This window comes from Lipophrys pholis, assembly GCF_963383615.2.
Source record: "Lipophrys pholis genome assembly, chromosome: 19".
Lineage (NCBI taxonomy): Eukaryota > Metazoa > Chordata > Actinopteri > Blenniiformes > Blenniidae > Lipophrys > Lipophrys pholis.
The window spans coordinates 21,502,534-21,643,653 of record NC_137647.1 but is presented as its reverse complement, the minus strand read 5'-3'; the positions used below and the strand labels follow the sequence as shown (position 1 = coordinate 21,643,653).

Here is a 141,120-nt window from a genome sequence, read left to right as displayed (position 1 = left end):
AGTGCTATTGTCATTTGAATGTGCAGTAATCCACACTGATGCAAGTAGTAGGAATACATGTTTACTTTCTAAGTGTAACAGTATTACTTTTGCCATGAACTGAATAGTAAAATAAAAATAGCCATGCCGTTACAGTTACTGTAGTTTGAAAAGGGTCATAAAACAACTGTTTCTCTATGTGCCGCTCACTGTGGCTTCAGCATTAGCTGGAGATTTTGTCTCGTCACGATTGCATTAACCTGCACTTTACTTTAGGAGGATCATCCAAAACTAAACCGGTTATCCTTACAGAACTATGAATGAGATTATTGCTCAGTCTATGGTACTTTGTTTGTACTTTGCTATGTGCACAAGGTGTCTTCTTTTTATTTTCAGTAACTAGTGATTCACCCCACTATTTTACTAGTACGTAGTAACTATGATTAAGTACTGCTTGCCATTGGCTCTCCTTTTTTTTACCTTGATAGGTCTGATGGGTTCCTGCTGGGGTTCCTGGGATGTGAGCTGTGGCTGCTGATTGTGGAGATGTTGATGGTGCATTTGGTGGTGAGAGCAGGACACCTGCTGTTGCTGCTGAAGGTGCGGATTATGGTGCTGCTGCTGCTGATGTGCTGCTTGGTGGAGTTCCGCCTGCTGGCTGTGATGTTGCTGCGGATGCTGTTGGAGATGCTGCTGCTGGCTGAATTGTTGTGGCCGGTGCTGCTGAGGAGGATGGTATGGAAGGCTTTGTGCTTTGTTCAGATCTCGGTGTGTTTCCACCAGGACTTCTTCCTTCCTGCCTCGCCCTCGACCGCGCCCACGGCCCCTCCTACTTTCTCCAGCCGCTGATCCCATCAAGCCCCTACAGTACGGAGGCTCTGGAAGAGGACGTATACGTGGTCTGCCTCGTGGGCGAGGTGGACCTTCACGTTTTGGTTTGGTAGGTTTTCTGCCTCGTTTTTTGGGGCCCTCGTGGGGAATAAGTTGTGGAGGCTGGCCGAGTGAAGAGTAGGTGGAAGGGTGGCAAAAGTCTAAGTCACCCATCAGCGGACTGAGTCCACCTACCCCTGACACTCCAGCAGTCTTCCTACAGCTGGACACCAAATCAGGCAACAAGTCAGGAAGGCGTCGACTGTTGAGGCGGATATCAGCCGGAGCATCAGCTTTATCTTCATCATCCTCAAACTCATATTCTTGCGCATAGTTTTTCTTTGTCTGAGGTTGTGGCTCACGACGCTGTTTAAGCAAGTGAAACGAGCTGGTCTTCAGCAGCTTTTTGGGGCGAGATGAACAGAAGATAGGTGAGGTCAGTCCAGCGGTGTTGGAATTTCCACCTACTCCCACACCTGCCATCATCTTGTTGACTGAGCCATCCCCTTGATTTGCTGAACTCAGTCCCATGGTGGGAGTTTGGGACTGAATAAGCCCAAGCTGGTCAGTATTCACAGTGGAGGGAAGCTCATGAGTCTTCAAAGAGTCCAGGTTTAGGTGTAGACTTCCATTCCCTGTTCCGGGAAGGCTGTGGCAGTACTGCCCATAGCCTTGATCAGTGTGATGACCAACCATATCGTAGCCTTCTCCGGCACCTCCTGTCTTTAAGGCCTCCATACCCTCCTGTGTCTGCCCATGACTCTGGCTGAGACTTTCTTGAGCGGTCTGTCCTGCCCCAGAATCTGCGGAACAGCTAGTCTTGTAATCAGTTGAACAAAACATGTCGTCCATTTCAGGAAAGAATGAGCGGTCCTCATCGTGCAAGAGAGAGTCTGGAAAGCAGATGGATGTTAATGGTGCAAACCGCTGTTGAGCTTGACTTTGCCCAACCTTATCTGTCTGGCTCACGGAGTCAAACTGGTGCTGTTTAAGCTGATCTAATTGGGAATGTGACAGTTGCCTTTCAGGCTCTCTTGACTGGGGTTGCTGGTGTTGTTGGGGTGTCCCCATACTTGTTGCCATCCGGTGGGAGTGTGGATGACCTAAGTGGATGTGTGACAGCTGATGATGACCGTGTGCTTGTTGTTGGTGGAGACCATGGGGGTGGGGCTGGTTGAGGTGGAGCAGATGAGAGGGGGTAGATAAGCCTAAATCTGGTTCTGTGAGGAAGTCGTGGAGGTCTGAGGCTGTTTGTTGGGAATGGTGGTGAGGCGTGAGTCTGTGTTGTTGTCTATGCCTGTCGCCACCACCTCCCTCTCCTCCTGTTACCCCAACCCCAGTAATGTCCATGGTGCCGCCATTGTCTCTGCTGCTGGTCCGAGAAAGAGATTGATCTATCATGTCTAGAGGGGACATTGAGTTCTGACTGGCTCGGCTTTGATCTCTTGGCTGGGCTGAAAGGCTGTAGTGGGTATCCATACCCTGAGACTGGAGCTGGAGCTGCAACTGTGAGGATTGGTTCTGGGGGTGAGATTCCACACCAGCAGGCCCTGTTCCTCCTGTTGAACCCATTATGGCCTGCTGGCTCAACGGATGTGGCTGTTGCTGCGGCTGTTGTTGTTGTTGCTGTGGAGGAGCTTGCTGGGGGTCCATCTTGGTGCGGGTAGTATGAGATAGGACAGACTGTAGCAAGTGGGTTTGCTGGGGAGGGTCTGGTGAAGTATTGATCATAGAGAGGGGGACCTGACTTTGTCGAGCCTGCTGCACATCTGGTGTGTTACACAAATAGTCGTTTGCATCTGAAGGTTTCTTCAGATCCATGTGAGAGTGGGTGTGCGAGTGGGAATTGGGATGGCTGTGCTGAGAGTGTTGGGAGTGCTGTGTATGCTGAATGTGCCTAGAGTGCTGGGAATGTTGCTGTGAGTGTGTGGATACATGTGTGATGTGATGGGAATGTTGGGAGTGTGGATGCTGTGTGTAAGGGTCTCGTCTTCCATAATGCACCACAGAACCCAGGGACTCGTGTTGTTGTTGGTGTGAGTGTGTTGTATGGGAGTGAGAAAGGGAATCAGTAATGCCTCTCACTCCTGACACTGGAGACTTTGATATGATCAACTCAGACTTTATCTGTTGTTTCTTCTGTGATATTTCTAACTGTCTATTTAAGGCATTGGATGTGTCACTAACTGATGTTCCAGGACCAGAACTGCTGGTGGTGTTACTGGTACGGATGACACTTTGAAGATGGTAGCGCTCATCTGAGATCTTGTCAATGTCAAAAGTCACACCCTTGCCTTCCCCATCCCTGGACTGAGAGAGTGACTGGGGTAGTTGCTGAGGATGTGAGTGGTGCTGGGTACCATGAGGAGTCGAGCTCTGGTCATGTAGTAAATGGTGGATGAGGAAGTCATCATCTTCATCGTCATCCTCATCCTGGGATCGCTCAACCCCGAGCATGTTTGTCTCTGTTTTGGGCTTGGGTGGTGTTAGACGGAAGGACTGGTTCTGAGCTTGTGGCGTATCAGGGAAACCTTGTGGTGAGGATATAAAAGGAGGAGATAGGATGGGAGGCAAATACTTTGTGGCCCCTGATCCTCCAGGGGATTGTATAGGATGAGCAGCAGCCGGAGAATGCAATCCAGGGTGACTGATAGCAGAATTGACTGAGGGTGATGTATTAGACTCAGGCAGGTGGTAAGAACTGCTGCCTCCATTACCTATACCTGCAGCCCCACTACCTGATCCTACAGATCCAACTCCACTGCCAAGTGCAGGTGCTCCTGATAAGGCTGAACTCCCTGTTGATCCAGCCCCATACCCTAAGGAAGGACTGCTTGCTCTTCTAAGAGACGCTGAGCCAAAACTGGAGTCCTCAAATACTATGTCTGCAGAGAAAGAACGTCCTCCGGAGCCAATACCACCGAAGGCTTTAACCCCAGTACCCCCTGCTCCAGAGCTCAAATCCTGGGAATGAGGTGAACTGAAGCCACCATATGGCTGGGCCATGTGTGCTGATGGAGGCTGATTGGGAGAATAGGACTGGGCGTGTTGCTGTGGAGGGGTATGGTCTGGAAGGACTGGTGTAGATTTGGCAACAGGTTGAGAGCCGTAGGTAGATAAGCATTGTTTGGCTGCTGGCTGTTGAACAAGCGTTGATGACACTGATGGCAAAGGGGGTCCTGGTGGTGCTGACTGAGGTGGTGGCTGTTGACGAGATGGGGCAGACAAGGAGCTGGTGCTGGTCTTGGAGCTGGATGATGAGGAAGAGGAGGTGGAGGAGGCCGATGGTGGAGTATGGGGGGTACGGGAAGAAGATGATGCAGAGCCCGAAGAGCCATACCCACTAGTTGAGGTAGAACTCTTGGCTGCCTTACTGGCTGATGAAGAAGAAGCAGCTGATGAGCTGGAGGATGATGGCGTGTAGGGAGTCTGGATGATTGGCTGATATGTCTGGGTTTCCATTCTTGGTGAGGGTTTGGGGTCAGATGAGGGGCTCTCTTCCCCAAGAGGACTGCAGGACAATCCAGCATGCCGATGGTGGCTGACGATCTGCTGGTACCCGGAGGACCCGCCACAGCTGGAATACTGCTGTAAAGCTGTGGGCTGGGCTGGAGACGAACGTTGGTAATGCTTGATCACACTGTCTTGTCGGGAAACTGCCCTCTCTGGAGGAGGCTGTGGGGGTGCTGCAGATGCCAGGGCTGGTGTGGAAGAGAACATGGAGGCATTATATAGTTGAGAGGACTGATTGTGGAGCTGTGAGGACAACAAATTAAACTGAGGAGGAGGCAGGTGGCAACTGGAGGATGTGGAAGGGACTTGGGATTGTGGAGGGGCTGTGGGCTCCTGGGAGCCTCGGTAGGTGGCACTCTGGGATGACAGTAGCCGATCAAAGCCAAGGCTGGACTGGGAGGGTGTTTTGATGTGCAGCAAGGAATCATGGGGGGATAATAAGCCATTGGACGTTGGGCTGTATGTGGGTGCATCCTGCAGGGATAGGGATGGGGTGAAAGACCGTCCAGTAAAGGAGCCAGGATGCTGGTATGCAGAAAGGGCTGAGGAGGAGGGGAAGGAGCTGGAACCAGGCAGTGCTCCCGTAATAAAGAGCTCCGCTGGGGCCGGTGTATGCATTGCTGCAGGACACATTACACAGACAGTGTTGGTAAATCCAAGATAAATAATTTAGACTTTGGCTTTTTTTGTTTTTTTTCTAAAACATTACATTTCCCAAACAAGATGTCACTTACCAGTCTGCCAAGAGGGAGTACGAAACTGAGAAAGAAGGGAGGATGCAGAGGGTGAGGGCTGTGGTCCTCGGGACTCCAGAGCCGAAATCAGGTTCATTACTGAGGGGTCGGGGCCGGAGGGGCTGGCATGGTGGAGGCCGGCATCAAACAATCCTGACAGTCCTAGAAACAAACCACAAAAAACAGATGACCAGGCAATATCACAGAGAGTTTAATCATCAAATCAGGGTTTCAGTAAAACTTTAAATCTCTTCTTTAAAGCTGTTTTGATGATCTTTGCAGTTCAATCCATTAAATGCCAGATAATAATATTAATTTTCTCGAAGTAAACAATTGTGATCTAAAGCAGTGTTTGATTCGAGTGTCTTTCTGTCGGGGAGGAGTAAGTACTGTATGTAGTCTTTCTTTATTCATTTTGCTTTTCATCTCTAAGTCAAGTATGGTCCTGGTTCTGTTTTCTATCTGATTCATATTCAAGTTCATTGTCTGTGACTGGTTTGTCTCCCACTGCAGTGAATCAAACAACGATTTGATTAGATTCCATTACAATTTCTATAGACAGTTGCCACTCTCTCCCGGACAACTGCTCTTCACAATTCATTTGAAAAGAATGGCTACGGATGTCAAATTCAACATCGTTACAAGAAAAATGACTGTACAAATCGTACATCAGAGCAGTTTTTTTTTGTTTGTTTTTTAATCCTTTCACTTAAGTTCTGTGGTCATGCCATGGCAGCAGCACATAAACCCAGTCACATACTCAATAGATACAGAAAAGGACTTCACAGTGTTGTGGATTTTTTTTGTCTGGTCTGGGCTTTGTCTTCCTTACCAAGGGTGCGTCCAGCGGCACCCCAGGCTCCACCCTGTCTCGCGCTTCCTGGGTGGTGGTTGGTTGCATAGCCTTGGAGGGGGTGAGAGGCGCCATAGGCTTGTCGGTGGAGCAGTTCTGAGTCCGGATGGGACGACCTGGTGCTCCCATACATGAGGCTAAGAAACATATGGCTTTGCGTTAATACCAACAGCAGCACTTCATCAAACAAGTCAGCTCAAGGCATATTGGATATTCACATTCTGTTGTGTGAGATTAGCAACTTGGAGAAATCAATAAAAAAATCACATTTACATTCAGCCACCCATCTTCTATCACTATTTATTCCACATTATTGCAGCTGCTGGAGGCTGTCCCACCCAGCATTGGGTAAAGAGTATGATACACTCTCCACAGGTCACCATCCTCAGCACTACCGTCCTAAAGAAGCGACTCGAGATGAAGACAAACCTGTTTTCCACAAGAATATTTTCATGAGCGATAATTGTTTTAATGGGTTTGAGATTTTTTTACAAGATGATTCTTTCTCTCATCAATACTTGCACCATAATCGTTTTATGCATCGCTAAACCGGAGATAAAGCTCATAGATGCACGATCAGGCAGTAACATTATTAAATACGTATCCCAATATTAGAACTGAAAATTTGAATCTAACAACAGAAGACAGTGTACTTTTACATTATTTCATGCAGGTATGTTGTCACTCAAACAGGGTTTATTTGTTACCCAGTAGCTGTTCTCAGGTTTATGCTGACGCTTTACAAACAAGCTTTAATAATAGTAATTAGCAATTAGTTATCACATCAAATTCCTAAATAGAAAAGGAAATGATGATCTAATTTTAAACTATGTTCCAAATGTTGCAGACTGGCTATAAACACACACAATATACATGATTTAAATGGGATTTAAGGTCAAAAACGGCTTTTATAACTTTTTGCAGCATTGATAATAGTGATTAATTATTATCACAATAGCATTTGGTACTTATGCTTCTTAGTTATCTTCTTGTACATCCTATTTGATTCCCAGACTAACTTGATAGTTTAAAAATGTACACTACAGTATGCATGTAGTCACATGAAGCACTAGTAAGAGTTAAAGGCTCTGTGAACCAGATTCACATTTTCAGGTAATTATCGGTTCCAGATTTGATAGACAGAACTGCTGCTGGTGTTGAGCAGAAACCCTACCGAGCTGGATTTGGATCACAAAGAGGTGGAATCAGGAGACGTCATTAAATGCAGAATGATTCCTTCGGCAGTTGACATCTGTTTGCAGGCCGAGAAAAAAAAATAGAGCGATATGTGGCTCTTTATCACATACGAAGTGGTTCCCTGGAGATTTTTGCTGCTAAAAATGGCTTAAAAATAGGAAAAAATTTTAAAAAAGACTTTTTTTATGATTATTATTATTATTATTATTCTCAATGGCTTAAAGAGAGAAATAGCCAAAGCATCTAAAATTAAAATAGCTAGAAGCCCCTGGATAATGTGAAAAGAAAAAACAGCCAAAAACTGCTCAGCCATCTGAATTAGTTAACACAGCTAAAACACAAAAAAAGAGGCTTTTTATGGAAAAACAAGGAAAGGCACTAAAGTTCTAAAATAGCTGAATCCACAACAAAAAAATCACTTAAAAAAAAGTAATTCCAACAACATCATCTGTAAAGAAAAAAAAATAAAAGTCTAACGTTCTTAATTGTGGAAACGTCATAAATGCACACTGAGCTACAGGTTTTTTATATAAAAACAATCTAAATGTACACATCTTTATAAACTTGTTTTATCCTCATTGAGAAGGCTCAACCTGTTTTGTGGCTCCACTTCTCCATTTATTTGGTGGAAAGTGGAAGAAATCTTCTTTTAGTCATAAAGGTTGCAAACTATTACAAGCCTGAAACAGTCTCACCACTACTGATCCTATTTTAAGCCTTCAGAAGAAGAAGGTCGGATTCAATGGGAGGCAGTCAGCATTAATAAAACTGAAATAATAAAATGAATGTCGGTTACAATGCAATGAAGGGAGAGAGGCGGTTTTCTTTTGCGGACCCTTATTATTAGTCTCACAGTGAGAAAGATCAAAGCTGATTGAAAGATCAGATTTGAAGTCCTGAACTGTGGAGTTTGCATGTTCTCCCTGTGTCTGCAGGAATTCGTGTGCAAGCTTAGAGTGTGACTTAAAATGGATTAAATTGAATACAATTGAAAATCCTGATGACGCAGAAAAAAGAATAGAATAGAATAGAATAGAATAGATTGTCATTGTCTTAGAAATATGATGTAATTCATCCCCTCGTGAGGCGAGACAACTAACCACACCACCACTTTAGTGAGGATGAGTCTTTGTATTCCGTGTCGAGCTTTCTTCTCTCCAGGATGAAAGCCGGGGCAGCGCCGTTGCATTCCGCTCAGAACGAGTTTTCAAATTAAAAGAGCCTGACTTGGCCGAAGCGGCGCAGACACCGGCACGTTCCTCGGTACAACAGGACACATGCTGAGCGTCGGCCTCACGCTGCGCCGGGAGTGCCGTCTTCTTGCGGTTACGCACTCCACAGTTTGCCCTGCACGCGCGCCTGGTGATTCCACAAGCTGTCGCTCGAGACGCCGCGCACATGCCAAGTCAAGTCAGAGGAGTTTGTGAGAAAAGAAAGGAGGTGGAACAGATTGCTCCGGAGCGAGACGACCGATCAGTGATCAGAGAGGCTCCATCGTGACCTGTGCAGGTAACGTCTCCACAGTCACATGTCATTAAGAGGCCGGTATTTAAAAAAAAAAAAAAGGAAAGTGGAGCTGCCAGATTGTGTGCAGATTGAATCACATTTGGAATCCAACTGTTTTATTTTAGATTGACATTTTCTTTTTATTCTCGCTTACATACATGAATAAAAAAGGTTATGACGTTGACTGGCACTCTGTTATGCAATGATTTCCAGCCTGTTGTACAGGAACAGTGAGGGGGCTCATTAAAACTTTGCACAGGTGCAGCCTGCAATCATGCATAATGAATACACGAAGATAGCAGTGAAGCTCCCTGTTGCATTGTGCATTTTGATAAGATTGAGCTCTCTCGAGATATTTTCAACTGTACTTCTATTGTAAACGTTAATAGTGATGATCCTTTTCAAAAATTAGTTGCCACTTCATTCGGTACTCGGTAAACTTAGTGTGCTTCTGCATGTAGGCGTGATGAAGACGACCAGAGAAGATCTGAACTCTCCATTTCTGCTGCTACATTCAGAATTTGGTGTAAACGCCATGAGAGCTTTGGAGAAGAGTTTCTTCTTCCTGCTATCAACTGGGCAGGTTGGAACTCCACAGTCTGCCTGAGGAACTCCATCCCTTTATCTTCTAAGGGAAACTTCCAGCTCACTAAGATCAAACCATCTCCAGTTGGTTTCCGGAACATGAGAACATGACATTTTCATATCCTTCTTGAATATGTGACATCAAGAATTAAGACGAGGGTCCAACCCACAATCACACTTATCCTGACAGGAAGTACAGGGACGACTGCGGGGGAGATCCAGGTACAGCTTTTCATGTTCTCTGCATTCCAGTTCAGTGCCAATGAAGACGACATCGTCAACTGAACTTCTAGACGTTTCCTGAATCACGTGAGACAGCACGTTTATAAATTAAATTTGTGGAACATATTGTACTATTTAGTGTTCATACATGGGGTGAAACTATGTTAGTATTAAAAGGTATTTTGTTGTGTAGTTTGAAAAAGTTGCGATTTTATAGGTTTCATTTATCTATTGTTGAAGAACGACGCTTATTTAGTCGTGTTTTGATGTATAGTCTGTACCAGGGGTTTTGCAGCCTTTATGACCAAACGGGCCGTTTTAGTCACTTTGCACCAAATCAAATTTACCCGGAGCCGCAAAACACATCCAGCTTTTAAAATGAGACTGATACACCTCTTGAAGTTTCATATATAGTTTTCATATATGAACATAAACTGTCTTATGTTGCATTTCTGAGGTTTCAGTTACGATTTAGGATGAAGATGATTTAAGTAAACAGCTGTTTTTGTACCTGATTTTCACAGTTTCTTCCTTCTTTTTCAACATTTTTTAAATGATTTTGACATTTTAGCTGCTTTAACCACTTTGGCTCTTTATTAAAGCAGTTATATATTATTTTTGCACCTTTTTTTTTTTTTTAAAGCTTTTAGTTTCTTTTTAAAAAAATCCTAGTCATTTGAGTGTTTTAGCAGTTTTTTGTTTCCCATTATAGCAATTTCACTTGAGCCTTTTTTTTTTTTTTTTTTAAAAAGGCCCTTTTTAGCCATGTGTTAAAAGTCTAAATATAATGAAAACAAGACAAAATTTTTATGTCGGTATAATTTGGTGAAAGGTTCAGGGAGCCACAACGGAAGGGCCAAAGAGCCACATGTGGCTCCAGAGCTGGGGGTTGCAGACCGCTGCAGTGGTGTCGTGACGGGCTCTCTCACCTCACAGACAGAACTTTGTGGGTTTGAGGCCTTTCAGTGTGGAGTTTGCATGTTCTCGCTCCGCGTGCATGACTTTCCTCCCACAGTCTAGAGACATAAATATGACAGAGTGTGTGTGTGTGTCGCTGTGTGTCACTGTGATGATGCTCACCTGTCCAGGTGAACCTTCACACAGTCAGTGGGATCCGATCTGAACTGAATTGTTGTGGAGGGTCATTTTAGGCGGAATAAAGCGTGTTGAGTCACCTCTGGGAATCGCGAGTTTAGAGATATTATTATAGAAATTAATGTTCCGTCCATACAGAGGAGGCAACACGGGCTCTACTTGACGCCATGTGTCCTCCTTTCGTGGGAATTAAAACCTGTTTTAAGTGTAAGCCGTGCTGTTGTTTGTTGTGCGGGTGTGTGGTGGTGCGTGTCGGGAGCACGCGCGACGCTCTGTCGGGGCACGGGAGCGCGCGCAAGTCTGACGGGGAGACTGATGTGGTTGTCAAGGCGACCGCTAACGTGGAGCTAACAGGAGCGTGCTAACGTTAGCATGCATGGAGGCCGCGCGGCTTCGTTGTTTGTTTTGGTTTTTTTACACAAAACAACAACAACGACATGACAGGGAACAACAAACAGACAACAACAGAGATATTAACAACATTAAGTTATATCTGAGAGGAGCTCTGAATGCTCCACTCGAGGCGGCGTGGTGGAGGTGCTAACATGTGCTAACGTTAGCCGCGGCGGCGCACGGGGAGGAGAGCGGGGGGGACGCGGCTGCACGGCACGCCGTGTGCCGCTGTCACACACCGGGGGAGGGGGGGTGGGGGGTGAACGATGGAGCCTGGCCGGGATTAGAGGCTCCAAACCCGGCTGTAGCTGCACGCCGTGAGCCGCTTTCACACACACATACGCACACAACGGGGATGTTCCGGGGGAAACAGTGGCGCCTGAACGCGGCTGAGAGGCTCCCGACACGGCTGCAGCTGCACGCCGCGAGCCGCTGTCACACACCGGGGGTTGTTCCGGAGCCTGGCCCGGGCTCCGAGGCTCCAGACGCGGCTGGGGCTGCAGCAGCTCACCGCCTCAGACACTGGAGCTCAATTAGCGGAGGGTTAATTCCCTGACGTCAGTCATGTGACATTATTGTAAAGTGGTGTTTACTAATAAAGCGACGTTCCCGTAACAAGTTGATCCACATTTCTGCACAATGACATAGATCTGTTGTTGCCCCGTGTCCGTGGCCCAGTTCTTTCATTCACACACGTTTTATTGTCCCTTTTCCCCCATTTTTTCCCCTTTCTGTGCGTGTTGTGGAATTTGAGCGTGCATGGTTCAGCTGTTCCCCGTGCATCCTCTGATTTACTGACTCCCAATTAGTCCACAAAACAATCAACCTGTGCGAGCTGTCAAGAGTCCGGAGACAAAAGGTGCAGCCGGGGGAGAGAGAGAGAGAGACAATGCAGTGCTGCTGGAGGAGAAACACATGCCGCCTTTTATTTTATTCTTATTTTTTTGTAAAAAAAAAAAAAAAAATCCGTCTCAATACCCCCCCCCCCCCTCCTCCTCCGTCTCCTATCACTATTAACCTTCCATCGCATTCCATGCATTTTAGTTAGAGACAGCCCCCCCTCCCTCCCTCCCTCACTCCCTCCCTCCTCCCCGGTTGACAATACGGCTGTACCTGAGCGGCTGAGCCCGGACAGCAGCACCGTGCAGCGGGCAGAGCGCTGCTGCAGAGCCACGCAGCTTTGTTGGAGAAAACACCCTCTTTCTCTCCCCCCCCATGCTTTTTTTTTTTTTTTTTTCGGTGGGGGGGGTGAATTTTCTTTTCCAGCCACCGCCGCTCTTACCTTGCTTTGGCTGATCTGTCGTAACTCCATCCCGTCCCGGCACCCAGATCTCCGAAGCCTGCAGCGTGATAATTCCTCTCCATGAAAGAAAAAGGGCTGGATGAAGATGGACAGATAGTGAGAGAGAGGAGGGGGGGGAGGGGAGGGAGGAATGTCTTCTCTTCTCACCGCTCGATTCTGTTTATTTCTCTGGCTTGACGAGCCTGTAGACTGGGAGGAATGGGGAGGAGGGGGGGAGTGGAGGGAGGGAGGGAGGGTGGGAGGAGGAGGAGGGGGGGGGGGAGTCACAGCAGCCAGGAGCACCTCCTCCTCCTCCTCCTCCTCCTCCTCCTCCTCCTCCTCCTCCTCCTCCATATATTTCACTGTCTATTGTCTTGTGTGTTAAGCTGACGGGCCGCAGGACAGATGCTGTGGCGGCTGGAAGGAGCCGAGCGGCGGCTCTCACATCCAGCTGCAGAGCCGCTGCTCACACACACGCACACACACACACACAGTCACACACACGCACACAGTCACACACACATATTTTCCCTCATTTTGTTCACAAGACGCCATTTTTAAGAGGAATGACTGGGCTGGCGTTCATCCTTTCCTTTCTTTTCCTTCCCTCCTCTCTCTCTGTTTCTCTCTCTCTCTCACACACACACACACACACACAGTTTGTCATGCAGTGTGTGTGTGTGTGTGTGTGTGTGTGTGTGTGTGTGTGTGTGTGTGTGTGTGTGTGTGTGTGTGTGTGTGTGTGTGTGTGTGTGTGTGTGTGTGTGTGTGTGTGTGTGTGTGTGTGAGCACGGAGGGAGACTATAGAAAATGAGTGTGCTGCAGGAGCCAGCTCTGTTCCCGAGGCAGGCAGACTGAAAGCACACAAGTTGCTGCATGTGAGCAGTGATGTGCTGACATCCTCCTGAATCCAGAGGCTGGAAACCACCAGGACGCCTCTGCCTCCGCCATCGCACACTAACTAGTCACAAATTCACTTTTTTATTATTCATTTTTCTCCCAAACAGCAGGAGTGAAATGTTCCAATACAACATACGAAGTCAGCTGGATCCAGAGTTAAATACTCCACTGTGACACTGAACGTTCTGTACGTAGGAAAGAAGGTGGCAAACTATTACACACAGTGACATATATGTTGTTTATACAATGATGAGAACAGATAGATTCTAATATATTGATATATAAAAAGCTTTTACAAACATTTTCAGCTTATTGTTCTCCCTACATTGATGTATTTCTATAGATAGATAGATAGATAGATAGATAGATAGATAGATAGATAGATAGATAGATAGATAGGATCCAGATAGATAGATACTGGTTTTTTATTGACATGTCATGTTATTTCATTCTTAATATCTCTCATATTCTTCTCACCTTTCCTCCATGTAGATCTGCTGTGACGACTGAAATCCCCATGTCATTGTGTTACTGGAGATGGTTTCTGTATAATCCCGGGGAAAGAGAAGCCTTCAGGGATCCGTGAAACAGTGCCTGGCTTTATGACCCCGCCGATGCAGAAGCTACCTGTCAAAGCAGCATCCACTGCAGGCCCGCAGTCGTCCCACAATGCACCCTGGTGAAGTTTCACCAGGTAGGCGACACATGCAGTCAGCCACCAGGCCTCCTTCTGTTGTTACCTCATGGCTTGTTCCAATTCCACACACACACACACACATTACTACATTTGCAAAGCTTAGAATGTCTCATGACGTGAGCAGTCAGATCTGTTGGTGGACCCCAATTATTTTATTTATTTTTAACACTTGGTAATGGTGCATTGGAGGAAGGTCACGGTGCTTTGATGGAGCATTCTTGAGGGCAACTACATTGGGAAGAAGAGGATGAGGACGAGTTTGAAAGATGTGGAAAGTAAAGGGAACGATGAAAACCTGAGCTGCGAGCACCAAAAACTAGGGAAAGCATCCAACAGATTCAACAAATAATCAAAATACCAAGATATGCAGGACGTTATAGCTCCTTTAAGAACACAGCCGTCACATTTCCCGGGGGGGGGGGGGGGGTCAAACACATTTCAGTCACGTGAAGCTCAGTTTCATCTCGAGTGTGCTGCACCGGTATAATAACGCCATAATAATAAGTTGTCTTTGTTGTTGTGCAGAGTATACATGATGAAAATGTCTATATTTTCAGTACTGCACACTTTAGTAATGGCAAAATGACTACGGTCTCAACATGAAGCAGACAAGCCGCCATCTCTGAGTCGGGTTTCTGCAAAGGTTTCTTCCTGTTTGAGGGATTTATTCCTTTCCACGGTCGTGAAAATAAATCTGCTCGTTCGTGTGGATTCGTTGGGTTTTTCTCTCTTCAAAGCGCCTAGAAATGACCGTGTTGTCTTTGGTGCTGTATAAATAAAGTTGAATTGAACTGAATAAAGTCAATTTTAATGAAACCTTGTGGTGCAAAATACAGTGAAGTGTCCAGAAAACTTCCCACGGGCCTTATGTTTGACACCCCTGCTCTCAAAATTTTATTTTATTTTTTTCAATTCATTTTCCTCTGGAGAGTAACATGGGAAATACCACAGGTCTAATAAACCTTCTCTGAATATTTAAAATCAGTCTTTCACGACCAAGATCAAAATCGGAGTGAATGTCAGAGAAATCAAACATCACTGTTAAAAGTCCTTCAGCAGAGTCACGAGGACAGACGTCGCTTCCAGCTGAAAAACAGAACAGCAACCTCTCGCCTTAAACAAATCTAAATACACAGAAAGTAAATGAAGTCTAACTCGTCCCGTAATTTTTCTCACCAATACGCTGGTTTATCCTTGGTAATGTCGTGTCGCCTGTTAACCAGGTGAGTGAGTTAGTCCTTCCTGCAGACGTCACTGGTAAAGATTTATGAGGGACACATGTCTCCTGACTTACCCCGACTCGCTTTAGAAAACATGACTGGAGGCATGGGTAATCGTTATGTAATTTATTACATAAAACATGTCCTTACAGAACCAATATTGGCACAGATTTTATTTTTCTTTTCTTTCCTCAAAGTCACACAGTTCTCTCTACAATACAAACGCAGAATCCCCCCCCCCCCCCAATCCCCACCCCCAACCCCATCCCATCCCACCCCACCCCACCCGGCTGCACCTACTTTATTCCAGCACCCCACCTCTGTAGCGGACGGATAAAGGACGACACATCTATTCAAATCCTACATGTGCGTCCATCCTGGACTCATAAATATTACAAACAGGTAAAAGTTCACTGGCGCCACCAAAGGTGTCCCTCCATCCGCCCATCCATTCTCATTCTCCATCTCCTGCGTGGTCCCCAGGATCTGCAGGCTCCGAGGGCGCCCCCCTGTGGGCAGACACAGGAAGCACTGAACGTGGGTTCTTATGCAAGGGAGCTGAGAAATCAAAGTCCAGCCATTTTTCTGTTCTTGGAAAAACCTCCAGGCTTCATAAAGACGTGTCTGCAGCCTGCAGGAGGGTCAGCTGCTGGAGGGTCAGCTGCAGGAGGGTCAGCTGCTGGAGGGATGCTCCTATCACATGTATCTTAAGAATCGTAATACATGTCGTCTTCACATAGCGAACCTTTGTAATTATATATTGGCTGAAAAAGAATGACTATGAGAAAAAAACAAATCCACAGGACCAAATCATCATAAAGCCGCAATCAATAGATTTCTACCCTGTAATGTTTTTGGCAGATGTTTCTAAACGTCATTCAGAATTAAGATTGATCATTACAACCTCTGATACAAGCAAATCGCTCTAAACGTAGAAGAAAAACCGGCCGTTTATTAAATATAAAAAGACTTTATCAGGTACCACTGTTCTACAATACAACCTGTTATTCACGAAAGAAATACATTAAATATGACTCACTAAATGTATTGAAAGTATGTTTACAATGGTAGTGATTATAGGTCCTCTGTAGTGACTCTATAGCACCTCTGTAGTGACTCTACAGCTACACTTTAGTGACTCTATAGCTCCTCTGTAGTGACTCCATAGCCTCTCTGTAGCGACTCTATAGCTCCTCTGTAGTGGCTCTACAGCTACACTGTAGTGACTATATAGCTCCTCTGTACTGACTCTATAGCCCCTTTAGTGACTCTACAGCTCCTTTAGTGACTCCATAGCTCCTCTGTAGTGACTCCATAGCTTCTCTGTAGTGACTCTAAAGCTCCTCTGTAGTGACTCCATAGCTCCTCTGTAGTGACTCTATAGCTCCTCTGTAGTGACTCTACAGCTCCTCTGTAGTGACTCTATAGCTCCTCTGTAGTGACTCCATAGCTCCTCTGGAATGTGACTCTATAGCTCCTCTATAGGTTCTCTGTAGTGACTCTATAGGCCCTTTGTAGTGACTCTACAGCTCCTCTGTAGTGACTCTACAGCTTCTCTGTAGTGACTCTATAGCTCCTCTGTAGTGACTCTATAGCTTCTCTATAGTGACCTTACAGCTCCTCTGTAGTGACTCTATAGGTCCTCTGTAGTGACTCTATAGCTTCTCTGTAGTGACTTTACAGCTCCTCTGTAGTGACTCGACAGCTTCTCTGTAGTGACTCTACAGCTCCTCTGTAGTGACTCTATAGCTCCTCTGTAGTGACTATAGGTCCTCTAGTGACTCTACAGCTTCTCTGTAGTGACTCTACAGCCCCTCTGTAGTGACTATAGGTCCTCTAGTGACTCTATAGTTCCTCTGTAGCGACTCTACATCTCGTTTGGTTTGACTTGAGTAAGACATGTATTTTGTGTTGCTTTAACTGCTGCTTTGCTCATGTTCTCAGTCTCTATGTTGGTTTTCATCTGGACTTTTGGACGCCGGGCCCTGCTCACCCTGAATATGGCGGCGGCGGCGCGTCGTGCTGCCCACCGCGGGTCAGAGCCTCGTTGTAGCTCGGGAGAGGAGGGGCGATGATCCCGGACAGGGGCACGGCTTCCAGACCAGGACGTCCGTCCGCCGCCATCCTCACGGGGGCGCTGCACAGCGGGGAGGAAACAAAACTGTGAAGTCAAGCGTGCATGACTGTGCTCACTGTAAACGATGAAACTCTCAGCGGGTGGAGGAAACATCCTGGGAGATTGATGAGATAAGAAAATGTTAACAGAGACTCAGACAATGATAATGTGCTCTGCTGGAGCAGAAGAACTGGAGGTGGTGCCAGACCTGCTTCTTCCTGAGTCAGCATTAATCACACTGATACCATCCAGGTCAGAGCGGACAGTCTGCGCCACTTCACAGGTTTTTACTTTTATAATGAGAATACATTGTCGATTGCTAGTGTGGATCCACGGGATTTGTTCAGTAATACTGGAAATCTCATGTTTTGATTCCAAACATCTTCTTACTGAGAAACGGTTGCAGAGTAAGAGGTTGAAAAGAAGCCAGCAGACATGCTAGTGCAAGAGATCAGCTGTGTCGCGTTAAAACTGGAGGATTGACGGATGTTTTCAGTGCGAGGACTCACCGGCCGACCCTCCGGCCGTCCTTGTTCTTGGATTTGTAGCAGTAGATTCCCAGCACGGTGGCGATGACGGCACACACCAGTATGGCCAGGATGCCGGCCACCAGGCCAGACACATCCACTCTGGGTGCAGACCCTGCGCAGACCAACACAAAGGCATGAGCAGCATTACACCCTCAACAGCTTCGTAATCAGTCCGTCTGCCATCACAACCGTTTGTTTGATTCTGTGCATACTTTCACACCAAAAAGTATTTTCAGTTTCTTCTTTTCCAAAGTGACAATCGTAGTTTTATTTCCGCACTTCATTGATTGACGGGGAAAAAAAGTGTGTCGCAATGCTGCAGTAGGTCAATCAGTACCGTTACTATCTAAAAGATGGGTCACATCTGCAGGTTTTCTTTGTTTGTAACAAACCAAACCAGGTGAAAACGTCTCGTAAACTCAGCAAGTTGTGACAATGTTAACTATGTAAAGAACTTCCTCCTCAATGGAGGCGAATGGAGTGGAGAAGAAGCAGGTCCTCATCCAAGATGGCGGCCAAGTTGAATGGATCCATGCATGAAGTTATCAAAGTGTGTGTGTGTGTGTGTGTGTGTGTGTGTGTGTGTGTGTGTGTGTGTGTGTGTGTGTGTGTGTGTGTGTGTGTGTGTGTGTGTGTGTGTGTGTGTGTGTGTGTGTGTGTGTGTGTGTGTGTGTGTGTTGTTTGTGTGTGTGTTTGTGTGTGTGTGTGTGTCACGGTGCATTCAACGACCCTATAAAAGTTGTAACTGACAGCATTGTTAAATAAATCTATTCTTACTCATTTTCAGTGTGAAAACACTAAATACTACACACCAAAGTAATCAAGATTTGTTTTGTTTTTTTAAATTACCTTGGTTGTTGACATACTCTTTCCAGAATAACTCCTGTCAAAATGGAAGCAAAGGACAAACCGTTATAGTTTAGGACGTCACACCAAACATAAACGAAGTCTCACAAGAAATGTAAGAAAAATGGTGAATTCAATAGTGAACATAACGGCCGGAGCTCCACACTGACTCACTTCTGCCACCTAATGCACAAAAGTGGAATTGACTAAACCGCGTCCGCTGCACTTTGAAGAGTGGCATCGAAGGACGATTCAGAATGAAAACTGATGTGGTACAATCTGTGGCGTCTTACGGTCTGAGTGTCGTCCTCGAACACCTCCCGGGCCTCCTCGTAGCTGCACTGCTCCTCATTGCACTCCCTCTCCAGGCTGTCGGACACCACCAGCTCAAAGTCCCAGCTGTTGTAGAGCAGCGAGCGGGACAAGAAGGACGCTGCAGACTGCTGGTCCAACAGCAGAGGAGCTCCTGCGGGGCCGAGCTCAATGTCACTCACAAGATACTGGAACCTCGCAGTTATTTCAAATACCTGATATATATGTACAGTGTGGTGAACAGAATACTGAAATAAGAAAGTAAACAAGATTTCGTCATTGGCATGGAAAGCCATTTATTAGTAATCCTTGATGTCCAACTTGAGGTCCAGGTACCAGTAAGTTCGTCACTAGTAAGACAATTCAGCGCACTATTAGAACAACTGTTTCTTACTAGTAATAGCTTTATCCACTCATCATGCCACTTTTGACTTACTAGTACTAGTGAGTGTTAAAAATGTCCACTGCTGGTACTAGTAGGGTATATTTTATCCTACTAGTACAATTAGTAACAGCAAGAATGCCCACTACAATTGAGAGCACAAACCCATTACTAGTAACATTAGTCTGATCATTTTTACATTACTACTTCTGTTAGTAATGAAGAAAACGTTCGATACACTCGTAATACTAGTAACAGCAAGGATGCCCACTAATACCACTAGTAAGGCCAAAACTGTCGATTAGTACTACCAGTGAGGTCTTTCTGACCTGACTAGTAAAGCCCACATGTCTACTTGTACTATTAGTTCACACTTTGAACCTGACTAGTAGTATTTAAATATACCCTACTAGTACCAATAGTGGACATTGTGGCACTTCTAGTAGTACTACTGAGATCAGAAATGCCTTACCAGTGGGTATTTTAACCCTACTAGTAGGTACCAGGGGGCTACCAGTGAGTGACACACGCATACCAGTTGGGCCTAGTAGTGTTACTAGTGCAGTAGTTTACTCGTAAGATTTGATTGTGTACTAGTAGTGTTACTAGTGCTGTAGTTTACTAGTGAGGTTTGATTGTGTACTAGTAGTGATACTAGTGCAGTAGTTTACTTGTAAGATTTGATTGTGTACTAGTAGTGTTACTAGTGCAGTAGTTTACTCGTAAGATTTGATTGTGTACTAGTAGTGTTACTAGTGCTGTAGTTTACTAGTGAGGTTTGATTGTGTACTAGTAGTGTTACTAGTGCTGTAGTTTACTAGTGAGGTTTGATTGTGTACTAGCAGGCCAAAAGTGGCACGAGCAGTGGAAAAACCATTGATAGTAACAACTTGATTTTATCATGATGTAAAGCATCTTTGAGTGTTTTTAAAAGCTATACAAATATAATGTATTATTATTATTGTTATTATTAGCAGTCATTTTATTAGTGCGCTGAATTGTGTTACTAGTGAGGACAAAGAACTTACTAGTACATAAACCTTAAATTGGACACCAAATAAACAACCTGCCATAAACACAAGGAACCTTGAGGAACAATGGAAACAAGAGAAACTAAAACTCAGACCCAGAGCTGTGACTTGTGTCATGCTGGTAGCAAAATGAAAATACTACCTCATGCTAGAATATTGATATTTCCATCAAGGTGATCACACTATTGATCTCCTGTTTCCGGCTGTGATTAGTGACGCCAACATATAGAATCTAAATGCTGCTCAGGGAACACCGACAGTCCTGTGTGAAGCTCAAGAGTGAAAGAAAACACCTTTAACTTCAATTTTGTACAGATCTCACATCCTCCATTGAACAAGAAATGGATTTCAATATAAAGTCGGTCAACCTAAAGTGTCACGTGAAGCTTGAGGGAAGATGTTGATTTGAATGTAATTCGCTGGCTATTTAGAAATCCTTGAGAGGATATTTAAAATGAATGAAGCTTCAGTTGCATGTACTGCCGCCTTCTGACAGTTTTCTGTCCCCTGAAGCTGAGAGATGGTCAGTTTGACAGCAGGTTCCTGGTGGAGGGCCGAGAGAGAAGAGAGGTGTGGTTTACCTGGAGCGCGTCTGTAGATGACGGAGCAGTGGGAAACCTGCAGCAGGGACAGCAGGGGAATCCACACCGCTGACAGCACAGCCACCCAGGCAAGCAGCTGCAGACAGCAACGAGGAAGAGGCGTCTGAGCAGCAGTTGAAAATCAAACGCCTCCAGGCCTGGACGGGCTGGAACTCTCACCTGTCCAACCCTCACCTGTCCAACACTCACCTGTCCAACAATGCTGGCCCAGCTGGCTGCAGTCTGCTCCATCTGTCCAAGATGACCTTCTCCCTCAGAGGTCCTCAAACATTGACCTGGTTTCACTTAAGGCTGGAACTTCCCGTCTGCTGCATGAAACCGCTGAGAGGAGTGTGGAGGTGTTGTTTTCCTGCCAGAAACCTGTCGGACTGCATACCACCTGAAGGGAGGAACCAACACCAAACCAAACCAGTCTGTGTGCTTCTCTGTAAAGTCTGTTACCTGACTGACTGCACCGGCTCTGTTGGTCTGACTCTGTGGTAATTGAAAGAAACAGTTGATAGTAAAAGAGAAAAAAGAAATATAATATAATGAAACCACCTGGAACTCAGGTTGGTTAATGATTATAATTATTATTATTTTGTAATCATTCCAGGGGGAGTTTTTTTACGAAGTTGAAGTCGGTTCGCCGTCACTCGTTTTTGGGCTTGGACATTTCACGTGCGCCTATGTTGTGATAGTTACGGTAACTGCACAGTGACGACAAGCAGGAAACGTAGCTACTATATTGACCAGCTTCCGTTTAAAAAAAAATAAAAAAATTGTATCAAAGGGCAATCTTGCCACGTTATCCAATAGCTGTTGTCTTAAAAACAAACAAAAAAAAAGCTTCTTTTTTTTTTCGTTAAATATGCACTTTCTGCTTGAGTCTTCGAAGTGCGGTTACCGTAAAGGTTGCAATATATGCACACGTAAAATGTAGGAGCGGCAAGAAGGAGCTGCAGCCTGCAGAAGATTCCAGAAGCTTGAAGAGCTTCAGAGGAACTGAGGCTGAAGACCAAATCTAGTCCAGGAAGAGAAACAAGTCAGAAGAACAAAGTTCTCTTCTCATCTGGTTTGAATATAAGAGTCACAGAGAGAAGATGAGGAACAAAGGAAAGAAGGGGGGAAAATTCAAAAAGGAGAGGAGGAAGATTGAAAGGAGAGAATAGAAATAGAGCAGACAGAGTCGAGGAGAGAGTTAGGAGAGTGGACAATGAAAGGAGGAGGAATGGAAGAAGAGAGGGGGATGAGAGGAGAAACTAAGGAGGAGATGCCAAAGAAGATGGAGAGGGGAGGAAGAAGAGGGTAGGAGGAGTGGAAGAAGAGAGGGGGATGAGATGAGAAACTAAAGAAGAGATGATGAAGAGGAAGGAGACAGGAGGAAGAAGAGGGTAGGAATAGTAGAAGAAGAGAGGAGGAAGAGTGAATGATGAGAGGAGGAAAAACACAGGAAGGGAGGTGGAAAAATAAAGCAAGAGAAGAGGAAGAGCAGAGGATGAGAAAAGGAAGGGTGGGGAGAGAGTAGGGTGAGTGGACAATGGAAGGAGGAAGAGTGGAAGAAGAGAGGGATGAGAGGAGAAACTAAGGAAGATAGGATGAAGAAAAGCAGGAAGTGCAGAAGAAGAGAAGAGGAAGCATAGAGGATGAGAGGAGGAAGAACAAAGGGAGGATGAAAAGTTGAAAAAGGAGGATGTGAGGAGAACGAGTGAAAGGAGAGAAGGGGGCAAGTAGAGGAAGAGCAGAGGATGAGAGGAGGAACTAAGGAAGAGATGATGAAGAGGAAGGAGAGGGTAGGAAGAGTGGAAGAAGAGAGGAGGAAGAGTAGAGGAAGAGAGGAGGAAGAACAAAGGAAGGATGAAAAGATGAAAAAGGAGGATGCGAGGAGAACGAGTGAAATTAGAGAAGAGGGCAAGTAGAGGAAGAGCAGAGGATGAGAGGAGGAAGAGTGGAAGAAGAGAGGAGGAAGAGTAGAGGATGAGAGGAGGAACTAAGGAAGAGATGATGAAGAGGAAGGAGAGGGTAGGAAGAGTGGAAGAAGAGAGGAGGAAGAGTAGAGGAAGAACAATGGAAGAGAGGAGGAAGAGTGGAAGAAGAGAGGAGGAAGAGTAGAGGATGAGAGGAGGAAGAGTAGAGGATGACAGGAGGAAGAACAAAGAATGGATGAAAAGTTGAAAAGCAGCAGAACTCCTCAGTTTACTGATTCTTCACTGAGGTGACGGACTTGAACCCGCCTGAGGCTCTGCAGCTTGTTGCTCAAGAGGAAGAGGAAGAGGATGAAGATGACGTCAGAGTCCCAGATGACGATGGAGGCATCCGGACACCGTCAGCAGCTCCGTCACCCCCACACCGACAGTCCCGCTTCTTGAAAACGATCCTATATTCTGACGTTCTGGTGCCACAATGATCGGAATCTAAAAACAACAATGTCTGCAAGTACTCCTGTTTATGTGGAATACGTCTGAAAAACTTTCCACAAAAAGAACTTTCATCTTCAGGATTCATTCGTCTTGTAAGAATTATGTTTGAGGCGTTGGACGAGTGAGGAAATTAAAATCAAATATACACGACGTTAAAATGAGGTCAGAAAAGAAGTGTGGACCGGAAAACTCACTATTGTCCTGCTTGTATAACTAAAAATACACAAGTGAAAGACTGAATCCAACAGAATCAGTTAATCACTTTGTTTTATTGCATGGTATGGCCAAAATAAAATCATTTCAAAAGTAGTTTAAAATAACGTAACATAGTTCTAATAAAGTAAATTTTAAGATTTAAAAGAATCACCAAATGGAACAAGAGTAATTTCCCACCACCAGGGCAGAAATGTTTCCCGTAGTTTATTTAAGCAGAACAAATTACCAGATTGTCCAGCTCTCTAGCGCCCCCCAGGGGAAACCCGCCGCTCTACAAAGAAAAGCCTTTTGTTTAATGAGTAACCCAGGGTCTTTCTCGCTAAGATAATAATAGATAAATACTGATTTTATCCTTTGGTTTCATCTTCAACACGTCGACATGGATAAAGCAGCCGCTCTGATGTGACGACATCCTGGATTCAAACAGCAGCCAAGACGTTGCTCCCAGGTATAACGACTTTAGAAATGAAAAAAACACACGAGGCAAAAGAAAAACGTTGAAATAAATGTTTTAATGAAGTATAAAAGTGATTGGTCATCTCGATATAAAACTGACAACGTGACTGTATGTTCTAAGGAAAATATGAATCCTTTTTAAAAAGAAAAAAAAAAAAGAAGAGTTAGACAAAGCAGGTGTCATTTCTAATCTTCAGTGGATTGTTTCTTTCAAATAAAAAAATTAAAGAAAAAAAGTACCTGAAGTTGTAAAGGGACCGTTTTGGGTTTTTTTTGTTTGTTTTTGTTTTTTCTTGATCGCCTACCACATCATCCTCTGACAGAAATCCCGCGTGAAGTGCCGGCAGGGCTACAAAACAGTTTAAGGTCACTTCGATTTTGCCAGGACTTTAAAGCTCACGCCGCTTTCTTCGTCGGCACACGGCGGTCACTCGGTTGTCGTGGAAACGGCTTAGTTGTCATCGCGTGACCGACAGTGAGTCGTGTCCGACTGGTCAAAGTGTGTGAAGAGGCGTCTGGATTGTTTCTGCACAACAAAATGTTGAATCTTAACATTTGAAGGTGAATCCAAAAATATCTCAGTTTCTAACAACGACCAGTCTGCTCCGAGTGTGGTTGCCACGGATACCCAGAGAAAACACACGGTTGCTGCCGTGGCGAGATCACACCGTGGTCAAGTTTCAGCCAAAACTTTTAATGAGGTTTTACAAAAGAACAAATATGGAATTAATTGGATCAGATGGCAACAACTGAGTGTTTTCTATGAGAGACTTCATCCATAATTCATGAGCCGGCAGCTGAAAGCACCAGTCAACACAGTGTGAACGACTCGTCAAGGATTCACAACCAACCGGGTGAACACTGCTCGAACGACTCGTGAACACAAGGTGAACACTGTAAATGACTCGTGAATGACACCTGAACACTGTGTGAACGACTCGTGAACACAGGGTGAACACTGTAAATGACTCGTGAACGACACCTGAACACTGTTCGAACGACTCGTGAACACAAGGTGAACGCAGGGTGAACACTGTTCGAACGACTCGTGAACACAAGGTGAACACAGGGTGAACACTGTAAATGACTCGTGAACGACACCTGAACACTGCGTGAACGACTCGTGAACAGTTTTTGTACAGTGTTCCTGACCTGCGAACACTGTGGAAACAACTTGTGAACACTGTGTGTGAGTCGTTCATGTGAATGACTCGTGAACACTGCATAAATGACTTGTTGACTCGTGAACACTGTAAATGACTTGTTAACGACTCATAAACACTGTAAATGACTTGTTAACGACTCATAAACACTGTAAATGACTTGTTAACGACTCATAAACACTGTGCAAATGACTCATGAAAACTGTGTGAAAGACTCATTAACGAATTGTTAACGACTCGTGAACCATACTTTTACGCGATGTTCCTGACCTCTGGACGCTGTGCAGATGGATCCTGAAGGTGTTTAAATGAGTCGTGAACGACTCGCTAACGACTCGTGAACATTGTGTAAATGACTTATTAACGACTTGTGAACACTGTGTATATGACTCATGAAAACTGTGTGAAAGACTCATTAACGACTCGGTAACGACTCGTGAACCATACTTGTATGCGGAGTTTCTGACCCCTGAACACTGTGTAAATGAGTCGTGAACGACTCGCTGACGACTCGTGAACCGTACTCGTACGCGATGTTGCTGACCTCTGGACGCAGTGCAGACGGATCCTGAAGGTCAACGCTAAGCTTGGAGAACAGTCGCGCAAAAAAAAACCCTCAAACCCGCATTGTTACTGTCACGTCATAGTGAAGAAGATCTGAACTCAGCGTCACGAGTCTGAGGAAACCACAGCTCTGCACCGTCAGGTCGGTTGACATTAAACCAAACACCCTCCTGTTCCTCCATTCTCCTCTTTCTGAGGCTGCCATGCGGAGCAGGACTCATGTGGACGTAACGATCGGGCCCAAGTGACGTGTTCTTTCAAATGTGTGTCTTTTATAGTGCAGCAGCAGGAAACTGGACCACAGCTGGAGCTCCCTGGTCTGTACTGAAGCTGCCCCCTGCAGGAGGACGGGGAGCATTACAGCACCATGGATTTCAAACTGTGGATGTAGGTCAGTGACAAACAGTGTGTGAAGAGGAACATTTACACTGTCAACGCCATTGAGAGCAGCAGGACTCCTCTGATTGGTCGAATGTGTTGACGTGCAGAACATGAATGGAAGCGTCACGCTATTATAGTTCAGTCAGTCTTTTGAAACATGTATATTATCAATGATGGTATAACAGTATATCGTGTCGCTACGGCGTATGTACAGGCTGCATTCGGGACAATCGTCTAAATCAAATTTGAGCACTGCCAATGGAATCTGCCGCGCAACCAAAACGTATAGCTCGGTGTGAAGGTTGGAGTTAATCGTAGCTTCCCTGTAAAAGCATGAGAGGTCACGGCTCAGCTTCATTCATTTTAAAAGGCATTTATTTGATCTGGTCTATAGGCGATGTAGCTTTAACTAATATTTTTATTTTTATTTTTTTCACACCAAGTGAAGGCGTGACGATCTATCTGCTCCTCCCTTCATATCCCTTCACTAAAATCCACAATGACACTGATTTTAAAGTTGCTTTTGGCAAAAAGAAAGTGCAAATAAAACCATCCGGAAAGAAAATGATGCGCCCTTTCTGACCAACACACACACACACACACACTTTAACAAACACACCTACACACACACACACCTCTGTGCAGAGGCTGCAGGGCTGAGCTGTGCTCAGAGGATGACGCAGGGACAGCCGCCGCTCTTCTTCTTCCCGGTGTGGTGGGTGGGCGGAGGGGGGCACTCCAGCTCCTGGAACCTCCTGCGGAGAAGGAGAACCAGTGAGAGGCGGAGGACTGAGCACCGTTGTTTAAAAACTACGGCATGTTTTAAAAAGTGCGGCGTCACCAGTTCATCATGTTTAGGATCCTGATATGATTTGTGAAAAATATAATAGAAATACAATCATAAAATGTTTTCTTTGTGGACATAATTTACACCAGCTGTGACTGAATTATGTTTATTTCTTTATTTTAATGAAAAGATTTGAGACTTTTTGGGGTTTTTTTCCCTTGATTTTTGTGCTTCTCACTTTTGATGTTTTTTTTAAATAATCAAGATTGCTTTATGATACCATTACAGCTTCAGTAAAATAGAAAAGTGATATATTAAAAAAATATAACAAAATATATGATAAAGGATAGAAGAGATATGACAATATGTATGAAAAATATAATAAAAATATAATTAAATATTTGAGGAGGGGGAGAAGAAAGAAGAAAAAGATCTATTAAAAATATAACAAAAATATAATAATAAAATGTAGGTTGTGTGGCAGGACTTTACACAAACTGTGACTGTGAGAAATCTGCTGACTTTTCTGTGGGTTTTTTCCTTCATTTTTGTGCTTCTGACTTTTGTTGTTATTTTGAAATAGTGAAGAAGAAGATTGTTTAATGATACCTCAACAGCTTCAGTGAATAACAAATATATATTGTATGTGGGGTTGAATGCTGAGCGGCTTCAGGTAGAAACACGATCATTATCTGGAACAAGTACTGCAGTGACTCTACCGAGCCGACGGGACATGGACGTTAGCCACGAGTTCTTCTTGTACAGATATTTCTTTGTCTTTTGAAAAGAAAAGTAAGACACTCCAATACAGAGAAAAACCGGGAACAGACCCAGGGTCTTCTTCCTGTGAGTGGACAGCGCTTCCCACTGCACCACAGTGTATTTGTACCTGGTGTAAAGGTGCCCATATAGAAATGCTGAATTGTGCCTGGTCTGTACCTGATGATGTGCACCAGCTCCATGAAGGCCTCGTCCACGTTGTAGCGGTTCTTTGCTGAAGCCTCCATGTAGTAGATCCTGTTCTCTCTGGCAAACGCCTGAGCGTCTTCCCTGGAGATCTGAAGCACAAAGAGGTCTGCAGTGAGCTGCTGCTGCAGGCGGTGAAACAAACTGCTCACCGCCTTCGTCTGGTGAACGATGAGCTCTGACTGGTGAACGGCGAGCTCTGACTGGTAGACGACGAGCTGACTGGTGGACGACGAGCTCTGACTGGTGGATGACGGGCTCTGACTGGTGAACGACGAGCTGACTGGTGAACGGTGAGCTGACTGGTGAACGGTGAGCTGACTGGTGAACGGTGAGCTGACTGGTGAACAACGAGCTGACTGGTGAACAACGAGCTGACTGGTAGATGGGGAGCTCTGACTGGTGAACGACGAGCTCTGACTGGTGAATGACGAGCTCTGACTGGTGAATGACGAGCTCTGACTGGTGAACGACGAGCTCTGACTGGTGAACAATGAGCTGACTGGTGGACGACAAGCTCTGACCGGTGAATGACGAGCTCTGACTGGTGAATGACGAGCTCTGACTGGTGAATGATGAGCTCTGACTGGTGAACAACGAGCTGACAGGTGGACGGCGAGCTCTGACTGGTGAATGATGAGCTGACTGGTGAACAACGAGCTGACATGACAATGACAAACAAACAATGACCTCTAATCGTGACGAGCTCTAATCAGCTTTATACATGTTAGTTTTATAAAAGCCTCTAGCTTGTACGTGTCACGTGAGGCTCGTAGCGTTTTAACAACAGTTCACATTATCCTTTCATCATGTGGTCAAAAACTCTTTCAAAACTTGGTGTGATGGCCTGATTCACTAAGATTCTGGACGAACAGGAAGGCACATGGATCCCGTTTCTGTCTGCACCAAGAATAATCTTACGTGAAACTCTCAGTAACGTCACGTGCAAACAGCAGAATTCAAATCGACCTGCGTTTGAAATCCCAAGGAGACGATCTGTCACCAAGTCAAAGGAGGTGCAATACAGACGGGATATTCTAGGAAAGTCCAGAAGGAAAAGTCAGCTGGGGAAATGTCTCTTACACCTTCTTCACTAACGGGTTGAAAACAGAGAAAGTGAGCAACACAGACGTTTTTGGTTGTGAATCACGTTGTGCATTACTGGTGAAAAAGCTCTCACCACTCTCTGCTGCTCCAGGTCGGCCTTGTTTCCCACCAGCACCATCGGGTAGTCGTCCCGGTCCTTCACCCTCAGGATCTGCGTGTGGAACTTCTGCACTTCGTGGTAGCTGAACCAACAGGCCGCGAAAAACAGCAGTGCAACATGAGACGTGTGTACTTTTAAAGATATTTGACCATTTAGAGTAATTTGGTGTTTTAAGGTGCCACGTACAAACAACAGATTCACATCATCCACATACAGAAATATGAGCTTTCTGGTGTCCATGATACATTTAGCCACAAGTCAAAGAAGTGGGACTCACACACAAATGTAGAGAAACATAAAGCCTAAGCACGCACACACACACACACACACACACACACACACACACACACACACACACACACACACACACACACACACACACACACACACACACACACACACACACACACACACACACACACACACACACACACACACACAAATTGACAAAAAACACACACACACAAATTGACAAAAAACACACACACGCTGGCCGTTACCTGCCCCGGTCGTTGAGTGCAAACACCAGTAAGAAGCCTTCTCCTGAGCGCATGTACTGCTCCCTCATCGCACCAAACTCCTCCTGACCTGCAGTGTCCAGGACTGACACACACACACACACACACACACACACACACACACACACACACACACACACACACACTTTTATAACTTCCTGAGACAAAAAAACGGCCTAAAATGCAGAAAAACCTATTTTTAAAAAGTCAATTCAATGTAAAGTGCCACAGGAGGGAAACACAGATGTTGAAATATGTTGGCAGACATTTGTTGGGATGAGGAAACAGTGAGGCAGAGGAGGCTCGCGCTTCCTGTCGGAGGACTGGAACAGAATTAGTGACTAGACGAAGCATCTGTGAGCGATGATGTGTGGGTCCCGCCCTGGAAGCCACCCACAGCAAACACACACACACACACACTGCAGCGAGTGTGTGGGTGTACACTGCAGTCCAACACACACACACACACACACATGGCCCGCCGTGTAATCTGTGGCTTCCACTGATAATGACTTCCTACTTTTCCTGCCCGGCGGAGACGCCGACGTCCTGCCATCCATATTGCTGAAGCGACGTATGTGAAGGTGGAGGCTCTGGATACGAGCGATGACTCACCGGCATGACCCAACGCTGTGCGAGTCCTAACACGGGAATGAAACAATCCCCAGAGCAAACACTCGGCCCGCGATCAACACGCCCTCCGCTCCGGTGTAAAACATCTCACACGCCCTGCAATCTGCCCCCGACACCCAGTGAGAGTCAGACTTACTGTCCAGCCGGGTCTCCTTCCCCCCCACCGTGCAGATCTTGGTGTAGGAGTCCTCGATGGTGGGGTCGTAGTCCGACACAAAGTAGGACTGTGGAGGAACAATCGGCGTTAACGAGGAGTCTTCCCACAGGTACTTTGCAGTGTCACAACCACACATGAATTTATGGTCAAATTGTTCGTTGTTGTCAATATTCAAGTGACATAAACAAAAATAACAGTTCAAAACATCATTAAAGGGGCTTAGACATTAAAAGTGGAAGCGGCAGGAGAAAACATGGAGGACCATGAGGGTAAAGAGAAAGATAATTAGGTCCAAAAGAGAAAAAAAAAAAGAGTGTACCAAGAGAGTCACATAGAATATGGTTTCATCAAAGCGAAGGACAAAATTAAAGCTGAATTCATGTTTTCTGGTGAAAAACCGACAAACCAAAGTTTAAAACTTCAAGCTGAAGCGGCTCCAGTCCAAACACCAGGAGACACAAACCCAAAGAGCTTTTCCTCGAAGAAAAGGAACTCATCGTTACAGAATATAACATAGAAATAGTATTGAATGTATGACGTGTGTTATGAGGTCGTTTTAAGAAAACAAACGTGTGGAGAAAATACAATAACTGAGGTTGCTTTCATGCGAGTACGATTTTTCCTCATTCTCTTAAGTTTCTCATTTAAATTCCCAGATTCCTCACAGTAACTTTGATAACTGCAGCTTCACGTAAACATTCAGCGCCACTTTAATTAAACACAACCAACGTGCCGTCATGAAACGTGTGGGTGACGCCGCGCGGTCACACGATTTGTTAACTGGAGCCTCACGCTGAAAGGAAGCGACGGTGAGTTTCTGAAGCTGCAGCAACAACAGAAACCTCACTTTTTAAAAATAGATACGTGGTTTCAGTGAAGGGAAATTCGTTCAGGGCCTGTCCAGGTGAGGACGAACAAAAGAGCCTCTGACCACACTGTGATTTTTGTGAAACAAACAACAAGCATCCCGTCTGGAGAACCTCGACCTGAAGAGAAACGCCGTCACCGATTTTTACGTCCCAAAATAAAAAAAGGACAAATTCAAATAATTTGTCTCTTCGCCTCCGTTCACAAAGCAGGAAGGGAAGATTCCATTTTGATTTATTCTTACAAATAACATGTTGAAACTCTCCCTATTTTGCATAGTCGAGTTCAACATTTTCACTTTTGGTAAAACACATTGGATCAACTTTTCCTGCGCTTTATATTTCTGTGCACTAAAACTAAATATTACATGAGTAATACACTTAAATAACACGCGGGCAGACGTTGTGACAAAGTCAATACAACCTGACTATTTCACGATCTGAAGGTGGAGACGGACGTCAGTGTTACCACTCGACCAAAAACTGACCAATTAGATTCAGTTTCAGCTGTATCTCACTTTTATTCTGAAAGGTTTTCTCATGTTTCCTCCACCTATTTCTCTCATTTTAATATTAGAAGCACCGGGGGGAACGTCTTCTTGTTTTCCTGCAGTGAGCCTGGATTAAACATTCAAATGACCGACGGCAGTAAAGAAAATATCTGGTGGATTTCTTGTTGCTAAAAACCAGCTGGAGTCGGGGAGGCGTCCAGCTGGTGGAAAATACTGCAGTTTCCATGTATGGCCACTAGCTGGTGCTGTGGTAATGCAACAGCGGGATGTGAAGCCGGAAATGTTCTCCACATATGCTGATGATGTTGCAGTAAATGTTAGTGAACGTTCACTTTGTTGGGGAGGAGCTGTTGATTGATGTCTCTGAATCCTCCAGCGTCGGTTTTCAAAAGGTTTCCATGCGGCGTGAACAAACAGCCAAAACACAGCCAAAGTCTGAACAGGAACCCACAACGACTTCTCCTTCCCGAGATGACAGGCCGTATCAGAGCGGCCAAGCAGCCCTGAATCATGATGCTCCCTCCACCGTGCTTCCCCTCCACTGGTGATGCTCTCATGTTGGTATGCAGCCTGACCCTTCTTTAGACAGTCCTGCAGGTTCTTCCACGACAATTCAACTCACGATTCCCACCGAGGTGGGGAAACTTCAGCCACTAAGTGAACGTTCGGAGTCTGACACAGTGCTCGGGTTCGACACGTTGTGCCGTCTGTACTTGTGACCTAAACGTAAGGTCGGATCACTTTTTCCATGCAGACATTCCAGGGAGCCTCGAACGCACCAGCGTGTATTCAAACACCTGATGATGAAATGATTTTCTTGGCGAAAAGCCGCAAACCGAGCAGACGACGATGATCCACCCTCGAAACAAACACAACTACTGACGAATCACTAACCGACTTGGTGACACACTGGTAATAAGCTCTTCTTAAAGACATATCAAACTAACTGTGTTTGATGCATTCTGAAATCCACTGATAATAAACCATAAGTACGCGAATTGATCAAAAAACAAACAGTAATGCAGCTGAATGATCAGTGAATGACCTCATCTCAAGACTTTATCAGATCAGATGAATGGACTTCCAAGCTTTAGTAACAATACAGATCATGAAGCTTTAATATGTGGATTGATCAAATAAATCAACCTTCAAGCTTGAAGTATTAGTAAATTTTGTCATCTTCACCAATGAACTGATTTGATAATTGTTTTAAAGTATGTGGACATTAACGGAAGCTGAGGCTTCAGCAAGTGAACCAAACTTAAAACTATACTAAATACCCTCGTTTTGGGTTTTAGAAAATGAACTGGTCTCAAAGTATGATTCAAAGGACAGACCTCAGGTTTGAGTAAGTTACTATTATTCAATAAACAGATTGTTTATCATTGAAAGGTGGAATGAGCTTGCCTCAAAGAATGAGGCAAATGGGGACTCTTGAAGCATATTTTAGCAGATTGTATGCTAGAATAATGAGAGGATTCATGAGTGAACAAAGTATTGGTACATAAACAGATTTGTGGGACATTTTAAAGCATTAAGAAGTGAACTGCTGCCAAAGCATCACTAAGTTAACTGATGTATAAGTATTTTAGATGAACTGATCTTAAAGTATCGGACGGCAGCCTGAGCTCAGCCCATTCGCACTTTCACGTCTCTTAACAGATGTTTGAACTCTCTGTGACACTAACCGACTTCTGAATTGACACTTAACGTGTTAGTATTGAGGAAATGATCCTGACATGTAACCCCCATCCCCAACACACACACACAAACACACACACACACACACACACACACACACACACACACACACACACACACACACACACACACTGGAGGGTCAGTACCTGGATGAACTGGATGGTCAGCGCGCTCTTGCCCACCCCTCCACCTCCCACCACCACCAGTTTGTATCTGTCCTCATCTCCGCTCATGCTGCAGCCGGCGACCTGGAGTCTCGGTCCGGACCGGGATCTTCGGCGGGGCCTGAGTCCCTCACCGGGAGCCGAGGCCGCGTCTGGAGCGAGCTTCCACGGACCTGTTGACGCTGGGAGTTTTTTTTTTTTTTTTTCTTCTTTCTTTCTTTCTTTATGGGCGCAGCTTCAAACTCGAGCACTCATGTTGTTCCCAGAAGCCTTTCAGCTGCACAAATCCAGACTTCCGCGGCGCGCCTGAGAAAGCAAAGTCCGTGCGTAACGCTGCGCAACTGTCCATGCGAAGAAAACGGCTTTGCGCGCAGAGTCCGGTCTTGTTGCAGCCGACTGTGTGTCTCCTCTCTCCCCCCCCCCCCTTCTTCTCTCTCTGCTCGGCCTCCGGGCTGCTACTGAGGGCGGAACTGCTTCCTCTTTTCTCTTTCCTGGAGAAACCAAACGGCGGCTCGCTGCCTGCCTGCGCCCCGCACCGCTCCCACAGAGGACTCCCAGGAGGCCACGCACACACGCACACAAGCACCACCGCACACACACACACACTCACACTCCTCCGTTCAGACCCGAAAACCAGCCGCATGAATTCCGATTTGGTGCGTCAGTTGCCTTATTTGGTCATTCGGAGGATCTGTGACATCATTTCTACCGAATGAGTCTCCGCCGGCTCCGATTTTACGCAACAAGTTTTTTGTTTGTTTGTTTTCTTTTTACAAAACTCTCACAACTCTACTCGCTTATTGAAGCGGATCTGAAGGGATTACAGTTACCTTTCTGCTGTGAACCAGTGTGATTTTTTTTTCTTTCTTTTCAATCCACTATCTGCAACTGTAGAGTGGAGTTTGGAAAAAAAAAAAAAAAGTTGCCCGGAGGCAACGAATACCTCCGCTGTGCGTCTGGACGCGCGCCAGAGAGCGCGTCAGCGGGAAGGGGGAGGGTGTGGGTTAACTGAGGCCCCGGGCAACATGGGGGGTGGGGGGTTATTTGGAAAATCACGCAGCAGAACAAGCCCAAACGGTTTTGTTTTCCTATTAAAAAAAGAAGTACATGTCTAAACCGACTTGGATCACTGTTTACAATCGTCTTACACACCAGAACGATGAAGTGTGTCTGATAGCCCACTAGGTGGTGCTGTGTTTTCACAATGCAGCCAGACAGATGTGCAGGGAACAGCAGGATGTGAAGCTGTCAGCTCCTTTTCTCTGTTCTTCTTCATGGTTTAGGTCAGAGGTCTGCAACCTTTATATCCAAAAAGAGGTTGTCGGGTTTTTTTTTATGGCTTTCCACAATATCAAATGTACGTGGAGCCGCAAAAAATGTTTAACCATTAAAATTAGGTTGACGCTGCTCCTAAAGTTTCATGTATACAGTAGTTTTGAAACTCATACAAAAGCTGTATCTTATGTTCATAAAGTTTCAATTACAATTCAGGATGGTAAACTTCTCTTCACATTTTCAGCTGTTTTTGTTCCTGATTTTATCAGTTTCATTCTTCTTTTCCAGCGTTATTCAGACAATTTTGACATTTTAGAATAGAAATATTTTATTAATCACAGCAGGAATTTCTGTTTAAACAAATGACAGGATTAGAATTAAATAAGTAATTGTAAATATTATGTGCAATGCTTAAAATGGTGAATTGATGGGTCTTTATTGTCTGAAGTATGTAATAATGTTGAAATGTATTAACAATGCAAACATCAAAATAAGTGTATACCGACCGGAAGAACTCAGTAGTGTATATTTAATTCCAATATGGCTGCTGAGTTTCAAGATTGTGACTGTCTTGGCTTTCTTGGCTATCTAATAATAATGTTTTTATTATGGGTCTGTTTCTTGTTGACACAATATCCATACTAACAAATCTTAACTGCAACAGCAGCAACACAATTTACAACAAAGATTATGACAGTAAATGGCAGAGAAGAATGAGGAACAAGAAATAAATACAAACTATAAACAAGAATATACCCGTGTGGTAGATTTGATAGTTGTGATATTTTGTGTAAATTTAGAATTATATATGTGACAGTTTAATTATTGAATATCGTAGGGGCTTCAGTCACCTGGATGATGTGCAGATCGCACCGAACCACTGGCACTGGATGAACGAAGGACTAGCAGTGAAGTGCAGCGGTGTGTCTTATGTGAAAAGATGGAACTAAACCCCAGAGCTGTCTGGTCCTGTTATAATTAATGCAGCCAGTAGAGGGCAATCTTTGCCCCACCAGTGGGATCACTGAAATTGCCTCTAAATAATGGGTGTCAAGATCATTAAAGTTCCACTTTATGCAGGGAAGGTACATTTGCACAGGATCCATCAATTTCTTCGATCCCATTCATTGTCTGTGTAAAAAGAAGCGCAGTGCATGCTAGGTGCGGCGCAGTGTGAGCTGCGTTGCGTCTTCCCGGAGCTGCCCTGTAGCTCATTGGCATTAAGTTGAAAATCAACAACTTTTTGCAAATTTAGGTACAACGATCTGAGTGCTCATACGTTGCAAAGTTTTCATAAAACGTTGAAACTTGTGGTAGTGAAACACTCGGCTCATTTGATCTATTTCACTGTTGATCCAAGTGAACAAGTGGCTAGACAGACAGATTGCTTTTTGTTGTCAGTTGAATTCCTCACATTCCACCTGGTAACGGTTGCTAAGCAACCGTTGCTAAGCAATGGTTCCCTTGAGAGAAATTGGACTTTCAACATCAAAGCCAGTTGAAAGTTGGCTTTAATGTTGAAAGTATTTCAACTGGCTTTGATGTTGAAAGTGTTTTAACATCAAAGCCAGATGAAACAGTAAGGTCAGAGTGATTTCACAGACAAGAGTTTACAAGTACCACAGACAACTTCTTCAACAAGCATTCCTTTGTTAAAACTAAACGAAGAATCAGTCTTTACCTGTGCCAAGCGCTTCTAGTTAACCGGTTTTCGAGAAAGAGATAGTATTTCATTTTTAATTTAAATTTTTGCTAATTGTAACCATGCAGAACATTGAAGCAGAGAAGGTTATTGCTATATTGCGTCCGGTCATCACATTGTTTTTTGAACGGATGGGCCCTCTACAATGCGAACTGCTCAGACAAGGTCGACCAGATTTCAACACAGTCAACTCATTGGCAGAAGTGTTGTTGGAGATCATAGCCAAACTTACAAATGCTGTTTTGGCTAATGTGAAAAAGGCAGATACAGTGGAGGACAATGTTGTGTCCGTTGTCGGGGAAGCAGTTCCTCAAACATTTGCTGAGGTGCTGAAGGCCACGGAGTGCGTTTCCAGCATCGGGCATGAGACGCTGAGCCATCTGATCGCAGATGAGGTCATAAGAAATGTGAAGTCTGACCTTTTTGCTGCAGATGAGCCGGGTAGTCTGAGGGTTACTCCTTCCAAGAAACTAAATCGGATGGTGGATCTTGCCTCCACAATGATCCAAAATTTAATTGGAGAGAACAAATCTCTTTCCAGAGAAATAAGTCAGGGCAAGAAACACACCACATCCCCACTTGAGGAGATTTTGAGAGACCGGACAGGTGACGCAGCAAACGTTGAGGGTGTGCCACAGTCATCGCCGACCACCAATGAGACTAAGACCTCAGAGTTGGATGATGATGTGACAAATGTATCAGCTCAACATTTGCATTTTGTAATGAATAGTGCAGTTGAAGAGCTCACTACTCCTCTGTCAGATATCATGACGGAGGCAGCGTATGAAGAGTTGCAATATAGTCTAGCTGAGGACATTGAAGTGAAGGTGGATGAGATATTCCACTCTCTGAAGGAAGCTCAGGGTCTTCAGAAGAACCCACAGCAGAAAAGTGAGCATCTGGCTGCAATCAGGAATAAGTTGAAGGCATTTTTCGCTAAGCTGTTTGCGAAAATCAAAATACATCAGGCCGTGGCTCAACTGAAAAAGAGGCACTCCAAGGTTTTACAAAAAGACAAGGCGACACAAACAATGATGGAGAGGATTGAGTTACTGATAGACATCCATCAGGAGGAAGCAGGTGGCAAGGAAATCAGCGAGTTTGCTAGACTGAGAAATGTGTGTACGGGCAAATCCGTGTCATTTACTGAGGAGCTGAGCCAGTTGTTGTACAAAAGTGTGTCAACGGGCGGTCCCACATCACATTTACTCAAGCTTGAAATTTCGGGTCAAGTGAGGACCATTATGGGCTGGATGAGATGGTGGTTTAATGTGCAGACCAACAAGCACATTGACCGAGTCATCCTTGCCTTAAAATATGATGAATCTCCGTTACCAATGAGCCCTGTGGACTTTCAGCCAGACTCAACTGTGGATGAGGAGTCAAATGGTGAAACTCAAAGAGCCAAAGAAGAAAACTGGGATGTAGTGAAAACATGTGTCATCCTTACAGTTGAGTCATTGGTGTCCAGGACATTGAAGAAAGCTGGTATATTCCCTTCCTATGGAGTCATTCAGGGCCAAATAGCAGACTGGCTTGTTGAAGAGTTGCTTGCAGAAGCTGAGGACGTGGATTTCAAAGTCACACTCAAAATGCTAAAGCACCTTCATAAGGACACCTTCAATGTACTCATTGACAAATATGGAGGTGCAGAGGATGTTCTCAACAGCTTGTTGTTGCAGGACGCCTCTGTTGTTGATTGCATTGCGTCATTCTTGGCCGAGCCTAAAAAGAAGAAGTGGAACTTTTTCAGGTGGTTTTGAAAATATTCAGGGTACATGAGCTCCCTGAAAACATAATTTTTTATTTAGATTTTTTCAGGGGCCATATCCTCTTAGTTTTGTTTTTTGTGTTTGTGCTTTTTCATGATGTTAGATTATTTTAACTTGAATCCTTCTATGTAGTCTGCAAACGGGCAGGATTTTAAACAGTTCATAACTATAGGGGAAGAGAAATCGGACTTTATATGTATACAGGAGACTTGGCTGAAGCCTAATTTAGATTTTGTGATTTATGGTTATGTGTCTGCTGGAAGGGATAGAAGAGAGGGTGTAGGGATGATTGAAAAGGTGGACTGGGGGAAATTTGAGAGGAAGTGTGAAAGATACAGATTCAGAATGATCTAGATATCAAGACATTGGACATTGTAATATATTACATTCCTGTGATATGGAGGAGTTAAACATGGCTCTGGGGAAAACAAAGAGATCAGCACCAGGAAAAGATGGGGTGTGTTACTCAGTGTTAAAATATCTAGGTGAGGAGGGTCAGAAGAAGTTGCTGGAATTATTTAATAAAGTGTGTATCTCCCCCTCAATCTACCTCTCTCTCTATCTCTCTACCTCTCTCTCTACCTCCCCTACCCAAACCAGGGTGGGTTTCTCTCTCTATCTCTCTCTATCCTATCCTTTCCTCTGCTCTATCCCCTCACCCCAACCGGTCAGCAGAAAGCCGCCACCTCTGAGTCTGGTTTCTGCAAAGGTTTCTTCCTGTTAGAGGGAGTTTTTCCTTTCCACAGTCGCAAATAAATCTGCTTGCTCATGTGGATTTGTTGGGTTTTTCTCTTTTCTCTGTTAAAAGCACCTAGAAAAGACTGCGTTGTATTTGGTGCTATATAGATAAAGTTGAATTGAACTGAATTGAATTGGGAGGAAGGGAGTTTACCAGAAAGTTGGAAGGAAGCGATAATAACTCCAATGAGAAAAGCAGGGAAAGAAGCCAGTAAACCAGCAAGCTACTGACCCATTGCACTAACATCCAGTACAGGCAAGGTTATGGAGAGAATGGTTAATGAGAGACTGATTCATGTATTAGAAAGTGTGTGTGTGTGTGGGGGGGGGGGGGGGGGGGGGGTCTGGTGGCCACCTATCAGAGTGGGTTTAGGAGGGGATGAAGCGTGATGGATCCAATATTGTATCTGGAGGATGATATCAGGAAAGCCCAGGCCAGGTTGATTATTTCCAGGGGCCATATCATTTTATTTTTTGTTTTTGCTTTTTCATGACCATGTGTAAAATATGCTAGTTTCAATGTATGACTCACACATTTTTGCACATTTCACTCTTTGCATATTGTTCATATCTTCATGGTAGAGTATTTATCTTTCTGTTAATGTGCTGTTACGAACCACAGAGGTAGGGAACATATTTAAAGACACAGTGAAGAAAGTACTGCTGAACTGTAGAAAGTGTTGTTGACCAGCAGAGGGTGGTGTGGAGCAGTGAGCTTACAGGGTCAAAGGTTCAGCTGGGACAGGTGGCAGGCGGGTGGAGTTCCCTGGATGTTTGTGTTCGGGGCTCCCCTGCTGGCTACCAGCTAGCTACCAGCTGGCTGAGTGAGGAGCACAGCTCCAGCTGGTACCTCTGGTATGGGTCTAGGACACCAGTGTGTAGCATAGAGTGTGTATACAAATGTGTGTCTATGTAGCAACAGGTGTCTGGAACGGCAGCCAAGGCCTCTGGGGAGCCTGGGAAACAAGGTCACCACCTCGGTCCCACAGCTGGGGGGATGGTCGGGGGTGGAGTCAACCCTCGCCCTCAGGTATAAAGGTCGGGCTCCAGCGGGACAGAGGCAGTTCACTCCGGGGTGTACTCACGGTGTTTAACCTGTTGGTGCCGACAATAAACACATTTGTTCGACTTAAAAGATCTTTGACTTTGCTTGAGTTCTTTTACTATGAATGAACCAGAAGTTTTCGCGTCCCAATTCGAGACACAACAACGGGAGACCGGAGGACCATTTTGTTACACAGCCAGTTCATTTTTGTTTCAATATTTTGATTAAATCATGACATTCAACAGACAAAGGAAATGTGTGCAGCGGTGTGTTTTATGTGAAAAGATGGAACCAACCGCAGATCTGCCATGCAGCTTAACGAACACAAGACGCCAATACAGAATCAAAGGCCATACTACATCTTCCACGTCTCCACACTGGGTGGTCACGTACCTATAGACGTCACATCCCAAACGTCACCGTTTCATCGTTCATTTCTCATTGTATCATAATGATATTCAATCATTTTGATTTTCTAAATGCAGAATTAGATTTCTCATCCTCAAAAACATAACGTCCGATGTGCAGACCGTCAAAATTGGATTATTCAATCAAAATATAGTTCAAACATCATTTAAAACCTTTTCGGATGGCGGCCATCTTGAAAAATGACTTCTTTTTTTTCCTTCTTTTTTTAAGTGGATAAACGTACTTTCGTGAGAGATTTGATTCTGAAGCAAATTTGGTGATTGTGTCGCTAAGATGGTTTAAACGGTCTGCTCCACCAGCTCGCCCCTGGTGGGCCGGCGTCGCTCCTCCGGTCATATATTTGACGCTGCTGCGTTCAGATGGACCATCGTAAAAAGAAAAAGGCAGGAAGAAGTGGTTCAAACATGATTTTTAATCATCGGGACACACAGAAATCAGGGCGTGATGAAGGTATTTTTTTAAAACCAGACGACCAGTGAGGTTCACTGAAGCTTCCAGAAGGACGGCAGAGGTTTTTCACAGCTGGTTCCTGAAGCGTCACAAACAAAACAGACTCTCTCAAAACACGAGCGGTGAGACGTGAACCCGACATCGTTGATTATTAAAACCTCCCCTGGTCTGCCTCTGCCACATGCAATAAACCACGGAGAACATCTTTTAAATTCAGCTCTGCAATAAATAAATAAAGAATTCAATAAATACGGGACAAAGGTCCCTCCAGTATCTACATCACACTTTTAGTTTGGCTGCTTGCAAACGTGCGCGCACATTCACAGGTCAGCCATAATATTATGACCATCTTTCTGCACAGGGACTCCCCCGACCTGCACGGTGGTGACGGAGGAGGCGGGCTCGAGTCCCGTCCCCTCCCCCCCCCCCCTTTCTGTGTGGAGTTTGCATGAGTTTTCTCCAGGTGTCCTGTGAAGAGCCGGTCCAGGGACGACCTCTGAACCGGAATCGTCTCACAATCGCTGCTCCAAATTGTTCAAATTCTCACACTTTTGTGCTTCTAAGACATCAACTGTGGGACAAAATGTTCCGTGCTGAAAGAGGGAGAGACAAAGTCGGGATAGAAAATTGGTTCGGCGGTTAAAGTTCTGCTCTTTGATTTGCTGTGAGCAGCGAAAGCTCCTCCTGGTGTTGCTCCAGCAGCTCGTGTGAGGACCATTCCTTCACTTCACCTGTTACTGGTCATAATGTTATGGCTGATCAGTGTTGGATTAACACCCCCCCCACACACACACACCCTCAGCACCTGTACGGCAGAGCGGGCTGGCCCATCCTCACCGGGGGCAGGAAGACCCCCCCGAGCAGGATTCGCTCTCCCCAGCCAATCAGCTTGTTCAGCGTGAGGCTGAACGGGGACAGAAGCCCCGCCTCCTTCGCCTCCGCCCGGCCGCACTGGCTGCGGGGGGCTTCGCCCCCCCCTCTCTGTGTGACTGCCTCTCTGGACGGATGCTCAGCGTCTGATGTGGGGGCGGGAGAGGAGCCCGCGGGGGAAAGAGACAGGGTGAGGCTCTTCCTCTTCTCTAACAGGGAGGCGGAGCCTGGGGGGGGCCGCAGCACGGAGAGCTTCAGTGCTGGGGGGCTGGAGGGCCGGGGCTGGGGGGGCGACCCGACGCTCTGCCGGTTCACGTCCAGAAAGTTCTGCTGCTGGTTTCCGTTAACGTCCGTGAACAAAAGTTTCTGCTGGGGCTTCTCTCCGCGGAGCCCCGAGTCCTCGCTGCCAGAGTGGGGGGGGTCCGCTCTGTCGCCCGGGGGCCACGCCACCCGCTCGCCCTGCCCCTGGATGAAGAAACCCCCTCCGGGGGCCTTGCGGCTCAGCGTGGCCTGAAAGTGCTGCAGCTGACCCAGGAAGTTGAAGTTGGGGGAAATGGTCGGCCGTCGCTCTTTCACAAACCTGCCGGAGACAAACAGGAAGTGGTTAAAGCCGCGGCTCACAAGCCAAGACCTGAAACAGCAGCGTCACACGCAGAACTGAGAGGAAAGCGCACACACTGTTCGACCAGAGCGCCAATAGAAACACTCAGATGTTCAAGAAATAATAGGCAGTAATCTAAATACACGCAAGTCACTTTGTTTGCCCCCCCAAGATGGAATTTAAAGGCAAAGTGAGCAGAATAAATAACACAAAACAACATAAACAAACAAATAACAATCACACAAACAGCGAATTTAAAAACGCAGCTCTTTCTGGTTTCTTCTGTAGTTTTAAGCACTTTGAGGTTCATGAATATAAAGTAAAATACTAATAAAATGCATTATTATTATAATTTTAGATAGAGATAGAGAGCGATAACTTTATTGTCATTCTGACAATTTACATCAAAGACACACTGCAAAACCACATTTCAATGATAAAAACACAAATATAAAATACCTGAGATGAAATAAAGTGAGGAAAAGGCAGAGCAAGAATAAATAAGTGGCAGTGAAAAAAAAAATGGGAATAAATAAGTTAAAGCAGAGAATGAGTGGAAGTTATTGTACATATTTCACCTGGTATTTACAGTTCTGTAACTGTTTTATGTAATAAATTATTTTATTATTATTATTATAATAATAAAACATATTGATTACATAAAACATTTTCTAGTAGTTCTAGTTCATCATGTTAATATATTTCAGGTAAGATCCAGGTTATGATCACAGCAGAGTCCTCGTTTGTCTCACTAACAAGACAGAAAAATACTTGTAAATCCAGATGTTTGGTCAAATCCAGATGTTTCCCCTGGTTTTAGAGCAAACATGTAAAATTAAAAAGTTTATATTTAATGTATTTTATTATCAACCTGAAAAAGTTGAGTAATATCTATATGTAAGTATAATTTGAACATTTCTATGAACTGCAGTGAAATGTCCCCCTCAGTCCGTCAGCTGATGCTGCTGCTTCACCACAAGTTGGATTTTCCTCTGCCGACCTCAGTTTAATTGGAATATATGTTTATATTTATATATATAGGCGTATGTTTGACGCCTCTGTGTCGGGTGTGATTGTGACAACGAGACCAGATGAAGTGGTGACTAGTGCTGAAGGGTGCGGGTGTGTCGCCGTCCGTACCGGTAGGCCCGGTCCAGGTCCAGATCCAGCTTGTACATGATGTAAGCGACGGCCAGAGCCGGAGAGCGAGAGATCCCGGCGGCGCAGTGCACCAACACCGAGGCCCCCGAGGACATGGCCGCATCTGAACACACACACAGGAAGTGTTTAACAGACACGCAGACGCCCCCAGACCACCAACTGACAGAGACGCTTGTGGGAATCTGACCTATGAAGTGCAGCGCCTGAGGGATCCAGGGCAGCAGGTCGTCCCACAGGGAGTCGTCGATGGGGATGCGGAGGAAGCTGGAAGAAGGCAGGAAGGCGGGCTGGGGGCTGCCGCGGCTCACGCTCAGGACGTAGGAGATACCCAGAGAGGACAGACACTCCTGCACACACACACACAGGTTACGACTCTCCTCCAGGAACACTGATTTCAACAAACATGGATTTAGTAAACCGTTCCAGTGAAGCTCCAGTTGTTTACTTTAAACATCGTCGCCAGACCATCGGGGCGAGAAACGAGGACTGGAGAGACACACCAGGTAGGACGTCACGTCCTACTTTTTCCAGGAAGGTCATTTGTGTTTGATCACAATATTTCTTTAATGGCTTATTGGTCTTTATTATGGATTGCTCATGTGGATTTGATGGGTTTCATGTGGTGCTTTATGAATTGAATTGAATTCTCAGTTGACCTGCGACCTCGTTCAGGTTAAACAGGATTTAATTTGACCCCTATAGTAAAACCCTGTTCTAGAAATCATCTTATTCCAGAGATTTTATATTTGACATCCTCAGAGCATGACAAAGCTTTGGCTATTAGTCCCAATCTACACGATAACGGCGTTCCATGTAACCACATCCTTTTACTTTCTGGCATGGCATTTTAGGAGCCTGAACATTTTGGGGTTTTTTTTCATAATGGGTTCCAGAGTGGAGAAATTTGGACAGACGCACGTTTCTGAGGCAGAGTTACAGCACCTCCGCATATGTACCACATTTGTTCTGAGTAGTTGTTATGGTGCCGTGTGGACAGGAGGCGACGGGGAGAAAAAAAAGCTTATTCTGACGGGGGCTCATTTTACTTTCTGATCCACACTCACACTGCTGGGTCTTTTTCTAATTGTTTAAATGTTGATGATGGTTCACTAACTGAGAACCAACACAGATCAGATCCCCTTCCATGATCATCTTTTCCCTTTATAGTGTTTCATATGTCAATAAACGTTTATAACCTAAATTCACTGTGAAATATTTTCTCATTACTGACACCTGGTGGCCACAAGTGAAACAGCACATCCCCCACAGGACGTCTTGACAGTTGGTCCTATCGAATCTAAAGTGTTTGAATAAGAAAACCTCACATGGTTCAAAGGCTAAACTTTTTTTCTTCACCACCAGGAGCCCAAACTGTGAAGGAACACTTAATACGATGTCAATTTGAATTTATTTTCTTAATTTACCACTGAAATGACATGATATTTTCTTCATTAAAAAAAGGTTTAAATATACTTAAAACTATTTTCTTGTTCCAATGACCTGTGAAACCAGAAATGTATGAATTTAAGGGAGTTTGCTGGAGAGGCGTTCAGGTCACCGAGGGGCCACCAGGTTCCCCATAGCTGTGGTAGATGGACTCCCTCCTCAGGAGTCCTGGACCCATCGACACGTATAATGTATAACCTTCTCTACAGATCTGGACAGGTTTGTGTCTCCAGGTTGTCTTGAAGTCTGAAATAAAACACTTCTGTTTGTGCTGCAAGCATGTGTTGCCCCGGGGCAATTACCAAGTGCTGCTGGTGAAAACTCTACCCCGGTATGAGGTCAAAGGACCCCCGTGGACCCCCCTCTAGACCTCTATGGACCCCCTGTAGACCTCTCAGAACACTATTCACCTGTGTGACGTCTCTCTCCGCTCCGAGGTAGAGTTGTGGCAGGATGACAGACAGCGGGGGGCGCTCTGCCTCGCTCTCCTGGGACCAGACCATCTCTGCAGGACGACACACACACACAATTTATTAAAATGCCAGGCAGCCTTAGTGCATAGTGCTGAGGTGCAGTTGGTAAACGATGTACTGCCCTCTCTGTCCACAAGGTGGCAGTATTTGACATCACAAGTACAGATGTAATCACTTTTTTCTCTTACTGGCCTGAGGATACTCAGGCTCTAGTGGTAGAGGGTGGTATTACAGGGCAGGACGATCACTGGCTCTGAGGTCTACAACGTTTTTGTCACTAGTTTTCACCAAATCAAATTAAACTGGAGCCGCAAAACAAGTTTAACCTTTAAAATGAGTCTTAAACAATTCTGGAATATTTTGGATGTATAATCATAAACTGTGTCTAATGCTGCATTTATGACGTTTCAAGTACAATTCAGGATGATAAACATTTCATTGCTTTTTTTTTGTACCTGATTTTAATGGTTTCCACCTTTTTCAACAGTTTTAAAGATAAATTTAACATTTAAGTGGTGGGACTTCTGTGGGGACTTTGTGTGCATAAATAAACTGAAAACAAGATAAAATGTTTAATTAGGTATCAATGTGAACGGTTCATGGAGTCACAGGTTGCAGACTCCTGAACTCGCTGCTAGAGTCAATACACGGACACCTTAGGCATTTAAAACCGATTAAATATCTGACATATAGTGTAAATCACAAGCTGCACTGAACATTGTTGTTTGAAAGGACCGAGAAGACTTGCGGTCGTGCAGTGTGCTTGCAGCACCCCCTGCTGGACGGTGGGGAACTTGCATAAATACAACTTAAAACGTGTCCAATACTGCGCCACAAAAACACCAGCAGCTTTTCCCTTTCAGTTACAACGCAATGCCAGGATTTAATGTTTGAATGTCTTTCTGCTGTTGGATTTCGGTGAATATTGTTTATGACTGCTTTCTTCTAAATGTGCGACAGTGTTTTATTGAACACTGAGTGAACGTGACTCCTCTGCAGCCGGTGATCTCGCTTTATATCTGAATAATAACTCTTCTTTGGGTTTTTTTCAACCTTTAAAAGTCCAACTACTACGTGTGAATGGGACATTTTAACCTTCAGAGTTGGTTTAAGGATATAAAAATATAAATACACAGTACTGCACATCAGTTATCTCTTGAAACGTGCAGAAAAAACTGTAAAAAAAAAAAAGTTCACATATTTCAGCATTTCTAATATTCTCTAAATTGAGTATCTTTATCCTACAATGCAGTGCGTAAAGAAAAATAGTGATATGACTTCCACTGCATGAAGAAGCTGCACTGTGGGAGTCGAGATGTTTTGACTCCAGCGAAGAAGCCAAACACTCTTCAGGTCAAGCTTTTACAAGAGACATCCCCACTAATAATATTTTCCCCATATACACCGTCGTTCCTGCAGTTTGCAATTGTCAGTGTGGAGGAGCCATGAAGAGATGCACAGAAATGATATGAATCAAATGAATTACAAAGGCCAGATTCTGTACTGCAGGTTTTAGGGCGACGTTCTCAGCTCACTGGGTTTAAAGGAGATACGCCACTGCTTTAGTCTACTTGTGAGCAACTTATCTGTAACCTGACAAACAGACCATGCAGAGGTTCAAACAGGAGACACAGGGAATTGTGCAGAGCTGCATGCATTGAAATGTTTTTCTACTCGGCTGTGAGGTACGGCGGACGGTGGTGCAGGAAACTCACCGACTCTCCGGTGAAGGAAGTGGGTCCTGTGCAGCAGGGAAAGTCCTCTGTCCTCCTCTCTGAGCTCCCTCGGACTGGCTTCACTGAGATGAGCTCATCCTTTACCAACAATAGAGCTTCGCTGGGTGATGTCATCAGCAGCCAATCAGAGGAGGAGGAAGAAGGGAGGGAGGGAGGGGGATGAAGAGGAGGAGGCGGGGGAGGAGCAGCAGGAGATGCAGAGCGCAGTGTCCCCCCCCCCTCACCTCCTCCAGCGCATCGCAGGCACGTACACATCATGACTTCATCACCTCCTGCGATGGAAAACACTGGAAGACGCCGCAGCATCCAGATGCTCTGCAGACGCTGGATGTCTGCATGAGAAGATCTTTAAACGTGATCTGGATCTAAATGAACATGAGCAGAATGTTTGTGATGGAATTCCATACAAGCACACACTCATTGTGGATGACGGAGCTTCCTCCTCTACAGTAGAGTCAAACATCAGGCTGAACCCGGACCACGACAGGACATTCTATGGAAAGAAGCTGAGGATGCTTAAGCTCCCCCTGCTGGACAAAATAATAATAATAAACAGTACGTGTCCACAACTGCAACTCAAAAAAAGAAAACTAACCTGAAGGGAATCCTTCAATCTGATGAAAAACAATCATTTATTTGGAGCAGTGGGAATGCCATGGACGAGCTGGAACCAGCAGATGGCAGCAGCGTGACCTCACGGAATAACTACTGCTGTTGAAACCAAGTGAAGAAGACCAAGAACAAGAAGAAGCAGAACAAGAAGAGGCATCTTGCGTTCTGTTGGGTTGTTTGGTCCGGATCTCGATCATCAGTTTGGACTCCGTGTTCTGCTGGACCGGAGACGTTTTGTCTCCAACGCAGCCCCAAATCATGATGCTCCCTCCACCGTGCTTCTCCTGAGCTGCTTTATCCAGCCAAACACATCTCAGATTGACAAGTAGAACAGGAACCATTCAGAGCCCCGAGGTCAGGAGGCGGTTCACCAAGTGTCCCCCGAAGTCGGCAGAAACGAGGTGAAGCAGCTTTTAGTTCCTACGCTCCTCACCGGTGGAACAAACTTCCTGCTGACTTCTTTTAAATCAACATCTGGGCAGGCTTTCAAATAAACTATACTTATGTTATCTTTACTGTAATAAAGCACTTTACTTAAACTCCTTTTGATATTTTTAATCCCTTTGACTCACATTTGGAAAAGCGATTCACTTGAAAGTTGCTCCTTGTAATTAGTCAGATTAATTCTTGAAACGATGCCACTTTTTAAAGTGACTACTTCACTTTGTGGTGTAACTCTGGAGTCCGTCACACTTCATCACTGAATCCAGGTATTTAGGTTCTAAATGGGCCCGTGAGGAGGAGGACGCCGGTAGAAAGGGCGAGAGGAAGGAACCACAGGAGACGAGCCGTTTGGATATATGGCATAGTTTTACTTTCACATTTGTTCATTACAGAGTAAATCTTAATTCTAACACAGGTATTGGACAGGTTCTTAACACCGATACATGAGGCTGCATTAGCTAGTGGATACTGCATAGACACGCGCACGCACACACACACTCACATACACACACGCACACACAATGACAAAAGGACTACATTGTTCCACTACAAAGTTCAATGTCTGTGATTGCCGTGCAGCCACAGAATATAATCTGACCATGTATTAGAAATGTCTTTAGGCTTTTTCTTCTTTTTTTTATTTTATTTACCTGTTCAGCCGCACTCACATTCACACACACACACACATATATATATTTATATATGCTGAGTCCCCTGTAGTTTAATGGTCATGTGGGGGTCTGACATCCTGTCCCACGACCATCCGTCCTCCTGAAGAAGCTTTGTGAGCGAGTTAGTGTGAGTGCGTTAGTGCGGCGGAAACATGAGGCGCTCTCTCTCACACACACACACACACACACATACACACATACACACACTGATCAGGACCTGCACTTTGTGTTCAGCTCGACTGGAATTAAGAAACTTTGCACCGTGAGTGTGTCTGGATGAGTTGGACCGTGTAGTGTAACCACAGAAAGGTGAGACCCAACATTTCAAACTGGTTTTTTTTTTGTTTTTTAATGCGTGCACAGAAACATTCAAATATCAAACAGTGTCACCGCGCCATGATACCTCTAGGAGTCACACCATGAGATACTTGAATATAGACGCACGCTCCAAGTTTTAAGTGTAAATGCTTGTTAAAGTGGACTTCAGGTTGAATGTCGGATCGTTTCTGGTGCAAAAAGTCTTTTGGAATCGCCACGAAGACAAACTGCAGATTTGCAGAAACCTGATGAATCGCTTTGTGCTAATGAGATGCTATGCTAATCCTCCAGAGCTGTGATGGCTCCGAGACCACGCCCCCCCCCACACACACACACACACACACACGCCCCCAAAACCACAGACCTGCACAGTGTCCACTCTCCTTCACATCCAGCAGCACGGATTACAAAACAAAGAGCATGATGGGAATGTCTCGGAAAGCAAGGAAAAGTACTCACTGGCACATATTTACAGAAACAACAGCAACAGAAACACTACTTCACTGAAATGAAGGGCTGCAGGGGGGGGGGTCCCACCAGGAGACCAACACCGAGGTGTGTGTGTGTGTGCAATTTACAGCTTCTCCCATTTAACCAAGGAATGTTGGACGAGTCATTTCTCTCTCTCTCTCTCACACACACACACACACACACACACTGGGACACCATGGAGGTCACGGTGGAGCAGAATGGGACCCAGACACAACCATGGGACACACATATACACACACAGTCACTCACAGGTGCATACACTCTCACACACACACACCAACACTCCGAGCCACACACACACCAGCTACACAGGTAAACCAACAAAACCAAAGATGTAGCGTCATGTTAATAAACGAGTAGAAGATGAAGTGGGATCGGAATCCGGGACGAGAGGACGAGGATAATATCGCTGCCGCGTTTCCCTTATGTAGGTTACACCTTTTTCTTTTTTTTTGTTGTTTGTTTTTCATTTTTACTCAGAGATTCCTGGTTGGAGGGAGGAGAGGAGGTGTGGCAGGTCGCTGGTGGGCGGGGGCGGGGCCGGGGCCGGGAGGGTGGGTGGGAGGAACTCTAGAACTGCTCGGCCAGCAGCTCGCACAGACGCTGGGACACCGAGTCTTTGCTGCAGCGCAGAGTCAGGCGGTACATCTGCAAGACACACAGTGACGTCCCGCTCAGCGTCTGGAGGGAAAGTTCTGTACGGGAGGCTGCATTCACCCTGCACAGCTTCAGGCTCAAGTCGGACTCGCTGACGAAATCTCGCTTACTCGGGACGGCAATTGGTTAAGATTTTTACGATGACATTTCCGATTCTGCTTAACGAGTAGACACTGAAGCTAACTGCACGGACGACGACATACGTTTCATGTTAATGCCCGAGAAGCTCCTGAAACCAGGAGGAAGACGCCCGATGTACATGGTAGCACCAGCAGGGCGCGCTGTGAATCGAGCACCGAGAGTTCATATTGGAATTTTATTTCCATGAACTCAAACGCATCATCGAATCGTCGCCTTCGTCCCAAAGCCGCCGCTACAATCTGACACCGACAGTGTAAATGCAGCCCCGGTTAAATTCTGACAAACACATTTTAATCCCACATTGTTGTCGTCGTGCTTTTCAATGTGAATAATTGTTTGATGCTACTAACAACGTGGTGATTCTACTGATTATTCAATTCTCGGTTGAAACTGCGTTTCCGGTGGTTTCAGATAATTGATGTAAAATAAGAAACTCGTGTGAACGAAGGCCGAGGAGAAGAAAGTGTGCAGCTGCTGTGGGAGAAGATTCTGCTAGGGGAGAACACCTAAACACAGCAGAGCTTCGATTCAGTGTGTGTGTGTGTGTGTGTGTGTGTGTGTGTGTGTACCTGTACCTGTGCCTGTGCGTTGGGCTCCAGTCTCAGCAGGCAGCCCACCTGCTGGCCCTTGGTCTGGATGACTCCGGCACATACGTAGTTCTCTGGGTTTGGATCAACGTTGTCCAGCAGGGCTGTTCCTAACCCCAGCAGCTGTTCACACACACACACACACCCCATGTCATTACACACACACACACACACACATCTTTGTGTTGGTTTCAGGTGCTCATTATTCCAATGACGTGTACTTTTCAGTCATATAGCAGCAGAATCACAAGTCTTTTTAATGATTTTATCATTTCATGTTTAAACTTTAATTCCTTCTGAGAGTGAAAAGTGCAACAGAATCATTGGCTCCAGTGGCGGCGGCTCTGATTCGGCTCGTGTCATTTAGATTTTTCTAAGAGTCGCAGATTTTAACCAACATAGAGATTAAAGCCGAGTGACATTTTCCTGTAATTCTCTAGATATGGGTGTGGAGTTTATACTGGTTTTTCTTATGCTGTTGTCGCTAAAAAAAAAAAAAAAAAAAGTATTTTAAATTTCGAGTCCTACCGCCCAGTTTTTTTGGCGTTGGGTCCTACCATCCCTTGTGGGTTTCCGTAGTTGCGGTTGCAGTTTTGTTTAAACCTGGTTAAAAAGCTTGAATTTGTTGAATGACGGCGCCTCATTTACTTTTTTTTTGGGCATTGTTTATGTGCATTTTAGCTCTGAGGACAATCACAGCACTAAAGTTGCACTTTTGACAATATATCTGCAGTCATTTTTAAGTGTATTGAGAAAAAGAAATATGAAAATCGAAACTCAAATTTTTCTTTCAAATTGCCTAGTTGCACTAAAACAGAGTTCTACAACCTGCTGCCAAACTCCAGCTCCTCCGTAGCTCCCCAACATTTTCAGAAAATCATTTATAAATAAACATTTTGCTTACATTTTTTATTTTTCATTTGTATACCACACTGAATTTTTAAATTTGCCCAATCAAAGCTAAAAACAGCAAAATAGAACAGTTCAAATAGTTTGAATTGCAATGAAATTTGTTTTTAAAAATGGATAAAATATATATATAAAAAGACTCAATTACTATTAGAAATACAGTAAAAATGGTTCAATTAAATTTGTTAAAATTGCAAGGACATTGGGGTTTTTTTATTCAGGAAAAGAAAAAAGGAAAGAAATGATGCAATAGCTAAACTGACTAACAGTAAAGGAAGGCACAGCGACTGTAAATAGTTTAACAGCTAAAATAGCTAAAGCGGGAAAAAGAATAATCCCTAAAAATGTAATAAAACAAATCTAAATTGTACCCACAACACTTTAGGAATGAAACCTACATTTTTGTTTGTATATCAAGTTTTAAAAGATGTTTTACGGCTTAAAGCAAATTTCATTTGGTGGAAAACTGTGAAAGTGTCTCTTTTGATCAGAAAGGATGCAGACGGCTGCAGAAAAACCAAGAAACATCGTGTGAGCTTCACAGAAGTTAGTTAAATGTCATATTTCAGTCTATTATTTGCAAACATTCATTTACTAAAGTGAAGCATGTGTGAAGGTAATGCTGATATGAGATTTGAAACTAAACTAAGTGTGTAAACTGAACACTGAATAAATTATTAATTTATTTATGAATGGGACTGAAAGAGCGAGATCTTCTCCTGCCATCGACTCCAAATATCTATTTTCTAGAGATTCAAACAGAATTTATTTATTTATTTTTTTAAGTGATCTGGTTTATTTGATGTATGTGAATCACAATCGCTGGTTTATGAGAAGGAAAGAGAGCGACTGGGAGACAGCAAAGCTAATTCATAAAATCCAAAGCAAAGCTTGTGAGCAGGACTGAGAAAGAATTTAAAGATCCAGAGTGAAACAGAACAGAAGCTTTTCACAGGAAGAACATGAAGCCGCACCTTGGCCTTCAGTACTTCAGTGTCCATGCTGTGGTTGGCCTTGAAGATCTTCTGTGCTTCTTGCTGCGGCCTGAGGACACACACACACACACACACACACACACACACACACACACACACACACACACACACACACACACACACACACACACACACACACACACACACACACACACACACACACACACACACACACACACACACACACACACACACACACACACACACACACACACACACACACACACACACACACACACACACACACACACACACACACACACACACACACACACACACTTTGAGAAGTCTGACATACACTTCCATGGGGGAGGCAGACAGCCACGTGCTCTCCCCCGTGTTTACAGCAGCAGTGCGGTGGTAACATGTCGTGTGACAGCAGGATACGGTGAGGTGCTAATAGCAGCCTCACACACACACACAGACACACACACACACTTACTGGCTGAGCTGTTTCCAGCGCTGGAAGAAGTCGTTTGAGGCCATCTCAGTTGGCTGGAAGAACTTGTTGATGGTGACGGGAAGCTTGAGGGTCAAGTTCTGCAGAGCTCCTCCATATCTGATCACAACACAGACACACAGAGACAATTTTACACACACACATCAGTGTGTAGCTGCGCTCCAACAGAGCATGGTCATGGTACTGGGGAGAGCGGGAACACTGTGAATTATTTGGCACTTGCCAAAGATTTAAAATCCATACTTTTTTTTAGACATTACAGACAAATTGGGTTCTTTGAAAGCTTATTGACTTTACAGTATGATCTTAAATCTGGATTTTTAAAAGCTTATTTCAAGACTTATCAAGTCAAACGTATTTATTTCACCAGTTTTAAGTAATTTCCTTCTTAAATGTATTGTTTCTCTCTTTTATTTGCAGTGAAGGACGTGCAGCAGGGTGGTGAGGAAAAGACCAGCGCCCATGTGGCTGCTCCTCCAGCTCTCACCTGAACTTGATGTTGAGCAGCGGCGCGTCGGAGAAGTCGGTCAGACACTCGATGTTGAGGACCTGCTGGATCTGAGCTCCCCCCTCCACCAGCGGCTCCACGGGTTTGGTCTGTACGTTGAGCTGTGGCTCGCCGTCAAGGAGCGCAGACGTCAAGACACAGGGCGCCCTGAAGGGGGAGCCAGAGCTGCCCCCCCATCGGGTAACACGTAGCTACCGAATCATTACTACTGTCAATCGGTCTGCATTGGCTAATTGCTGAATAGTTCTCAAAACAGTTTTGATTCTGAAGCGGAAAAGAGCCGAGTAACAAGTCACTGATGTTTATACTTTAACAAAACCAAACAATGTCAACATGAAACCACTTTCTGGTGCCAACTACTGTGAAATGTCCAAAATCGCTGTTGCATCATGGGCGTTTTTAACAGACTTAGATGGCTTTGAGGTTAATGTTCACTCGCCATCTTTCACGGGGGCATCACCAAAAGCTGGTCAGACTGGAGCCTCCTGCAGGCCGGTTGTGGCCCAGAGGCCTCATGTCCGACACCCCGGCTCTAAAGGCGTAAACGTACCGAGCGCCGGCCCAGGAAGGATATGAGACTGCAGCTCTCCGGGACAGCTGACCGTGGTGGTGAAGCTGGCAAACTGCACCGACGTCTTGTTTCCGTAGAATAAGTACATTCTCCCTGAGAAGCACAGAGTCATGGAGCAGAGGTTCGTCACAGTGATTCAGCTCGTTTTGCAACACGGTGAACCGGACCAGAGCCGCCACCACGCCCAGCAGTCAATAGACGCTGGCAGAGGGGTTCTCCCCCCCCCCCCCCGGAGAACTCACCCAGATTCTGACGATACTCTGACTTGATGCCGATCTGTAGCAGCTGATTCTCAAACAGCACGCCGTTGTTCTTGCACACAAACCTGCAGTGGCGAAGGGAGTGAAAGCATTTAAGCGACACGTCACGCGGCTGCAGACAAACCACAACTGGAAATCCGTTGGATTCATTTCAGCGAGATCCAGTCCCGTCGTTACTGGTGACGATGCTCTGATGATTAAAGCAGGCTGGTTCCATGACGCAGCAGTTAGGAGATGATGTCCGAGGCGACACCAGAGGTCTGCGGCCGTCATGACTGTCAAACAACCCGTTCAACCTCTAAAATGAAGAGAACTCGGCTTCGAAAACTGGATTTGGTTTTTGTTTTATTGATCAAAACTTTATCTCATGTCGAATTTATGAAAATTGACTAAGTACAATTAAGAACGGTTGACACTTTATTTTGACAGTTTTCATATTTATACCTGCCGTTTGTTGCCGTCATGCTTGTTCTTTTTACTGCATACACTACTTAAAGTTTTATTGGCTCCCTTGTACATGTATTTAGATATTTTATCTTTTCTATTCTACTTATATTTGCACAACAAGAGTTCTTTTCATTGCGTTGCACTTGTATGACAATAAAAACATTCTATTCCCTTCTGCTATGAGCCCCTTAATCGATTAAATTCTTTTACCTTCTTAAGCTGTTTTAGATTTTTTTCTTCTTTTTTTTTTTTTAAGCCTGGTAAGTCAGCGTTAGTTACTATTTAAGTTTTTGTTGATTTTTACAGTCAGGCCAATTCATTCGATCAAATACTTCAGAAGTTGTTTTAGCTCGTTACACCCCGAGACCTTTAAAAGTTTCACCTCATCATTTGCACTCATTCGCTGAGGTGTGTCTTTATTTGGATTCATTCGGGCTTTTCTCTGAAGTTGGAAACTGGACGTTTATCAGTGGAAAGATGCCGACTCACAACTTAGTTGATAAACTAGTGAACTTGGATAAAATTGTATATTTATATGTTATTCTGTGAAAATGCGGCGGGCTGCAGACCTCTGGTGGGGACGTGTGAGATCATCGTCAATCCTTTAAAGACCCGACATCGAGAGCAGCACTCAGTAAAAAATTAAACACATCTTCAACATTCAATTAAGGAGGGAATTAGATGATCAGATTTCACGGTTATCGCTCGTTTCGAAAAACAGATTTGTTGAGATTTCTTCCTCATGCAGAGCTTCAGCGGCACCCCGACAAAATGTGCACGTAGGGAAGGAGCTTACTTGTTAAGAAGGTCGTCCGCCTCAGACAGAGGAGGAGCAGGATCCTCAGAGGGAGGAGCAGAGCTGAGAGACCACAGGAGAGCGCAGCGATGAAGAGGGAACAACCCACACACACACACACACACACACACACCGCCCAGCCATCCACCCAGCACAGCAGCAGTGTGATGGAGAGCAGTTTAGGACAGGAGAGGAGGAAAGGGCGAGAGAAGAAACAGCAGAGGTGGTTAGTAAGAGCAGTTTGTACCAAATCCATATCACACTACTTTAAGAAATCTGCTGCTGAGTGGAACTGAGACAAACTGTCACGTAGTCGGGACATATGTGGATATTTTCTGAGTTTTGGAGGTTTAATCCAGCTCACTGAAAGGCAGATGAAGAAAGGGATCGACAGAAAAGTCCAAATGTGTCCAGACTACAAGCTACATACTTCACATGTTTAAAACACATAAAGTCTGATGTCTTGAATCACACTTCCTGTGTGTGTGTGTGTGTGTGTGTGTGTGTGTGTGTGTGTGTGTGTGTGTGTGTGTGTGTGTGTGTGTGTGTGTGTGTGTGTGTGTGTGTGTGTGTGTGTGTGTGTGTGATTCTCATTTTTAAAATGTGCATAAACTCCATTTCTATTGACCTTATTTATTTCCATTTGCAATTTCCAATCTCTGCTATGCTACTTTCTCCAGCACACAGAGGAGAGGCAGAGTTACATCCAGCCTGAGTTTGTGTTGTTTGCAGAGTTGGATGGGTTTTTTTTGTAATTCGTGTCCCTTCTTCACAGTTCAGTGGAACAATTAACCTGCACATGACACATTAAACATTTCTTATTCACCCGGTGGGATCGCCCTGTTCTAGTGGAAATACTGAGAAGTCCAAGATACTTGGCTGCAATCAGGGGATTTCACTTACAGAACTAAGCGATGCATCATTACCTCCGCCAAGGAGGTTAGAAATTCACTCGCGTTTATTTGTTAACAAGATGTTTCAAAACCTAATGAGCTGATCTTCATGAAACGTGGTACAAAGATGCATTTTGACCAAAGGAAGAACCAGTTGTATTTTGGTGTTGATCCAGTTTAAAATCAATTGTTACAAATGTTCATTTCTCTATATATAATGCACATTGTGGGAAATAGAGTCGTAGCAGGTTTTGGTTTAGGGGAGGGGAGTTTGTTGTCCCGCTGTGCTCCGGTGCTCTGCAGCTGACATGAGCCACAAGTTAGATAGTGAAACGCCATAATAAGCCGGGATTCTTAACTACGGTTGGGATTAAAAAATGGAAGAAGGTAAGAATATTGTCTTATCTTGTGTTCCTTTAAATTATGGAATCAAATCATGGGATCACCAAACTAAATAAATGAATAAAGGCAGTTAATCTGGATGTGGAATGTGTGTCATTTCCCTGTGTCCACGTCGAGCCTTGGCCGAGGTCAGAAATCTGATTGCTCTTATTATTTGCACTTATTTTTCTTTGAGAATTTAAACTTGGGTTAGTTTTTAGTGAGTGAGTTTTTAAACCTCGAGTTTGACCCCCTGTGCCGAGGCTCGTCCATTTCTGATTCGTCATTCCCACATCTAGGAGTTATTTTTATTTATTCATTAATTTTATCTAACTGATATGATTCTAAAATGTACCACATCGAGTTCGGTCTCAGTCCTGGACGTGTTCAGAGGCATCAGCGTTTATGTGCGACAGGTGGTTGTTGTTGTTGTTGTTACCTAGCAGGCTCAGTACATCACTGGCAAAACACATGTTGAATCACAGCTCCTACAAACACACAAGTCTTATTTGTGGTTCCTCTATCTAACTCTGCTTCTGGACGGTTCCTACTGGGCCCTTACTCCGAGTCACCAGAACTCTCCACCAATATGGAGTCGGAGGTCTCGGTGGGCTGTTCCAGATCTCTGTCAATGTCCAATCACGGTAGAGGACAGGAGACGGGACGCACATTCAGATCGAAAAAAAACGCACACACATGCGCACGCACGCACGCACACACACACACACACACACAGACACACACACAGACAGACAGAGGGAAATGGAAAGAAAGGGAAGGAGAGAAAAAAAGATGAAAGACTGTCACATAAACGGCAAGATCAAACAAGAGACAAAGAGCAGCGGACCTGCCGACCGGGAGGATTTGAAAACACGGCGAGGTAAACTCCACTAACAACTCATAAGGTTAAAAATATTATTAAAAACTGCCGTGTACGTCACACAGACCCGCTGCCAGTCTGTGACCGGGCGTCTCCAGGTCAGCAGGTCCAGATCAGACAGAGACAGAGCAGAGAAAGAGAGCGAACAGAGAGACGCAACAACACCGAGACATTACAGCATATTAGTGTCGAAGCACAAACACACAACAAACCGCTGACAGTTATCACAGTTTCAGGCAGTTGTTCGGTTTGTCTGCGAGCCGATTGAGTCCAGAGTGAGAGGAAGGCTGAGGACGGAGAGGATCTTCAACGCAGCTCAAACCTGGAGCAGTGATGAGTTTTCCCTCCTTGGACAACAGCGTGTGCATCATTTGTTTAAAGCTAGTCAAGATTCACTGGTCTGGAAAAAGCTCCCATTTCAGGGAATTCAAACATATGAAGCTTTGTATCCTAAAGTAGCAGTAAAGAGGACGACTTATTTGTGCTGGTTGTCAGTTAATCTGATGAATAAACAAGTCACCTTCAGAATAATGTTCCTGGAGACTCATTAATGTAGAAAAAAAAAAAAAAAAAGAATAGTCGACTCAGGAAAAAGTCTAAATTTAGCACAATTTACAATTCAGCCTCTCAACCACTGTTATCTTAAATATAATGTGCGTTCAGATCAATTTGAAGCCGCTTATTCCAACCTTCAACATCTATATGAAAACTAGATTTTCATACGAGACGTGGATCTGAGCTCAGGCTGGACTCAGGCCTGACCGGGACTCGGGCCTCGCCGCTTGTACGTCGGCTCATCACGGCGACGAATGTTCACCTGAGGAAGCCGTCGTCATTCACAGCCGCCGAGGGAGCGGCGGGCCCCGCCTCGGAAAAGACGTCCACCAGTAGGCTGCCGGCGCTGGCCGGGGCGGCGCTGATGGGAGCGGCGGAGCGAATCCCCAGCAGGTCAGCCGAGGGCGACGGGGTGGACTGGAACGCACAGGGAGGAGCAGCCGCTTCAGAATCCTGCCGCCATGCAGACGCATGGCTGAATAGAACCAGGAAAAGACTTTGCTTACGGCGTTGGAAGCAGACATGGCCGCCGTGTCCGGCCCCCGGTCGCTTCCTCCGTTCAGCTCGCCGCCCTCCCTCTTGTTGTCCTCCAGCTCCGTCACAGAGACGGCGCCGGGGCCCTTCTTCTTCTTCAGCTTCGCCAGGATGGACGACTCCCGCTCTGGGAAAGGAGGCATCTCCTCCAGGACAGTGGCCTGAGATGGAAGGGAGGGGAGGAGAGGGGTCAGTGCTGTATGCTCTTAATTTGTAGGAGTCAATGGCAAAAAGTCCTTGCATGGGTGGGGCAGATAAACCTAAACGATGGGACATATGCATCTGAAAATGTTTAACTGACATAATACTGAATTAATACATGCATAAAAACTATTTTGGTATCAACATCTGTTAATATTTTGGAACTTCGTAATGATTTGAAATTCCTGGCTACCTTGAGCCCAAAAACTCACGGCCCAAATTCTTATAAAATATGTTATAAAGCCCGACATGTAATAAATGGTCAATGATGGAACAAAAGTGCTGAGCCCGAAATGTAATTTTAAAAAATGGCATAAAAGATTTAACAAGAATTTACATGCGATCTCTCTCTCTCTCCATATACACACACGAACGTGCACAAATAATCTAAACTTTTAGAAGTCATTGTTTCAGTGTTCAGATTGAAGCAGTTCAAGTTCAATTCTAAACCATAAATCATTGATTTACATTAAGAAGTAATAAAATTGTTACAATCTGAGGGGAAAATAGCTTGCCTGCCCCAAAATGTAAAATTATGTTTTTAGGGTTTGGGCTTAGGGTCTTGTTACATTAATGACCAGTTATTACATTTCAGGCTGAGCACTTTTGCTATATTACCAATCAGTTTTTACATTTTGGGTTTTATTACATTATATTTTATAACATTTTGTGTCGTTGTTACATATCGGGCTCTAACATGCCTGAACAAACTGGATGGACAATATGAAAACTTTTCTGTTTGGGGTTTTCTGATTTCCTCTGAACGCGACCGCCATGTTTCCAAACCTGGGTTCTGCGGACCTGAATTCGCAGGTCACCCTACATCTGTATCGCATCACTTCAATCGAGGCTCCTGACTGAGAGGACTACAGGCCTGAGCACAGGAGACTTTCGTCAGAACGTACCAGGACGTCGGTGCTGGCGATGGAAGAGAGCTTCAGATACTCGACGGCGCGCTGCTGCAGCTCCACGTCCGAGTTGCGGATCTGGCTGTCGCAGCGCAGCACCTCCTGGATGGTGGCCTTGGTTTCCGGGAACAGGTTGATGAACTTGATGTAGGCCGACAGCAGCAGGGCGCGGGTGGGCACCGAGCACAGGTGGAACTTTGAGTGCAGGAGGTTGAACTGGACCAGAGGACTGAGGGGAAGAAGAACACGGGCGCTTTAAATCCAATCCATCGCCGGCGATAACTCTGAACCGGGAACGATGGCGAGCTCACACACACACACACCTGGAACGTGGGTCACCGGCGATCAGGTTCCCAAACTCTCCCAGGATATAACCTCCGACCTTCACCATGTTCTCGTGGCAGGCTGGTGCTTGCAAGGCCTGGAGGCAGACATTAGAAACATCAGAGGCGTTCGCCAAACTAGGAAAGTAGTCTGCAGAGAGATCAGAGATCGGTTTCTCTCTTCGGGCTAATGCTACGTCGCTAGCTTTTGTATCTGCTTCTCTGACTGACACAAGTTCCCAGAAACGGTAAGATCTTTTGACCCGCGGACCATGTGTTGACAAGCTAATAGCTTCGCTCTTGTTAAATTCCAACAACAATGTCAGGAAAATGTCAGGAAACTCTTTAAAATGCCCACATTTCCTGATTTAACAGTCATAAAATGTGATTCTATGAGTGTAAGTCCAACATAAAAATACACACGAGGCTAACAACATTCAAACTATTGAGATTTCACATCTTTATAGAAGAAAGACATGAAACCTTTAGTGTGCTGCTGAATGAAGGAGGTGGACACTGGGTTTATTACTCATCTTCAACAAATCACGTAGAAAAGCTGAAGCACTCAGGAGGAAGCCGGCGGTGCACACCTCAAACACTGTCTTGGCTGCGTAGCCTTGCACGTCGTCGCGGTTGATGACGATCTGGATGACTCGATACCACACCTCCTCGCTGACGTAGTCGCCGGCGATGCGGATGAGGTTGAGAATCGTATCTACATACCAGGAGTAATCCACGGCATACTTCTCTGCCAGGATGGCCACTTTCAGCACCTGGACGGGAGGGAAAGCCACAGATCAACAAGCTGCGCTCAGACTCTCGTTTAACTCTTCATGTTGAAGAAACGTCAATCAAACAAAGTGTAATCCTACAATGTGACATTCACAGTCTGACTTGAACAGCGGTGTGTATCAGTGGGCGGGGTCTCTCACTCACCATCTCCTCTCGGATGGAGTAGTCTGCGGTCTCCAGATAGCTGAGCATCTCAGCCACAATCTGCTTGGCGTTGCTGCGGTCACACATGGCGTAGAGCAGGTCGGCGGCCCGCTGCCGCACGCTCACGTCCCGCTCAGTCTACACAAACACACACATCACACATGTAGAAAGGAAACAACTGATGTCCAATTTACAACATTCAGTCGTGCTACATGGCAGCAAATCAGGCCTGACAAAGTGAAGAAACTAAATGGATAAAAGTTACATTGAGAAACCCAAGTAACTGGTAACAGAGCAGGTGAGAAGACTCAATTTTGAAAACTTTTGGGTCTGTAGCTCAGTGTGTGAGTCTGTAGGTCAGTGTGTCAGTCTGTAGCTCAGTGTGTGAGTCCGTAGCCGAGTGTGTGTGTATGTGTGAGTTCGAAGCCGAGTGTGAGGTTATGGAACAGAGAGTGTGAGTCCACCTTGAGGGCGTTGATGACAGTCTCGATGTGCGTCTTGACAGCTTCGTGGGAGAACTCGGAGCTGGCCAGTGTGCACATGCTCTCCAGAGCCAGGTAGCGCAGGTTGGTCTCTCGGTGCTGCAGGAACTGACCCAGCTGGTTGCAGGCTCGCACCAGCAGGTTGGGCTCGCTGCGGGACGCAAACACTCATGTCAGTAGAAGCGCAGGAGTATCCTACATCCGGACACTGAAAGAGAAGCACCTCCCCCTCAGAGGAAGCTCACCTGTCATAGTGGATGATCAGTGAGATTGCCTCGAACAAGATGGCGTTCTTGGCATTGGAGTGCTGCACCTTCTTGGACTTAGGGGGCTCCTGGGCCTTGTTGAGAATGGTCTCCAGACACTCGACCAGCCGGCCCTTGACGGCGCCGTCTTCAGGCGGAGGGTAGCACTGCAGCAGGCGCAGCAGCTTGCAGGACAGCCACGGCGCCGGCACGAAGTAGTAGGTGTAGTCCTGCAGGTCAGTGGAGGCTGACGACACGATCTGAAGAAGAAGCAGAAGGACTGAGATTGATGACACAGGAAATCAAGGTAATAAGATGAACCATTCCACAGTATCGATGGGAACAAACTCACCCTGCTGAGTCGGGAAACAGCCAGGGACACGCAGGTCTTGAACTCATCTGGATTCTTCTGGCTCAGGCAGGTGATGAGCGAGATGGCTGCAGTCACCACACCCTAACCCCCCCACCCGCCAGGACACAAGCACAAATCATCTCAGATTAGATCAGTTTCAGGAGCTGAAAATCTGTTGGTGTTTCCTGCTGTTGAGAGACTGATCGTACCATGTGCTGGTCGTTAAGCAGGTGCACCACGCGCGAGGTCCACTCCCCCATCAGCACCAGGTCAGGAGAGGTCTTATAGAGCCGCAGCAGGCAGAGGGCGGCCGACTGCTTAACGCTGTCCATGGTGTCCCTGAATGCATCACAGCACAAACAGCATGAGGGGAAACCCAGTCCACAATCACCCTCCAAACCTCAACACCTCAAAGGGCAACCTAAAACATACTTGTCAAAAACATTACAGCAAGAAAAAAAATTATTATATACATATATATATATATATATATATATACACAAAAAGAGTGTTTATTTATCCACCTATGAGCAGCAACGCTTTAGCTCAACACAGCCGGTCCAAGATTTTTACTCACCCAGCCACCAGGATGCGAGGGATCTCGCTGGCGAAGGCCTCGGCCATCTCACGGCTGCCCACGTTGGCGATGCAGTGAAGAGCCAGGCACATGAAGGTGGGGTTACGGCTGGACAGGTCGTTCTTGATGGCATTGTTGATCAGGCGGATCAGCTCACTGTTGCTGTTGACCAGCACTGAGATGAACAGGTAGCCCTGGAAAACACGGAGAGGAGCGCTGACTGAAAGCACCGGCTCACGTCAACGGGCTCGACAACCAGTAGGAGGAGCCAAAATCACACAGTGCTCACATCTTCATCTCACTCTGAGGAAGAGAGTCCAAGCAGGAAGGCGATATACCGGGTTCAGAGTATGTTTTGGATGCTGGGTTGAGATCACTTATTTACTACATTAAATAAAATAGGTCCTTCACTTTCAGACATTTTTTTTTTTAAACTTCATGATCACAATTCTAATTAATATTATTCTGCAAATCTGCACCTACCAATCATCCTGGAGTCTCACTTCAGACTTATGAGGATCAGAACATTAAAAGGAAATGTCAGTGGCGATCCAGCCTCCTTGGATTGAGCCACAGACGAAGTGAGGCAGCGGTTGTTTATCTGTGAGCTCAGGAGAATACAGGAAGTGACAGATGGACGTCGCCATCTGTCAGCGTAAGCCGACTGTGGCCTGCACTCTTCAAAAAGTGCTAAAAACACTAGCAAACATGTGTAAGGAGCCACCTCAGGTCCACTAAGCCTTTTAGCTGGTTTAATGGTGTTTGGTAGTTTTCGCGCCATGACTTTTCAGCCGTCCAGCACCACGGCAGCAGGTTGCAGACCTCCTCTGTTTATAATCCGCCCTCCATGAGACAGAAACTGAAGGCTGTGTGTGTGCGAGCTGGACTTTGGTAGCCACCGTCGCTCCTGACTCATCCATATTCTGCTGACTCCACATTTCCTGTTCCTGAGACTGCGTCCACCGCACACCATCAGGAAATGAAACGGTGGCGGAAGTATTTCTCTTCTGCTACGACATGTCGAGTTACAACTATAGATTCATTCCAGAGGGCATTGAGAGGGAATCTGTCCACCAATCATGGTCACAGCACTCTGACTTCTCAAACCAAATCACTGAAGTCAGACAAACTTACTCCAGAAAAACAGCAAATGTCAATCAGCTCAGCTTTTTAGGAACATCTTGCTCAGGGGTTTATATTATTTAAGTACCTACTATAGAAAAACAAGAGTGAAACTGTGTGAAAAATGTCTCTAGAAGCTAATTAACTGAAAAAGCTCAAACTGCTAAAGCTAAACTGGCTGAAAGACTTCTTCCAGCAGTCTTCTGCATGATGATTTTAAAAACACACTGGTGATACATAGTGCAGTTTTAATTGGTATCACACTTTAATGTTTTAATGTAGGAACACATTATTAAACTGAAATTGTGAAAGTGAACAGTTTCACATCATAGCAGATTTTAAGATATGTGGCAATATAGCAACACATTTGACACTTTATCATGTAAATCCGGAAGATAATTATTGGTCAGAGTTTACATGTCCCGCTCACACACAAGCACTTTGAGGTTCTTCGGTTCCACTTCCCCCCACCCACCCACCCACCATTTCATCCTTTTCTGTGGTAAAGTGTCGTCTTAGTGGACGTCGATTGTCGCTACAGGTTCATCACCAGACATGACCTCTACACTCCCTCTGCTGTGCTCATGGATCAAGCTTTGTGCCCACAGTACTCGAGTACTCAGACGGCTGGGCCTGAGAGTGTTTTGTGGGTGATAGCAGCCCGGTCAGTGACCGGTGAGGTGTGTCAACAGCGCGGCTCAAAAATCTGGGCTGTGGAGTGACTCAGCAGTCGGGCGGTTGAAGGATTCTGATCCCACTGAAGAGCGTCCAGCACCAAACAATCTCACACATTCAAACATGGGAAAACCTACTGCCATGATAAAAAACGATGAGCAGTGGAAGAGTTGGAGCGGCTTACGATCTGTTTCTCTGTGTACTTGTTGGAGCTCAGCAGGTTGACGGCCTCCATGTGTCCAAAGTCGATGTCATGGCCCAGCAGGAAGATGAAGAGCAGCTTGCAGACGTACTTCTTCTTGCTGTAGCCGTCCAGAGCCTTGTCCCCCTTGAACTTAGAGCGGATGTTGGCCAGCTCTTTGTTGATCCGCTTGATCTCAGCTTCCTTGCTCTTACCTGGGGGAAGAAGAGAAATCGGTACGTCAGTATTTCCAAACAGTATTTTTAAAGTGAGACTTTAATCATTTTCCATCCACAATAGCGCCATATACATTTAAAAGTGAGAATAAACACACTTTTCCATTTTCAGCCACATGTTTCACATATAAAAACAGGGAGACGGGAAGTCCAGCCAGACTGTGTCCTCAGTGTGAGCGGCACACCTTCCTAACACAGAACTTTTTTTTTTTTTTTTTAAACTAACAGATGGAAACCCTTTATATGCCTAACTGAGACGTATATTCTGCAACAGAACTGCCACACACGGCTTGTGTTCTGCACCGAATGCAAACTGAAGCATGGTGGGATTTTTCCCGCATAAGATCTGAAATGAGCAAAGGAAACCACGGGCAGGAGTTCCTCTGTTCCGCTCATCAATCACTTAAGAGATCACTGCGAGATTCAAAACTCAAACTGCATAAGAGTCTGTCCCCAAGTGTGCACAGACCTACTTTTTAGTCCGACTCAGCTTGTTGGAACAGCACCAGGATGAGGATGTCGGCATTCACACTTCTTACTAATGGGTCGTACTAAGGGGCTGTTTACACAGCAACAGTTTCAAGTGAAAACAAAAAAACTTTCGTGGCGTTTTGGGGGGGTCCGTTACACGAAAACGGTGCTCGGAGCCACTGAAAACGCAACTTTTTGTAAACACTTGAGCTCCATCCCTGAGTTGAGCAATCTAACTTTATCATCTGTCAATACGAATGTCTGTGTTCTCCCATTGTTAGTGTTTACAGTGGATCGTTCTCTGTGCACACATGTGCAAGTTTTTTTGTACTCAGACTTAATCTAATGAGTGAGACCAGAAGCTTTTAGCGTTATCACCATTAATCAAACTGAAACAATCGATCCAGTGAAGAAACCAGTTCTACTTATTATTCTAAATAAAATTACATTTTCTTTGTTGTTTTTGTACTTTTTGAGGGTTATACACAGCATATTTCTTCACCTATTTCTGGAACTTTCAATGGTTTGTAGCAGGCGGAAAATGCACCGTACTTCTGGTTATAAAACCCGATATATTACCCAATGTGCTCAATAACCCTCTATACGAAACAGAAAACCTTTTAATGCAACTGTTTTGGACAACTCCAAATGCCCTTAGTTTACATTAACAGAAAGATCTATTTCCTTAAAAGATGTGATACTGATGCTGCTTCATCATAAGGTAGGCGCCACTGCTACATTAGCTCTGATCTCTATTATGTGTCTATAACTAATTAATCAAAAGTAGTTCATTTTGTTGAAAACTTGCATTAAAGCCATTCCATGGGCCGTCTGGACGGCCAGTTCTGGCCCACAGACCAATACGTTTCCCTCCCCTGCTTTAAAACAGGGTGGAGCGGACCAGTAGTTTGGTTTTAGGTGTCGGTGTGGCTATCAGGGATGCCGGCTGTTTTTTGCCGAGGTCATCACATCTTGCGCTGATCATTCAGACTATCATGGTTTGGGTGCTTGTTATCTGCTCCTGCCCTAAGGGAGGAACAACCCATCTGCACTTACAGTTACTCACTTACAATACATAACTCAATCTACTAATTCATCAACAACAGGATGGTAGCGTTGGTTAAAAAAAAAAAAAAAAAGTACTCTGGTATAAATGAAGAGCTATTTATATGTAATAAAAATCGAATAAAGTTATAGAATGTCTATCACATTGTTCCTCGCGTCCGAAAATATTCTTTGAACTGCATCATTCACTCACTGGAAGAGAAGCTTTCCCAAAGCAAACAACTGTCATGATCGACACTGATGCTTTTCAATCATGGCGATGGAAATTGTGAGAAACCTCTCCTTGAAAATGGAAAGAATAAAATAAAATTCGAAGGCATTTATCACTGCAAGGTGGTAAAGGTTCCTCTGCTTTAACTTAACTTGTTCTGACATAACAGAGTTTGGAACTACCGTCAGAACACTGTCGTTCACTGAAGCCATTTTGGTTTAAGACCAAAAGATGAACACAAGACAAGAGCTCAGAATTTCAGCTTTAATTTCCTGGTATTTACATATCGATGAGTCAAACAACTCAGGACACACCATCCTTTGTCTGAACCCACTCATGAACTCAAGATTGTTTAAATATTAAATAGCGCTGCATGACTAGTGTAGGTTTTAGTCCTGGGTTTAACCTATAAAGACTGCACTTCTTGTTAAAGAGGATAAACCAACATGAAGGCCAGAGAGCTGTCTATGGGAGAAAAGCAAGCCAGAAGAAAATCCTTCAGAGCCATTGGACAAACATTGGGCCTAGCCAGGACAACAATTTGGAATGTGGTGAAAAAGAAAAACCTCTGGTGCATTGAGCAACCGACATCAAACGGGTCAGCCAACGAAAAAGACAGCAGTGGGTGACGGACATATTGTAAGAGCTGCGAAGAAAAGCCCAGAAACATCACCGTGACGGTATCGGTATCAGTGATGAAAGGCCAAAGTGTGGAGAGAGAAAAGAACTGCTGATGATCTGAAGCATACAAGCTCATGCGTGAAACATGCTGCCCTGCTTCTGGAACACTCATTAATAGTTATTGTTGATGTAACCGATGATGGGAGCAGCAGAATGAATTGTTGCTGAACCCTGTAGTAAATGTTATTTATTTTTTGGTCCTTTACTTTTGCCGTCCTAAAAACTCTGTGGTGTAATAGTCTAGCTATTCTGAACTCTGGTCTCGTACTCATCTTTTGATCTTAAACCGTCTTCTGTGAGCCACAAAAACAAAGGGATTGGCCTTGTCGTTCCACTATTTTGGAGGGAACTGTACATAACATAAAACGACAGACTAAACTGCATAAATTATGTTTTCATTTAAGGTATCAACAGCTTTAATCAGACGAGTCCTGCTGGTCTCAATGATGTTGACAATGGGGCTGGACCCAAATATCCAAATTTTCAGTTGTTTTGCTGCAAGTCTAATGAAAATAAGCTTCATAAAGGGTTGTAAAAAGATCCATCATCTATTTGATTATTGTAAGCAGCATTCTAAGCCATAATTAAAGCCACAACTGAAATAACATCAGTAATTATAACCTAACCTCAGTAAGTATAATGTCCACAATGCAATTACTTGACTATTAGTTTCAATAATTGATGACGAGTCGACTCGAAAGACGGTCTGTTGCAGGTCTAGTGTGCATGACGCTTTGAGTTTGCTGGTGGCCGCTTTATTTGGACGCCGTAGCTGTGTTCAAAGATCATGAGTGGAATCATTAGAAATACTCGACTGATGCAGAGCAGGAACTGCAGCTTATCAGAGCCACAGAACTTCAAACTCTTTGATAAGAAAGACGCTGAGCAGAAGTGAGGAGGAATTACTGCTCAGCTCTGTGTAGAGGATCTACTCCAATATTTAGGATCTCCTATTCACTTCATGTGTGCAAAGGTTTTGTCAAATGTATGTGTTGTATGTCCTGTACTAAGTTAGTCATGAGAGTCCGTGTGAAATGGTCCCAGCATTAGTGTAATGGTTGACATTTTACAGGCATATCGTGTCAAATCCTTTACATGGGGCACACATGTTCTGTTTAATGTTCAACCTTGGACTGTCATTCCATTCATATTATATAATGACCATAGCCATCATCAAACTACAGTTTCTGTGCGGAATCTTTTACGTAAGCTTAGCGTACCGTAGAGGCCTGCAACCTGCAAAAAAGAGCCGTTTTTGTCCCGTTTTCATTGAATAAAAAAAATCAGGCGGAGCCACAAAACCTGCTCAACTTTTAAAAAGACAGTACCACAGCTCATGAAGTTGAAAGTTTGACTACAGAGCCACATGTGGCTGCACAGCTGCAGCTTACAGGCCTCTGATCCAGGACCCTGAGATGATTCCATACAGAGAAAATGACACAGATATCAGTTTGTTGATTGGCCACCAAATGAAGCGCTGAACAAAAACCCACTGTTAAACATGGTGGAGGTACCATCATGCTGTGGGGCTCCAGAGCCGCTTCAGTAATAAAATCAATTCTGCTAATTGAGAATGAACTCCTGCAAACCTCAAGTGCTTATGAAACCTTATTTCATGTTATTTGTATTATTTTTGACAGTGTAAGGCATAATTGCGCCGGAATATTGACAAATTCCATTGCAAAGCAAACATTGTCCAGGAGGTCGGAGACTGGAAAAGTGCCTGGCTGCCGGTGTGACATCAGAGCTAAGATGGCAGCAGGTGAGAAAGCTCGCTTGGCGAGAATCACGGCTTAATTTCACTCGTTTTTCGTAGTTGCCGACTTGCGGGTGACAGCAGAATGACAACAACGTTTTATTGTGTGAATACTTTTTTTTTTTTCTATTGGGGAGACAGAGAGCTTCAGGAAGGCACTGGACAAGAATTTACAGGTGAAATCTTGGGTTCAAGATCCCAGTAGGATTATTCACTCACTGATTTCTGAGAAAAAGAAATAACCGGAGGGTAAGTGATGAATATTCTGACTGCTTTCCTTGATTCTGTGTTGCTTAATGTATTGACATTTTCTAATACAGTTTTATGTGTACAATTGCCTGAAACCTATTTTTTTAATATACTGCTGCCAGTCTTGACCAGGACTCCATTGGAAAGAGAGATTTTCCATCTCAACAAGAGTTTTCCTGGTTAAATTAAAAATTACAACAAATTCTGTCAATATGAATTGGTTTTAGGTGTGATGGAGATGAATTAAGCTCATGAAGAATTGCCAGATATTTCACATTAAATTCAATAGCTGGTAATAAGGCTTGGCAAAAAAAGATCTGCTGAATCAATTTATTGAATTTGTAGCTAAAAAAGATTTTTATTTTATAAATTAGAGTTTTTTTCCCCCCTCCACAGTTTTTCTGGCATTTTTCACATTCCGTTCTACCAATCCTTGTGGGTTTCCGTAGTTGCTGTTGCACTTCTACTTAAACCTGGTTAAAGCTTGAATTTGTTGCATGACGAAGCCTCATTTACTTTTTATTTTGGGATTGTTTATATGCATTTTAGCTTTGAGGACAATCCCAGCAATAAAGTTGCACTTTTGACAATATATCTGATGTCTGCAGTCATTTAAGTGCACTGAGAAAAAAAGGAAAATCAAATCAAAACTCAAATTCTTTTTTTAAAAATCAAAGATTCTTTTTATTTATTTATTTGAGGCCAAATCGCCCAGCCTGAGCCGGTAATAGTTTATAATCTGACAAAGATTAGAAAGCCCAGCATTCCAGTGCCGTGTGGTCTTGGAGCTGTGTGAGGAGGGTCTCACTCCCCCTCATGTCATGGGAACCATCATGTCTGAGAAATACTGAGCCAATGTGATTCATGCAAGCGGAAGCTTTAACAGGCAAACCCAGAAATTACCACTTATGTTTCTGACCAACAACAATACTCTGTGTTGATATTGTCACAACAGCCTCAACAGGATACTTAAAGATTAAAAAGTATGCATCTTCTAGTTTACAGAATCTTAAATCTGACGGCATGAAATCAAACAGTGGGAGCAGCCGGCAGCAGTGTTTACCGTTTACTCACCGACTAATCCCATACCATCAACCTGTCTGAACAGCAGCCAGAAAGAAACAAGAAGGCTTTGAGGGGGAACCGAGTTCCTGAACAAAGACGACCAGCATCCTCAAGCTGAAAGACCACATGGAGAATACATTCACACACTCTCCGATCTGTCTCTGTGGGCATGAGACTCATTTATCTCACGAGTGTCAAATGTTATAATACTAATGCATGAAATATATGGCAACAAGGCTAATTTGTACATCTGATTTCTACGTTTTCTCTTCCTGAAAAACGATGTCTACCGACTCAGCATGGAGCAGAGGGCCTTTTTTCATTTGAACTGATCATTCGGTTTTAACTGGTTTTCTTCGTCCCAACACAAGTCCACCTTTTAATTGATTTTCCTCTATTTGAATATTGGACCATAGCAGCTGCATTCAGAATCTGCTGTGTCTGTGTGAGCTGGACTGGCTCCACCCACACATGCCCTTCTTGGGAAGAGGAGGAAGTACTTCCTCTCGTGGTGTCATGTGCCAGAGAAGAGCTGCCAAATTGTGGGAGGAGTCAAATGGAGGAGCCTACCTTGATTGGGATTGGCTAAACCCCCGATGACACTATATAGGGTTTGATTTCTGATTGGAGCAAAAAAAATGGCAGAGCATCAGGCTAAAGAGGAAGATAAATTAGTCAAAAAGAAGAAGAAAGTAAAAAAAAAAGACTGTACCAAAAGCGTTACAAAGAATAGGACTTAAGTGAAGCAATGAACACAATTAGAGCTAAATGCATATTTCATGGTAACAAACAGATGAAACAGTCCACCAAACACCCCGAGGCGGTGTGTAAACCTGGCTGTTACCTTCTCAAGACCAAGTCAAGCTGCAAGTGGCCTCTGAACTAAAACTAGTTTACACACCTGGTCTCAGAGTTTTCATAACCAATCAGCGCAACAGGATGAGAGTATAATGGTTAAATATACTGAAAGCATGTCACAAAGTGAGGTTCACTCCATCAACACGGCTTATATACAGTTTGAACTGTTCCAGGTGAATAAACAGATGGTTTGAGAAGTCTGACAGAGAAATATTAATCACTTTGTACTTGGCTCTTATTTAAACACTGCCTTGGAAATGAGAAAAAGCTAAGTAACAAAGTGTTTCTGTCATCACCTTCTAAGCGCTCACTCTCGGCTCGCTCTGCTCCTGGATTGCTCCATGGAAATCTAGGATTTTCTACCTGCTCAGCACCATCTGCTTTTCCACCGCCGGCTTCAAACTGCAGAGCTGCAGCAGCAACCTTATTCTGGTTGGAACTCCAGCGCACTGTGAGCGGCCATACTGTCACCAGCCTGCATCTAACCATTGCCTCAGTCTTTAAGTCCTGGGAGTTACAATAAGCCATCGACCACTCCAGATTGGGACCACCGTACAAGAACTGCAGCTTTCAAGATTCTTGGACACGGTCATCTACTCAGCCTATTTTGGTTCTTGTCAAACTCCCTGAAATCCTCACAATGGGCAATGCTTTTTACACATTCTGTGACTACAAAATGTTTATTTGCGGCCTAAAACAATGCGGTCACAACAGCATGACAGTTATTCACTCACTGATCTTATGAATGAATTTAACAGCTTTTCTCCAACAAAGAAAACATTTTATACCATTTACAACAACATTATCTGCATACATAGACACACATTTCTTCCATACAGATACTGAGTGGACTGAGAAAAGATGGTATCTGTTTCTGCAACGTGTGCAGATAACTGCACATTGTGAAGCTGACAACTAGACCAAGCAACTAGATGATGATTGTTGTCAACATGGTGGACACACCTGTACCTTTTATGCAAGTAATACATGACTGTTCACACAGATCGTTCTCATATAACCAGGATATGAATGTACACTTGTGACCTCAACAATTATTCAGAATCTGTATGATTGAAACATTGAAACAACGTAAAAATCCACAACACACACGTATAAAGACAGACTGATGCAAGCACCACTCTGAAGACGAAGGGCGCGTTCACATTCCCCTGTTTGATGCGGACCAGAGTTCTCTTTAGGCACTTTCTGGGAAAGTCTGTTTCGTTTGGGGAAATGTGAACGCACCCTGAACTCGGTTCCAGATTTTTCAAGTGGAATCCGGTCCCGTTTCAAAAAGACTTTCAAGCGGGCGGGGTGAGGGGACGTGACATGGAGCGCAATGCATTTTGGGTGCGCGAATCTGAATAAGGTGCGGAAGAGAAAGCAGGAGTCCTGTAACATTTGTTTTCTCCTGGGAAATGTCTCGTGCACAGACGTGGAGTAGTGGGGAAGTGGTTCCTTCACAAGCGATCTTTCTAGTGGCTGGGGTGAGAGGACAGGGCGTGCCAAATGAAACCAAATGAAGGGGTGAAAATTCTTGCCTCCCTCCCAAGTGAACTGAGTCCCAGACTATCTGAATGTGAAAGGCCCCTAATCCTGTCATAGGTCAATGCGTATATGTATACATCACACCAGGGATTCTCAAAGCGCAGCGGTGAAATGAGCATTTAGTGGTTCTTTGAGGTGAGCAGAGAGCACGACTGAGCCACACGGTGACGCAACAAGAATGTTCAGCAGGACAGTGGAGGTGGAGAGACGTGAAGCTGAAGGCGGGAAAAAAATAAAAAATAAAATAAGAGGAGCAACTGTTGTGAAGGCACACTGCTGGAAGCCACACGGTGTGACAGCAGCTCTGTACGGCTGCCAATTTACACACAGTGCTGCGAGCTTAGCGTGTGTGACGACTGAGACACACACTTCATCGGTTATCTTGGAATTCTACATCCAACCTTGAGCTCGACACAGTGGGGCTGATAGCAGTCTTACTACGTTGTAGCCAGCAGCGGCGTGGCTAATGCCTTGTTTTATTTTTAATAGTTTAGTGAGACGACGTCTCTTCACATCGCTCTGTTTTAAAACTGATGTCTACACGTGCAGCGGCAGCGGGAAGGTCGACTGTTGTCTGACTGATAAAACCAAAAAAAAAAATCAGCAAATATTTCTGCTGGTGTCGGCTAATGTGTGTGTGTGTTTTATGTATCGGAGCCTCACATCGGGCTTCTCAGGTGATACTCAAACCACATACAGTAATGAAACTAACAGAGAGAAAGTCACAATACTGTACACGCATGCATAAAAAAACTATTCATCAACCCGACAATCTGCATGGTGCAAGACTGACATCTGCTATTGTTATTTAACCATCTCTCAGAAAGTACCAAGACTTGCAAAACAAATGAAATTAGTACAAACTCTGGACAGATATCTCCAGCACACAGCCGCTCTGAGTGAAAATGCTCTCCCTCTCTGGCAACGTCGCTTCAACATCAAACTGTGACACATATCTGCAAATACACCGCGCATGTATTCATGTGGCCACAGCATTTCATGTCATGACAAATTACATTTATGCCCTCAAGTACATAATGGTTTGCTTGTCCGTTGAGTTTATGCACAGACGAATAACTCCAGAGATTGTGGTGGCCCGTGGTGTATCCATAATTTGTCAAATAAATGATCCTTGATGAGCCAAAAATGTCTTAATTTACTTCTTCATGGTCAACCAGCACAAAACAATGCTACTGGTGCTGGAGGTCCACGACCCTGACTCATTTCAACGTTTTGATATTCCAACAAACCTAAATATTAGGAATGTGTCACCCTTAGAAAGGTGTGTTGGACAGATGAACTTATGTTGGCCCATTTACTCTTTAATTGATTTATTCTTTTAAAAGATTTGTGTGATGCTTTTAGGCGTTTGTTGTTTTCAGATGATTCTAGATTATTCCCAGAAGTGAGAGGTCTTCACCCACAACCACGTCAAGCCAAACATTTCAGTGTGAACCTGAACCGAACCGCTGGTTCCGTATGTCTTAGAGACTCTGTGATCCCAGCTGAGAAGATCACGTTAACCTCCACAGTACTGCACAGCCCGAAAAGACACATGCATAGTTGTTGAAAATTGCAATTAATGGCTTCAAATGGACATGAATACAAACTGTATATGCAAATAACAAGGTTAGAAATACTAGATTTTGACTAAATTACTTCCCAGAAACAGCCAATTTTACACTTTGTGAGGTTGTCCAGAAGGCCCGATCGGAACCTCGGATGGGCCAGTTTTGGCGTGTATGCATACCAGATGTTTGACATCATCCCAACAGGTCATTTTACTCCTTTATTTTTTTTTGTCTTCTCCTTCTCGTGTCCCATTTCTTCCCATGTTCGGTTCTGTAGCGGAGTGTGAAACCTTCCTGTCCGTCCATCAGAAAACGTGCAGAGTGTAAAACCCTGAAACACCTTTTCAGTTTCCCAGATCACTCATGATCATCAGGATGTCTTAATATGTTACAGATGTTCACGATCTGCTGGAGCAAACTGAACGCCAAACCCTCAAAAAAATAATAAAAAAAAAAAAAAACCCACAAGGCCCCGAGTCCTTGCGCCCAGGCGTTAGCCGGACCCAGACAGGGTGGGTGGGGGGGATTCGTGATCTACAGACTGGACCGGGTCAAACAGAGGGAGAGGAGAGGAGAGGGAGAGGAGGGGGGATAAGAACCCCCAAGCGGGGGGGGGGGGGGGTTCCAGCCCCTCTCCCCACACGTACAGCACTGAGACATGTCAGCTGATGTTAGCTCTCACACGACATCGTCCACACACACCGAAAGGTCACTTACAGTTCCTGATGTCCGAGATGAACACCGCCAACCCCCGCATCCCGTCTCCTTTCGACACCGCCGGCATGTTTGCAGCTCCTGTCCCGAGTCCGGCCTGATCCGCAGAAAACCCCCGACGCTGGTCAGCCGCTCACTCCGGGCTGAAGACGGCCAACTTGACGTGTAGCCGCGGCTAGCTCGCTTCCGTTCCGCCGCTCCCGGTCCGCCCGCTGCTCGCCTCTACCGAGCCCGCCGTGTGCTTCCGGAGCCCCGGTGGCCTCTGGATGTCGGTGGATGTCGCGGCGGCTGGACGGGTGAACGCGATCCCCGGTTCGCTGGCTCGTTTCCGCTGCTCGCAGCAAGCTAGCCTTATTTCATTCAATCCCCACCGAGCTGGGATTAGACGCGACGCGCTTCGCCTCCCGCAAACGATCCGCCGAAGTTAAAACCGACCCCGCGCCGTGGAGGTCCGCGAGATTAACGCAGCCGTACGCGTTAACGAGGAGATGTTTCGACAATTTAACGTCAACTCCGAGGCACGCAGCGTAAGGCTAGCTGAGCAGCTAGCAGGCTAGCTGGCTGGCTAGCTCGATCATTCAAATGCTGGAGCTCATCACCGGCTGGTCGAACCACTCGCAGCGGGGTCTCTCGACTGCCGACCGGCGACACGAAGCGGCGGGACCGGCTGTCTTTATCGCGCAGGAGATGCGGCTAAAACACGACGTCCTGTGTGATGATGTCCGTTACGATCGTCCTGCCTCCACTCAGCGGCTCGCGTGACAGCGGAACACCGTGACCGCGCGACGCCGCCGTGCGCGTTCACGCTGCTTTTTTTTTTTTTTTTTTTTTTTTTTTTCTGGGACGAGCGTTTGGCGCGTTCCCGATGGGCGAAGGTCCTACCGGACTCTTACACTGACCACCCGAGGGATCACACACACACCTGAGGGGTCACACACACCTGAAGTATCACACTGCCCACCTGAAATATCATATACACTCCCAAGGTGTCACACCCACACCTGAAATATCACACACACACACCTGAGGTATCTTATACACACCTGAAATATCACATACACACCTGAAGTATCACACTACCCACCTGAAGTAGCACACACACACACACACAGCCCACCTGAAGGATCTCACACATACCTGATGACTTGAAGTATCTTTCACACACACACACACACACACACACACACACACACACACACACACACACACACACACACACACACACTTGAGGTATCACACAGCCCACCTGAGGATCACACACACACAGTCCCTGGTAGCACCTATGATGATCACTGATTCTGAGTTTGGCGAGATGGACATGTGAATCTGAGGTGTCGATAAAGAAGCCTCTATGGCTGCTCTGCAGGGTTTCTCCATGTTTGCAAACGCCGGCCCTTTTATGTGAGCGCGCACTGATCAAGATTGGAAAAGCCTGGGTTAGTTTATTGAGTCAATAACCCGCTTTGTCGCATCGCCTATCAGGACTGAAAATGCCTGGTCAAGTCAACGGGGGTAATGGAGAGATATCCCAGGTATGTTAATCCCACTCAGAGTAGGACGCAGGTGAGATCTGCTCAGACGTTCACACCCAGTAATTGGAAGTTCTCAAAGTTTTCAGAGCGTTTCTATTTTTAATAAATTTACCATCAATTCTTTGTGGCCTTATTACAATTGTTTCTCCATAAATGTGACTTTAGTGTTACTGAGGTGGATATAAAGAAGGAGGGGACTGAATGACCCAGCCTGTGGTGTGATTACATGTTCAGGATGAGCTCAGATGATGTGTGAAGTCCTTGTTCTGGACTGCTCCCTACACACATCACCATCGTGGGATGCAGGAACCCTCGGAATCTGCTAATATTTCTGAAAGTCTTCTTCCTATTAAATGGGAGTTTTTCTTTTACACTGTCGCCTCTGCTTGCGGCTCTATTTGTGGAGGAAACTGAGGAGAGCTGGACTGGACTGGTCCTTCTGCAGCTGTGTGGTGGAGAGTGTCCTGACCTCCTGCCTCACTGTGTGATAATAAGGCTGCACCGTGGTGGAGAAGGAGGCTCTGCAGAGGGTGGTACGGTCATCCATCAGGTACATCTACACCACCCGATGCAGGGATACAGCCACCTGCATCCTCCATGACCCAGACTGAGAAACTAAGTCATTTTCACCATGTGAATTGCTGCCGTATTTGTATTGTTCAGCATGAGCTGCTGTGCCCTGTGCAATACTGCAGAAATTGCTGATTTTTTTTTTTTCAATCTCATTTTATTGTATTTATTTGTTTTATTTTGCGATACACCATGACCCAAGGAACTGTGTTTTGAAATACAATGAGTGTGAGTCCTGTGGAATTGTTGGTTTTTCTCTGTAAATGTGTGTTGAGCTGACTTTGTTGTATATGTTGTGGACTGAATTGAATTGAATTGAATTGAATTGAATTGAATTGATTTGAATTGAATTGAATTGAATTGAACTGAATGGGATTGCTTGCAGGTCACATGGTTCTGAAAGAGAAATGAGAAACAAATTGTCTAATAAAAATGAATACAGACAGTTTTCATTTAGTAAAAGCAAAACTGCGCAAATTTACTGTTGATGGACACCATATGCAGTATTCCTACTGTGATCTGGGCCATAGAAACAAAATTTTACTTTGGTGAAAATCTAAATGGCATTCTAAGTCTAACTCTAAGTACCGAGCAAGCGTGTGGAAACGTCACAGAAAAAAAGATGGACGAGTTCAATAAAGAGTCAGATAAAGAGTTTTACCAGACATGTGCATGCAAGACCTTTTTCTATTACGTGCAATGTCAAGAACCACATACATATTTTAGTGGAGAAGAAATGGCTGAGTTCCTGAATTAAAAATTAAATCTCAATTTCCAGATAAAACACGACCCCGCTGCAGACCAGGAACATTAAACTTTGTAGACCATGTCACAATAAGCTTGAAGAAGATTTTTTTCTCTTTTTATCAATAGATTATATTCTATTTTAGATTGCCTTCTTTCAGTGGAGTTGTCGTCTTTGGCTTTGGTCCATAAAACCTTTCTTGGTTCAGTGTTTGATGTTCTGTACAGACTGAAAGCAGCTCTCCACATTGCTCCAGCTCAGTCTGAAGCTGTTCTTCATGTGCCACTGCTGATTTTAACCATCACACATTTCTCCCTGTGTGTCCCTTCTGAGCTCCACATGCTCTCATGAAACTGACATAACAACAAAACTCAAGACTGGTAAAGATTCAGGCACTTTGTTCAGAGCCGGGCAGGCAAAATGTTGTTGGAGTAATCCGGAGCTCAGGCAACAGAGCATAGGTGTAATCTCAGTGGTGGGGTCAAACAGCAGGCAGGGGTTTTAAAAAGAAAAAAGTTAAATATAAAGGACTGTAAATTAAGTAACTTGGCTAAATCTCATGATGTGGACAAAATGTATAGAGACGGGTTGACATAAAGGACAACATCGCAGACATTCCCACCCCACGGTACCTCAGCTACCACACAGGGCCTGGTGGAGGACAGCCGCCTCGGGTCAGAATGCACCCTGCAGTGTCCTCTGCAACCCTCTATCTTGTTGGTGGAGGATTGGCGGGGGTCACATGTGCACACGAAAGGTGGTGAGATTGATTCTGTCTGCCCGTGTCTGGCTTCACTGTGATGTTTGGGCAAATTTCTGCTAAATAGGGGGGTCCAGACGTTTATTTTAAAAGACAATATCTTGGGCTGACTCCAGGGAAGAAAGCTTGCAAACCAGTGGTCTAGGGATTTGACTATAAGATCACCCACAAGGAAGCTCGATGCTTTGGTAAAACATCCAATAAATTTCTAACTTTCCAATGCCAGTATAAAATGACTGGGACTTTGCACTGAACAAGAGGCTACTTTCAGACTAACGACACTCAATAGAGGGAGCAGACGCCCGAGCAGCATTGCTGCTCATCTGCATTCAAAATATTTGTTAAACTAGAGTCTTCATGAAGCTGCAATCGAAGACTATAAATATTTGGTGTAAATGAAGCCTTTTATAAGAATGGCCAAAGCCGTCTTTATTCTTTTGAGGTGGCCGAGGTCCTTCAACATTTGTCGCACTATGCACTATGGTCGTATGATTCTGTGGTGGCAAAGGCTGTGCTCCTTGCTTGTTGCATGCTGGGGCAGCAGGCTGAGGGTTGCTGACAGCAACAGGCTCAACAAACTCCTGAGAAAGGCGAGTGGGGGTGGAGATGGACTCTGTGTAGGTGGTCTCAGGTAAGAGGATCCGGTCCAAACTGAGCTCCATCCTGAGCAATGATTCTCACCCTCCATGATGTCCTGGTCTACAGCAGCAGCACCTTCAGCAACAGGCTCATTCCACTGAAGTACATAACAGAGTCACAGAAGAGCCTTCATTCCTGTGGCAACAAGACTCTATAACTCCTCCTTGTAAACAGCTTTTCAACTCTTTCATATGGGTGTTGTTGGTCAAAAAACGTTATATTCAAAGGTTTTTTTTGCCCCAAATCCAAGTTTTCCTTGATTTTCCTCCATTTGAATATTGGATCATAGGAGCTGCATTCAGAATCTGCTGTGTCTGTGTGAGCTGGACTGGCTCCACCCACACATGCCCTTCTTGGGAGGAGGAGGAAGTACTTCCTCTCGTGGTGCCATGTGCCAGAGCAGAGCTGTCTAACTGTTGGAGGAGTGAAAGGGAGGGCCTACTTTGATTTGGACTGGCTAAACCCCCGATGACACTATATAGGGTTTGATTTTTGATTGGCTGGTTGGAGTAACGCACTTTTTAAAAATTGAAACAAGCCAGGGAGAGAGAGGACAGACTTTCTTCACTTCTGGGGCGTTATTCCCAGGTATATGGATGCATATGACTGTTAAAACCACTAAAAAGAGAATTTTGCTTAATCCATCCATCCATCTATCTTCTATCTTGCTTATCAAATTCAGGATTGCGAGCCGAGCCGAGCCCAGCCTACTGTGGGCGAGGGCCTGGTACTCCCTGGACAGGTCACCAGTACCAGCAAACACATACAGACAAACAAACAACCGCACACACTCACATTCACACCAAGGGGCATTTTTAGCGTCACCAATTGACCTCACATGCATATTTTTGGACTGTGGGAGGAAGCCGGAGTACCCGGAGGAAACCCATGCACATGACCCCTTTAACAGTCAGTATTAGATATTTAACTTTACTCTGCCATATTGATATTTTATCTTCTATTCTATATTTTTGGGGGCGGTTTCTGTGTGGGGCCATTACAAGAAATTCCGTCTAGGATTAATAGGTTATTTCTATTCTATTCTATTCTATTGGAGAACAGGAAAATACGTTTTTAAAGCCAACATAAACATCACGACATTATTTCATTGTCTTTGCCCGGTAAGAATTGAAAAAGAGGGTGTTTTTGAATGACTGAATATATAGAAGAGCCATTGTTTGTGAGTTGCTACGTCACATTTGAGAGAATACAGGAGCCAATCAGAAATAAGAGCCGACTATCGTGGGCTGGGCTTCCAATGAGAGAATCCAGGAGCCAATCAGAGATTTGAGCAGGCTGTCGTGGGCGTGGCCTCACACGCTCTTTGAAACTCACGCAGTTCGGTGGAGGATCGAAATGGCGGCACCAGCAGAGAGGATGGAGGTAAGAAATGAAAATGCGTATGTTTGCTCTGAATAACCAACCTAAACTCCTCGCTTAGACTCGCCATTACCAGCCGGGATACATTTCTTCTAAGTGTTACACGGTAGCTGCACCACACCGGGGGTTTATCACTTCATACGCAGCCGATGAGGATGCATCCATTTTAACTTGGGGGAACGTTTTTTTTTTTTTCTTCCAATTTTAATGCTGCGTATTTTATTCACCGAGCCTCAAATTAAAACACCGTTGAAAACACATGACGTCTCCTTCCCCGAGTCGTCTTTGTCCACTAAAGGCGAGGGGTCGTGAGAGGAGCAGCCGGCGACTGACGAGTCATCCGGACCGCATGGGGACGAACGTGTTAGCATCCCGGCTAGTAGTTAGCCCGCGAGGCTTCGGGGCTCTCGGCCGGCGGGGAGCGCGCGCACGGCTCACCTGTCCGCGTCTCTTGGCTTTCACCAGCCAGCCGTTCCGCTACACCAATAACGAGCAATTTAGTGGCTTGACCTTGGCGGGACTTGGCCCTTCCAGGTTGAATTGAACCCCGGAGGCCTGGTTTTCATCTCTGCTGGTGTCTTGGAGGAGTCTCGGGGTTTCACTGTGCTGGATGAAGGCCAAGCTCCCATCAGAGGAGCATGAACCACGTGCTCCCTCTGACACACTTCAAACATATACAGACATTTGTACCCCACAATCAGAGCCAGAGCTGGGTTTATGAACTTCGCCAACGGGTTCAGTCTGGGAAAGATCAGCAGACTTTAATAAGCTTCCATTCACATCACAGCTTGTGTGGAGTAAACCACATACCAGGCTATTTCAGTGCAGTGACACACTTCTCCTGTGATAACAAAGAACAATCTGCACTGCAGAGACCAAGGCCTCATGCAAGGCCACAGTGAAGCAATCCAAGTTGGGGGGGAAAAAGTTGAATGATGAATTGTAGATCAATCAAACCACTTTTCATCTCCAGGTGTCGCCTCCCTGTATGTGGCCATTACTGAGTTTTTCAAAACATCCACAAAGAAAAAAAAAAAATCAATGTGGAGATTAACTTCACAATCTTGAAACTGGATTTCAAAAGGGATAAAATTGGTAAAAACAAAATGTCAACTGTTAAGAACGGTCCCTTCCATTCAATAAATTGTACTTGTTAATTATTATTAATGTGGCTCTTCAATCACTATTAAACAATTAAGTATAAGTGTTTGAATTATAACCCGGGGACTTCACATCTGATCATCAGTGCCGCTCTCTGACAAACCCGCTAATATACTTTAGTAGAAACCGCCTTTGTCCAGCGATTTGCTCGTCTCCAGATTTCAGGTTTTAAATGTGAGCTTCCTTCAGGCCTTAACTTGGAGCGTGTTTGTCGAGGTTTCTCAGGGGGAGAGCTCAGTCAAGCCTGCAGCTGAGGATATGACGTCTAAGGACTACTACTTCGACTCATATGCCCACTTTGGGATCCATGAGGTAACTTTTCTTATTTTTCCTTTTCCCCCCTCACACATTGTGTCACATGGTCTGAATGCTCAACCAGTTTTTACCTTCTGCCTGCAGGAGATGCTGAAGGATGAGGTTCGCACTCTGACCTACCGAAACGCCATGTTCCACAACAAGCACCTCTTCAAGGACAAGGTGGTGCTGGACGTGGGCAGCGGGACGGGAATCCTCTGCATGTTCGCTGCTAAAGCCGGAGCCAAGAAGGTTATAGGGGTACGTCTTGTCTCCGCCCTGAATGTACAGGGTTCACACTGTCATGAAAAGCCGCTGTTTCCACCAGCGCTGCAGTTCCCATCAGTGAGCTTATGAATGCTGGTGTATGAAATGCATCCGATGAAGCTGATGCACCTCGACAACGAGTGTTGGCGTAAGGAAAGGTACTGAATTCAGTACTTTTCTAGGTACCTGTAGGTAAACTAAAAATGATTCTGTTTCGGTACGTAAATGCATCCTTGTGACTGTGAGGAGTGGAAGAGACTGTCATTTTTCCAAGCCAGACTTGAACACAGCAAGGCACGTATGAGTGTAATGCCGTCAGCAGGCATGGCTTAGAGAAAGCACTCGAAAGTACAGCTCCGCTTTTAAAAATGCGATGTAGTCTACTCTCGCTGCAAAACTTGTTACGTGTAGTGCAAGGCCAGCGGTGGGAACCCTAACCTCTAATCTGAGGAAGCTCCTGGTTTAGTACAGGAGTTTTCTCATGGCTAAAAACTGCACAATTGTCGACGGCCTCAGATCAGCCATCAGTGTTTTCACAATGGAAATGAATATGGAGTTGGGTTTTGATCTCTACTAGTTGTAGTTAAGGGTTTTCATGTTGAAGAAATTTGTGAAACGGCGATGTAACGATACAGTTTGATGTTGTTTTGATAGTTTATATATTTAGAAACAAATGTTAAATTTAAATATTTAGGTTTTTATTGTTAAACATATTAACATTTGTAATCACATAAACACACTGAAAAGTACAGATTCGCAGGTATTGGTACTGTATCGGTTCAAATGTGAAAGGCATTCATCTTCAGTGTGTTATTTGGTTTTTTTATCCAATTTGCTGTGAAAGTGTTTGTTTCACATGGAATGATGCACAATCTGCACCTGCTAGTTTGAAGAGAATTGTTAACAAATCAGGTGAAAAGATTTACGAACCCAGTGTCAGTTTTGAGTTTATTCAGCTGATTTTATTCATCGTGTCAAAAATGAGCAGAGGGAAATGCAGTCCTTAAATTTTTTATTCTAAAATGGCAAATGTTTTCTGTTTGAGAAGCGGCTTGTTTGAACATTGAAATACAAATATATTTTAATGAAACGGTTTCAGACGATGAAATTTGGTGAAGATTTCTGGAAAATCACAAGTGAAAATGTGTATGAAAGCAATGTAGTGAAGAGGCGTGGTGAGTTGAACCTTTTTATTCTGTCCTGACAGATCGAGTGCAGCAGCATCTCTGACTACGCTCTGAAAATAGTGAAAGCAAACAACCTGGATGATGGTGAGTGACTGGACCGTGAGGTGGAGTGCTTTGTGAGGATGATGATGATGATGATGAAGGTCGTGACCTCCGTTCCTGTTCCTTCTCATGTCTCCAGTTGTGACCATCATCAAGGGGAAGGTGGAGGAGGTGGAGCTGCCGGTGGAGGGAGTGGATATCATCATATCGGAGTGGATGGGTTACTGCCTCTTCTACGAGTCCATGCTCAACACAGTCATCTACGCCCGCGACAAATGGCTGGTAGGTCTACCGCCGAGTCCTCGCACTGAGCTGAACTCGGAGACCGTCCTCTGCTTGAGCCAGTCTGACATTAAAACACCAATTAATATGAGACTCAGAACTCTCCAATCGAAATCCTCAGATACAGACGATTCGTAAGTACAAACTAAACGACAGCTGATCCAACTAATTGATTAAATAGTTATTAAAATAGTTGTCAGAGTTTAGTCATGGAATGGTTAATAACAAGTATTTACTGTAATTGGTCTTTTTTGTGTGAAATTTTGATCCAATGTGTTCGAGCAGTGACCACAGTGTGGCAGTAATGAGCCACCTTCAGCTGTAATCTACCAGCACAGCAGGAGAAGCAGCCAACAGCCAGTAGTAGTTCTTGTTTTGAGTCGTGTGGGCCACAGTCAAGGCTTTCAGCAAGATGTCAGAGGCGGCTGCCAAAAGGTCCGAGAAACATGAGAAAACCGAGACAGCAGTTTATATTTATGTCCAATTATTGCTCATTGTCTTTGTTTTTCGAGCTGTTTTACAGAAATTACTTAAATAAAATGCACCGTTCTCTTGTGTTTTTCTTCATGAAAATAAGTTATTAATAACTCACCTGGGTGAATGAAGGCTCAACAATGTTTAGAAACAAAAAAGATGCATCAGATTAATTAGCAATATAATTGATAGTTGCCGTTCAGAATTTTGTGTAGGATTCAACCTGAGGGAGGTGTAAAGCTGTGGTAAAGAAGCACCCTGGCTCTGAACTAACTTTATAGAAGGTCGTGTGAACGGGCTGTTTAAGCCTTGAGATGTCACGTCTTTATTTTGAAGGGGTGTGAACATGGGAGCCTGAAAGAAGCCCGGATGTAGTGAAGCTGCTGGTTCTCAGTAAAGCTGTAGAAAGTGTTTCCAGTGTCGCTGCAGACTGATTAGGTTTACTGGTGTACCTGTGGGGTGTGGGCGATTCACTCTCAGACCTCAGCTGGTGGTTTTAGTGTTCGATGTGGCACTCCTGACCAGAGTGTCGTCTGTGTGTCCTGCAGAAGCCAGAAGGTCTCATCTTCCCCGACAGAGCGACTCTGTACGTCACGGCCATCGAAGACCGACAGTACAAGGACTACAAGATCCACTGTGAGCCGCCTGCCTGATGAAGTTTTGATACTACGATTCAGAACCTTTAGTCCATTTTCTGTCTGCGAGCGTTGAGCTGACCTGTGTGTGTGTGTGTGTGTGTCAGGGTGGGAGAACGTGTACGGATTTGACATGTCCTGCATCAAGGAGGTGGCCATCAAGGAGCCGCTGGTGGACGTGGTCGACCCCAAACAGCTGGTCAGCAACTCCTGCCTGATCCGGGTGAGTGGAGGGGAGACGCTGTGGGGGTGGGGGTGGGGGGACGGGTTGGCTGACATAAACGGACCGAAGGTGACGCTGTTTGTGTTTCAGGAAGTGGACATCTACACGGTGAAGGCGGAGGACCTGACCTTCACCTCGCCGTTCTGCCTGCAGGTGAAGAGGAACGACTACATCCACGCGCTGGTCACCTACTTCAACATCGAGTTCACCCGGTGTCACAAGAGGATCGGCTTCTCCACCAGTCAGTACTCACACTCACTCACTCACTGGTGTAATGATCATACTGAAAGAAAACATCAGAATGTACCAGAACTTTGATTTTGAGGATGTTTTGACTGTTTCTTTCTCACCTGCTGCCACCCCTCCCCCTCCCCCGTCCCTCTCAGGTCCGGAGTCTCCCTACACCCACTGGAAGCAGACTGTCTTCTACCTGGACGATTACCTGACCGTCAAGACGGGCGAGGAGATTTTCGGCACCATCGGCATGAAGCCCAACGTGAAGAACAATGTGAGTGGGCCGAATCCGGCCGCCCTGAGAGCTCTGCTCGTCCTGTTGGTGGTAGATGTGAGCCGTGCAGTGGTTCTGTTATGGAAAAGCCTTTATGAGAAAAAACTGAGTTGAGAGCATGAAAGAATCGCTGATGGAGTTTTTTCAAAATAAACCTTCTTTCTTTGCGGCCCGGCAGCAAATATATTGTTGATGCACATTTATTTTCATCCGATTAAAAGCTTAAAAGGACCTGTTGTTTGTTGTTGTTGCTCCACAGAGGGACCTGGACTTCACCGTAGACATCGACTTCCGGGGTCAGCTGTGCGAGATATCCAAGACGTCGGAGTACCGGATGCGTTAGACGCAGCGTCCCCCCCCCTCCGCCCGTTTAGTTTGTCTTTAGAGGACAGATGATCCATTTTTACGGGGAGGCTCCTCAATAGTCTGAACCTCCCCTCCTCCGCAGCCACATTTTAAAAGACTTGTTTTGTCATTTTCTCTCATCCAGAAAGGTTTCCTCGAGGTTCAGTGTGCGGGTCGTCGTGTTCTCGCAGGGTTTCGCTTTTCAGATCCTTCTGCATGCGCAGACCAGTGGAGGCGCGTCGACCAGCTGTGAGGCTGCAGCCGCTCCCGGGGTCACACCACGCCACCGGCAGCTTCTCCGGCTGCGTCGCAACGTCCAGGAGGTGGTGTGGCTCTGGGACCCGGCTTCTTCTTTAAGGTTTGGTCAGACGGGTTTTTTTTTTTTTTTTTTTTTTTTTTTTTTTTTTTTTTTTAAGTTTGGCGCGTCGGGTTTGTTCACGGTTCCACTTCCAGCTCATCAGAAATGACGTGTGAAGCTGCACTTCTAGATTTTGTACCAGTTCTGTTGAGTCGTCCGAGATGAGCTTTAAGCGGCCGCGTGCTCCAACCTTTTACGTCTTAAAGCTCGTGAACGTTTGTTTTTGTTGTTTTTTTGGACCAACCCTTCACTGTTTGAGGCAGCACCTCCGCCCCCCCCCCGCCCCCCTCCCCCCTCCCCTCCAGCGTCCCGGTGGTCACAGTGACCATGAGACTCTGCAGGAACTGTTTGAACTCATCTTTTTGTTTTTGTATTTTGTGCTGCTGCTTTTTTTTTTATTAATAAATCTAATAAACAGTAAAATGTAGGTATTCTTTCATCAGATAATGTCTTGTGGGCTTTTTTACGTTCTCAAACCGTGACTGATTTCAAAATGCTGGTTTAAACTGGAGAAGATTTAATTCCTTTAAATAGGCGACGGGATTAAGAAGCTCATCAGTGACACTAGGAGGAGTTATCGCGTAACTTTAAAACCACATTAAGTCGGAGAGAACTTTTTTAATAAACTCGTTTCGAGGACACTGGTACCTTGTGCTCATTAAGAAAAAGTTTACTTTGAAATCCTGTTAAATAGGTCAGTATTGTACTTTTTAACTTTTATCAGACTGACTAAGTCTCTGTTGTAAACAGTTGGTTTTTGATTTTAACTTCCTAATGCAAAACTGAGTGGATTGGTCAAATCAACTGAACATTGTTTTCAATTTATATCCATATAATGTTGCAGTTTTACTAAAACCCAAAGTTTGTACAATAGTTTGAATTTAATCTCCAGTTTTTCTTTGATCAATACCAATTGTGAAATACTGAAACTTAAAACCGATGAAATACGAGAATCTTTAAGAAAAAAGAAACAAGAATGGAACCAGCACATTTGTGGACATGAACTCAGATTCATGTTTTACTGTTGATCAATCTGCTCTTCAGCCAGAGAGATTAAAATGTAGGATTTCCGGGGTGAAACGATGTCCATCCACCTTCTATACTGCCTAATCCCAGCTGAGTGAGGTCGGGTTGCCAGGTTTGACTTCATCTGATTACATGCTTTAATCTCAAATATCTCATCGGACAGTTTATAAAGTGTTTCTGTCGTCACTGTTTGCAGTTAATTTAGTCAGTTTCAGCATTTCAGATTGTATTAATACATTAAAACAAATGGAACTGTCCTAACACGTTAAGTTTTAATTTAAGATGAGTTTTGTCACAATTTGGAGAACTTGGCATTTTAATTTACAAAAAATACTAAAGCTGCTGCAAGCATTTTTATTTTCGAACGGATACTAAATACAGTGTGGAGTTGCATTCACTGATGTGGATTAAATTATAAACTGGAATACAAGCATCTGGTGCGTTTAGGAAGTTCAGACAATTTCACAGCAATAGATGACTAAAGAGGTTAAGAGGGACGATATCTAAACGTATCAATAATCCAGGTTTGAACACTTGGATTATTGTCATTTTAATAGGGTTTATTTATTTGACCGATTCCACCTCATTCATGTTAATGACTTCGACTCAGGCCTCGTTTACACGGCAACGAATTCGAGTATCTGCAAAACTTTCTTCACCTTAGGGGGGTCCGTTTACACGGCACCAGTTTGCGGATGCACTGTATCCGCAAAGTGTTTAATCCGGCTCCCAAGGTGGAAAGATTCTTTCACGGCGCAAATCCCTCTGTAGAGACTGATGGAGGCTACAGAGCCTGTTACTGCGCATGCACATCTCTCCCCCTCCCTCCTGCTCATCCAGTTGTAAACAAACATGGCGGCTGCGTAGTGGTACGACCCGCGGTCCATATTCTAGTTTTATCGTCCAGATCAGTAGTTTAATAGTTGAGACTCACACCTGGTAGCATCCGATGTGTCATCAGTCCATACGGATGTCAGGTGCTCTTTATTTTCTTCACCTTTATAGTGCTTTGTTCTCTGCACATGTCTGTATTTTCATTACAAAATCAAGCAACAGCGCCCTCCAGTGGCCCGGCACACTAACTACATCGTTGTCTCTGTGTCCGCTGCTGCAGTAAACGCACTCAGACTAGTTAAACATGGAGTTCCACAGGGCTCTGTCTTTGGACCTATACTTTTCACATTATACATGCTTCCTGTATGGAATGTTATCAGGAAACACTTCACTTCCATTGTTATCCAGATGATTGATTTACCTACGTTAACCAGATGATTCAAATCAATTCAACTTTATATAGCACCACATACAACACAGTCACTTCTCGGTGCTTTTAACATAGAAATCCACATGAACAAGCGTGGCAGACACAAAGATACTGATCAACTTGTTAAATGTTTGTCATAAAGACTTCAAAATGCTGAATGAGCTATAATTTCCTTATGAACTCAGATAAAACAGAAATTATGTTTGGCCCAAAACAGAGAAAAAATATAGTAAGACTGGACGCAATTACTTTAGTTACCTTTGACCAGGACTTACCCTTCAACTGTCCCATTAAACAAGTCTGCAGGACTGTCATTTACCTATAATAGGTAATATTTCTAAAATCAGGAACATGTTGACTCAGAGTGACGCTGAATGTCTCAGAGACAAGAATACTGTAATTATCTTCCATCCAAATGAAGTCTAATTGATTCAAACTGCTGGAACAAGAACAAGCAGATCACGTCGCTCCATTCTTCATCTTCTCTTCATTGGATTCCTGTTTAATTCAAAATCCTTTTGAAGTTAAGAATGATTCAGGCCATTCTGGACCATTTTCTAGTGAAGCTGCTGTTTTTTCGGCTGCTGGGAGAGTTTCAGTCACTATCAGTTCTCTCCTCACCATCCTTGAAAGAAGGTCTTCACCTCTGACTAGTTCTGCAGGTGTCGACCTTTCATTTTTCTATTAATGCTGCTCAAAAGATTTTTGTCTATTTTACTTGAATGACGGATCGTGTCATACAAATAAAAGGGATTGAATCAGAAGCTGTTGTAACACATTTAAAAGACACTTTATTAGAAAAACTTGAATATAATCCTTTATAGCAGCTAAAACAACTCAGTTCACATGAATAATTTAAAAAGGAATGTGTGTGTGTGTGTGTGTGTGTGTTAGGGCGTGGCCTCCCAGCATCTTTGTTTCCTGTAAAGGTCGAAGGTTGAGTGGGTGGGGCGTGGTGATGGGCGGGGCCTGCAGGCAACCAGCTCCTCCTCCGGTGGGAGGGGCTTCTGCCTGAGCAGGTCGGGGGTGATGAAGGCGAGGAGGGAGGGGCCTTCCGACGGCCTGCCGTCGTAGCAGCGAGGGGGCGGAGCCAGCAGGAGCCTATCCTGCAGCGCTTGGCTGATCAGCTGATCCTCCTGGACGTCGACGCTGACCAACGAGTTGAAGAGCAGCTGAGAGCGAGAGACGTTCACCACTACACACACACACACACACACACACACACACACACACACACACACACACACACACACACACACACACACACACAGAGTTGTTGCTGCAGCTTTAAAACAGACTCCCGTCCGCACACCTCCAGGTTGTCTTACCTTCAGTTGCTCTGGTGTTGATCAGGTTTTTGGTCCTTTCTGATCTCTGCAGAGTCTCCTGCACAGCCTTCTGGGAGTTAAACTCCGCCCCCTGTAGGATGACAAGGCAGGGTTGAAACATCCTGGATCATAACTGTATTCGTGTTTGTAACAAACCAAATCAGGAGAATTCAGATCATTTTAATTGTGTGAAAATCTTCTTAATAAAAGTGAATCTCCTGGAGGAGAAGCAGGTCCTCATCCAAGATGGCAGCAATACTGAACTCCAATAGACAGTTGCAGTCGATCTCGGCCTGTGCGTTTCTGCTTATATATATCTACACTTGTCCATATTCACATCCATGTCTCTACTTGACTTGAGTCTAGTCCAGTGCGTCTCTAGATTTGACTGCTACAGCCAGATGCTAACAAACTGAGAATGAACTGGTGGACCTGTATTGACTGAAGCTCCGCCTTCAGAGCCAGAGTGGTGTTCAGCTCCGCCCTCTCCAGACATGCTGGCTCTTGACTGGACGCTGCAGCAGTGGGCACGACCGACTGCTTGACGGCGCCACTGAGCTGCGACAAAGAAGAAGGTAAAGCTCTCAGCATGACGTGTGATGGGTTCAGCCACTGATGTGACTGTGGTTACCATGGTAACGTACCTCCTTTCTCCTCCGCCGAGGCCTCGCCTGCTGCTGAGGTGGAACAGCCGCTCTGTTAGCTGGGAAGTGTGGCTCCGGAATAACTGTGACGATCACTGGCTCCTCGACACATACCTGATGAAACACACACACACACACACACACACACACGCACACGCACACGCACACGCACACGCACACGCACACGCACACACACACACGCGCACACACACACACGCACACACAGAGTTTTAAAAACTGCTCATCTCACACACACCTCAGTACACCTGGAGGATGTCCCACCTGGGTCTCCCTCTTTCGCCCAGGCTGTCCTCGGGGGCGGGGCTTCACCTGGTTGCCTGGCTGAGCAGGCCTGAGTGGGCGGGACTTAAAGTGTGTTTGCGAGGCCCTGGGGGCGGGGCTCTGTGTGACAGACAGGTCCAGCTCAGGGCAGAATGTCAGAGAGGAGGTGGAGGTGAGAGGGAGGGGGACCGGGTGAGGAGACGGGGCAGGGGAGTAGATTGTGGACGCACTCTTCATCCTGAGGAGGAAGAACAGAAGTTGGATGAAGTTAAACTTACTCAGTGCAGATAAATATAAGCAGTGGTTAACGACAAGAGATTCTTCTCGTTTCTGACAAACTGAAAATAAAGTGTGATTCATGTTCGACAACAGAGGAGTCAAACTAGTCAACTAGTCAAACTAGAATAGAGTGGGCCCAGCACAACAAGAACTGAATAATCTATATAATAAACTACTGACAAGTCCTGTATAGTTTAGAGTGAACAGTACGTCTCATATCTGACCCAGTGTTTCCCTTCAAACTAATAAGGACATGTTTTGACAAATTGACTGTCAGAGTCAGAACAATTCTATGTAGTTCATGCTGGTTTTCTGTTGTTTTAAACAGATTTAGATGGGATTAATGTAGTTAAGACTATGCGGGATTTCTGTTTGTTTGACTCAGGTTTAGACCGGTTTGCTTTGGTCTAGACCAGGTTTAGACTGGCTTTTTGTCATTTATTACAGGTTTAGGCTGGTTTTCTGTTGTTTATAATTATAACAGATTCAGACTGTTTGCTGTAGTTTAGACTGTCTATACTGGGTTTCTATTTGTTGGAATAGGGATTAGACCAGTTTGCTTTGTGTTAGACCAGGTTCAGACTGGGGTTCTGCCATTTAAATTCTCCTTTTAGACACACTTTCTGTTGTTTATAACATCTTTAGTGAGCAAGCATGTTTTCACTAATTCACCCCAAGAGTCAGAACAATTCTCCGTAGGTCAGGCTGGTTTTCGGTCATTCATAACAGATATAGATTGGTATTCTGTCATTTATAACAGTTTAGACCAGTAGTTGGATGTTTATAACTAGTTTATAACAAGTTTAAACAGTTTGGGGGGTTTTTTGGTGATGTATAACAGGTTTAAATTGGAATTATGTTATTTATAACGCAACTTCAGACTGATTTCTGTCACTTATAACATGTTTAGACTGGATTTATATTGTTTATAAAAGGTTTAGACTGGATTTTTGTTATTTAGACAAAGTTTATACTGGTTTTCTGTCTGTTAGAATAGGATTTATCTATAACAGGTCTAGACTAGATTTATATCATTTCTAAATTGTTTACACTGTATTTCTGCTGTTTAGACAGAGTTCCTACTGGTTTTCAGAGTGCTGCTTACTGCTTCTCACGAGGAACCAGCTCCTAGTTTCAGTTATGGAGGCTGAAACAGTCTCTACTTTAAAGTTTAGGCTTAAGACTCTAATAATTAATGAAGTTGAGGAGAAAAACAGAGTTTAATCTCTTCCACTCCGCTGCTTGTGTCTGTTTACAGTGAAGCTACAGTTAGCAACCGAAGCTAACCCAGTGTGAATGTGTGTGTTACCTGAACACCCGAGCCGATCATCCGTGTCTCCACACACACTCCAGTCTGTCTCTCCGGATGATCAAAATGTTCAGAACTGAGACGTTTTCAGAAGAAAAAAAATCTAACTTTACTTTTAAATTTCCCTCTTCGTACTTTTTCCGGGTTTCTTCTTCTTTTTTCTGTTTTTCGAGCAACATCCGGCTTTGCGGCGCATTACCGCCACCTGCTGTGCAAAGCCTGTATAACACAAACGGTAAGAAGATTTCATACATGTAACTTTCTTATACATCTAACTTTTTGCTATGTTCAGGCAACAAAAAACTCCTTCCGGTTCATGTTTGTTAGACTGAAGAAAGGTTGACCTGCTAAATACACTCACTAAGTGTTTGCACTGAGCTCTATTGTACCGATGAAAAGTATTTATGTGTCATGTGAATATTTATGAAAACACATTTAGTTTTTATGCAGAATCTGAGCTAGTGGAAGCATGTAGATGCTCAAAAACAGTGGGCCCAGGATTGAGCCTTGAGTGAGTCCACCTGTGATTTTCAAGCCACGTTTAGAGCTTTTCCAGAAATGCTGCCTGGTGTTCTAGTCACCATACCTCCATGGCTTCTACTTTGACCCCAGGGGCAGTTTGGAACGGTGAACGAAGGCTGAAACAACCTTACAACACAAGGACAGAATGAAGGAACCGACAGGGAGCGGTCAAGTGAAACCGAGAGAAAGACCACCCAGATGTATTCCACACAGTTGGACTTTATTTGAAGGGTACATATGTAAAGAAATGAGTACATCAATACACAAGTGTAGAAAAAAACCCAATAATCCTGGACCCTGGTGACAGTCTTTTCCAGTCACTGGTACAAGTGTAGCTCTTCAGAATACTGACGGTCTTTCCTTTTAGCTGCGAGATGAGATGGAGACATGGAGATGAAGGCGGTTCCCACACTTTTCACTCTGCGACTGAGGCCCACAGCTCCACCAATGCACGAGAACCAACCGGGAAAACCAACCGGGAAAACCAACCGGGAAAACCAACCGGGACGTAGTAAGACTAGCTAAGCCACACACCAAAGAGAACTTTTGCCCTTATAGTATATATATATATATATTTAAGATGTGGAGACGACTCCACTCGGGGGAGGGAGAAATCACAGGCAATACAGGCAATACAAGCTTACTCGGCAATATTTCCTAAGAAGTGGAGGAGGAAGAGGAGGGGGGGGGCAAGAAGAAGTTCGGGGGAACAGCTGTTGGTAGGCTACTTTGGTTTTTTGCTTGTGTCTACGTTTTGTCCTCCCGCTGGGACGGGGTCGTCGGGAGGAGCTGGACCATGAGGTGGACGGAGGATCGGTTAGCCCCTGGACTCCAGAGACCTGCAGGAGGACACACATGTTAGGGGGACATCCCGTGGCTCCGTGTGATCTGCAGGGGGTCCGACAGGAAGTGACTCCACCCACAAGATGTGTGCGTCATTCTCTCAACGCTTTAGAAAAAACCTCCCAGTGGACAGCAGGTCTTCTTCCTTCAGACCTCAGCCTGTGAAATGACTTCATTTCTGATGTCTGATAATAATCGGAGCTTTAGTTTCTGGGTTTGTGAGTCCAGATCAGAGGTCTGCGACTTTTATGACCAAAAGAACCGTTTTTATGATTTTCTACCAAAATGATCTGAAATGAAGAAAAAACCCTAAATAATAGAAAAGCAAACTGAGGTTGTATTGATGAAGTGTCACGGTACAATTTAGATATATTTTATAACATTTTTTAGCTTTTGTTGCCATTTTGAAGAATTAATTTTAATTTTCCTGTTTACCAGTGTTATGTATTAACTTTTAGCCTCTTTAGGTTAGATCAGTTTTAACTGTACTAGAACTTTATGTTTTCCTTTCTGTTCTTTTCATTTTTGTCCTTTTTCACCTCTTTTCCTTTTTTTCTACTTAGGAGTTTTTTTCCTCTTCCTCCAAAGAAAGCTATACTTGCAATTTGTGTCATTTTATTTTGACAATTGTTCCTGTAATTGAATTGAATTGAATTGAATTGAATTTATTTTATTTTATTTTATTTTATTTTATTTTATTTTATTTTATTTTATTTTATTTTATTTTATTTTATTTTATTTTATTTTATTTTATTTTATTTTATTTTAATTTAATTTAATTTAATTTAATTCAATTAAATTCAATTAAATTTAGTTATTTCTGGGGGGAGAAATCGTAGCTATTTTATCGGTTTGTTTTGGCACTTTTTAGTCTGGTAAATGGACCATTTCTGAAAATCAATGTGGATTTAATACCTCTATCATCATTTTGTTTATAGCAGAGGTGAGTTCAGGGTCGGCGTCCACACGACGAGGTCCTGAGACCAGGAAGTAAAATCACCTTTTCAATCGAATCTTTGGACAAATTCAACATTTTGATGAAAAATACATGAAATTTGAGCATAAATCCACCTGATTGTGGTGTTTTTCAGCCTTCCCACGTGCACTCAGTTTGATGCTCGTGCTGCTTCTCAAGTGTTTTCTTTTTTTTTAAAGCTTTGTTTTTTTTCACTGATCTTATCTTTGTTTTATTTTTTCTGTTTTCAGTGCCGTAACGCACCTCATGACTCACGTCTGTGGAAGGTGCTGTATAAATTCTATTCTATTCTATTCTATTCTTTCATAGCGGCATCAATCAAGACAGTAACAGGTAATGTCATAACTACCTGATTGTAAAATTAAATATCATAATTGTTTAAGGGAACACAGAGAGTCAGTTTAATGAAAAAGGGCCTGTGGACACAAACTCATGTTTACGCTTGAAACTGCCCGATCTGGCAGCCCCTGTCGTTTGTGGGACTATGACGCCGTCAGGTTGACGGTGTTGAGGTGCAGGTACTGAATCTCACGAGTAGCTGGTGTGCTGCTGCCGCCGCCTGGCGCTCCTCATCTTCTCGAAGCGGGCCTCCATCTCCTCCAGGACCTTGGGGGTGTAGCGGACCACCAGCTTGACGGAGCCCTGCGCAGCCTTCAGCAGCTCCACGGCCTTCTCGTGGTGCTCGCCCTCCACGCTCTGCGGCGCACCAAACACACAGCAACACTCAACCTCCGGCCAACAAGTTTCAAAACTGAAATGTGCTCAGAAAGTCTTTTTAATAGTAAGGTTGCATTTTTGACTTTTCACATCATTTATAGACTTTTTAAAAGCTATTTTAGTAGTTTTACTAATATATATTTTGTTATTAATCTTTTTTATAAGAGAATATGATAGTTAATACATAAAATATTACATATATCCCCCAATTTTTTTCTTTTTTTTATCCCTAATAGGAAATAGAAATAAACCCAGGGGCCTCAGACAGGCCAAAGAACAAGAACGGTAGAACGCCGTCTCTTACAGCAATGATAGTAAAATATGATGAAACTTTAAATGTATATAAAAAAAGAAAAGAATAGAAAAAAAAGCCAATAAAAATAATAACATAACAAGTATATGCAGCCAAAACATCGATAGGCAGATAATAATAATAATAATAATAATAATAATAATAATAATAATAATAATAAAAAAAACACATATAAAAAAATAAAAATAAAAATAATTGAATAAAATAAACATGAAATAAGTCTTAAGAAATATGAGTTTACATATTTTTTGTTGTATTTTTAGCGATATTTTCAATCTCTCACTGTTTCTGTTGGTTTTAACAGTTTCAACGACTCAAGCTGAATTAGTGTTAAACAGTTTTATCTTTTTCAGCCTTTTTAAAAATTTTTTTATGTGAAATCAGTTTGCGCTGGTTTTTCTTACCACTCCGTTGACCGACAGCAGTTGGTCCCCCCTCTTCAGCCCCCCCTGCCGGTCGGCCACCCCACCGGGAATGACTCTGGAGATGTAGATGGGGGAGTTCTGCTCTTTGCCCCCCATGATGTTGAAGCCCAGGCCCTCCTCCGTCTTGGGCAGCTCCACCACTCGGGGGTGGGCGTGGCCCTCGCTGGCAGCGAAGGCGGCCACTGTCGCCTGCTCACAAACATTCCCATCATGTCGAGTCATCTCGGGCTACGTTCACACCGCAGGCGACGAATGCGACGCAATTCAAATCTTTGTTAAAAACTGCGAGGTTTAGTGTCGGTGAATCTCCATCCATATTTACTTACACCGCCACCTATAGGCCTGGCATATGTACTGCATAATTGAGTCATTTGTATGGTGGTGAATGGGGGAAAAAGAAAGATTGTTTTGGCTCGTGTGGACAGGGTTAGAGTGAACGATCACACAAAGAAATCAGATCTCATGAAGAAATCGTCACTTGAGCGTCAAGACCTGCAGTGTGAACGTCGTAGCCTCGTAGTTTAATGTCTGATCAGCGACAATCGGCACGTGTTTTATGATCACCAGCTAAAGTGAAGCATTTATAGACGTGCTGTTACAGTCAGAGCGCTATTAGATGTTTTTTTAAATTTAAATACCTTGGCCGTCGCCTGCGCTCGCACCTCAGGTCCTCCCACGATGTCCAGAGTGTCGTAGAGCTGCTCGTACACCTGCGGGCCAACAGGGCGCAGGTGAGTGAGCGTGAAAGGTGAAAGGTGACGGCGTCGCTCCTCGCGGTCCTACCTCTCGGATGGCGGCGCAGAACTTGCTCTGCAGGACGCGCTGTAGGGCCTGCAGTTTGGGAGGAGGCAGCTCGCCGGTCCGCTGCAGCCGGTCCAGAAGCTCGATCACCCTGCACACATCTAACCCCCACCACCACCACCAACACACGTTGAAGCACGTGATGAAGGATTCGGCTACAAGGTGAAGTCAGGATGTCATGCACCTGCTCACCACCAGTCGGCACTACAGAGCTGTCAGACCGTCTCTTTATTATTTCATTGATCTGACCGGACCGGACCCTCTGGAGGACCCGTTTTGGTCCGCGGGCCTTATGTTTGACAGATAATTCTAGCGTTGGATATGAAAAACACAACCCGTCTCCACAGAGAAATGTTCTGGTTCAGAGGAGTCCGGCACTGAACCAGCGTGGGGAAGCGCACAGATGCGCGCAGCACGGAGCGTCCGCGGGCCTGCAGCGGCTCTGTGCGCACACACACACACCGGGAACCCGGGGGGGGGGGGGTCGGAAGGTATCAGGCGCACCATTACATTTCTAATCATGTGAAAAAGCGAGTGTCTGTCGGTGGAATGGAGGCGGTGGAGCGCGGAGCGCGGAGTGCCTACCTCTCTCCAGGCACAGCGGCTCCGTCATGGCCGCCATGTCCGCCTCCTTGGCCGGGTGGTAGTACGAGGACATCATGGTGAGCCCCTCCGTGGATGCCCCGATGAGCAAGGCGACGAGCAAGGAGCACGGAGAGCGGTTCACAGCGGGGCGCGGCCCATCTCCTCCCGGGACGTGATGGAGCGCAGAGGAGGAGGAGGAGAGGAAGAGGAGGGGGAGGAGGAGGAGGAGGAGGAGGAGGAGCAGGCGGACCAACCTGACGCAGCAGCCTCTTCACACACAATCTTCTTGCTTAAAGCGCTCCTGCTGCCTTCGCTGGATGAACACACACACTGCACCTCCAAAAACCACAATTAGAGTCAAATTCATCATCGTTTCTTTTCTGGAAATGTTTCAAGACGTCTGTCGTTGTGTTCTCCACATTGTGTCTTTAAGGCTTTCTGCGCCTGTCGTAGAAATACCAAACACCCCGTGAATATTATCTTAAGATAGCTCAACATTTCGCAGCCAGATGTGCCATTTTACGCTTTATAAAATATGTTGAAAAGCATTAAAAACTCTTTAATTCTCACGACGTTTCTCAATGGAATCCTGTGAAAGATCGTCAGCATGGGAATTAACAGAATTGTCCTCATATGTAGATATTTTTTAAGTACTTTAAATATGTCAAACATCATTCAGAAGTTAAATGCATCAATCGGGTGAATATACTGTGTATATCTAGCAGATACAGCAGCAGCAGTGTTTACAGTTTAATCATCAATGTACCAAAAGTTACCAAATGTGGCCACTTACTTGATACACCATGATCAAGTCTCTCAAAACATTTGAAAAAAATGACAAAATATGATGTTCCTTTATTTATTTATCTATTTAAATAATCATATGAAAGCAGGGACAACCTGTCAGCTCTGAGGCTCACCACTAAACCAGCATCATGATCAGCCTGACGCACATTTCGTTTTGGTGCGTCAAGGTGAAATACTTTAGTATAAATAAGATTTTAAAGGAAGTGCAATCTCATCTTAAAGCTGTTTTTAATGTTAACTGCTGTAAACAAAATGGAGAAGTTTGAAAACGACGTCCTCCGAGCGCTCAGCATAAACACTAGTGTAGATGTGATGTCAGGACCTCCCTGCAGCCTGCTGCTGCACTCTGAAAAACTCTGAACAAAATGTGTGTTATTATACTTCTAGATTTACTATCAGAGATCCCACAGGACGGAACAGAGAGAAAGCAGAGAACAGCAACACGCAGCACAACATAGGTGGAGATCCGCAGGGCTCTGTGTTCGGACCCCTTCTCTTCATTATTGAGCTTTTCTTACTGCATTACTTTCAGAAAACATGGACTCAGTTTTCATGTTTCATAAATATTTCAATGATTAAAAATCATTGCATGAAAATGATATTGAGTATTTTAAAAGAAGAAATTAAGAATTTGGTTTGTTGAAAAAAAAAAAAAGGTTCAGAATGTAAATCTTTTCAGAGTGTTTTGTACTTTGCAGCAGGACAGAAGGAACATTTGAAGTTGTTATGAATGTTTAGTGTTCCAGCTGAGTGAGAGCGTCTTAGCCTGCAGTTCATGAGACCTCCAGCAGAGGACGCTGCTTCACCACTATCACCTGTTTTAAGTAAATCTGTTTAACTTCATTAAGACTTTATGATAAACCACCTTCTGCACAGTGTGCAGATAAATTCTTATCAAAAAACTATTGAAATGAAGTGTTTTAATATAATTTACATGAAGCACGGTCTGTCTTACTGTTTGAAAAGGAGCACTAGTTTTATATTTTCATAGGTTTAAAATTTTTTTAAAATACAATATGTTTCGTGTGATTAAAATCCGGTCATTTGAATGTTTGGAAGGAAGAGATGTTTTGTCTGACTGTTATTACCATAGATGTTCTACCATTATTATAGAAACATGAAGGGATGCAGGAGTCACTCATGCAAGTGGAACGTTCCATTCTAATATTTAGGTAAACATGATCAGAGATTTCTTATTTCGTCCCAGAATCAAGCTCTGACTGGCTTTAACCCATGTTTTGTGATCAACTTTTATCTAAAAAGTCAGTTTAACATCATTTTTATGACTGTGAATAGATGGAGGATGGGATTCTTTAATGTCTTCGCACATTCCTGAACAATAAGATTCAGCTTAGTCGACTTTCTCAGCAGCTTTGAAATATAAACGGTACATAAAAAGGCCAAAAATGATTGTTTAAAATGTAAATGAAAAGTATCATCTATACACTATGTAAGGCCTGATAAGATGCTGTCAGAGGGGCAAAAACAAAATCAGTTTTATGAAACTGGGTCTTGTGTTTCTACTAAAAGTACTTGAAGTAAACAGTAACTGTGGAGTGTGTCTGCTCTGTTAACGGTCTGCCGGTGGTTTGAAGTAAAACTTGAAATTCGACGCCTTGATAACAAGGAACTTTATCCAAAAAGATAAGCTCAGCCTTCCTTTTGTACTTCTGAGGAAATGCAACCATAAAGGAGTTCGTGCGAAAGAGGCCAGAGCAGAGCGGGAGAACACAAAGAGCCTCGGGGGGTCAGAATGTGGAATCCCACGCATTTTCTTCTGCAGAAGAAACTCATAACTCTGCTTCCTCTTCCTGTTTGCTGCACCTGAGCTCACCTGGGCGGCTCGTGTGCAGGAGCTACTGATTAATGTCTGGGTTCAATGCAAACACACAACTATGGAAATACTGCAAATTAAAAATGATCTGCCAGAACTATGATGAACTGGTCTTAGTTTTGATTCATAATAGCCCAGCTGGTCCATCCATCCATCCATATTCTTACTCATGTTCTTTTTATTTTGGAATTTTTATTGAATGTGTGAACTAGTCCTATCCATCTATCTATCTATCTATCTATCTATCTATCTATCTATCTATCTATCTATCTATCTATCTATCTATTTATCTATCCATTCATCATAGAATCTAAGCTGGTTTCTACTTTACCTTGTTATGAAATATCATTTTAAACTCACTACAATCTTACTCTAACCGTTTCTCGCATTTATTTTGTTTTGTTTGTTTGTTAGTCAGATATTTCTGTCCACTGTATATATATTTCATAGGTCTGGTGGTCAAACCCGTTTGAACAAAAAAGCAGAATTCAAACTCAAAGCGAAAGATAAAAAGGTACATTTGTTTGGTTCCAGCGTTTCTTTGATTGTTGCTCAGTTACCAGGAAACGGCGGCTCGTCGCGTTGATGGAGGTAAAACTTTGGTTTTCTTGTTCAACTGACGCAGACTCCTCTGTTTCTGGAGGCGGAGGTTAAAGTAGATGCAGCTCTTGGTTTGTTTGGTCCTCGGAGGCCTCGGACAACATGAGTTGATGGTTCAGATCCGCCTCAGACATCCAGCAAGAGCAGCAGGAAGCAGCTTCCCTCAACTATCTGCTGCTGCTTCCTGCACACACACACACACACACACACACACACACACACACACACACACACACACACACACACACACACACACACGGGAAGCTGTAAACATCTTTATCGTCGGCGTACAGTCACACACGACTAAAACGTTTTCTTGACTCTCTGAAGCTTCTGAAAATAATTTGTCGAGCAATTTTCATCCTATTTTTTTATTTTTTTAATCATTATTTAAATTGTATTTAAATACCTGGCTTATTTTCAAAAAGACTCTCTGTGTTAAAATGGCTAAAACTGTCGAACTTGCTATTAAAAATAAACGACAATCTGCTTAAAAGAAGAAAAGACAAAATAAAGGCTAAAAACAAGAAGAAAGTGTTCCAGAGAAGACAGACAAACACATTTTCACAGTAGTTTATATAATTTAGTCCCGACAGATTGTTCCTGAAGCTCTTTCTATGTCCCGTTGCTGTTTCGGACTCTTTTCTCTTTCAGTTTCTTCTGAGAACGTCCAGGAAACATCTGAACAAAATGTCAAAAAGTGAAAATACTCAGACAAAATGCTTCGGACCAGGACACCTGTTTGTCATGTGAGTGTGAACGAAGACTTCCTGGTTCTTCAACCTTTCATTGGTGGAGTTTTTTTAAAGGATTGATTGTTTCAAATCTGTTGGAATTGAAGTGCAGAAGAACTAATGTGTTTATGTAAAAAAACATAATTCCTATAATGCCGCCAGCCTGAGCTCGTTTTTCTTTAAAGTGTTTATGTGGACTGGAAATAAAGTTTTATCCACATGTTTGGTCAAACAACCTGATCTGCATCACTAATGTCTTCTTCTTCTTCTTCTTCACTTGGGTTTGACGGCAGTTGCTTTACCGCCATCTGCTGGTTCTATTTATCTACATTGTTTCCCGCCGCTCTCGTCATCCCTTAAGACTGTTTCCCTCCCTCTCTTATCAGCAGCTTTTTCGTCCCTGATGACTGTTTCTCTTCTTCTTCTTATTATTTTTCGTCTTCTTCACTTGGGTTTAACGACAGTTGGACTCTGTGAAGTTACACTACTGCCATCTGCTGGTTCCTGGTAGTCCATACTATTCCCACCACTCAAAAAAAAAGAAAGAAAGAAAGAAAAAAAGAAAGTGATCACTAATACCTTTAACCATTCTGTCCATGTGTATATTGAAAGTATGCAAAGTCATTTAAGTGAAGAACTAAATCACATGATAATTGAGACACGGCCACACCGGAACATTTGATCAGGGTCACCTCAGACTTTAATCCACAGTCACACAAACTTTCCACAATCGCAGATCATTTAAGACTAAAGTCCACTGGAAAGCTCGCGCAGAGGAAAGAGGAACCACTGGGACGAGTTAAACTCACTGTTCTGCCTCCATCACATCAGCGTAGTTCCACGGCAGTGTGTGTCCACCAGCAGAGGAAGACCAGCAGAGTCACGTGGACGACGGAAGTCAATCTACTCCAGAATTCCTCAGTTCAGGCCTGAATCATTCGGGAGGTTTCTGTTGAACGAGATCGGACTGGAAGAGAAACTGTTCCTGACCTCCTCCAGAACGATCAGCTCCGACCAGCAGCTTGGTCCAGAGTGTCACCGCTCAAAGTGTGATTACATCCTGCCTCACTCATCTTGTATCACAGTATCAGTACGACTGCTTCTGTAGTTTATTGAAGTAAAACAGAACCAAAACTCACACAGATCCACTGTCTCTTCCGGTCTCTCTCCTGTGTCTCCCGCCTGTCACATCTGGCGGCTTCACCTTTTTTGGGTGGAGAGGTGAGGCAGCACACCTGATTCCCATCAGGGGCTGAACCGCGTCTCTTTATTCATGAAATGTCACCGTTTTCTCAGGACGACGGGAGGGAGGAGACGAGCGAAGACAGGACGAAGCAGGTCGGGAAGCTCCAGCTGGTTATTATCTGAACATCCTGAGGCGGAGGACAGGAGAATGAAAACCGGCTTCGGGTGTTTCTACTCTTCTGCTTCTGTCTCTTCGCGTCACACAAAACCTCCGTGGAAACACAAGAAGCAGAATATACCACATATTCTGCAGAAACCAGGTCTGCAGTATCCAATCACCTGTACAGGAAGCTCTCGCACTGCATCAGTAATTTTCTATTTATTTCATACATTTTACGCATATTCTGCAGTGATGCTCAAAGTTTATTTTTATTTTTTTTTGTAATTATTGATATCAGTGAACATGTGATATTATTTGTATTCATCCAAAATAACACGGGATCTGATTGATTATTGAAGCAGTATACTAGATATCAGGTAAGCATACACAGTCTGATGTTACAAGACACTTTCTGGACTCAAGGAGGGTTTTGTTTGAAGGATTTTTTATAGTTTCACCATGTACTTTTTAATGGTTTTTATCAAGATTTTCACCCTTTATGATAAAAAGGATCTTATAAGAGTGCACGTTTTACCCTCTTTGCTCTGGTGAGTGATATTTTCCTGATTGATCGTCCAATCTAGACTGAAAATATCACGAGTAAACTGAAAAAATAAACTGTGCATTGGATTTGTCATGGTTCACATTAAACTAAGTTTGAAAACGTTGATCTAATGTTTTCATTAAGTTATATCCACACAATAGACAACATTACCTTGGTGCTCATTAACATGTAAATAATCTTATACAGACGTTTGAGGTGAAAATGTAACGACCCTAATTGTTATGAAATATGATGTAATAAAACCAAAAATATAACAACAGGTCAATAATGTAACAAGAATTTAAATGTGATCTTAATGTGTTTAATGATTGTGCATTATTTTGTACTGATGAATAGAAATATATCACAGAGAACAGAAAACTACTAATGACTTGGGCAACAGCAATCATATATAAATGCCATAAACCGTATATAGATATAGGTAAAAACAAATAGTTCAAATGTTTTTAGGTTAATCACTCAGTGTTCAGAGTTCAAGTCTAAAGCAAGAATCATTGACTCAATTTTTGATGTAATAACATTATTACACTATGAGGGGAAACATATTTTACCTGCCCCTTAATGTAATATTAAATGTTTTTTAACTTTTAGGCTCAGGGTGTTGTTGTTGACCAGTTATTACATTTTTGGTTTTATTAATTAATTTTATCAATATTATTTTCTTACATTATATTTCATTACAAGGTCATTGGTACATTTCGGGATCCAACAAGGGATGCTACTTTTTTTTTTTTCCTCCACAGATTTGTTTTCAAAGTCAGTAATTATAGACTACAGGTGGTGTGAGCGGGTGAGCGGGTGAGCGGGGTGGTCCCTCCGGAGGCGGTGGGAGGGGCTGCACGAGGGATCGTTGGCTCCCCGGTGGAAAAGCTCTTTGCACTCACGAGCTCAGTCGGAGCTCCGCCAGCAGACAGGCGGCTGCTGGGAAGGATGAATGACCGGGAGAAGGAGAGCAACGGGGGAAGAAACGCCGGCAGCAAGAAGGAGAAGGAGAAGGACCAGGTAGGAGCAGGGCGCGCGGGAGACAGGCTGGGAGGAGGCGGCAGGACGGGAGGCTGTGTGGACGGGAGGCTGTGTGGACAGGAGGCTGTGTGGACAGGAGGCTGTGTGGACAGGAGGCTGTGTGGACAGGAGGCTGTGTGGACAGGAGGCTGTGTGGACAGGGTGTCTTATAGATAGAAGGAGTTGGCCGGATTCGCAGGTTCTGGTTGTGAACGCAGCAGATAAGGACGTTTCCTCTCCGGTTGAGACATGAGGCGCCCCGGGCTCAGTGCAGACCTCTGTCACTCTATTATCTCCACATCTGGAGGAACACAGCAGCTCGTCCATGACTGAGGAGAAACCAGGCTGGAGCTCTGACTGACTACCTGAGGGACACTTGATGGAGGGACACGTGACTTAAAATTCATAGATATAGTACACTTATTTCGAGTGAACAATTTTTGGTTTCTAAATCAAAAGAAAATAATAATAATTTAACAGGATTGGGTATTTTTTATAAGAATTAGTGTGAAAACTGATGTTAAAGTGGTCATATTGTTCAGCTTTTCAACACTCTCACATGGTCTTGTTGGTCTAAAAACATTATATTCAAAGTTTATTGCTCCAAATCCAGCTTTTCCTTGATTTTCCCCCATTTGAATATTGGATCATCGGAGCTGCATTCAGAATCTGCTGTGTCTGTGTGAGCTGGACTGGCTCCGCCCACACATGCCCATCTTGGGAAGAGGAGGAAGTACTTCCTCTCGTGGTGCCATGTGCCAGAGCAGAGCTGCCTAATTGTGGGAGGTGTCAAAGGGAGGGCCTACCTTGATTGTGACTGGCTAAACCCCCTGATGACACTATATAGGGTTTGATTTCTGATTGGCTGGTTGGAGCAACACACTTTTTAAAACCTGAAACAAGCCAGGGAGAGAGAGGACAGACTGTCTTCACTTCTGGAGCGTCAGTCCAGGTATGGGGACGATTATTACTTTTGGAAAACCATTAGAAAGTGAATTTTGCACAATATGAGCCCTTTAGATACAGATGCTTGTGAGTTTTGCGGGTCATATTTTAGAATGGACTTAGCTACAACTTAAAATTGTGAAAATCTCTATTGTGCTTTAGGGTTACAATGCAAAATAGAAATTATTAGGAAGAATAATTTGTAGGGGTTTTTTTTAGATTCTTTTGTTTTGTTTTTCTGTTGTTGTTTTTTTTCCTCTTCTTTTGAATTACTGTTGTTCAGAGTAACTATATGGACGTTTTAAAGGGACAGGCAAAAATAAAGCTAGGCTTCAGCCGATACCCATTTCGGCTACAGCGATGGTGGAGTGACGCATGATGGAGACAGATGTTGGAGAAACATGTTTGAGGGACCTATTCTCCTCCTGCCAGACATGTCGGAGTCTGTCCAGCTCCTCCTGGAAGTAGAAAACCAGGATGTGTGGTGGTGTGGTGGTGTGGTGGTGTGGTGGTGGTGTGGTGCTGTGGTGGTGGTGCTGGTGGTGGTGTGTTGGTGTTGTGGTGGTGGTGTGGTGTGGTGGTGGTGGTGGTGTGTTGGTGCGGTGGTGGTGGTGGTGTGGTGGTGCGGTGGTGGTGGTGAGCTCTCACTTCAAGTCTGTCAGGCTTTTCTATGTGAAAATGCCCAGCGGCCTCTCACGTGTGTGTGTGTGTGTATGTTTGGTGTAAGTGGAGTGAATATTGTTCCCATGTGCGCTCGGCTTTAAACTGTTTTTATGATAACAGACGGGGCCGTGCCACAGAGGAGCTCTAAGTTCCTCTGGAATGTTCTCAACAATGTTCCCACCAACAGATCCAGAATTTTTTTAGTTCTCTGACCATAAAATCTGGACTTTCAACAAGCGGCAGGCGGCAGTTATGGGATAAAGTTTGACTATGACGTCGTCTGACCGAGGCAGAATGTCTTCGGGTTTAATTCCCCATTAAAAGAAGACATATTGACCCTGCAAAACAACAAAAAGTCAAATTTCATCAAGCGGGGGGGTTCCAGACATGTCGTCACTGTTGCTGGGTCTAAATCAAGAGTTTCATCCTCTTTCAGCTCGAGGCCTCGGGTGAAGCTCCACCTCTGACATCAGCATAATCTAAAACAACAGAGTCTTCAAAATCCCTCCGCCACGTCTGGAATTTACACAAACATCACAGTGAGAGCAAACCCAGATGGACAGACACACTCACCGTTATTTAAAAGTAGGAGGGGTTCTCCAGGAATCTAGATATTATCTTGTTATGGTTTTCCTCCGCACGTGCGAATAATATTTGGCAACCTGAGAGCAGGCGAGCAGCCTGAGATATCAATTCATCATGAATATTCAGGCACGATGGGGTTTCATTTCTGTCCTGCTTCGGAGGTTATACCTTGTTGTTTCCTGACGTGTAAATGAGAGGAATCTGATAGTGAATCCCTCCGCGTTTCTGTTAAACCTGCAGACGAAACGCTGAAACTCTCCACCTGCTTCCATATTCCTGAACATCTGGATTCAGATTCCCCTGTGACGATGCACACGTGGAATCGATCGGCGGATCGCACTATACCCTCTGTTATGATCTCCGTCGGAGAACACTCAAATTATATAATGTACCCGACAGTTTAAAACAAAATAAAAAAATCTTCTCTTCAACATGAGCAAAGCTGTAAATCGGTCGTTTCATGACGATACAAATCAGGATCATTTGTTTATTTGTGTTCATTCAGCTCGTTAACCCTTTATAGACCTCACTAAAGCAATTATATTTCTATAATTAAATACAATTACATTACTTCTTAGGTGATGTAAAACCTCCCAAAAATCTCACCAGTAAATGAACTTTAGTCCACTTTAAATAGGAAAGTCGATCTCATTTCACTTTCAATCCGTGTAAATTAAATAAGGTCCTTTTAGCAAAACCTGAACAAGTGAAATCTACAATGTTAAATCTGCGAATATGAGACAAAAGTGTGGAGGTATTAGTGGTGAAAAAGGTTTGAGGACTTGTAAAAGTGGAATTTGTAGTTGTGTACCTTGAACTTGTAGTTGTGTACCATGAACTTGTAGTTGAGTACCGTGAACTTGTAGTTTTGTACCGTGAACTTGTAGTTGTGTACCGTGAACTTGTAGTTGTGTACCATGAACTTGTAGTTGAGTACCGTGAACTTGTAGTTTTGTACCGTGAACTTGTAGTTGTGTACCGTGAACTTGTAGTTGAGTACCGTGAACTTGTAGTTGTGTACAGTGAACTTGTAGTTGAGTACCGTCAACTTGTAGTTGAGTACCGTCAACTTGTAGTTGTGTACCATGAACTTGTGTACCATGAACTTGTAGTTGTGTACCGTGAACTTGTAGTTGTGTACCGTGAACTTGTAGTTGAGTACCGTGAACTTGTAGTTGTGTACAGTGAACTTGTAGTTGAGTACCGTCAACTTGTAGTTGAGTACCGTCAACTTGTAGTTGTGTACCATGAACTTGTGTACCATGAACTTGTAGTTGTGTACCGTGAACTTGTAGTTGTGTACCGTGAACTCATAGTTGTGTACCGTCAACTTGTAGTTGTGTACCGTCAACTTGTAATTGTGTACCATGAACTTGTAGTTGAGTACCGCACACATTTTTCCTACAGTTGTTGTAGTACATTTGGTGGAAAATATATTTGTGCTCCTGAATCAATGTGAAGTTTTTCACAGATTCTGTTTCCTTCAACTGCAAATGAAACATCGCGGCTCTCAGCTGAGATATCTGGTGGAAAACTACCTGTGTGTTCAGTCAGTGGGGAAAAAGGCGGTGCTTGTGTGAGACTGACGGATTTCACAGCCAATCAGGAGAGAGGATTTTGTCCCGCAGCCAATCACCTGTAATTAGGAATCTGTGAACGAGTAAGTGTGACGTTGTATTTGTGGAGAGAAAGAAATTCTACAGGTACACAGCTCACGGTACACAAATACAAATTGAAATTGAATTGAACGTTTATTTCAGACATGTGGGCGCAAATGAAATTATTCAAACAATAACAACAAAATTACATAAAAAAACACACAAAACAAATAAATATAACCAGTCAAAAATAAGTGATTAAATAAACCCAACCCTAACCGAAAAGAAGTAGGACGAAGCTACAAACTACAAAATCACGGTACACAACAACAAATTCCACTTTTACAAGTGCTCAAACATTTTTCACTAATTATACCTCCATGCAAAAGATCTGAACACTCGAACAAATACTTCAAATTAACGCCTATATTATATTTAAGAATTTACCATCATCAGTTCAGAGGAAAACGTAAAACGATGCAGTAAATATTGTCTTGTGAGGACGAATGTGACCTTATTATTGAAGCGATAAGACCGTGTGGGTGGAGCTCACGTTCTCATGAAGAGAAGAACCTGTAGATAATGTTCCGGTCTTTATTACAGACGGTCAGCGGAGTGAGATTCCTGCAGACGAGTTCGTTCCTCTCAGGATTAACGAATCATTAACTGAAGATAAAGTCGGCGCTCCTGTAGGGCGGTCGTCGGCAACTTTTTATGACCAGAAGAGCCGTTCTCGCAAATTCCCACTAAAAACATTTGTCTGGAGCCGCAGAGAACAAAGATTCTCTGAAATGAAGAAGAAAAAAAACGGGGGGGTCCGTCCGGATGCACTGTATCCGCAAAGTTTTTAATCCGGCTCCCAAGGTGGAAAGATTCTTTCACGGCGCTAATCCCTCCTGCAGCGACTGATGGAGGCTACAGAGCCTGTTACTGCGCATGCACATCTCTTCCCCCTCCCTCCTGCTCATTCAGTTGTAAACAAACATGGCGGCCGCGTAGTGGTACGACCCGTAGTGGTACGACCCGTAGTGGTACGACCCGTAGTGGTACGACCCGTAGTGGTACGACCCGTAGTGGTACGACCCGCGATCTATATTCTAGTTTTATCGTCCAGATCAGTAGTTTAATAGTTGAGACTCTCCCTGATAGCATCCGATGTGTCATCAGTCCATGAGGATGTCAGGTTCTCTCTATTTTCTTCACGTTTATAGTGTTTTGTTCTCTGCACATGTCTGTGTGGTTTCATTACAAAATCAAGCAACAGCGCCCTCCAGTGGCCCGGCATACTAACTACATCGTTGTCTCTGTGTCCGCTGCTGCAGTGTAAACACACTCTCCTTTTTTTTAGCGGATTAGGTGTCGTCACGTTAAACGTTGTCGTGTAAACAGGGCCTTAATATCACAAGCAGTTTCAGTTCAGGCTATAGTGGAATCTTTATCACCCTGAAGCCTGTAGTTTACTTTTACGCTCATCGTGTTGGTCTGTGTATGGCCGCACGTGCCTGCAATAGTTACAATAGTATTGTAATAGTTACTGAGCCGGAGCGCAGGGCAGTAAAACGCAGCCTTTAAAACTTTGAATCTTATCGCGGCAGTACTGTAGCAAAGGTCACGTGTAAAAAAAAAAAAAACAGCACAAAAAATAAAACTGCCAAATGTGAAGCTGCTTGACTAGTAACTGGTGAGTTGTTTGTATTTTCAGGATTTGAAGCTGAAAACCGACTTTTCATTTACAAATATCTCTATTCTAATGCAGATGAGCAGATTCTTTTACATTTAAATACCTGTTTACAGAGAAATTACGACACGACTTTTGCAGATTCACGTTGACGAATTCTTTTACACACTCTGATTTTGGACAGACGGATTGAAACTCAGACAGACAATTCTCCATGGGCATTAACAAACAGTTTTGCAACAATAATGCCCCCCCATATCCCACCGACAACGTCAAGCTTCAGCATAATTTGTGTCGTGTCATGACCTCTACCTTTACTAAAGCTGTCCGACCCCCAGTGGACAAACGAAGAACTGCAGTGACTTCAACTGGAGAAGTTGAGTTGTCACCTTTTGTTATCTTGTCCGGTTGAGTCGTCGCGTCATGTTTGACCCCTGTGACCTGAAGTCTGTGTCATTACTCTGTCATGTATGAGTGTTTGTATGTTTGGTGTCTCGTCCTTTCCTTCTTCTGACATATTCAGGCCTCTGAAACCACAGAATGTGACAGTAAACACACAAATTTGCCGTAACTTCACTTTACCTGCATGTCAGAGCTGAATAAATCATGTCTCTAGAGTTTGCACACAGGTTCTAGTGCACTGTACAGGGGTAATGGAGACGATATTCCATTATACTCTGCCCCCCCCCCCCCCCCCGACCCCCTCTTTTGTGGCATTTCCTGACTATTTGTTGATGTTGAAGTTCTGAAAGAAGAGAGGAAAGACAGGTTTGACTGCGCAGCTGTAAAGTCAGTCATTACTGACCTGACGGAGCCTCATTATGTGGACAAAAACCTTTAACAAATACTGTGAGGGCTACCAAACATGTGGCCCAGGGGCCCAAACTGGCCCGCCGCAGTGTACAGATTTACAAAGAAGTGATTGCATGCTTTCCTGGAAGTTCCTGCTTTTTCTCGCTGATTAAAATACGACTATAGAATAAAACAACGATTGGTCGAATATGTGAAGTAAGACAGCACTTTTCTTTCTTTTTACATTTCCTATTTCTTGAATGTGACACATTAACAGGGATGAGGGTCAAAGGTCATGCTTAGAGAACCACAGTCACCATCTGTGGGATTTGAACCAGCAAACTCCTGTTCTGGAGCCTCCAGGCCGCCGCTGCCCTTTATTGTGGTATAATAAGTGAAAACTCTTCAGAGGAGCTGCTTTCCTCCTCCAACATCAACATTTCTTCCTCCATTCATTCATTCATTTGTTTCTTCACTTATCTTCGTCAACAAAGTTGGCCGAGGTTTTGGTTTCGTTTATTGATTGATTGATTGATTTATCGGTTGGTATGTATGTATGTATTTTACCAACTCTTTGCAAAAACTATTAACCCGAATTGCATGAAATTTCCAAGGATGATTTGTCTTCATCCAAGGACCAATCGATCAGACTTTGGGACGTTCACGGCTAAACGTTTCCCAATAAATCCCAAAAAATGGTGAAAAAAATGTCCCATACAAAGCGGATGGGAGAGAAGGAGATCAGCGTCTGTTGCCATGGAGACTCTCCCTGCTCAGTGTTTCACACAGTGATGTTGCTACCTGACCTACCTTAGTTACGGGCTAACGGCTGTCATGCTAGCGATGCTAACTCAGTTCCACAAACAAAAGTGGCGTTGGCGAAGGTCTGCGCTCTACCGAGTGTAGCTCTAGTTAAATATAAACATTTTCACGAGAGATTTGTCTTTATATGATGGTGTTTTAATGGCCTGAGATCAAACTGCTGCATTAAGAAACAAGTTTCCAGCTCCAGAAGGAGAGGCAGACTGAAATCATCTTGCCTCTTGAAGCTTCGATGGTTTTCTGGACGTGATTCTGACTGAATTCTTCGCAGGGCAAACAGGACAGGTCGAACCGGTCCTCAGACAAATGTGGGATTATGCCTCAGATCAAACCACTAAATCTTATCACAGCAACTTTTCATTTGGTGGAAGTATGTGGGCCTTTGAGCTCAACGCGTCAACACATTGTCCGCGCGACAGGCCTGGACTCGTCTGCCGCGTCACTCCTTCTTTACATTTTTATCATTCTCAGCTCGCCGGTCACGAGCTTCTGCTCCTTCAGACCTGCGTCTCTTTGATCTTCTGCTCCTGCCATGGCTGAGCGGTTAGAGAAGCGGAATGGGGGATTGTGAGTTTGCAGGTTTGAATCCCAAGGCGATCAATGATGAAGTGTGATTAGTTTATTAGTTGAAGGGTCACATTAAAGGAGCAATCAGACTGTGGCTCTGTTTGTGATTTCATGTTGGCGTGTGTGTGTGTGTGTGTGTGTGTGTGTGTGTGTGTGTGTGTGGTGTGTGTGTGTGTGTGTGTGTGTGTGTGTGTGTGTGTGTGTGTGTGTGTGAACTGTACACACACACACACTGACACTGACGTGCTGTGTAAACACGGCGAGCTGCAGCAGACTCCGCGGGGCTTGTGCAGTCGACACCGAGGTGTGAGCAGAGAAAACAAACAGACTTCAGTCTGTATGTGACTTCTTTAAAAAGTAATCTATTACCTGTCTTTTACCTGTTCATTACCAAGATAAATCCTCTGAACAATCCCTCACTCTTCTTTTTTCCAACTGTCACACACTATGACCACTAGAGGTCAGTACACTGGCACATGATTAAACCTTATTTGGCTTCGCTCCTTTTCACATTTTTTTCCAAACTAACACTGGGATGTTAAAAACCCTCGAGCACGTGACTCGGGGAATAGTTCTGCTTCTCACCGAGGTAGATGATCAGGTTATGAGAATTCATGGGAAAGTTTACGACACTTCTGCTTCAAACGTCTCATAATCTTGAAAATCCTGTTGTGTTTTGCTTTACAATATGAAAATATGTTCTGTACTATCACGCGCAGTTTATAGGGGCATAATAGAGCAGTTCTGTGCACATTATATATTCGGTTGTTGGTAGTGTTCGGCTGTACCGCCGGTCTGCAGACTTTATGACCACAAGAGACGTTTTCCTGATTTTTCACCAAATACAATTTGTCCGTTGTCCGATAATGCTAATTATCTGAAATGAAGGACGAAAAATTTGCACGTTGCATTCATGAAGTATTATAGTTTTAGACTTTATTTTAGATTTCGTGACGTTTTCAGGGATCTTTCCGTAGTCATTTTATGCGTCTTGTGTTGTTTTAGCGGCGTTTGCTATTTATAGCTGCTGTGCGTTTCCTTATTATTAGAGCTGTTTGTGCCTTATAAGCAATTTTTTTTTTTCTTTTTCCTTTTGACCCTTTCCTGAAAAGCAATTTTAATCATTTGAGTGTGTTCATTTCCTGTATTTTGTCCTCTTTTTTTTTAATAAATATTTTAATCTTTATTTATTTATTTATTTAGCTGTTTTAGCTGTTCCACCTTTATTTATTTGTTTTTATCAGACCATGTTTGAAAATCAATGTGGTATGCAAATAAAATAGAAATGTAAAGAAAATGTTATATTTACATTACATGGTCTGAAAGCCTCATGGCTGTACATTATAGTACAGGAGTTCTTTTCAGGTCAGTTTTACACTTTAAATCAGATTTTGTTAGAAGCTCAGTGGCTTATAATAGTTTGAATGGCAGCATTGAAATGAACCTCTTGAGTTCATTACACGATGAAGCACCGCAGCACTGCACACAGTTCTTGAAAGCTTCAGGAGGTCATAACACCGAGTAATAGATTCCTCCGTCTGTGTTTTCCTGATCACAGAGCTGGATCCCAAAGATCATCAAGAAGCGAATATGCACCTCGTTTGTTGAAGACTCTTTCAGGTAATCCTCCGTCACAGCAGATCTCAGTATTCCTCATAGTCACAACATTTGTTTTTCCACTTCACTCGTCTCTCACCAACAATACAAAAGCAGCAACAATAGAAAACAGCCTCATGAAGATAAAACATCTGGGAATGTTTTGTAGATAAATTTATAACATTTATCAAAACTCCAGCTTACGTTGATTTAATTCAATTTAAGAACAAAACTGTTTGGTGTTAGTAACTCAAGATGTTGTATTTTGAAAGTTTTCGTTGTTTTTAAACCGTTCTAACCCTGTTGGGTTCTATTTTATTTCCTTTTTTTGTCCAGTTTCTCATTTCTTCTTTTAGTTTTACTCTAATTAGTCACTTTTAGCAGTGGAGACCACGCAGCTGTTTCACATGTTTGAGTTATTTCGATCGAGTTTAGTTTAGTTTAATCACTGTAAAATTAATAAACAATAGAATGTAATGCAAAACAAAAGTTTGCAAATTCCTGAATAAAAGGGAAAATAAATAAAAATAAAAGCAAACAGCAAATGACAAATGATCAAAATGACTATTATATGAGTATACTCTTTTTTTTAAAAATCATTTTACCCATTTATCACTTTGTTCTGAAAGTATTTTTCATTATATAGAGTAGGACCAGCACACAGAGGCTGTAGAGCCACGTGCGGCTGCACAGCTGCAGGGTCCAGACCTCTACGCTGTTATGATGAATAAATAATAAACAGAACTCAGGACACACAAGTGAACCCATTATAAGTTCTAGGTCGGAGAACGTGAGTAATCCCTGCTTGTCTTCTTGCCGTTTGCGCCTCAGCAATGGAGCGCTGTGTCAGTGCGGCGCCGTGCGGGACCAGCACGACTCGGTGGCGATGGCGGACTTCTTCGGGTCGGCCATCGTCATGCGGTGGGACAGCAGGCAGCACTCGTCCGAGACTCACACCGACGCCTACGGAGAGCTGCAGTTCGCTGGAGCTGGACGCAGACACAGCCATGTGAGTGTCCCTGCAGAACCTCTGTGTGTGTGTGTGTGTGTGTGTGTGTGTGTGTGTGTGTGTGTGTGTGTGTGTGTGTGTGTGTGTGTGTGTGTGTGTGTGTGTGTGTGTGTGTGTGTGTGTGTGTGTGTGTGTGTGTGTGTGTGTGTGCGTGCGCGTTTGTTTCAGAGCCACCCTGCCATCTCTGTCCAGTCTCTCTTCATCTGTTGTAATATTATATGTAATACCACTTTGCACCACTAGATGTTGTATATCAAATTGGCTCAATACTGCCCCCATATGGACATAACTGGGATGACCAAAACTAGGCATTGTGCTGTTAAAAGTCTGTTTGAAACGCTCAAATCTTGTCTAATAAATATGTCGGTGTAGACGGTATGAAATTAAATAAAAGTCATTTTAGCTCCGGTGTGTCGTTCAGATCAATGTGATGCTGAGTGGGCTGCATCAGGTTGGTGATAACATTTACCTGGAAATAACAACCTCAATGCTTTCCTCTGATTTAGCCGTTGTTTTTTTGTTTCTTTGTCCCAAATTTTGATTTATTTGCTATAACGCGGCGACGTGTTTCATGACTTCCTCCAAATCAACATTTTATTTTATGTTTGCGGAGCTCAGCACTCCATTCAATCACGACATGGGACACATTAATATACACAAAACCCCTATTTTATTACTCCTATATAAAGTGTTTTTCTTTTTTTTTTGGATTGTTTTTATTTGAAATTTGAATAATGGTACAATTTAAATAACAGGACAACAGAAAAAGAGTGTCCCCTACACTACAGCAAGGGGTACAAAAATAGTTTCCGAAAATACACTTTCCCGTTTCCGTTTAAACATATCGTTCTTATTTTTATTTATAAAATAAAGACATGACAACAGGGCCATATAAACAGGACAAACTGAACCAAACAAGACACTCTAGACATGACAAGAACAGATTAAGACAACAACACACATAAAGGACATCAAACAAACGGCAGACGGAGAGAGAAATGTGTATATATATAAATGTGTGTGTGTGTGTGTGTGTGGGTGGGGGTGGGTGGGTGTGTGAGGGACTTCTGGTGCTCCATCGATTTATTGACGAATGACAAAAAAACAAAAACAAAGGGAGAAAAAAGAAAAAACTAATAAAATATAACTGAATAATAGACATTGTTAAGTTGATTGACTAGACAATTAACTTGAATCAATTTATAGCTGGTAGAGTTGGACTGATTACTGTTTCCACACAACGTCACACTGTCTTTGTTTATTGTTGTGCGCTGACACAGTCTTCCTGATGCTCACGTGGTATTTCATTAATTTGTTCCATTTCATGTATTCGTGCAGTATCCTTGTACTCACTCCTGCATAATGTAAGCAAACTGACGGTATATTTGCGTGTGCGTGCTATCTCACTCGCCATCTTTCGGAGGAGGAACGGCGCTCGGCTGGACGGCTCAGTTCAGTTTTCAGGTTCACTCAGGTCCCGCTGAGACGGCGGGGCTTCTGACTGATGGCTCGTCTCACTGCAGCACAGCCTCGGTCTTGAGTTTTCTCTCCGTGGTTTGCAGTTCCTGCGGCTGTCATGTGACACGCCGCCTCAGATCGTCTACACGCTCATGACCGCCCACTGGGGTCTCTCCTCCCCCAATCTGGTGGTGTCGGTGGTGGGCGGCGACGGCCACGAGAAGATCAAACCCTGGGTGAGAGACGTCCTGAGGAACGGCCTGGTGAGGGCCGCTCAGAGTACAGGTGAGAGCAGCGGAGATCAGGAGTAATCTGTTGTAATGTCATGTAAAGTAACGTAATGTAATGTAATCTGCTGCCCAGGGGCCTGGATCCTGACGGGGGGTCTGAGGGAGGGTGTGGCCCGCTGTGTGGGCGAGGCAGTGAGGGACCACAGTGCTGCAGCTCCGGCCTCCTCGCAGAAAAAAGTTATCGCAGTGGGACTGGCGCCCTGGGGCCTCGTCCACAACCGCCAGCAGCTCGTCAACCCTCAGGTACGCACCCCACAGGTACTCACAGGTACTAACAGGTACTCACTCCGCAGGTACGCACTCCACAAGTGCTTACTCCACAGGTACTCACATGTACTCACTCCACAGGTACTCACAGGTACTCACAGGTACTTACAGGTACTCACACAGGTATTCACAGGTACTCACAGGTGCTCACTCCACTGGTACTCACAGATACTCACAGGTACTAACCCTTTAAGTACTCACTTCACAAGTTCTCCCCTCACATGTACTCCCCTCAAAGGTATTCCCCTCACAGGTACAGTGGGGCAAAAAAGTATTTAGTCAGCCACAGATTGTGCAAGTTCTCCCACTTAAAATGATGACAGAGGTCTGTAATTTTCATCATAGGTACACTTCAACTGTGAGAGACAGAATGTGAAAAAAAAATCCAGGAATTCACATTGTAGGAATTTTAAGGAATTTATTCGTAAATTATGGTGGAAAATAAGTATTTGGTCAATAACAAAAATTCAACTCAATACTTTGTAATATAACCTTTGTTGGCAATAACAGAGGTCAAACGATTACTATAGGTCTTTACCAGGTTTGCACACACAGTAGCTGGTATTTTGGCCCATTCCTCCATGCAGATCTCGAGAGCAGTGATGTTTTGGGGCTGTCGCCGAGCAACACGGACTTTCAACTCCCTCCACAGATTTTCTATGGGGTTGAGGTCTGGAGACTGGCTAGGCCACTCCAGGACTTTCAGATGCTTCTTCCGGAGCCACTCCTTCGTTGCCCGGGCGGTGTGTTTGGGATCATTGTCATGCTGGAAGACCCAGCCACGTTTCATCTTCAAAGCTCTCACTGATGGAAGGAGGTTTTGGCTCAAAATCTCACGATACATGGCCCCATTCATTCTTTCCTTAACACGGATCAGTCGTCCTGTCCCCTTAGCAGAAAAACAGCCCCAAAGCATGATGTTTCCACCCCCATGCTTCACAGTAGGTATGGTGTTCTTGGGATGCAACTCAGTAGTCTTCTTCCTCCAAACACGACAAGTTGTGTTTATACCAAAAAGTTCTATTTTGGTTTCATCTGACCACATGACATTCTCCCAATCCTCTGCTGTATCATCCATGTGCTCTCTGGCAAACTTCAGACGGGCCTGGACATGCACTGGCTTAAGCAGGGGGACACGTCTGGCACTGCAGGATTTGATTCCCTGTCGGCGTAGTGTGTTACTGATGGTAACCTTTGTTACTTTGGTCCCAGCTCTCTGCAGGTCATTCACCAGGTCCCCCCGTGTGGTTCTGGGATTTTTGCTCACCGTTCTCATGATCATTTTGACCCCACGGGATGAGATCTTGCGTGGAGCCCCAGATCGAGGGAGATTATCAGTGGTCTTGTATGTCTTCCATTTTCTGATAATTGCTCCCACAGTTGATTTTTTCACACCAAGCTGCTTGCCTATTGTAGATTCACTCTTCCCAGTCTGGTGCAGGTCTACAATTCTTTTCCTGGTGTCCTTCGACAGCTCTTTGGTCTTGGCCATAGTGGAGTTTGGAGTCTGACTGTTTGAGGTTGTGGACAGGCGTCTTTTATACAGATAACGAGTTCAAACAGGAGCCAATAATACAGGTAACGAGTGGAGGACAGAAGAGCTTCTTAAAGAAGAAGTTACAGGTCTGTGAGAGCCAGAGATCTTTCTTGTTTGAAGTGACCAAATACTTATTTTCCACCATAATTTACAAATAAATTCTTTAAAATTCCTACAATGTGAATTCCTGGATTTTTTTTTCACATTCTGTCTCTCACAGTTGAAGTGTACCTATGATGAAAATTACAGACCTCTGTCATCATTTTAAGTGGGAGAACTTGCACAATCGGTGGCTGACTAAATACTTTTTTGCCCCACTGTATGTGCCAAATCACACGTACTCACAGATACTCACATGTACTCCCCTCACAGGCACTACCTACTCAGGTAGCCTACTCACAGGTACTCCCCTAATGGATATTTACCTAAAAGATACTCTCAAATACTCAGATTCTCACAGCTACTCCCCTCACACGTACTTGTAATTACTCACAGGTACTCTCCTCAGGGTACACTGAGATACTCGCACACATACTCCCAGGTACTGCAGTACTGGCAGGTACTCCCCTCACAGTGTGTCTGTGTCTTTAGGGGAGCTTCCCGGCTCGTTACTACGTCCAGAACACGTCTCGCGACTCGTGTTGCCTGGACAACAACTGCCAGGCCTTCCTCCTGGTGGATGATGGGAGTGTGGGCCGGCGCGGTGGCGAGACGCCGTTTCGCGCCAACCTGGAGGACTACATCTCCCATCAGCGCACGGGCATATGGGGTGAGAGCCTTCCTGGAGTTCTGGAGCGTCTCCCCTTCACCAGAGTTCTGCTTTAAACCAGGAGTCTCTCACTCAGATCAACTGGAGACCATTCAGAGTTTGAGGGGGACAGAAATATTGCATAATAATACAAAGGCTGTAAACAGCAGATGCAGATTTATTTATTTTTTAATTCTCACGTACCAAATTGAAAGCTTTCAGCTTAACTGTTGCTCTCCACTGACGAGACACGAAAAACACTTACGTCCATATTTTCTAAAAGTATACATATTACTTTAAGACAAATACATTTATAACGGTCCTCCTGGACTCGGACTCGGCCTCCACACTCGGCCGACACCTGGCACATGCAGCGCGGCTCACAGTTCCGTGTTACACCTGATGCGTCTCAGCGACCTGTCCTCTGCCTCTGATTGGCCAGTGCTGTTGAGCCAATCAGAGGCCGAGGAGGGCGGGTCAAACGTTTTGATAACCGCTAAATTACACCGACATTATGTGACAATGAGTAAATATTATTGACCGATTTACACTAAATAGTTTTACAGCCACTGTTGGTGTTTCTGGGCGTCAGAAGAACGAGGACCGTCTTTGGACGATAAAGAGGCTACTTACATCGTTTAGCAGTAGTTTATATTGATATACAAAGTTTATATTTGTATATTGATTTTGTTTTTTGACTTTGTTTTATTTATTTGGATAAATCAAATTGTTGAGTTGTATTCAAAATAAAATGAACACAAATAAATAACAACCATAATTTTTTTAAATTTATTATTGTTATTTTTTAATTAGTCGTTGATTTATCAGAAAATGATTCAAAAGATTCATCGTTACAAAATGAGCCGTTGGGGCCAGCAATGAGTTTTGTTGCTGTATTTTATGTTTTCATGTGTCCGAGCTGCAAAGAAAGTAAGATCAGTATACCGGTTCTACTTACAAACCATAAGTTTGCCCTGACCGTGATATACGCTTCGGAATGGGAACTAAATTCTGTTCTGTCTTAAAAAAGGTCTTAAATTGAACTAGTAGAAACCTGTAGGAACCCTGTTTCAAACACATCTAGTACGTTTTCTTTTCTTTCTGCTGCTTTTATTTCTCCTCACCTTTTTTCCCCCTTGATTGTTGTCTGCTGTGCCTTGTTTCTCTCTGTGTTTTCCTCTGGGTCGTGACTTTTTCTCTGTTTATCTTCCACGGCTTAAATAACTGTTAATTCACTCATTTTCCAGGACTTTTGATTCTGTTTGTAGCTCTGTTTTTTTTTTTTTTTGATTTGTCCTTGAAAGGAAGCTTTTTTTGTGTATTTTTTGGTCCGGGACGTTGACATTTATTACCCGGTAAACCTCAACAAGTTGACTTTCCTTCTCCTCCAATAACAGGAAGTGGCAGTATTGAAATCCCGGTGCTCTGCATGCTCATCTCAGGAGACGCCAGCATGCTGGAGGTACGAACGTCTTCATGTTGTCCACACACACAGTGTGGACAACATGCTTCTTTTACCAAGTCGGCAGGACTTCTTGAGAGAAAATGACCAAAGTCTCCTCTTTTCTAGAATCCCGGGATGTTCCATAATGTTTTCTCCGTGTGTTGTGGCACTTCCTGTCGACTCAGCTGTGTCTGGGAACTGATGTTTGTCGGAATACGAGATAAATATCCTTCGTGTGTGTGTGTGTGTGTGTGTGTGTGTGTGTGTGTGTGTGTGTGTGTGTGTGTGTGTGTGTGTGTGTGTGTGTGTGTGTGTGTGTGTGTGTGTGTGTGTGTGTGTCAGAGAGTGGACGTCTCCCTGAGGAAAGCCACGCCCTGGCTGGTGCTGGCCGGTTCCGGTCCGGTGGCAGACCTTATCAGTGAGCTGCTGTACAACCTGCCCCCCGTCCCCCTAAGCCCCGCCCCCGCCGCCACGGAGGGGGGCGAGGCCGCCGAGGGTCCCAGCGCGGAGCTGCGCGAGTGGGTCCGCGACAGGGTGCGGCGACACCTGCCGGCCGAGAGCGAGCTGGAGAGACAGGTGGACCGAGTGAGTCTGCACACTGACCGCCTCCGTGTTGACGTGTTCATCAGAAGACGTAATGACCGACGGAGTTGATTGGTTCCCCTGGGCCTGCCTCTTCCTGTGCAGGCGGTGAGCATCTATCAGAACAGGGACCTCATCACGGTTTTCCACGGGGAGCAGGAGGGCTCCGACGACTTCGACACGGTCATCCTCAAAGCTCTCGTGAGAGGTCAGCGAAATCACTTTTTCAGCGTCACTGACCAAAGGAAATGTACCAACAGATTCAATAAAATAACAATGAAGCTTTTAAAAAAAAACAACAACAAGCAGGTAGCGGGTTACTTTGTTTACGTTGAGCATCAACATGGTGCTCATATGGTAGTTTGATGATGCTGAGGTGGTTCTTCTGTTGTACGTTCTGCGTCTTTATGATCAGAGAGCACAAGGTTTCATCCTAATAAATACACTTTATTTTTTAAATCAAGCCAAATCAAATTTTATTGACGTACCACTTTTCATGCACCTTGTGCCACATCACAGTGTGCGAAAAGTAAAATCTGACTAGATTAGATTTGACGGTCTAGATACGTTAAACATAACCTGATGTTGTGATAAAAAGTTCTTATAGCAACAATTGTTATTGATTTTTCTCTTCTTTTCTTTTTCCCCAAGACAAACAGAACAAAACAAAGACAGTTTATCATGGACAAATGTAGTTGAGGGTTAACTTAATCTAGACAGAAATAGGATATATTAAAAACAAAACAAAACAAAACAAAACATAAAGCTAAATAAATAAAGCAAAATGTCCATTTCTTCCACTCACCTTCCTGTTGTGCTTCTTGTACTCTGTCATGTCTTATAGCAACAGTTTTACTTCTGAAGTGGTCTGCAAAGTACTCGCATAAAACACCCGTTAAAATCTTTGAGGACTTATTAAAATCAGGATTTAAATATTCGTTGGAAGATGGAGACCAGTAACATTGCTTCTACCAGCCTCAACTAAATCATTGAGAACTTATTAAAATCAGTATTGAAATAGTAATAATAATAATAATAATAATAATAATAATAATAATAATACATAACACATGCTCAGACTCAGCTACCTTACTGACCACCCACCCCTCTTTTCCTACTTTTTAATTTAATCGACTTTATTTATTTATTTATTTATTTACTTATTTACTTGTTCTTTTGTTCAGTTTAATTCACTTCAGACGTATTATTAGTAGGTAATACTTCTTTTACGGTTCCATGTGATATTGCCTGAATGAAGACAGCTGGACAGATTACAAATAATGTAATTTGTGAAATGTGTATTTTATAAAACTTCAATGGTCAAAGGCGGGAAAAAGGAACTCTGGGTTTGTTTTTGATTGTCTGGAATAAGTTTTGAAACGTGGGAGGTTCTTGACTGACTGCGCTACTGGAGAGTTTCAGTTTTTCACGCAGGGTTTGAGAGTGAATAGTGAACAGGGAGGACATGATTCAGAACAACAGATTCCTCTGTTACTGTGAGAACCAACATGTCTTCTCTCTCGGTATTTGCGTGTTTAGCCAGTAAACGGTTGGGCGGCGAGGCCTACGAGTGCACCGAGGAGCTGAAGCTGGCCGTGGCCTGGAACAGAGTGGACATCGCCAAGGCCGAGCTCTTCAACGGAGACGTCCAGTGGAAGGTCAGAGTCGGTCTCACTGGGAACTATGGAGATAGAAGAAATCAGCAAAAGCCCGGCTTGAGCAGAAACATAAAACTAGTTTTCAGACCCAAATACTTCCAATAACTCATGTTTTGGTTTCATTTTTAATGCATTACACGTACATGTGACAGCCGCAACGTCCGCGTTGGGACGCGATGCGAGGACAGACACCGGGGCTCGGAGCAGCACACCGTGTGTGGACGCGGTCCGAGTCCAAATCGAGGCGCTGCATCACGTCGCACCGGTGCTGGCCGCTGCGCAATGGAGCTCCGGCCAGCGACGCGACGAGCGGACTCGGTATTGCATCGGTTACGGCCGTAGCGTCTGCCCACCGAGTCCCGAGTCTCCGTCCCCGAATCGCGTCTGCTCCTTCAGGACCAACATGAAAGTTGCGCAGCAAAAAAAAAAAAAAAAAAAGATATACAACCAGTGCAAAGCTGAATATGTTAACAACAGAGGATTCATACAGCCGACATGTTGAAATTTTGAGGCAGTGTAGTAAATCACTGACCAATCAGAAAACGGCTCCTCTAAACCAGACCCGTTCTGTTGTCCTGAGTACCCCAACGGAAGGGTGGGGGAAAAGCCTCCACCTTTGGAGCGGTTATGTCCGGAAAATCCCAAATTCTTGTGGTGGAACCCCGAACCGTACCGTACCGTACCGGATCGTGCCGGACCGTACCGTACCGGACCACTCCATTCCTGCACTTTTTGTGCAGTGGAAACGGGGCTTAAGACTCGAAATGACAATGTAATGTCAGTATAACTACTTTTGTTTTTTCTTGACTTGATGCTTCCACATGTTGCTCCACTGGTCTGTAGTACGACGACCTGGAGGACTCCATGACCGACGCCCTGGTCAACGACAAGCCGCAGTTTGTGCGTCTCTTCTGCGAGAACGGTCTGAACATCCTGGACTACCTGACGTACCAGCGCTTGGAGAGCCTGTACCGCTCCCTGTCCGACACCTCGCTGGCCTACACCCTGCTGCAGCGGCGCCTCAGTGAGCGGCAGGCCGTGGCGGGCTCACTGCCCAACGTGGACGGAGCCACCACGGCTCTACTGAAGAGCCCCGAGGGCGACCTGGCCGGACCGACCTCGGCCATGGAGCTCAGCCTGTTCGAGGTGAGGAGGGCGAACCAGGACCTGGATCCACTGCAGCACGGAGCTGGATGCTGGTGGGACTGAGCTTCCCATTCAGACGTCTTATTATAATAACTTAATTATTTGTAATTTGTAATAATTTTTTTTATTATTATTTCATAATACAAAACCACAAAGTGATCACATAACAAAACAAAACCCGAAAAAGAAAAAAAAGATAAAAAAATGAAATAAATCAATGATTCAATAATAAGAACAATACAATAATTAAATATATTTATATATATATATATATATATATATATATATATATATATGATGTGTGCACTATATACGTGGATTCACCAGTAAAAATGAGAATTGGAAACCAGAACCTGTTTCCTTCAGTGTTGAGTCGGTCAGAATAGTAGCAACGACACCTTCAGGATTTATCCGTCGTGGTTCTTCTTCAGGTGTCCCGCCTGCTGTGGGACCTCCTGGGGGACGTCTGCCAGCCGTTCTACTACGGCCCGCTGGGCCTGGACACGAGGGTCAGCACCAGGAAGGCTCTGAAGGTCAGTCACTTTTAACAGTGGGACCTCCCGGAACCGGCAGGGCTCGTCAGCGCAGAGATGAACTCTGACGTGTGTCTCTCCCCTCGCAGCACGTCAACAAGCTGCTGATGGGGGAGTGTTTGTACCGCGGCCAGCGCTGCCTCTCGCCCTGGGCCGCCCTCTTCGTCTGGGCCGTGCTGCAGAACCGCAGCGAGATGGCCACGTACTTCTGGGAGATGGTGAGTTGGTGTTGAGAGAGCTGAGTCAGCGCTCAGAGAGCTGAGGTGGACTGACCCACAGTGTGTGTGTGTGTATGTGTGTGTGTGTGTGTGTGTCAGGCGGGGGAGTCGGTGCTGAGCGCCCTGGGCGCCTGTAAGATACTGAGGGAGCTTTCCAAGCTGGAGAGCGAGACGGAGAGCAAAGTGGCCATGAAGGAGCTGGCGCAGAAGTTTGAAAACTTGGCTCACGGTGGGACGCTCTGCCACTCACTTCCCCTCATATCATCTTCCTCCACTAACATCTAGATTAGAGCATCTTCCTCCACTAACATCCAGATTATAGAGCATCTTCCTCCACTAACGTCCAGATTAGAGCATCTTCCTCCAAAAACATCCAGAATAGAGCATCTTCATCATCTAACATTCAGAATATAGAGCACTTCCCCCTCTAACATCTAAATTATAGAGCATCTTCATCATCTCACATTCATATTATAGAGCATCTTCCCCCTCTAACATCTAGATTATAGAGCATGTTCCTCCTCTAACATCTAGATTATAGAGCATCTCCTTCATCTGACATCCAGATTATAGAGCATCTTGGTCCCACTAACATTCAGATTATAAAGCATCTTTCTCCACTAACATCCAGATTAGAGCATCTTCCTCCTCTAACATCTAGATTATAGAGCATCTCCGTCATCTGACATCCAGATTTGAACATCTTCATCATCTCACATTCAGATTATAAAGCATCTTTCTCCACTAACATCCAGATTAGAGCATCTTCCTCCAAGAACATCTAGATTAGAGCATCTTCCTCCAAAAACATCCAGAATAGAGCATCTTCATCATCTAACATTCAGATTATAGAGCATCTTCGTCCCACTAACATTCAGATTATAAAGCATCTTTCTCCACTAACATCCAGATTAGAGCATCTTCCTCCTCTAACATCTAGATAATAGAGCATCTCCCTCCTCTAACATCTAGATTATAGAGCATCTTCTTCATCCCACATTCATATTATCGAGCATCTTTGTCCCACTAACATTCAGATTATAAAGCATCTTTCTCCACTAACATCCAGATTAGAGCATCTTCCTCCTCTAACATCTAGATTATAGAGCATCTTCGTCATCTGACATCCAGATTAGAGCATCTTCCTCCTCTAACATTCAGATTATAGAGCATCTTCCTCCCACTAACAGTAACCAGTGTGAAACTGCACTGACTTCTTACTAAAACAGCATAATGACCCGTGTGAATGTTTTGTGTGTGTGAACGTTCAGACTTGTTCGCCGAGTGTTACCAGAACACGGAGAGTCGCTCCTTCACGCTGCTCATCAGGAAGTCGGTGGTGTGGGGCGGCGCCACCTGCCTGCAGATGTCCACCGCTGCGGACGCTCGCCTCTTCTTCAGCCACGACGGAGTCCAGGTAGAGAAGCTCTGCTCTCCCACACGCTGTAAAACCGCCACAGGGGTCTGCAACCTGCCGCTGTGGAGCCACATGTGGCTCTTTGGCCATTTTGAAGTGGCTCCATGAAGCTTTCACTACTTCATAGCTAAATAAACACTTTTATCTTATTTTTTATTTTATTTAGAAATTAGTTTTATCTTTTGGATAAAAAAAGGTTTTACACTAATTATACTTTGTTATTATTAAAATTTTGTTTTATAAAATAAAGACACAATAACTAAAATGGGGAAAAAAATGTTAAAATATAATGACTAGAATAAAATTTTTTAAAAAAAGGTTAAAAATGTAGGGCAAAACTGCTTAGAAAGGAGATAAATTGGTTGGAATTGTAAATATTTCACAGCTTTTGTTGATTTTTCTTGCTGTTTTTAAGTCTTTATGTGGTTGCTTCTCGGTTATGTTGTTTTTAACATGTTGAGATTTATGAATGCACAGTCCAATACAAATAAAATGCATCATCACCATCATCATCATCATCATCATCATCATCATCATCATCATCATCATCATCATCATCTCATCCTTTCTGTGCTGATATTAGTCACCGTTCATCTATTTACATATTATTAAAATTTCTTTGTTTAATTTATCTAATGTCTTATTTGATATTCAACTTTTTTGCTACTTATTCTGTGTAGAGTAAAGCTTTAAAGAATTCCCCTCTTAGATTATTAAAGTAATTCTATTCTATTCTATTCTATTCTATCCTATCCTAAAATGGCTCAATTGTCTGAAAAATGCTGGAAAGGAAGGATGAAACAGCTAAAGTCAGATACAATAATAGCTGAAATGAAATGTTTATCATCCTAAATTGTAATTAAAACTTCGTAAATTCATTAATGAAAAACACAAGATGTTTCCAAACTTCTGTACATATAAAACTTTAGAAGCTCATTCTGAAGGTTAATCATGTTGTGCGGCTCCAGGTCATTTTGATTTGGTGGAAAATCATGAAATGTCTCTTTTGGTCATGAAGGTTTCAGACCCAGAGATCAGATCAGTCGATTCAGACGGCGGGTTCTTCCTTCGTCGCAGGAGGAGTGAAGAACTCCCGTCTCTCTGATGAAGTAAAGAGGACGGATTGATGCGGCGTTGCTCTCTGTTCTAGTCTCTGCTGTCTCAGATCTGGTGGGGCGACATGGAGCGCAGCACGGAGGTGTGGAAGCTGATGGTCACGTTCTTTCTGCCCCCCCTCATCTACACAGACCTCGTTAAATTCAGGTCAGTTTCTGCCTCGTTCGTCTGCCATGTGGTGGGGATGCGTTTGATCCTGAGTTAAAGGTCTCATATCATACAGAAATCACTTTCTAACAGTAATATGTGTCCCCATATCCTGCAGAATAGAAAGTCTGTCATCTCACTCACTCGCTTGCTCCACTTTTTAGCGAAAGTGTGCTCATACAGGCGATTCAGAGATTTTCCCTTCATGATGTCATGAGGGGAAATAACCCCTTCCTCTGGTAGTGGATACTCACTTTGACCCTCACACAACTAGATGAGCTAAATTCTTTCTTCCCGAACACATACATGAAGTAGGTGTGTACATACACAGGTCATTAGCATTTAAAGGTACAGACACAGCAACAGCCTGTTCTCAGTAGAGCTCACTGGAGGGACTTTTAGACTGGCTGAAATTCAAAACCAAGGCTGGATTTGGGGAAATACACTATGAATACATTGTTGTTGGACCTCGTGCACCGATGTGAAATTGTTGAAAAACTGTATAATATGGGACCTTTAATGCTCACTTTCTGAGCTTGACCGAGTTACGGAGTCGGGACTATTGGCACATGCTGGATTAAAAATCCATGTTATTTTATCTAAAGTCATGAACTGAAAATCTTCCAGAGTGTGTGAGCCGGTTGTGTTTCTCCTTCCAGGGAGCAGGAGGAGGAGGTGAAGTCTGTGACGGCTCCTCACATCAGAGACGCCGACAGTCTGGATGGAAACGACAACACCGTGTTTTCTCTTGCAGACATCATACAGAAGTAAATACAAATAGAAGCATGTAGAGTTTCTTTGAGTGAGTTTTTCCCCCTGACGTGTCACGAAAGTCTCATTTTTTTTGGGGGGGGGGGGGGGGGGTGTTTACAGCGAGGAAGAAGCAGAAGAATTCAGGGCTCTGAATGAGAACATAGAAGGTAGGTTTCAATCTGTCTGATCATTACACAGGATTTAACAGGACTGACGTTCACCATTGAAGCTAAAGAAGTAGTTCCTATTTATTCAACTATTCCTTTTAATACAGTAGTTCTGTTCTCTTTTTGGGTGTGAAAAATGTGCAGGAATGTTATGAACTCATGCGTTGTGCACGACACTGTTAAAGAGACACTAGATGTCTCTAATTGACCTGCAAAAGTTCTTTGTGTTTACTTCACAAGAGGAAAAGCAAAGCAGAAGATTTGATTTTAATCTCCGACTAATTTGAAACAAATGTGTATTTCACCTGTTGGCGTCATGTACGTGAAATTTAAACTGGATGTAAACAATCAATTGTTTTTGATCTTGAAAACGTGTTTTTTTGTTTGTTTAGTTGTTTCTATGATCATAGTGTTGATAGCGTAGGCCATCCAGAGTCAATCGATTGTGATTTAAGACGAATATAATGAATGTTTTCTCTTTGCTGCTCCAGTCATGGAAACGTTGATTTTAAAGTGTAGAGGGCATTAATAAATAATAACAAAATAAATAAATAAATGTTTAAAAAAAAGAGCAACTAATAGTCTGTATTTTTTTAAATAGTTAAATTACTTTGCTAAATCTCTAAGTACCTTTTGTGTTGTGTAGCAATAAATAAATAAATGAACAGATAAATAAATAGCAACTAATAATCTGTATTTTTTTAAATAGTTAAATTACTTTGCTAAATCTCTAAGTAACTTTTGTGTTGTGTAGTAATAAATAAATAAATAAATAAATAAATAAATAAATAAATGTTTTAAAAAAGGAGCAACTAATAATCTGTATTTTTTTTAAATAGTTAAATTACTTTGCTAAATCTCTAAGTAACTTTTGTGTTGTGTAGTAATAAATAAATAAATAAATAAATAAATAAATAAATAAATAAATAAATGTTTTAAAAAAGGAGCAACTAATAATCTGTATTTTTTTTAAATAGTTAAATTACTTTGCTAAATCTCTAAGCACCTTTTGTGTTGTGTAGTAATAAATAAATGAATAAATGAACAGATACATAGATAGATAGATAAATAAATAAATAGATACCTTTGTTGTGTAGGGGGCTCCTCTCCTGGGTGTGGACATAAATAACAATAAGTGAGCATGAAACTAATAAGAGTATGCTAATGACAGTCAAAGTAATGGATTACTTGACAATGTCTCCAGGATCGTCGCCGTCTCATTCCAGGAGACCGTTCCTGGTGTCCCGTTGGAGACAGTTCTGGTTCTCCCCCGTCACCTCCTTCCTGGGCAACGTGCTGACGTACTTCATGTTCCTCTGCCTCTTCGCTTACATTCTGCTGGTGGACTTCAAGCCGCCGCCGCCGGACGGACCGTCTACCACCGAGCTCGTGCTCTACTTGTGGGTCTTCACCTTAGTGTGCGAGGAGATCCGGCAGGTCGGTGCACCGACGTTCTGAACCTTTTTCAGAAATAAGAGAGCGTCTCTGTCACTGTTTGGGCTTGACTGCAATATTTAGTTCAATCAAAGATGGTAGAGGGGATGAGAGTGTTTCTTTGATACACTGATTTATTATCAAGGTGGGTTAGTTTGTCAGAGCCGTGATTCTGTTATTCATTGTCACAAAAAGCAATATTTGATATTGGATTTTTTTTTGCATCTGTCCTCTGACAGTATTTTTACTTTTCCTCCTGCGCAGACCTTCTTTGTGGGCGGTGCGTTTGTGACTCAGCGGATGAAGAACTACATCCAGGATGTGTGGAACAAATGCGACCTCACAGCCATTTCTCTCTTCATTTTGGGTCTGTGCTGCAGGTGAGTCTGTCCCGAAACCACAGGCCTGAAACCTTCCACCAGCAAGACAACGTTTCTCGCCATTTTTCAGCGGATAAAATTAGACCGAAGCCCTGAAACATTTTAAGCTTTAAAATGACGACGAGACAGCTCATAAATTCGAATACATCATCTTGATGTTCGTACTAAGACTGTAGTTTACGACGTGGGCAGTATGTGGATCATTATACCAACATGATTCAAATAAATACTCTTTCATATGGAGTTGCAGCTCTAATAACCTCTTGGAAACATTTCATGGCATTCCTGTGGGAGCTGTGCTCATTCATTCTGCATTTCACACATTAACAAATCTCAAGAATACCAGGAAGCACTTAGAAATCAAGAACTCTTCTGGGGCCCCTCAACTCTGCAGTCTCAAACATGATTGAAATACAAAACTAAGATGGATCTCCATCAAAGTTTTATTCCACAAGCTGAATAATTCGATTCATGCTTGTTCTCACAGTAATAATATGTGTATTAATTCTGCATCCAGATGTTCATATCTTGAACCGAATCACTGTTCGTTTGATTATTTAAAGAATCTAACCCGCAAAATAACAAACTCAGAAGTCCGTAAATATCCACAATATCTCATCCAAATTCATATGATGCTTATTTAAGCAACACGTGCAAGAACTTACGCACAAACACGGATTAGAAAACCCTTCTTATGGTTTGTAATTTCACAGTTTTGACCTGAGACATGAAGAAAAAAACCCTGTAAACTCATTGAAGCTCCATGTTTCTAATGTGATTCATCAGTGAAAGTGATCAGTGTTGAAGTCTGCTTCACATCAGAGCAAGGCGTACCTTCAGGTCAGGGGGAGACCCCCCCCCCCCCCTCCCAATGGGAAACCAACTTCAACTTCAGATAAATGACGATTAATCACCTCAATAATGTGTATGAAAATTGTAGTAATACTAAAATCAAAGTAACTGGATATTGAAAACCCCCACCTGCAATACCTTAGTGCACCTGGAGCAGAGTCTCTCTGCAGGATTTTATAATGTCCAACGGAGTTTTGGTCTTCGTGGTCCCAAAATGGACCGTATGGTCAAGATGAAGATTCTTTCATTTCTTTTAAAGCTTTAATGTATTTTTTTTATTAATATGTTTTTGGATTTATTTGTAAAGCACTGTGAATTGCTCTGTGTTTGAATGGTGCTCTATAAATGAATTTGCCTTGAATTGTGACCGGCTGCTTTGGTTCTCCAGGATGTTGCCGTGGTCCTACGATTTCGGCCGCTCCGTGCTGGCCATCGACTACATGGTCTTCACTCTTCGTCTCATCCACATATTTGCCATCCACCGACAGCTCGGACCCAAGATCATCATCGTGGGCAAAATGGTGGGCGGGGGCTGTTGATTCCACTTTTACCAAGAAGGCTGAAAAACCTCTGTGAAGGTTTGTGGTTCTGGACCAGAGGCTTCAGTTCTCACCATGTGTGTGTGTGTGTGTGTGTGTGTGTCTGACCTCCAGGTGAAAGACTTGTTCTTCTTCCTGTTCTTCCTGGCCGTCTGGCTCATGGCTCACGGAGTGACCAATCAGGCTCTGCTCTACTCGTACGACTCTCGTCCCAACTGGATCTTCCGCAGAGTCTTTTACAGACCGTACCTGCACATCTTTGGACAAATCCCCATTGACGAAATGGACAGTGAGTGGCGCAGTCAGCTTTAAACAATTGTGTAGACTGACCAGCCATAACATTATGACCACCTATGAAGGAGGGCGGAAAAAATACAGATCGTCGTCTCTTTGTGGTAGAAATCGGGCAGCGATGGAACATTTCATGTGTTAAATGGAAAAGACGATATTTTGCGATGGTGCAGAGCAATAACCAATTGGCTCATTCAGTGGTGCAGTTGACACCCGCCTGCTCACTTCACAACTTCTATCTGCCAGACATCACAGCAAACCTTCAGATTTCAAGAGGAGGGAGGATCTTTCTTTTTCAGTAAAAGCGGAAACTGCACAATATTAAGCTCATTTTAACAGCTGCGTGTCCGGAAAATATCATCCATCAACAGGAAACAAACCCCTGAAATAATATCAGACTATTGTCATCAGTTGTTGGGATCGATGGGCAATAAAAGGTGCTTCTCATCGACACTCACTAAATCTTTAAAATGAAAACTCGGAAATGACACGTACAGCAAATCTAGTTGCTTATAAAAAATGTGTCTTTTAAAGGAAATTGATTAACAACTTAAAAAGGAAGAATCCATCTGGGAAAAGAATCCCCCCAGACCCCAGAATTCTTTTGCAAAACACAATAATACCAGAAAGCAGCCGTCATGATTTAAGTTTACATGTTCTTTGTGTGAATATTGAAGTTTGCAGCTTGTTCTGTCCAGTAAATGCATCAAGTGTTAATCATGTGGCCTTTGGGCCAAAACACAAGAAAACTTAGGAAATAGTAACCGACCCACTGCTGGAGCCGGCCGCTCACCAAACTCTGGACTTAAATTCTGCACACTGCACCTTTCATGTCAGTCGTGTGTTTCCTGTCGGGTCGCAGTTGACAAACTGGAGCCAGAGAAGTGCACCCTCAACCGGACCCTGATCGACGCCGGAGCAGAGCCGTGTCTCAGCACGTACGCCAACTGGCTGGCCGTCATCCTCCTCGTCATCTACCTGCTCTTCACCAACATCGTGCTGGTCAACCTGCTCATCGCCATGTTCAGGTGCACCGACGTTCGCGTCACAACCGGACCTCCGCCCCCCTCCGCACGTCCTTTACGCTCCAACTCCCTTCAATCCACAGCTACACCTTCTCCAAGGTGCAGGAGCGCAGCGACACCTACTGGAAGTTCCAGCGCTACAACCTGATCGTGGAGTACCACTCCAGGCCCAGTCTGCCTCCGCCCTTCATCATCATCTCGCACATCCACCTTCTGCTCAAGAGATACATCCGCAATATCCCCTCGGTGAAGAGCCAACACTTCGGTGAGTGGTTGCTGGAAGAGCCATGACCCCCCCCCCCCCCCCGACATGTCTTCTCTCTTTTCTTTTTTTTTTTAACCTTAAATTCACTCACTAATATAGTCATTTGCAGTCATTTTATCTGATATCTTGCACTAATGTGAAAAATCAACTCATGACAGCAGTTTTCTTCTTTTCGCCTTTGCCTGATGTAGAGTTCGTGCGGTGCCTCCTCCGTCCTGTGGGCGGCAGTAGTGAGTCCACTTTCAGCAGTTTCTTTCTTTTTAGTGTCTGAATCAGCTGCTGCTTTTTGTTCCGAGAACGGTAGAAGGACTCACTACGCCACCTGGTGGTGAAATCTGGACTGTTTGTGTTGCAGCTGTTAGATTTCTCTCCATTATTCTGATGATATGTGAAGGTTTAAAACTTAAATGAAAGAATGTTTGACCGCTGTGGTTTCCACTGTTAAAATCCACTTTCCTAAGGGCATGTCCACACGAGAACGGTGCTTCATGGAACCGCATCGTTTTTATCTGATCAACCACACGGCACAGCGTTTTAGGAGCCCGAAAACTGAGTTTAAAAACAACAAACGGGCTCCAGAGTGGCAATTTGAAAACGCTGCCTTAGCTTGTATATGGGCAAAGTCCACGTTAGATAAAAACGATGATGTCATCGCCCCACCTCAGGATCCGATTACCCCACCACCCTCCCCACGATGTCACCTAACAACAACAATGGTGGACTACATGCTCCAGATCGAGCTGCGGAAGCTTCTGATGCTCGTTGCTTTAATAAGGCCAGATGTTAGATTTCTGGAGCATGAAGATTTTCTTCTCTATCTTTGGTGTATTTCTGTGGCAGACTTACAGCGCCACCTATTAGCTAAGCATATGTACTATATCATTTTGAGCCATTTTCATGGTGCCGTGAACACAGGAAACTTTCTAAGACGGATTGAAGAAAAGATAATATTGACTTGTGTGGACGGGGACTAAGGCTCTCAAGTTTCCAGCACATTGTAATTTCAGAGGAAGTACTTCCTCCTCTTCCCAAGATGGGCATGTGTGGGCGGAGCCAGTTCAGCTCACACAGACACAGCAGATTCTGAATGCAGCTCCTATGATCCAATATTTGGATTGGAATAATGGATGAACATCAAGGAAAAGCTGGATTTGGAGCAATAAACTTTGATTACAACGTTTTTGGATCAACGAGACCCTGTGAGAGTGTTGAAAAGCTGAATAATAGGACTCCTTTAAAGTGTATGATGGAGGATTTCTCTAAAACGTGTCTTAAATCAGCACTTTTGATGATTTTTATTTTTCATTGCTGTAGCAACAATCCCATCAGTGTTTCCAAACTGTAAAGTGCAGATTAAGGAAAGTGTGGTTGAAGTGGAGTAGAACTTGATTTTGCCTCTCTGAGGTCGTGAACCGAAATCCTGAACCCTGGGCCCACAATTCTGGATCCATGTCTGTATCAAAGTCACCAGACTACAAACTAAAGATCCCCATCGTCCAGCAGGTGGACGGTCTTCGCTGACATCCCTGACCTGTTCTGATCCGGTCTGTCCACAGCTCTGGACCTGCGGGGCAGGAAGGCCAGCAAGCTCAACACATGGGAGGCGATCCAGAAGGAAACGCTGCTGTCGGCCCAGAACAAGAGGCTGAGGGAGAGCGACTCGGCGCGACTCCAACGCACGTCGGTCAAGTGAGTTTCCTCTGACAAGAGACCAAATGTTTCTTTATTTTTCTTGCGAGTTCACAATGAATCTGGGCCTATCAGATGCACTTAGTTTGATATGGTGTGTGTGTGTGTGTGTGTGTGTGTGTGTGTGTGTGTGTGTTTGTAGGGTGGACAGCGTGCTCAAACAGATGGTAGAGATCCGGGACCACGACCGAAGGCTGCGGCTGCTGGAGGCCGAGGTCAGCATGTGCAACATTCACACATTCATCTACAGCGATTGTGCAGCTCCCTCCTCTCCCTCCTCTATCCCTCCTCTCCCTCCTCTATCCCTCCTCTATCCCTCCTCTGCTGCTCTTATCTTGGTCAGAATTCACACACACAAAAAAAAGTCTGTGTGTTGTGTGACCGGTTCACTCACCACTTGTATGGGCAGATCGGGGTGTGTGTGTGTGTGTGCGTGTGTGTGTGTGTGTGTGCGTGTGTGCGTGTGTGCGTGTGTGTGTCCATGCTGTGTCTGGTTTCGGTGCAGCTGTCCGCCTTTGTGCCTGCTCAGCACTCTTGTCCCGTGCCTCTTTCCCAGCTGGAGTACTGCTGCAGCGCCCTCTCCTGGATGGCAGACGCTCTGTCTCAGAGTGAGTTAGTTAAAGCAGACCGGCCTCCCCCGCTCCTCAGAGGTGAACACACCCCCACACATCAATGCACATGAACCACAACCGGCACGATTTTATGGTATGAGCCTGTCAGACCGCACGGAGGGCAAAACCCCCTGAATGTTCCGTTATTTTATAAAGGCTGAGGCCAGTCTGAGGTAAAGACAGACATTTACAGGTCCGTTTAAGCACAGAAACACCCCAATAAACCTCTCCTGCTTTGGTTTTGCAGGTGAAATAATAGAACAACACTATTTCTGGGGGCTGAACTTTTTCTTGGACGCAATGTTATTAGAGGAAAAATGGTTTGGACCAAGTGACCTACCGCACCAATTTAATCACAAGTAAAAAAATATTCTCTAATCCAGCGAGAAAGGAGGTTTTCTGAAAACTTCCTGAAGTTAGTCAGCTGTTAGTTGTGTAACCTGTCTTTGGTTACAGAGAGAGATTTTGTTGTATAACTGAATTTTTGGTCCCAATAAAGTAGGCAACTTGTTAAATAATTCAACGTGAGCTGTTTCAAAAAGTGTCAATACTTTAGTTTTCTTCAGTATGATCGCCTCAAAAATGATATCAATGGTGATCGCTACGACCTGATTCCTTTTTCTTTTTTTTTTGAAATTGTAATTATACATAATCGAAAAGTATGAATAATATTACCTTACAAGATGTGAAAGTTCTGAGAAAAACAAGGAAACCAAACCAAACAAAAACAAAAAAGATAAGTGAATTGAATAAAATACCAAAGGGAAGAAAATCAACAGTCTTGGTCAAAGTGGCACAGTTCTTTGTAACTAATATTAAAATGATTATTATCATTCAAAATGGCAGTTTCATTCAAAAATGAGGTAAAGTTCAATGTAATATTACAAAAATACGTGTGAAATATCAAAGTGATGAAAAGAAGTTGAACTTAAAGGTGGAACAACACAATCTGGGAATATTTCCAGGTCGGTTCTGTAAAAATATTCACCAGTGAGATCTGTGCTTTGAAATAATCTGACGTCTCGTGTCTGTTTTCTACCCGATCTCATCGTTCTTCTTATCCTCTGTTGCAGATCTGGGTCCTCTGTCGCCAAGCTGACCCCCCCCCCCCCCCCCCCCCCACACACACACACACACACTCAGGTCGTCTGTCTCACTGTTTATGTCTTTTTAGTTCCTGTTTTCTTTCTATCGCCTGAGATTTTCCTACCAGTGGGATCAAGTGTGTGGTGGTTGGTACTCTGGCTGCACAGTCAGAGTGGCCCGGTTCGATTCTGGATTCACGCTGTAACGAACGGATCGCCTCTCCGCGATCCGTCTGACATGCAACCTAAACATGTACGAGGAAATATTGTGACTTTTTGCTGTTTCGCTTCAGGCTTTTTCATTTCTTGGAAGCAGAATTAAATGATCGTTAAAAAGAATGTGACACTCGGCTGCGCTAGTCTGAGAATCATTATTTCAGGATGTTTCACCGCCGAGAGGAAGTGAACAATACAGACTTTTATGTCTGTGTTCATTTCAACGTGTCTTCATATTTATAGGTCATTAAGTAACAGCGCAGTGTTTTCTGAGTGTGTTTCAATGTAAAACACCCTGAAGTGCCCCTTGCACATCATAACACATGTTAACAGGCATTACATGGACCTTGAATCTAACATATTTCACTCTTTCCGGCTTAAAAAGTCTCTAAATCATCAATATTTCTCATTGAATTCCTACTGAGTACCACTGTCCTTCTATATTATGTGTTGTTTGCACCAAAGTAGATTAAATGATGCTCCTGACAGGAATGGACATATGTTTGAAAATGAGCTTTGCTCTCTCGCCGTTTTCATACTTTATTACATTTTCAAGTTAAATGAGGTGAGCTGACTGGAATGAAATGATGCCTTGAAGAAGACAGAACAATGCAAGCAGACATTTGGCGTCGCAGTTTAACTATAAATCCCACAAATTGTTGTCGATTGTACGGTTATTTGTCTGAAAGAAATGCAGAAGACAAACTATAGAAGCACTTTCCCGATGAATCTGCAGGTTGTTTCCACCGAGTGGCTAAAGAAACGTGTTAAAGAAATGAATTAAACAATACTGAAAGATAACGGCTGCTTTCTCAGGGAGGGAAAACCTGCACAGAGCTGCACTTAAACAATAAACTGGACAGGGACTTCTCGGCTCATTCTGTCACCGTTACTCTTTAAAAAGAGCCAAATAAAATGGAAAAAACAAAAAAAAGCAATGAAGGCAGAGTGTGTGGGTTCCTGCTTTTATATGGGTCTTTTTTATTAGTTGTGCTGGACAGTGATGCGACACTTTAAATGTATGTTTCGAACAAAGGTTTTGTTGGTATTTTATAAACTGTTAAACTGTCTGTATTTGCGTTTCCTCTGCAGATGTGAATAAACTTGCACCTCTTTGATAAAAAGCTTTCTCTCACTTTGCATGAAAACCCATTTTAGGCTCTCACACTTATTTCTCTTCACGTGTTCATCTGGAACGGGCTTCATCAGTGGAAATATTGCACGTGATGATGAACAACAACTCTAAATATTCGCCTTTTAATGAGATCAGGAAGAAATGCATTGGAGCCTAATGTGGCCCGAAACTGTTCCAGAAACAGGATTAGCTGATAGAGATGAGCACTTGTGGCAATAAAAACCCAACAGAATCCTATTAGTCCAGTTTATCACAGCTGGATGTTGGATGTATTTGTATGTTTTTTGTTGTTGTTTTTTTTGGGAGTCTGTTTCCCATTTATGTGTAAGGTGATATTTTAAAGTCAGTTATTCCAACGGTAAACCGACTTCAAAAGAGAAACTGGTTTAATATGGAAAAAAAATCATAGTGGTGACGATGATATTGAAATGAGAAAATGATAGGACAAGTTACCTGGAAAACAGAAAATCATTTGTAGAAATAGGTGAACACGAATCAGATTATATGGACATTAGTTGCGGGGTGCCACAGGGGTCAATATGAGGACACTCATATGTTTTGCTGTGGGGAGAATCTGCAGTGGATTTGTGAATATGAGCACTACAGAACTCAATAATTAAAAAAATGTGATTTGACAGGAACAAATTATCACTGAATTTAAGCAAACAAAGATCATGGACACATAATGCACCTAATGATCACAAACACAACACATTGAAAGAGAATACATTTCTTGGAGTGACCACACAATATCCTGGAGAGCACATATTAAAGCAAAGACGTCTACTGCAATTTATGAGAAATGAAGACAACTCTGTTCAAATCATCCACCGCTCTGTACTGCTCATTATTGTACGCAATATGTACGTTACAGGACATTACACTGGACCATCAAGAACACGTAAACCCACTGTTTCTACGAACCAACAACTTCTAAGTCACAGATTCACTGGTAGTTAAATTCAAGACTTCACAAATTATGCGTAAAGGTTGAAAGGATCTGTTCCCCAAAAATATACAGAATAATAGAGAGAAGGTGGCTCTTACCAGAGAGCAGAATTAAACTCACGAGGTTATATTAAACAGCTTTTCAACACTTTCACATGGGTCTCAAAAACGTTGTAATCAAAGTTTATTGCCCCAAATCCAGTTTTTCCTTGATTTTCCTCCATTTGAATATTGGATCATAGGAGCTGCATTCAGAATCTGCTGTGTCTGTGTGAGCTGGACTGGCTCCACCCACATATGCCCATCTTGGGAAGAGGAGGAAGTACTTCCTCTCGTGGTGCCATGTGCCAGACCAGAGCTGCCTAATTGTGGGAGGAGTCAAAGGGAGGGCCTACCTTGATTGTGATTGGCTAAACCCCCGATGACACTATATAGGGTTTGAGTTCTGATTGGCTGGTTTTTAAAGACTGAAACAAGCCAGGGAGAGAGAGGACAGACTGTCTTCACTTCTGGGTCGTCACTCCAGGTACAGGGACGATTATTACTGTTGGAAAACCATTAGAAAGTGAATTTTGCACAATATGACCCATTTAAAAACATAACTGCACGTCAGTCCTTGGTACTCCACTATAACTCCACTTTCCAGGAGGCACTTTCTGTTGCAGGAGCCCACGATGCCACATGGCTCCCTGTTTTATTCACACTGCACGAGCAATGCACCGCCCCCCATGTTGGACTGGACTGTTGGCGGGCCCATATATCTATGCTTGTTCAGACTGTGGCCAACCCACTGCCGGAAAATCAAGAAGCAACATCGCAACGTTAAAATCAACTACTGTATGTTCAGTGGCTGCATCGACGCAGAATCACACGTGGAAGAACAAGTGGTTTCCTAACCAGCAGGAAAAAAGGAAATAAAGAGTTTTATAACTTGATTAAAAACACATCATTACCTAAGAAGAGAAATGACAGTAATGTGAAACATGACATGGTAATGGAAGTATCAAGTCTTTTACTATCGTTCTGCACTGTCAGTCCTACACACACACACACACACACGCACACACACACACACACGCACACACACGCACACGCACACACACACACACACACACACACAGGCCTCTTTCGGTAACTGTATCGTGGAAAGTGATTTCCCTCTTTAGACCGTCCTTACATGGAAAGAGCTCGGGGTGAAATTGGCAGTGGATTGGATTCAGAGAGGAAAATGAATCCTGCTGTGGGACGTCAGCTCCGCTTGACGAATGGCCGCGCGAAGTGCACTGGCTGTCAACTCTTTACCTCACAACACCCTGCCCGGCACCTCAAATAGCACCCATTCCTTCAGTTTTCCCCCCCCACCCAGACACGTTGGAGTTAAATGAGGTCGCGTGTTAATGTCTGCACTTTTACACTTTAGTCTTCAAACTCAAGCGGAGACGCCGTCGGATGCGGCCGGGCCGGCATTCGGCCCGACCGTCCGTCGACGGGTTTCCTCTTTCTGCTTTGACACTGCGCGT

The 141,120-nt window shown here is 44.1% G+C and overlaps 9 protein-coding genes across 16 annotated transcripts in view; 2 read left to right on the top strand and 7 right to left on the bottom strand.

Moving 5' to 3' along the window:
- The window catches only part of prr12b (proline rich 12b), a gene marked incomplete at its 5' end in the record, with an annotated part of 30,045 nt that extends 17,733 nt beyond the window's left edge, over positions 1-12,312 (bottom strand). The window contains 4 exons of the mRNA XM_080487254.1: positions 460-4,982; positions 5,097-5,258; positions 5,929-6,086; positions 12,230-12,312. Of these exons, the coding sequence (XP_080343380.1) occupies positions 460-4,982; positions 5,097-5,258; positions 5,929-6,086; positions 12,230-12,312 (4,926 nt within the window). The remainder of the gene's footprint in view (positions 1-459; positions 4,983-5,096; positions 5,259-5,928; positions 6,087-12,229) is intronic.
- Positions 12,313-15,158: 2,846 nt separating this feature from the next.
- prrg2 (proline rich Gla (G-carboxyglutamic acid) 2) lies at positions 15,159-21,187 on the bottom strand. The gene is made up of 7 exons (XM_080488638.1): positions 21,055-21,187; positions 20,845-20,941; positions 18,832-19,004; positions 18,542-18,575; positions 17,672-17,804; positions 17,040-17,183; positions 15,159-15,555 (listed from the first exon to the last, which is right to left on the bottom strand). Exons 1-7 carry the CDS (start codon positions 21,094-21,096, stop codon positions 15,501-15,503), a joined length of 678 nt encoding a protein of 225 aa, XP_080344764.1. The 5' UTR covers positions 21,097-21,187; the 3' UTR covers positions 15,159-15,500.
- A 2,786-nt stretch (positions 21,188-23,973) lies between these two features.
- rras (RAS related) lies at positions 23,974-34,191 on the bottom strand. 3 transcript variants are annotated; one of them, XR_013936347.1, is made up of 7 exons: positions 33,538-34,191; positions 30,292-30,379; positions 29,505-29,607; positions 28,978-29,086; positions 27,771-27,889; positions 25,281-26,799; positions 23,974-25,217 (listed from the first exon to the last, which is right to left on the bottom strand). XR_013936347.1 is itself a non-coding variant. In XM_080488354.1 (7 exons), the coding sequence occupies exons 1-6, from the start codon at positions 33,622-33,624 to the stop codon at positions 26,712-26,714; spliced, it is 594 nt and encodes a 197-aa protein (XP_080344480.1). In that variant the 5' UTR covers positions 33,625-34,183; the 3' UTR covers positions 23,974-24,462; positions 26,680-26,711. The 3 variants fall into 3 exon arrangements, 2 of the variants coding, with proteins under 2 accessions (XP_080344480.1, XP_080344479.1); XM_080488354.1 differs by having other exon boundaries at positions 23,974-24,462; positions 26,680-26,799; positions 33,538-34,183; XM_080488353.1 differs by having other exon boundaries at positions 23,974-26,799; positions 33,538-34,178.
- Positions 34,192-40,911: 6,720 nt separating this feature from the next.
- Positions 40,912-47,303, bottom strand: LOC308124705 (uncharacterized protein). The gene is made up of 6 exons (XM_080487903.1): positions 47,233-47,303; positions 45,455-45,549; positions 43,786-43,945; positions 43,578-43,701; positions 41,772-42,416; positions 40,912-41,045 (listed from the first exon to the last, which is right to left on the bottom strand). The coding sequence occupies exons 2-6, from the start codon at positions 45,545-45,547 to the stop codon at positions 41,033-41,035; spliced, it is 1,035 nt and encodes a 344-aa protein (XP_080344029.1). The 5' UTR covers positions 45,548-45,549; positions 47,233-47,303; the 3' UTR covers positions 40,912-41,032.
- A 1,970-nt stretch (positions 47,304-49,273) lies between these two features.
- Positions 49,274-76,535, bottom strand: ap2a1 (adaptor related protein complex 2 subunit alpha 1). 2 transcript variants are annotated; one of them, XM_080487482.1, is made up of 21 exons: positions 75,795-76,535; positions 65,370-65,581; positions 63,389-63,582; positions 63,021-63,150; positions 62,812-62,913; positions 62,460-62,719; positions 62,197-62,365; positions 61,733-61,870; positions 61,387-61,569; positions 60,797-60,894; positions 60,471-60,702; positions 59,337-59,525; positions 59,093-59,247; positions 56,122-56,184; positions 54,861-54,943; positions 54,620-54,711; positions 54,027-54,148; positions 53,522-53,638; positions 53,059-53,128; positions 51,164-51,298; positions 49,274-50,438 (listed from the first exon to the last, which is right to left on the bottom strand). In XM_080487482.1, exons 1-21 carry the CDS (start codon positions 75,859-75,861, stop codon positions 50,361-50,363), a joined length of 2,889 nt encoding a protein of 962 aa, XP_080343608.1. In that variant the 5' UTR covers positions 75,862-76,535; the 3' UTR covers positions 49,274-50,360. The 2 variants fall into 2 exon arrangements, with proteins under 2 accessions (XP_080343608.1, XP_080343609.1); XM_080487483.1 differs by lacking the exon at positions 56,122-56,184.
- A 4,827-nt stretch (positions 76,536-81,362) lies between these two features.
- Positions 81,363-87,833, top strand: prmt1 (protein arginine methyltransferase 1). 5 transcript variants are annotated; one of them, XM_080488604.1, is made up of 11 exons: positions 81,363-81,420; positions 82,804-82,890; positions 82,978-83,133; positions 84,347-84,410; positions 84,508-84,650; positions 85,673-85,760; positions 85,867-85,982; positions 86,073-86,223; positions 86,369-86,490; positions 86,750-86,840; positions 87,457-87,634. In XM_080488604.1, the coding sequence occupies exons 1-10, from the start codon at positions 81,394-81,396 to the stop codon at positions 86,831-86,833; spliced, it is 1,038 nt and encodes a 345-aa protein (XP_080344730.1). In that variant the 5' UTR covers positions 81,363-81,393; the 3' UTR covers positions 86,834-86,840; positions 87,457-87,634. The 5 variants fall into 5 exon arrangements, with proteins under 5 accessions (XP_080344730.1, XP_080344734.1, XP_080344733.1 ...); XM_080488608.1 differs by having other exon boundaries at positions 82,795-82,890; XM_080488607.1 differs by having other exon boundaries at positions 82,795-82,890; positions 86,750-87,833.
- Positions 87,834-90,255: 2,422 nt separating this feature from the next.
- On the bottom strand, positions 90,256-93,495 carry ppp1r35 (protein phosphatase 1, regulatory subunit 35). Its single transcript, XM_080488854.1, has 6 exons — positions 93,326-93,495; positions 91,738-91,975; positions 91,456-91,569; positions 91,244-91,369; positions 90,812-90,902; positions 90,256-90,678 (listed from the first exon to the last, which is right to left on the bottom strand). The coding sequence occupies exons 2-6, from the start codon at positions 91,972-91,974 to the stop codon at positions 90,374-90,376; spliced, it is 873 nt and encodes a 290-aa protein (XP_080344980.1). The 5' UTR covers position 91,975; positions 93,326-93,495; the 3' UTR covers positions 90,256-90,373.
- Positions 93,496-94,046: 551 nt separating this feature from the next.
- lin7b (lin-7 homolog B (C. elegans)) lies at positions 94,047-98,799 on the bottom strand. Its single transcript, XM_080488332.1, has 6 exons — positions 98,508-98,799; positions 97,905-98,023; positions 97,760-97,831; positions 97,101-97,310; positions 96,199-96,362; positions 94,047-94,686 (listed from the first exon to the last, which is right to left on the bottom strand). Exons 1-6 carry the CDS (start codon positions 98,581-98,583, stop codon positions 94,665-94,667), a joined length of 663 nt encoding a protein of 220 aa, XP_080344458.1. The 5' UTR covers positions 98,584-98,799; the 3' UTR covers positions 94,047-94,664.
- A 6,475-nt stretch (positions 98,800-105,274) lies between these two features.
- Positions 105,275-138,636, top strand: trpm4a (transient receptor potential cation channel, subfamily M, member 4a). Its single transcript, XM_080488322.1, has 28 exons — positions 105,275-105,394; positions 114,603-114,664; positions 115,472-115,649; positions 117,212-117,392; positions 117,471-117,640; positions 119,793-119,970; positions 121,347-121,411; positions 121,736-121,978; positions 122,081-122,183; positions 123,515-123,633; positions 124,477-124,779; positions 125,211-125,312; positions 125,402-125,530; positions 125,630-125,759; positions 126,802-126,947; positions 128,098-128,210; positions 128,870-128,977; positions 129,084-129,130; positions 130,335-130,567; positions 130,829-130,944; positions 132,185-132,317; positions 132,450-132,624; positions 133,489-133,654; positions 133,735-133,916; positions 135,473-135,605; positions 135,748-135,820; positions 136,162-136,255; positions 137,290-138,636. Exons 1-28 carry the CDS (start codon positions 105,323-105,325, stop codon positions 137,313-137,315), a joined length of 3,780 nt encoding a protein of 1,259 aa, XP_080344448.1. The 5' UTR covers positions 105,275-105,322; the 3' UTR covers positions 137,316-138,636.
- Positions 138,637-141,120: the final 2,484 nt, after the last annotated feature.

What these genes read in the sequence shown, in the direction of transcription:
- prmt1 (XM_080488605.1), top strand. Translation starts at nt 81,394, where the DNA reads ATGGCGGCACCAGCAGAGAGGATGGAG. An exon ending in CCCACTTTGGGATCCATGAG is followed by an intron (nt 82,891 to 82,977) that starts GTAACTTTTCTT and finishes TTCTGCCTGCAG; the next exon opens with GAGATGCTGAAGGATGAGGT. An exon ending in AGCCCAACGTGAAGAACAAT is followed by an intron (nt 86,491 to 86,749) that starts GTGAGTGGGCCG and finishes GTTGCTCCACAG; the next exon opens with AGGGACCTGGACTTCACCGT.
- LOC308124705 (XM_080487903.1), bottom strand. Translation starts at nt 45,547, where the DNA reads ATGGTCTGGTCCCAGGAGAGCGAGGCAGAGCGCCCCCCGCTGTCTGTC. An exon ending in TCAGGCGCTGCACTTCATAG is followed by an intron (nt 43,702 to 43,785) that starts GTCAGATTCCCA and finishes GTGTGTGTTCAG; the next exon opens with ATGCGGCCATGTCCTCGGGG. An exon ending in GACCTGGACCGGGCCTACCG is followed by an intron (nt 42,417 to 43,577) that starts GTACGGACGGCG and finishes TGTCTCCGGCAG; the next exon opens with GTTTGTGAAAGAGCGACGGC.
- rras (XM_080488354.1), bottom strand. Translation starts at nt 33,624, where the DNA reads ATGAGCGGAGATGAGGACAGATACAAACTGGTGGTGGTGGGAGGTGGA. An exon ending in GCACTCAACGACCGGGGCAG is followed by an intron (nt 29,087 to 29,504) that starts GTAACGGCCAGC and finishes CTGTTGGTTCAG; the next exon opens with CTACCACGAAGTGCAGAAGT. An exon ending in GAGCTGGTGCACATCATCAG is followed by an intron (nt 26,800 to 27,770) that starts GTACAGACCAGG and finishes CCTTCTCCGCAG; the next exon opens with GAGGTTCCAGGAGCTGGAGT.
- trpm4a (XM_080488322.1), top strand. Translation starts at nt 105,323, where the DNA reads ATGAATGACCGGGAGAAGGAGAGCAACGGGGGAAGAAACGCCGGCAGC. An exon ending in AGCAGCTCGTCAACCCTCAG is followed by an intron (nt 117,641 to 119,792) that starts GTACGCACCCCA and finishes CTGTGTCTTTAG; the next exon opens with GGGAGCTTCCCGGCTCGTTA. An exon ending in GTTTGAAAACTTGGCTCACG is followed by an intron (nt 125,760 to 126,801) that starts GTGGGACGCTCT and finishes GTGAACGTTCAG; the next exon opens with ACTTGTTCGCCGAGTGTTAC.
- lin7b (XM_080488332.1), bottom strand. Translation starts at nt 98,583, where the DNA reads ATGATGTCCTCGTACTACCACCCGGCCAAGGAGGCGGACATGGCGGCC. An exon ending in GAGCGCAGGCGACGGCCAAG is followed by an intron (nt 97,311 to 97,759) that starts GTATTTAAATTT and finishes GTTTGTGAGCAG; the next exon opens with GCGACAGTGGCCGCCTTCGC. An exon ending in CAGCAGCACACCAGCTACTC is followed by an intron (nt 94,687 to 96,198) that starts GTGAGATTCAGT and finishes GTCCTCCTGCAG; the next exon opens with GTCTCTGGAGTCCAGGGGCT.
- prrg2 (XM_080488638.1), bottom strand. Translation starts at nt 21,096, where the DNA reads ATGGAGCAGACTGCAGCCAGCTGGGCCAGCATTGTTGGACAG. An exon ending in GGGCCAGCATTGTTGGACAG is followed by an intron (nt 20,942 to 21,054) that starts GTGAGTGTTGGA and finishes TGCTGTCTGCAG; the next exon opens with CTGCTTGCCTGGGTGGCTGT. An exon ending in AGAGTATGTCAACAACCAAG is followed by an intron (nt 17,805 to 18,541) that starts GTAATTTAAAAA and finishes TGGTCTGCGCAG; the next exon opens with GGTCTGCACCCAGAGTGGAT.
- ap2a1 (XM_080487482.1), bottom strand. Translation starts at nt 75,861, where the DNA reads ATGCCGGCGGTGTCGAAAGGAGACGGGATGCGGGGGTTGGCGGTGTTC. An exon ending in CTGTTTCCCGACTCAGCAGG is followed by an intron (nt 62,720 to 62,811) that starts GTGAGTTTGTTC and finishes CTTCTTCTTCAG; the next exon opens with ATCGTGTCGTCAGCCTCCAC. An exon ending in GCCGGTGACCCACGTTCCAG is followed by an intron (nt 60,703 to 60,796) that starts GTGTGTGTGTGT and finishes TCTTCCCCTCAG; the next exon opens with TCCTCTGGTCCAGTTCAACC.
- ppp1r35 (XM_080488854.1), bottom strand. Translation starts at nt 91,974, where the DNA reads ATGAAGAGTGCGTCCACAATCTACTCCCCTGCCCCGTCTCCTCACCCG. An exon ending in GGCGAAAGAGGGAGACCCAG is followed by an intron (nt 91,570 to 91,737) that starts GTGGGACATCCT and finishes GTGTTTCATCAG; the next exon opens with GTATGTGTCGAGGAGCCAGT. An exon ending in CAACACCAGAGCAACTGAAG is followed by an intron (nt 90,679 to 90,811) that starts GTAAGACAACCT and finishes GTGTGTGTGTAG; the next exon opens with TGGTGAACGTCTCTCGCTCT.